Raw genomic sequence first — 130,947 nt, 5'->3', positions numbered from 1 at the left:
CTGTTAAGGTTTTTAACAATACTCATCAAAACTCACTGCAGGCTGAGTGGTGAGAAAACAGTTTATCACAGCTTTTTTTCCCCTTTATTCAAATTTATAAAAGAACCCGACAGAGGAAGTATCCCTGTCTGATACTCTTTGGTGAAGGGAGAAAATTCTTTCAAAAGAAGACACTGGCTTAGGTCTGTGGCTTCCAAATTAATGTATTCATAATGTGAGACCACCGACAAAATCTTTCCATTTGAAAAAATAATTCTCAGTGAAAAACAAAATCTTCCCCCTGTGGTGCATGTAACCCAGCTTCTTCAGAACAAGAAGCAATGGTCTCAAGTTGCAGTGGGGGAGGTTTGGGTTGGATATTAGGAAACACTATTTCACTAGGAGGGTGGTGAAGCACTGGAATGGGTTCCCTAGGGAGGTGGTGGAATCTCCATCCTTAGAGGTTTTTAAGGCCCGGCTTGACAAAGCCCTGGCTGGGATGATTTAGTTGGGGGTGGACTAGATGACCTCCTGAGGTCTCTTCCAACCCTAATCTTCTATGATTCTATTACAGTCATGGGCTGGTGCATATGAACCAGAAAATAAAAATGAGAAACACGTTAGACACAAGAGTGAAGGTGACCCAGTCTGTAATCGCTGGCCAACTTGGGGGGAAATGTAAAAATGGTGCTGAGGTGGCCAACTCTGCACCAGGTAATTTTGCCTGTGGGTCAGCAAACAGCCATCAGCTGTTTCAAGAACATTCAGCTACTTGGACTGGATTTAAAGCAGTGATTTAGACATGAAAGAAAAAGTCAGGGGAATGGTTCTGAAAAACCTCCAGTGACAGGGATCCCACAACCTCTTTTAGACGCCTGTTCCAGAGCTTCACTCCCCTGAGAGCTAGAAAATTTGTCCTAATATCTCACCTAAATCTCCCTTGCTGCCGATTAAACCCATTGTTCCTGTCCTACCTACAGAGGACCTGGAGAACAATTGATCACCATCCTCTTTAGAACAGCCCTTAGCATATTTGAAGATGGTTATCAGGTCCCCCCGCAAGTCTTCTTTTCTCAAGACTTTAAACATGCCCATTTTTTTTTAACCTTTCCCCACAGGTCAGGTCAAACTGTTGCTCGTTTTTGTTGCTCTCCTCTGGATTCTCTCCGCTTTATCCAACTCTTTCCTAAAGTGTGGCACCCAGAATTGGACACCGCACTCCAGCTGAGGCCTCACCAGTGCCATGTAGAGCGGGGGTCCATTACCTCCCATGTCTTACATACAACACTTCTCTTCATACACCGCAGAATATCAACCTTTTTCACAACTGCATCCCATTGATGACTCATTCAATTTGTGATCCACTATAACCCCCAGATCTTTTTCAGCAGTAAGACCCCCTAGCCAGTTATTCCCCATTTGGGATTTGAATTTTCCTTCCTAAGTGACGTACTTTGCATGTGTCTTTATTGAATTTCATCTTGTTGATTTCAGACCAATTCTCCAGTTTGTCAAGGTTGTTTTGAATTCTAATCATGCCCTCCAAGGTGTTTGCAACCTCTCCCAGCTTGGTGTCATCTGTAACTTTGATAAGTATTCTCTCCACTCCATTATCCACATCATTAATGAAAATATTGAATAGTGCCGGCCCCAGGACTGACCCAAGCAGGATCTCACTACATACACTCCCTGAATTTGACAAACCACTGATAACTACTCTCAGTACAGTCTTTCAACCAATTGTGCACCCGTCTTAGAATAATCTCATCTAGACCACATTTGCTTATGAGAATGTCATGGGGGACTGGCAAACACCTTCATCAAATCAAGCATCTACAGGTTCCCCTCCAACCCCATCCACTAGGCCAATAACCTTATTAAAGGAGAAAATAAGGTTGGCTTGGCATGATTTACTCTTAAAGCCATGCTAGCTGTTCCTTATCATAGAATAGCAGGGTTGGAAGGGACCTCAGGAGGTATCTAGTCCAACCCCCTGCTCAAAGGGGGACCAATCCTCAGATAGATTTTTGCCCCAGGTCCCTAAATGGCCCCCTCAAGGATTGAACTCACAACCCTGGGGTTAGCAGGCCAATGTTCAAACCACTGAGCTGTCCCTTCCTCCATTATCCTCTAGGTCAGGGGTCAGCAATCTTTCAGAAATGGTGTGCCAAGTCTTCATTTATTCACTCTAATATAAGGTTTCGCGTGCCAGTCATACATTTTAACATTTTTAAAGGTCTCTTTTCTATAAATCTATAATATATAACTAAACTATTGTATGTAAAGTAAATAAGGTTTATAAAATGTTTAAGAAGCTTCAATTAAAACACAGAGGCCCCGGGACCGGCGGCCAGGACCCAGGCAGTGTGAGTGCCACTGAAAATCAGCTCATGGGCCGCCTTCAGCACGCATGCCATAGGTTGCCTACCCCTGCTCTAGGTGCTTACAAACGGATTAAACAATTGGTTCCAATATCTTCCCAGGTATCTAAGATAGGCTGACTGGCCTACAAATTCCCCGGGTCCTCTTTCTTCCCCTTTTTAAAGATGGGCAGACATGATACCTTTCTCCAGTCCCCTGGAACCTCAACTCCTCCAGGAGTTCTTGAAGATCACTGCTAATGGTTCTGAGATTGACCCTAAGGTGTGTAAGGAACTAACTGAAGCAATTTCATCAGACTCTCCTGACTTGCATATATCAAACTTAACTGGCTAAAGAACATTTAGATCTTTCCTTATTTTGGCTTCTGTTCCTTCCCCTTGTCTCTTCGGATGTTTTACGATTTCCCTTTGTTTATTTCATAGGATAATAGGAGGCAAAGGGGGAAAAAAAGTGACGCTCAGACAAGATCAAGCTGTTCCATTCTCGTCCATTCCATCCGGCAGGCTGCATTTGAGCTGTTCCTATGACCGTGGCCTAGGATCCAGGCAGCCTATTGCATCCCGTGATACAGATCAAGCACATGCAGGGGGCATGGGACAGATGGATTTTATTGAAACGCAGGCACAGCAAGTGGTTTCCTTTTTCAAGAGGAAGGAGATGAAGCGCATTTAGTGCTACGGGACCTAACTCTCTGCCCTCCCCACACGTGCGCGCAGACTGTTTTTCCTACTCCAGTCCCAATTTACTCATGAGACATAACTGCAGCATTACAAATAAAAACAAAACTCCCAAAACAACCACCAGCTGTTCTGGAGGGGAAAGAAAAAAAAAAAGCAGCAACCCCTCCCCCCTCCCCCCCAAACTCTGTACAAGGACACGCTGAACCAGTCTCTGGTCAACTGCTAAAAAGGCCCTGGCCCTAAGGCTCCAGCAGCTTGCCCAGGAACCGCAAGTTGAGGATCTTGAGCTGCTCCTCCAAGTCCATGCGGACGATGCCGTCCTCTCCGTCGATGCTCAAGAGGACGCCCGTCGCCTCCCGGTCTTCCCCCAGGATCACCTTCACCTGGAAAAAGCAAGCACAGGAGCTTGAGGGGCAATGGGATTATGCTTCTGCTAGATTTGATGGAGGAAGTCAGAACTGATTGTCTCTGCTGTGGGGTAAGAGGGGCATGGCTTGAAAACAGGACTGGCTGCACAGGGTCAATAAGTTCCTATCTATGATCCTTATCCGGCTACCCCCTAAGTGTATTTATCTTTCCAACCCCCTGGGACGTAGGGCAGCGCTTTAGGATCCAGAGATGGAAAATGCTAAAAGAAACCGAGCTATTATTAGTATTATCCCCATTGTACAGATGGGGAAAACTGAGGCCCAGACAGTCAAAGTGAAAACTGAACCCAGCTCTCCAGAATCCCAGACTAGCCTCCTAACCACTGGACCATCCTTCCTCTCTAGGCATACGAACAACCCGCCCCACCACATGTATTGCTCAGTACAATCCTGATTAGCTCAAGGCTGGTGGAGATAAGTGAAACGTTCAGATAAGCAAGGGAGCCGGTCGGGTGAGCTCAGGGTTGGAGGAGACCCTAAGAACAGACATCAAGGTGGTCTCAGAGAAAGCAGGCAGTCTATTTAGACTGGAAGCTCTTCAGGACAGGGCTGCTCTCTTACTCCGTGTCTGGGCAGCGCCTGGCACGATGGGCACTCAGTCTCAGTCGGAACATTAATATTCATGATCTCTGCAGCTTGGAAAGGCCAGCTGCAGCAGAACAAAGTTTGACCATCACATCTATTAAACCTGGCCATTCTGAGTGCATGCTAGGACTTTAACTCCCTATTAGTTGTGATGCAGGGCCCAGACAAGCATAACTGGCGAAGGAACTATTCTTTCTTTCTGGTGGCGTTCACAGCATGCCAGGTGTTCCCAAGCATAGAAGACAACTTGGTCCCAGCCCCATGGAGCTCACAGTCTAAAAACTTCTCCATGGAGGATGATTGTATTGCAGGAGCACCTAGGAGCCAGTCATGGACCCATTGTGCCGGGCCTGTACAGACAGAATAAAACCTCCTGGGTGACCGTGGGAAATTCATTCTCCCCCACACCCTCCTGTGCCTCAGTTTCCCCATTGGGAAAACTGGCATGATGACTCTGACCTCCTTTGTAAAGCGCTTTGAGGTCTGCTGATGGAAAGCGCTAGGTAAGAGCAAGGGATGGTTGTTATAACTGCTTGAATAGGGCCTATTTTAGTGGAACATATTGCAACTAACTGGGACAATTCCCTCCCCTTGTACTCCTAACAATCTAAGGCCAGGGCCACTGCCTGGTCGTTTGCACAGCAGCATGGCTGGCCCATAGGCAGTACCGCACCAACCAGGAACAAATTACTCTTAATCAAGACCCAACACAGACCTACAGAACCAGGTTCTGCGTAGGACAGTATAAGCCAACCACCGGCGAGGCTAGAGATGCGATTTGATCCGAGCGGCCAGACAGATGGGTTGGCGTTAACGTACCTTATTGTTTTTGGTCGGTATGACGGGCTCCAGGTGCTCACTCGAAATGCTGACCACCTTCTCGCTGTCCTTCAGGTAAACTGAACACATTCCGCCCTGACGGGAGAAGACAGCCCAGTCAGGCGCCGACACCAAGCCAAAGGGCTTCAGAGAGCACGTGCTCTTTCAAACCCCTTTGTAGAGCACGCCTGAGCGCAAACGCAAAGCCGAGAATTCATCTCTTCCCAGCCCGGGATGCGAACCCTCCGGAATTCCAGGAAGGTTCCAACTGATCCCCAAGAAACTCTGTTCCCCCCTCAATAGCCACTTAGGGTACCTCCCCGCTGCAAGCGCAGGTCTGACTGCAGCATGGGTGGGCTTTGATCTAGCTCACGCAAGTAAACAAACAGCTGCGTACACACATCAGCACAGTATTCAGCAAGGGGGAGCCGCCCAAGCGGCTAGCACTTTGATACTGCTGTTACCCGCACACAGGTGTGCCGCAGAAAGGTGGATACAAGAGCCTTCTCCTCTGCAGCTTGTGGTGTCAACGGCCTTTGCGTGCGCGCTTGCTGCTAACCGAGTGTGTTCTTACAACTCATCTTCCTCCCTTAACTTTTCCCTCCCTCCCTTACTGGCCTTGCAACTGGACGCGTTTGGTTATTCACTGCGCCACGTGTTGGCACCACTGTTCTCTATGTCCCTCGCTCTGCTCTCTGCCTCCTATGCACTATCCTGCACAATTCAAACCTGCTCACACCTGGCATCCCGAGCCTCTATTTGCCAGAAGCTGGGAGGATGGCTCACTTGCCGATTGCCTGTTCTGTTCATTCCCTCTGGGGCGCCTGGCGTTGGCCGCTGTCGGCAGACAGCATACTGGGCTAGATGGACCTTTAGTCTGACCCAGTCTGGCCGTTCTTATCTACCTTATGTATGCATGGGGGAGGGATAAACATTGGAGGACAGACACCGGACCCAATACAGCCATGCATGCAGGCAGTAGTTTAGTCTGACTAACTGGGTTTCTTCACACACCCCCTCTTCCCAACACCTGCATGATCCAGACCTTGAAGCTACAAATACTCTGAATTAGATCAGAGAATTCAGAAGTGACGACGGCCTGAGTTCTTGCTTCTAATCCACCACTCCAGGCAGGGCTGTTCTCTACAGCAATATTCTCCAGGCTTCTCCTAGTCTTAATTAAAGAGGCCCCAGGGGTTGCCCCCCGGACGACAATTCCATAGCACGGTAATTCTCGCTGTCAGGATGCTTTCCTTGGTGCCTAGCCAGCGTTTGATTAATTTCACCCTTAATTATTTCATCCTCTTCGTTAGTAATTACACCCATCAGATCCTCCCTTATGCCCCATCTGGTTGCTCCCTGGCCCAACGACACAAAAGCAGCTCTCTCCCCTCTACGCACCGTCACACTGCGGATGACGCCCGTCTGCCCCACCACCTGGCTGTCCACATAGGTGTCTCGAACTTTGACCTGGATGTCGGTGGTGACCCAGTCGCTGGAGTTCTGCTCGATGCTGGAGCCGGGGGTGTGAGGGTTGTAACCCCCTGGAGAAGGAGCCCCTGGCGTCATGGGGCTGTAGCCCACTGGGCTCGGACTGGGGCTGGCCTGTGAGGAAGAAGCAGCAGAGAGTTAGAGGTCTCTGCTCTCCGACATTAGCCCCTCACGGCCACAGCAGGAATTCCCGTTGGAACAGGGCCACCAAGGATCTGGCAAAGCCAACTGCAATTTGCAGCTCGGCCTGGCGTTTTACACATTAAGGAGCTTGGAGGGTACCTGATACGCCATGGGCGACGGGGTTGGGTGGTAACTGGCTGGCGAGTGGGTGTTCTGGTAGCCCACGGGGCTAGGCGCCACCTGGTGGTAACTCTGAGGGCTGGGGCTTGGCTGATAGGAGCCCTGAGGAGACGGAACAGCGTACGGCGAAAACTGGTCGGTGTTGTACCTGCAATGAAAAGAGACGGGCAGTGAGGAGGGGGGTAGGAACAGAACCAGGAACCCAGCGGGGCTCCTCTCCGTGTCCTTCTGCCCTGGGAGATCAGTCCATGGAGCCACAGACACGGGGATCAGAGATCTGCTCCGTTCCTTTCCTGGACTGGCAGCACCACGAGCACAGAAACACGATCGGATCCCCGGAAACAAGGTAGGGGTGTGTTGCCAAGCTCCGGCAGGCAGATCTCCCTTCCGGATGGGCGTGCCCGGAGAGCGAGCAGGGTCACCGCAAGAGGCTGGGAGGCAGCACGGCCTCTTGTTGGGGTCAGGCAGCAGGGTGCACCGCCGGGGAGGGAGGAATGGCCACGATATGGCTAGAAAGCAACGCAAGGCCCATGGGAGTAACCGCCCAGCTCTGCTCTAATGCTGGGCACCAAGAGACTCTCCCCCGCTCCCTTCCAGGGGCACGCGCACTCACATGGCTGGCGTCCCCGGCGTCTGCGGATTGTACGGCGGATTGACCTGCGGAGACGAAGGGTCAGGGTAGCCGGGAGTCTGGGGGTTGGGGGTCCCCCCATAGCCTTGCGGAGAGGGCGTGGGCTCATCATCGAAGCCGTATTCAAACTCCTCATCCGCCCTGGGGAGGAAAACGCATCATTCGCACGGCACGTGGGAGACACAATGACGTCTGCAGCCCACCCGTCACCTCCCCGTCATCTCCCAGTAGGAGCACACTGAAGTCATCCCCCTCCCCCGGTCAGTTCTCCACCCTCCAGCAGAGGGCGCCACACACACATCCAATCAGAGTTCCCTCTGAGCTCCTGACACATGAAGCCTCCCAACCCAGCCCCCTCTCCCACCCATAGCTCCCATCATGCCACACACCTCTACCCCCTAGTGGCTGACTGTGTCAAAGCTAACCCCCCCCACAACCTCCACCCCTGCCCCCCCAGACTAGCGCGAGAGAGACCAACCTGGAGGGCGTATTGGGGTTGTTGGGGTCCCAAGCCCCGCTCTGCGCAGGTGTCCGGCTCCCGTCGTGCAGCGGCGTCTGGGAGCCGTAGTGCGGGGTCCTGCTGCCTGAAAGAGCCCAGCGCGCGCCTGCTTAGCACCGTGTCCGGGCAGCAGAGATGGGAAGGGGCCCTACATCGCCCTTCTTCCATCCCACCCCCCGCCGGGATCTGGGGGAGCGGCGCAGGTCCATCGGGCTCCCCCATTACCCAGCACCATCAGGTGGGGCAGGGAGCGCGGGCGGCATGCTGTGCACGAACCAGGACAGAGTGGGTCGACTGCGAGGCTGGACAGCTTCCTCCCCCGTTCCCGGGGAGCCCCCTACCATCCTCCTCCTACCCGGGGCCCAATTCCCCCTGCCCCCGCGGCAGCAGGCTCAGCTCACTCACCATCGTGCAGCGGAGTCTGCGATCCGTACATGGGGGTGCGGGAGCCGGAGCCATACATGGGGGTCTGCGAGCCGTACATGGGGGTGCGGCCGTAGGCGGAGGTCATGCCGCCAGGTCTCCTCGAACCCCTGCCAGGGAGAGAGGAGTTGCTGCACACTGGCTCGCTCTGCCCCCCACTAGAGGGCCTCAGCTTTCCCCTGAACGCTGAAGCGGCCAACAAGGACGGGTGCAAACTGTGCCGAGCCACTGGGCACTGAACTAAGCCTAGAGGTTAGCAGCTCCGTAGCCCAGGAGCCATCCCAGGTCCCCTGCTCCCCTTCCAACTGGGGAAGACGCGGTGATCTCTGCCCCCAGCCTGATGGGCTGTCACTTCGACCACGGTGCAGGGCCGCCAGCCTCCATTCTGGGCTTGATCTGCCCTGATCCGGGCCCCACATAAGACAAGCCTATAGCACAGTTCCCAACTGTGGGGCTCAGCTGACCGCCTAGGAGCCTGAGTCACGGACCAGGACCCAGAGCCGGACTCGTTGCCAGGGGACGTTGTGAAGCCAAAAGTATAACTGGGTTCAAAAACGAACGAGATGGAGGATCAGTCCACGAATGGCTATTACCCAAGATGCTCAGGGACACAACTCCATGCTCCGGGTGTCCCTAAGCTGGTCCTGGACAACGGGGTGGATCCCTCGATAATTACCCTGGTCTGGTTTTCCCTCTGAAGCATCTGGCTTTAGCCCAGTATCCTGTCTTCCCAGTGGCCAAAATGACCATTGGTCTGACCCAGTACGGCCATTCTCATGTTCTTTCTAGGTGCTCCAGTGACAGACCAGGCCCCCAGTGTGCCAGGCGCGGTACAAACACAGGAGTGCAGTCATTGGTGCAGCTATCTGGGCCAGAGCCGATCCCAGCAGCCCAGGATTGCCGGTTGCTGGCGGTGGCACCCCAGAACAAGCCCCGTCTCCCCCGCCCGCCGTACTTACACTGTCGTGAGGCGCTGGCGATCCACTGAGATGGTCTGGCAGGTGGAATGGAGTTCCACGCGGGCCGTGGACTCCGTGGCATCCTTTACCACGCCGATGTAGCCTGAAAGAAACAAGGCCTCAGCTCTCCGAGCCTGACGCAGCTCCTAGAGATCCTAAGTGTACACCGCAGGGGGTGCCCGGCCTGAGCATCACCAAGGGCCGCCTGGAAAACGGGCCACGGGCCAGCAGGGGATTCATACCTGCGGGCTTCCCAAAGCCAAGCGCACGTGGCCAGAGCACCAGCTGAAAGCCAGAGCTCCTCCGCTCTGTGGTAAGAACCTGCTGGGAGCTCAGGTCGACTCGGTCCTCACTCGACAGATACAGGGAGGGGGCAGCCACAGGCTGGGTTTGAACTTTGGAGCTCACCTTAGGGACTCCCCTGTATGGCAGGGACAGACGGGCTGTCCACTAACAGCAGAGACTAAACTCAGGCATGGGAGCAAACCCCATAAGTACTGACTCCCTGCTCTAACTACTAGACCCCACCACCCTCCCACAGCCAGGAATAGAACCCAGGAGCTCCCCCCCGCCCCCGGGGCCCAACCACTAGACTGCGCTCCCTGCAAGGTGACATGCTGCCCCCAGGAATCCCTCGCTGCTTCACAGTCCCGTCCCCACCCCCCGCACACATTCTAATGGAACAGACCTGCCAGATACCTTCCAGCCCCTTGCTGCCCTGCTACAAAAGGGAGAGGGCCGGCCCCGTCCGGCAACTGGCCCATTACCTTTGTAGGGTCCCTGGGAGATCCGGACCGTCTGCCCAATCAGGTCGTTGTCCCTGCGCCCGCGGCCTCGGCTCATCCCGCCCCCGCCGAAGCCACCTCGCTGACCTGTGAAGCGGGGCAGAGATCAGAGCGGGACGGTGCCCCCAGGGCTGCAGCCTCACGTCACCCCAGCGTTACCGACCCCCCACCTCGCCATATAGGGCTGTACGCCACTGTAGTGCTGGGCCAGCCGGGGGCGCTACAAACACCGGAGGCTGAGCCAGAGCCTACAGAAATCCCCGAACCGAGGCCCAGCCCCACAGGACACCCACCTGCCGCGCTGGGGTGCATGGGGCTGCTGATCCGAGGACTCATGGGGGCGAAGCCTCCGACGGTGAAGTTGGTGACGTCCCGGGGCTGCAAGAGGGAAAACGCGTGAGAGCAGGAAGGGGACCCCTCCCGCGGAGCTGGGACTCCCAGGGGAAGAAAGGAAGGAATCTCTGGGTTCATCTCCCCCACACACAGCTGGGAGTGGGGGAGGGAAAGTCTCTCTGAGGCCCTGGGATGAAACCTGGTGATGAACCAAGGAGGAGCCAGGGTGACACAAGGGGGTGCTATGTTCCCCTAGAACCAGTGAGGAGGGAGTAGATCTTTCCCCTTCTCTAGCCAAAGATCTCAAAGCACTTCTCTAACTACCTCACCCGGGGAGAGACTCACAGGGTCACACACGAGTCCTGCTTCCCAGGGCCATACTCTAGCCACTAGACGACGCTGGCTCCGTAAGTTGCCGGGGGCTGCTGATTCACATTTCAGGGCATGGAACATTCGCCAGCTGGGGGGCTGGAAGAAATCCACTCCTCCCAACGCAACCACATGGGGTGTCTCTTCCTTTGAACCACCCAGAAGCTGCTGACTGGAGACAAACTAGGCAGCCTGACCCAGCCTCATGGGGATGGGGAGGCAGATCCGGGACAGACAGGCTCATGGTACAAGAGGGAGGCAGGACGTGACACTGCACAGCCCAGTGGTCTGCTTCAGGCAAGTCCCACCAGTCATGCTAGCTATGGTGAGGCCCCAGGCGTCTCCCTAGGCGACGTACCTTCGAGCCCCCAGCCAGCACCAGGTGGCGAGTCTTGCACACAAACATGCCCCCGTTCTCCACCAGCTTCTTGCAGTGCAGGAATCCAAAGCCGCGGAAGAGGTGTCTGATCTCCCCCTCGCGACCCTGGGGAAGGAGAAGCAGGGAGGACAGTTATTCTGGGGACCCCCTCTAGCCCGGGCACGCTGGGGCTGCATCCAGAGCCCAGCCACAAGGCAGGGAGGCCAAATTCACAGCCTCCCGGGGGCAGGGCACGTCACAGAGTCAAGAGACAGCTGAAGCTCCCAGTCCCCAGAGCCTGCACCTTGGCACTGAGAAGACAGCACCTCACCCACTACTGCAATGCAGCCACCTCTGGAATCCAATGCAGCATCTGTTCAAAGCTGCTCAAAGGGATTAGGACAGGAAGTGAAGAATAAAACTGTACCCAGTTGCAACAGGAACCCAGGGACGTGGTGGAAATTAACAGAGTTGAAACATGGCCACATGCGGACTCTTGTGAAAATTGCCATGGGTCTTTAAAGGCCCCCCCATGGTCAGGGTGTCTATTTACTGAGATCATGCTTCCAGCTGCATGCTGGCCCACAGGGGACCCATGGCGAGCCCCACGCAGGGGTCAGCAGTGATTCCAAGGGAAGACAGCACCCTAAGCGAGTTGCCGGTTCTCCCCACATCTCACCCCCAACGATCTCTCCCCTTCAAGTACCAACCCAGCCCAGCTCCAGGTGCAAGTGCGCCATCAGAGGTGGCGCGATCTCCCAGCAGGGCGCTGGCCTCCACTCGCTGGGGTACGGGGAGTGCAGACGAGATCTTACGCTCTTCACCCACCTCCGCACCACAAGCCCATGGCCCACCTATCAGGAGGCCCCTCCCGCCCCCCTCACCGAGTGCGGCCCGTCGATGACTTTAACGATGTCCTTGACGTGGATATTGTTCTGCTCCGAGTCCAGGGCCACGGCAAAGCGATTGTCTTTCTTCCGCGTCACAGCCTGATGCCTGACCGTCACCACTTTGCCGTACATGTTCAGGACCTGCAGGGGGGTTGGGGAGGGAAGAGCGGGGAATCACCATAGCTGGGGGTGGGAAGGAAATTTCCCCTCAGGTCAGACTGGCAGAGACCTAGGGAGCTTTTCCCCTTCCTCTGCAGCACGGGGCCAGGGTCACTTGCTAGTTTGAACTGAGTAAATGGTGGGTTCTCTGGAACCTGAAGTCTTTAAATCATGACTTGAGGCCATCAATAACTCAGCCAGAGGTTATGGGTGCACTATCGATGTAGGTCTCTGGCCTGCGACACGCAGCAGGTCAGACCAGATGATCACAATGGTCCCTTAGATTCAGAGACTGGCTTAGAGGCACTGCCAAGAGATAAGAGTCCGGGGGGGTGCTTCTGCCCAAGACCCCAAAACAACCCACCAGCCCAGAGGGACTAGAGCCCTTGTAAAATTAAGGCCAGATGGGACCACTGATTACGTAGTCTGAGCTCCTGCGTAGCACAGAGAAAAGAACCCAGGCAGTTAGGATTGCAAAGGATGTGGGGAAACAAAACAAAAAACAAAACAAACTCTGCAGCCCCTCCTCATCAGGCCTGGAAGCAGAGCAGCCAGGTCAGACCAAGGAGGGAGAAACGGGAACCCAACTTCAGGCAGAACGGGGAATTCCGGCCTCGAGCCAGGCAGAGGCTGTGGCCAAATCATTTTGATACCATTAATCCTTACGCTGAACATCACTCGCGGGCGAGAAGCCAAACGCTGAAGAGATCAGAAAGGAATTCTCCTTCCCAGCTGCTCAGCTGGCGGGATGCGCACTGCTGGGAGGGATCGGGCATGGGCCCATGGCAGAGGTAAGATACCAGACTGCCCAGACCTTTGGTCTGATCCAGGGTAAACGCTAGGTTTCTTCTGCTGCAGAACCTACCTCCAGAGAAGCCAGCAGCTCCCGGCAAGGGTTCCGAGCTGCCTCCTTAGTGCTCCAGTGAGACAGTTCGGTGCCCGACGCCGGGAGAGCAACACCCACCCACCTGGAAGGTCTCCCGCTCCAGGCGGACGATAACCCCGACGGTCTGGGGATCCAGCTGGACCAGCTCGCCCCACTCGTGCTGCCCACCCACGTCCACGCCGGAGGCCGTCTCAGAGCAGAGCTGCAGGTCCCGAGGCAGCACCTTGAGCTGGAAGAGGGGAAGCGAGTGAGCGAGCAGCCCCGGGGAGGGGATGGGAAGAGGGAAGCGCCCGGAGCTCCGCCGCCGCCCCGCTCACCTCGTGCATGGTGAGGTCCGAGAAGAGGATGACGAAGTTCTCCTCCACCCGCACGATCAGCCCCGTGTCGCCCTCAAAGCGCCCGGCGATCACCTTGACGTGGTCTCCCATCTTGAAGTACTTGCGCAGCTCCTGAGCCGGGAACTCCAGCATGTCCTGGGCGGAGGGGGAACGGGGTCAGGGCGGGAGGCAGGAGACGGACAGGAGGGGGGTGATAGCAGGATGCAGGCACTGCCTGCTGCAGGGCTCACAGCTCTGTTGTTTTACGTTCCTGGGCTAATCCTGGAGATGCCAGGGACCACAGGCATCCAGGAATGCACAGATCCTGCTGCCCCTCTAGATACAGCCAGGTACACACACCCCCTGCCAAGCCTGCACTTGGTCTCCCCCATCCTCCTTGGCAGCCAAAGTGCCCGGATGCAAGCCCAGGCCAGCGCCGCCCACCTCGTACCTTGAGATCCTCGTGCTTGGGCATGATGGTGATCTTGTTGCCGTCCACACTCAAGATCTTGCCCTGCAGGTTGATCAGCTCCCCCTCGCACACCTCCACGTTGTCGCCAGGCTGGAAGTTGTGTTCCCGTTCCTTCCCTGCCCAACGGAGAGCACCGTGACTCGCGGGGAGGGCGCCGCTCCCAGGCAGCAGCGGCCCCACACATGCCTACAGCACGGCCCCCTGCGGATTCAGGGGCAAGACAGAAACCCACCCCCCACTGAGCCGCATGAGCTAGACGGACTCCCCGCTGCACAGGAGTCACTTCCACATACCTGTGCTTTCAGTAACCACCTCCAGATCGATGCCTTCCGGCTGGTCCTCAAACTTCTCCAGTTCAGACAGGGTGGGCTTCACCCCCTCCGTGATCTGGCAGCCGGGGGACAAAGGCGGAGAGATTTCAGGGAGGGGACTCTGCAGAACTTCCCTCCAACCTGAGGTTGCCTGCTGCCAGGGGTCAGGCTCCCTGCCTTGCCGCACAACAGGAGACGAGAGCAGGGCTTTGCTCCGGGGGTGGGTTCATCTCAATCCCCACAGGGGAGTCTGGCATGCAAATGACATGCCCAGGTGGGAATCCTGCTGTTCACTGCCACCCTCTCCAAATACACATACACCCCCGCAACACGCAGATGGGGATTTCAGCAACCTGTCCCCTCACTCTGACGTCTAAATGGGGATTCCACATCCACCCCATCATGTGCAGAGGGGGACCCCACAGAGTTCACAATAGGCATGTTGACAATTTTCCATCAGAACTGGGTTTGGGTTTTGGCGGGGTTATAAACCGAAAATTGGGTTTCTGACTAAACAGAGGTTTCTGTGCAATGCACCTGCGTTCCATGGGAAGCTTCGATTTTTCCATCAAAAACCAAGTGTCCAAAATCAAAGCATTTCAATTCGGATGTGCTGCCGAAGTGCCTCATGGGAGATGTAGTTCAGGTAACTCACCTTCAGATTCTCTTTTATGGATCAGGTCTCCAGCTGGACTACATCTCCCATGATGCACCGAGGCCATGACACTTCCATGGTGTGCCTCCAAGAGGGGAGGTCATGGTGCCTCATGGGAGATGTAGTCTAACCAAGGAGGCCAGCTCATGCTGGAAAATGGGAGCACGATGCACCAGAACTACAACTCCCATGAGGCACCACTGCAACATTTCCAGACCAGAACTTTTTTGATTTTTGCCAAAAAAATTAAGTTTTCTGAGGGAGGGGGGACCCCAAAATCCTCATTTTCTGACCTGCCCTAACCTACGCCTTGACAGATCTGGTTCCTGCTCCGACTCAGAGCCCCACCTTGACAAGAGCCTCCCGGTACAGAGCCACAGGATACTCACCACGGCCGACATGGCAAAGCTCTTGAAGAGGAAGCCCTTGCGACTATAACGATTGCCTTCGAAGATGAGGAAATCGCCATCGGAAGCAACATCTCCCCCCAATGACCTAGAGTTGGGGGGGGGGGGGGGAGAAGAGCATTAGAGGGTCAGGCACCCATAGCAGCAGCCTTCTCAGAAGAGAGACAGGCTGTTTCATAATGGGACAGTGGAGCTGCAGAAAATGGTGGTTCCTCCTCTACTTCCCCGGGAGGTCAGGACTCCAGAGTTAGGTCTCTCACCAGCAGATGTCTGGATTGCCAGTCTGGGGCAAATCCACCCAGCTCCCAGGGCAGGGAGAGGGTCTGACTGCCCTTCCTATGGCTCAGAGCCCCTCGCCACTGAAGGAGCCCAAGTCCCAGTGCGCCTGTGGATGGAGCTGGAGGAAGACGTGATGGAAGGATGACAAATCATCACCATCTCTATCCACCTATGACCCAGGGACCCTGCAGTGCCAATTGGCAGAGGGCACAGGGCATGCTAAGGGTTTTACAGAGCTCCCTTGAGTCAGATATCTGCATAATAGTTCCCCAAAGGGTGGCATGTGAAGTGTCTACCAAGAGCCAGTTGCCCATCGGTTGTCATAATTACTGCAAAATATATGTACAGATAATATTTAAGGAGCTATGTATCGATACTGAATGTTGCGCTCTTCAGGTCTTGCAGTTAAGGCAGGTCACCACAAGGCGACTACCTCGGATATGTTCCTCAGGCAGGAGGTAACAGATGCCTATTTCCCTGTCTGGTCGTGTGTGTATCAGGTGTATGCCTATTTGCAGGTCGGAGCAGGTGTGAATTGAGAGACTGCAGAATCTACAGGAAGAAACAAACCGTGTGGGTTTGAGGTCCTGTTTATGAATAAAGACAAAGGATTGATCTGGGATATCTTGGGAGTCCACTGAATCCGTCACCTAGGAGGCAAATTGACAGCAGGTGTGTCCGGAAAGAAGAGTCACAGCTAGCCAGACTGAAAAGCCCAGCAGGGATTTGGGAGCAACATTCTACAAAACACAAGAGGGTCGTCTTCATTTAGTCTGAGCTCCAGGCGGCATGTGATGATTTTATTTTCTTTGTAATCATTTGTTTCCAGTTCTTCTCCTTGCTACTATTGGAGATCTCCACGCTTCATTAAATACACTCAGATTTCACTAGAAACCTATCCAAGTGCCACGGCGGACACAGACGATGCGTCTCGCGCTGAGGGCACGCTGCCCCCACAGATCATCCCCAGCAAGAAACCAGCCACTTACCGGATCTTTTCAGCATCAAACAGCCGCTGGGGGGGCCTCTTGAACTTCTTCCGCTTGGCAAACCAGTCCTTCTGCAATTCACAGGGGGGAAGGGGAAACAGTCACCACTGGGCCTGTGGGATCAGGAATCCCCACCAGACTGTATGGGTGGGGTACCGAATGCCATCGACAGACCCTCTGGAAAGGCGTCGCCCGCCTCACGGGGGATAGTGGGGTGGGATAACAGAAGGGCCCTGCTGATCATGGGCTGTGAGCAGGAGGAAACTGCCCCTCCTAGGGGAGTACTGCACAGCGAGGTGCACTGGAGTAGTGGAGAAATACGTCCCCCCTGTCATCAGCTGGGTAACTATGGGGATACAGACACGCCAACACACCACCACTGCCACAGCTGGGGCACCAGGGCGTTAACAGCCTTGAAGCGTCAATGGGGACAAACTCTTCCCCTCTCAGCGCACTCAGCAGAAAAGAGCTCAGGGAATCCTGCCAGTCAACATACCAGGCTCATGCGCGCTTTGATCCGGTCAAAATCGATCCGCGGGATCATCTTCAGAGAGATCTGGTTCTGGCTCGGCTCAACGTAATCCACCTGGAAGGGAAGACGACATGAGCTCAGGAGAGGAGGGGGCAGCGTCACGGAGACGCCAGCCACGGCCAATCTCACTCGCAGCAGCAGGACAGGAAGACAGTGGGGGCTCCTCCGGTGTCCAATGTCACGCTAGCTGGGGACAGAGCAGAAATCGAACCCTCCCCTATTGCAATCTCTGGCCCCCACTCCCACCGATAGCAAGGTCAAGGATTCCCAACACCGAGCTCCCACTCCATTGAAGACAACACTCTGGGACTCCGACAACAGCCTGCCCCAGCTCAGAGCCTCCCAGGTGGAGGCATTAAAGGTACACCTGAATGCCAGCTGCCCGAGCCCCAACCCTCTGTACTGAGCCAGCCAGCGCCCCTCGCCCGTACCTGAGCAATGTCGTCCTTGTAAATGCCTCTCTTGAGCCGGACCCAGGACTTGGGCTTCAGGTTGGTCACCTCCTTCACCACCTTCAGCACGTCTGTCATCTCCTTGATGGGCACCATCTGCTGGTTCCAGTAGCCCATCCGCAGGTTCCCCACGCCCTCAATGGCCTGCTTCACATGGGTCTGCTTGTAGGCTTCCACGTAGATGTAGCCCTTCACATGCTCGGGGGCCACCACCGACTTGATCTGCAGGGGCTGCAGGTGGGCAGGGAGGGAAGTTCCGTGAGATACGGGGGCTGGCCTCAGGCACGCTCCAGCCTAGCCAGACCCCCCTTCAACAGTTCAACAGCAGGAAGCCCGGCTCACGTCAGGAACTGCATGACCCTCTCCCATCTCTCAACAAGTGGTCAACAGCGCTAAGCCACCCCACAAAGTTGAATTGAGTTGGGGGCCAAGGGGACTCCTGCCCTCCATCCTTACCGTGTCCGTGAACTGGTAGGCGATGAACTTCCTCATCAGGGCTATGGCTGTGGCACGTTCCTCTCCGATCTGGGGAGAGAGGAGAAGAGAGGCCATGGTGAGAGCAATCTATAGCTAGAGAGATGCCCTCACGCCCCAACTCAGAGAGGAGGTGGCATTCATGGCTAATGAAAACCCAGCCACGGGGCAGCTGGAGCTCGTGATTCAGGGTTTAGAGGTGTTTCAACAGCCTCCTCCCCTGGCTGGAACATACCTTACACTTCACAGTCCAGAGGTTGGGATCCCTGAGTGGAAGGAAAAAAAAGGCTGTTAGCAAAATAACCTTTGTTATATATGATGCGGGCCGACCAGGTGCCAACTCATGCCAGAGCCCCAGGCCAATTCATCCGTGTATTAGTACAGATCAAAGTGATACTGTAGTTTGTGTTTAAACTTCATGAAAACTAATGAGATGATACTTGCATTTTCACTTATCTGTACCCCATCATCATATAGCAGCAAACGTACACTGCGTATACCCCTCTAACTAAGTGGAATGCAAGTGAAGAACTTCAACAGAAAAGTGCTAATTTCAAAGCTAATTTCACTTGCATCCGACGAAGTGGGGATTCACCCATGAAAGCTCATGCTCCAATACATCTGTTAGTCTATAAGGTGCCACAGGATTCTTTGCTGCTTCTACAGATCCAGACTAACACGGCTCCCCCTCTGATATTCAAAGCAAGTGTTCCTTGTGGGTGATGATCGGAGATCGAAGACCCAAAACGCACTCCTCGCTCTCCGTCAGCAAAGGAAAAGCCCACGCAGGTAGTGAGACTGCCAGCTTGTTTTCTGTGAGAAGCAGCTGTGTCTGTGGATTCAAGGAAAGCTCCTGGATCTCTGGACTGCTTAAACCCTTACAGGAAAGTGCACCAGATGCAAAGCGGAGATCCCCAGAGACCATCTAGGTACCCTGAAAAGACTTTTGGGAAACTGGCAGTTTATTACATCACCGCCACCATTTGGAATTACAAACTGACTCACCTGGGCACATATTTTTCCTGCTTTAACTTCTCAGTTACTCATTTCCTTTTCTTAGCCAATAAACTTTTGGTTAGTTTACAACAGACTTGGCTGCCAGCCTTGTCTTTGGTATACCATCTGGAGTACCAGTTGATGGGGGTAAGTGACTGGTCTCTTGGGACTGGAAAGAATCTAAATGTGATGTGGTTTTCGGTGTAACAAACCATTTTATCACAATGCCCAGTTTGTCTGTGTCGCAAGAGAGCCTGGAGAGTCCAAGGGGACTGTCTGGGACTCCATGGTAAGACTGGGAGAGCGTCCAGAAGTTCACATTTGTCACCGGCTTGGTGAAAGCTGATTACAGAACACACCGCCCGTTTGCGGTGTCTGCCCTGTTTTCGGACAGTCTGCCCTGAGGTAGGCACTCACGGACGTGAGCCACTCCAGACAGTTAAATATCAGAGGGGGAGCCGTGTTAGTCTGGATCTGTAAAAGCGGCAAAGAGTCCTGTGGCACCTTATAGACTAACAGATGTGTTGGAACATGAGCTTTCGTGGGTGAATACCCACTTCGTCGGATGCATCAACCCATGCCTCCCACGATGTCACGGTCTCTCCTCCGTGTCCCTTCGTCCACCACTCCAGGCCTGATGCCACAGCCCGTTCCCTGCTCTACCCTTCATGCCCCCTGGTCTTGGCTGACCTTCCATCCCCCCTCCACCAGGTGCACGTTCTCCCGGGCAGAAGGGCCTTACTTGACACCGGGCAGTAACTGCTGCTGCGTGATGTCGTCCGAAAGCTCATCAGAGCCGCCGTACACCCTGCAAGGGAAACAGAAGGGGTGGGGAGAAACGTCAGGCCCAGCAACAGCAGCACGAGCTGGTGGTTGTGACAGCAACGATTCCGAGAGTCCAGGGCCGCCGGCCACTCCGCGCACCCCCCCGGGAGGAGGGGAATTATCTGCATCTGTCTAGAACCAAGCTAGGAGAACGGACGCTCTAGAACCAGCCAGTACTTGGCTACGTTCGGGAGACCAGCCCCTTCCCGCAGGGTCAGCCCAGCCAAAGCACTAGCTGGGTCAGTTACACACCAGGGGAATCAGGCAGAGCCTTTGCAGGGCTCATCTCTAAACACCCCAGGCCCTGAAGGAAACGGAGAGGGTCCTGCCATTTCCTAGGGATCCGTGTGGCACTGACAGCCTCTGTCTGCTCCTGCTGTCCGGTCCCTTTCCAGCCTGCAAGGACTGGGGTGGGGGGAAGAGCCTAGCTCCCAGGCCCGTGAGGACTGGGGTTGGGAAGAGCCCAGCTTCACTGCGGAGATCACGGAATCGAAGATCTACCTTTCCCATGGGGACAGCAAGAAGGAATCAGAGGCCCACGGGGAAAGAGCAGAAGCCAGTGACCCTGAGGACTGGGGTGACTGGAGGAGCGTGGGCACACCTAGCCTGGAGGATCTTGGGGGAGGGCATAAGGGAGGGATGCCCCACACACACACACTCACACTCACTCACTCACACTCTCTGCTCTGGGGGCCATGCACTCACGTTTCTCCCACAGAGGACTTGGCGTATTTCTTCATGTAATATTCGCCCAGCTCCTCTTCGCGCTGGTCCCTGCGGAGAGAGAGCGAAGGAGAAGGCGTGAGGGATCAGACTGGACCGACACAGGCCACAGCCCCCTTGGTGGCGCAGAGACCCCCCTGGCCATGGGGTGACTGATCTCACAGAGACAAGGGAGGGGGGCGACTCGGGATCCTTTCCCCAACCAAGCTCGCAGAGCAAGGAGTCACCAAGGAGCTCTGGGATCATGCCCTTGGTTGAGCTGAGGCTGCTACAGGATATAGCCAGGTCTCCCCAGCAGAGGGGGTAAAGCACCCGGGGTTAACAGAGCATAGGGCACAGACACCGCTGCCCTCTACTGGGCACTCTCAAACCTATTTCGGGTTCTTTAGGGCGCCCCTAGTGGAGATTTTTTTCCAGCTCCACCAGAGAGGCCCTTGTGCCCAGAGTCCTATTCCCCACCATGTGTTTACACTGGACACCAACACATGCACGTCACAGGCAGCAACCTCATCCCGCTCTCTGGTCCCCGGCTGCCACGTCCCGTTCCCCGCCCCCAAGCACAGAATAACGTCACCTCCAAAGGTTCTGCAGCCTCCGGGCCCCAGAGCGATCCTCGTCCAGAACCACATTATCAATGTTGGAGGCTGCAAGAGACGCCGCGGTTAAATAGCCCCCAGACCTAGCACCGCCGGGGGAGGGGAGAGCCCTGGAAATGAGTCCGCAACGTGGCCAACCGCCCAAAGGGCGGTCGATCAGCGAAGCAAAGGTGAGGCCTGGGACGGGACGGGGGGAAGCAACATTCAGCCGACTTCGCCGACTGTTCCCTCGTGGCTGGAGCCCGAGCGAGGCAGCGAACGGGGCGCTCGCATTTGGAAGAGGGATCCCGGATTGCGCGCTCCTCACTGCGCACGCGCTGGGCTTGACTCGGTTTCACCACGCTGCACCGATCTAGGCAGCACCTCTTCCTCTGCTGCAGAGCCAAGCCAGCTAGAGCCAGGCCGCTGCAGGGCGACAGAGCCTACATGAGGCAGCTTCTGTGACCACTATAGGAGACAGCAAACCCACTGCCCCTTTCCAATTAGCCCCTCCTCCCCCACCACACCCCCAGCCTGTTCTATTGCTGCACCGGCCAGAACAGCAACTGAGCCAAGGGTCAGATACTTTCTCCAGCATCACCCCTGGGGCCCACCCGGCTGAAAGGCAGCGGAAATGACAAGGCAGCACCGGGAAGGGGCGGGGAGGGGTGGGAGAGGGCTGTGAAGAGGCAGGGGCTGGAATGAAAAACGGGCTTACCTTCAATTTCTTCTGCTCGGGAGGGCAGAGGTGGTGGAGGGCGGACAGTATGAGCCAAATAATAGCATCAAAACCAACCACAGGGTGAATGGGGAACAGAAAACCGGAAGGAACAAAATTAAGATGTGGCACAAACCAAGCAGGTGCGAATGAAATGCACGTAAATAAAAAAAAAACAAACAAGCACGAGGGGGAGACGGGGAGAGCGCTGGCAAGATGGGCAGGCTGCCGCGGTAACGAATTTCAGTGTCTGATGGCCTGGGTTGTGCGGGAAGTGCTAATACTCGATAATCCCTAGCTCTCATGTAGGGCTTTTCATCAGCTCGCAAAGCTCTTCACAAAGCAGGTCAGTTTGGTTAACCCCATTTTACAAATGGGGAAACTGAGGCACAGAGCAGGGGGGGGCAATCAGCCCAAGGACGCCCAGCAGAGCCAGGACTAGAACCCAGGTCTCCTGAGGCCCGGCCGGGTTCTCTCTCCATTAGGCACGGCCCTGTTCCAACTCTGGCACCTACGGAATGAATCGTTGGCCCTGAACCCCAAACAAGTCAAACCTCACGGCTGTGACGGCTTCAGAGCAGCTGCCTCAGCATTTCGCCAGGATCCCCAGGAGGTACCACTAACCCGTGTACCTGAGTGCCGCCGGCGACATGCAGCACTGCTCGCCGGCCTGATGCTGGCAAATCAATGGGAGCATTCGGCTCACTGGGTAGGCAATGAGCCTGCAATCAATACCACCACCAAACGGGGGACCAGTCAGGGCACGGTACGTCTGCCCTGGGTGGGACCCCACCCTGGGGTGCCTCTTTGAATCCAGCCTGAGGCAGCAGAGATAGGTGAAATGAGACTAAGGACCTCACTCTAATCCCTGGGGGAACGGGCACCCGCCTCAATCGTCCCTCTCGTAGCCGGTCTCCTTGTCGGCAGCCGCAGGAGACTGGACCCTTCCCCCCCCCGCCCCACTAGAGGGACTCCTGCATGGCCAGGTTGAGCCACATTGGCCTGTTCTGTAGCTAGAGACCCCAGGGCTGTTGCATCAGGCGTCTTTCCCTAGCAGTAGCTACCCTTAAACTGGAATCCCCTCTGCCTCCAAGGAAAAGCCTCTTCCTGGAGATGCCACCTGAACCAGTCCAGCCCCAGAGAACCGAGGCAGACAAGCAGAGCCACAGGCAGACTCCCCAGTGTTCCCACGGTGGGAGGAAACAACTGACTGATCCAGATAGCAGAGCCCCTTTACCCCCAAGCAGCTTTTAAGTCGATTCTGTTTGAAAAACAACGGCGGCAGATAAGACAACTGTGGGGAGAAGAAGGAAATACAGCCCTAACTGGTATCACGTAGATAGGCCGTCAAACACCCGGAGACACACAGCTCTCAGCATGCTATGGATTCTAGCAGATATGCTAGTACTGCAGCAAAACACCATTTCATTCAGCATAAAACATATCTAGAAACGTACTAAACTAGTTCAAAATTTTGCAAGCTTGTTTTCAGTAGACATTTGGCCAGTTTTCAAAAATTCGCCTGAATGTCTTTCATCCACACACACCTTCCTGAAGTGTTCTAGGTTTGGAACATTTGGGACAAAAATTTTCAATCAGGGGAAAAAAAAAAAAATCAACCTGCTGGTCAGTCTAAGTGGCTTTTTGCGTGATCCGTTCTGACTGGTCAGCTTAATCCCATATGGGGGGTTATGTCTCCAGAACCAATGGGGCAGGGGCTTTTTTGCTGAAAGTTCATGTGTCGAAAATAAAACTATTTTTCTGAAGTTTCTAGTGAAAAAAAAGAAGTTGGATCGACACAAGAGACACTTTGTAGTTTTCCAAACTTTCCATAAGAACATGAGAGCAGCCCTACTGGGTCAGACCAAGCGTCCATCTAGCCCAGCGTCCTGTCTTCCAACAGTGGCCAATGCCAGGTGCCCCAGAGGGAATCATCAAGTGATCCATCCCGTCACCCATTCCCACCTTCTGGCAAAACTTCCACAACGTTTTCTGGCCTCAACTTGAAGCAACAATCTACTTTGAAGAGGGACTTTAAAAAAAAAAAAAACTAAAGCAAACTCAGCACCTGAGAGATTCCCCGTCACTCCATGGTTACTCACGTTGCCAGGCTCAAACATTCACACTAAGATCGGCCAAACGTCTTAACTTGTGCACTATTATGAATTGTGTGTATTGCTGTAATGCCTCGGACCCTCAGTCACGGACCAGAAATCCTTTGTGTTGGCTGCTGTACATTTTTATTGCTATTAGGCATATCGCGGTGGGCCCAGGAGCCCTAATCATAGCCCAGGACCCCATTGTGCCAGGTGCTGTACAGAGAACACAAAGATGATGCCTGACCTGAAGATAAAAATTCTGTCCCCAGTTCCACTTATGCAACCTCACTGGCTGCTGCGGAATTCGGCTCCGTGATCACAGCTCGGTTATCAATCATTTTGATGATACATGAACCAGACCAGAAACCGGCTCCTTCTCTCGGAGCTGGGCTAGTTTCTCCAGAGCGAGCTGGGGCAAGTAGGAGCCAAAATTTCTTTATGTCCCTACATTTAGCAGAGAGGATTCTCAGCGCACAGGGAGCAGGGAGCAGCCACTTTCCTGAAAATCTATACCTACAACCGAGCCAGAGCCCTACTGTGTCTCAGGCCTATATTTATGGGCCATCACGAGTACAGGGTTAACACCTCTTCTGGGACCTGCTGAGGCTGCTCCTGCAGTGGGCCCTCCTACATAAAGCCCCCAATCTTCTGCCAAAACGTTACTACAACTTTGGCAAGTGATCTTAAAAGGCAAATTAGGCAGCGTATTGCCAGCTCCCCTCTCCCTCAGCCTAATCCCAAGGGAATTGTGAGCTGGGCTTGATCATGGAGCTAATCGAGAGCGCCGAAACCCACACACTGTCACATTCCTACGGACTGAGAACCGTCAACGCGCACTACAGAGGAAGATTAGAGTCCCTGCTGGTTTAGGTGAGGGGAAACTGAGGCACAGGGAGGGGAAGTGACTTCCTAACATAGCAGCTCAGTGACAGGGCTGAGAATAGAGCCCAGCAGTCCTGCTCCCAGCCCCTCTGTGTACACCCCTCCCAGAGCGAGGGCTAGCTGACTCCATAACCACTAGACCACCCTGCCTTTTGGAAAAGCAGCAGAGAGGGGAGATTTTCCCTCTGATGGGGAGGGGACATGTCAGGAACCAGGCAGCAGAGCAGCCTTTAAGTGACGGATAAAAAGCTGGGGCTTCCCAGCCACGATGGGATTTGAAGGCTCCTCTCCCGCCGGCCGCAGGGCTCTGCTTGCCAGCATTCCTGCCTCCCTCCATATGGGCCCCGCAGCTCTTCCTCAGCAAAAGGAAAATCAAAAGGAGTAAAACTATGTTCTCCACCGTTAGCGGATGGGGAGGAGCATGCAGAGGAGTGACACAATAAGGAGCAAAGCAGCGGCACTGGGGTTGGGAGACACGGAGAGGATGTTCTGCGACACCCCGTCCCCAAAACTCCCTGCACCGGGGTCTGGTCAGTCTCATCCCAGAGGGCTTGCAATCCAGTTCGAGGGGGGGGCAGGTCCCTGGCTAAACGGCAGCCACTCCCCATGGGAAACAGGAGCACTACCCTCAACTAGTAGATGGGGAACCAAGGAACATCACACCTGGAATGTCTATACTGGAGAGTCTTGCTGACAACCCATCCTGCCTTGCACTGGGGAGGCTAAAGAGCAGACCTCTATTTCCCCCAGGTCAGAGCGATATTGCTCCGGAGCTAGCGGAAAACGGGGAAAATGCCCCGGGGGTTGCACCGAATCCCCAGCCAATCCTCCCAAGAAGTGGGATACGGGAGGGCACAGCCTTACCTTTCTCCAGAATGTCCTCCGCACCGTCCTCCCACTGGTCCTCATCTTCGTATTCATCGTCCACATCTGCGGGAAAGAGAGTGAAGGGGAGACTCGCTCAGTTAAGTGGGCTCCAGGACACAGCTGGCCAGAGATGCCGCGTGGGAAGGGGTGGCCCAGAAGCTGCCTGAAGGACACTGAAAATCGGACCAAAATTCCTGAAGCCCTCGGCCTCGGGGGAATCCCTGTGGGCCGTGCACAGGCAGCCAAGAGATCCAGTCCACAGCAGCCATGCCCTGGGGAACAGCATTCAGCTGACAGGTCTGGCTCTTCTCTGACTCCCAAGGGGCCACACAGAAGATATGGGGCAGGTATCTATACAGCTGCTCATAATTCGCACTTGCTTAGACCCTCGCTAGCCCCACTCACACCAGGATATCTGAGCCCTTTGCAAACAGTGAGCCTCCTAACCCATCACCACCTGACACGCTTTCCCAGGGGATAGGAAAGGATTTTAGGCCCATTTTACAGCAGGGGAAATCGAAGCACAGAGAAGGAAAGTGATTTGATCCCAGCGTCACCCAGCAATTGAATGGAAGGGCTGGAAATAAGGGATCCTGATCCTCCATTCTCCTGGTCTAATGTCCAGACCCCACTCCCCACCTAGAGCCAGGAAAAGACCCCAGAAGTCCTGACTCCCAGCTCCCTCGATTCCTACCAATCACACTGCACAAGCATCCCTGGGGCCTCAGTGTCACACGCACACACACACAGAGCCCTTGAGGTTCCTTACCGGCTTCATCCAAGATGAACCCTCCATGTCTGGGCTTCTTTGGTGGCCGATCATCATCGTCCTCCTCTTCCTCCTCATCGTAGTCTTCTTCCTCCTCCTCTTCCTCCTCCTCAGCCTCCTCTTTCTCGCTGCCCGCAACGCTGGCATGCTCCTCCTCTGCCTGGGCATCGCAAAGGGAAGCTGATCAGATACAGAGCCCATGCCAGCCCCGGAGCCGCTGGGTGGACCTCCCAGGAACAGATCCATCCCCCCTTTAGAGCCTTCCCCATGAGAACCAGTATGCAGGGCCCATGAGGAAGTGGAGGAGCGGTAAGGGGGAGCCTTGCTTCCCACCCCCGCCTTGCAATCTGCCTCCCCCAGCCATGGAGTCAGCACCCCAGAGCAGAGTTCAGTCTCCAGGGTCTATTCAGTCCGTGACCACTCTGCCGAGAACGGCCCTGACAAGGACAATTGGGCAGGTGATTTGTGACATGGACACCTGTCCGCCTGGACGGCCATGTGTCAAACTCACTTCAGACAGACCACTGGCCAAACCCCAGGTGGCAGTTTACTTCTGTTACCAGAAGGGGTTAGATTGGAACTAGTGAGCTGTGGCTCCTGGAGATCACTTCACCTGCGGATCTCACAGTGCTTTAAAAAAGGGTAGAGAAGTATCATTTTCCTCCTTTCACATATGGGGAAACTGAGGCACAGAGAAGCAGTGACTTGCCTCAAGTCACACAACATAGCTAGGAATAAAACCCACGTGTCCTGACTCCTGTTGCAGTGTCCTAGCCAAATTCCAATCTCCTGAGCCATTCAGTCCCGACCCTGCTTCTTCGGTTTTTGGTGTTTGTTTTTTTTAAATGACAAACTAGAGTAACATTTGGGACATGCTACATTTCAAGTGGGTATAAACTCCAACCCCCTTTCCCCCTCCAAAAAAACACATTCCTTTAAGCAGTGGCCACATCTCTCTATCAGCCTCACCTCGTTCTCTACCTCCTCCGCCTCACTGCTCCGCTCGCTCTCATCCTCGGAGAAGTTGCTGTCTTCGCTATCCGACATCTTCGCGGGGCTCCTGGGTTCTACGGGGATGGAATTTCCTCCTGAGAAATACCTACAAGAACAGAGGATGTTCTCAAAGAAGGGACCTAAACGGACTTCATCCTCCCCACTGCGCCTTCCATCCAGATATCTCAGAGCTCTGCATAGGCATCAATGAGTCCACCCAATTATCCCTGCAAGGCACCTATTAGTCCTGTTTTATACATGGGCAAACTAAGGCACATTCAGGTTAAAGTGATTAAGGCCTGGTCTACACCGGGGGGGGAAATCGATCTAAGTTACACAACTTAGATCTACTCACCGCAGTGTCTTCACTGCGGTAAGTCAATGGCTGATGGTCTCCCGTCGACTCCGCCTCTCGCCTCAGTGGAGTACCGGAGTCGACGGGAAAGCGCTTGGCCCCTGCTGGTTCAATCGCTGACCGTCGATCCAGTGGGTAGTGTAGACAAGGCCTTACTCAAGATCTACTAGCTGTGAGTGTTTATAAAGCCTCCATCACTGGAGTATCCAAGCCCCTTACAAGTATCAATGGATTTGTCCTCTCAACACCCCCGGGAGGTAGGGAAATAGCATCCTCCCCATTTTACAGATGGGAAACCGAGGCACAGAGCGACCTTGAGCAGCTAGAGAGAAACACGGGGTCTGTATGTCCAGACACATCCCTTCTTTATTCATCAGATCTAAGTCCGGTGCCTCATGGTAGATGAAACATGATCAAAAGGAAGCATCTGCCAAAGGCTATAGACTCTTATTCGGTCAACTGAGGCAAGAGACAGAATTAAAATTCACTGAGTAACTATTATAGGCATTACAGTAGCTCCCAGGAGCCCTAGCAGGACCCCATTGTGCCAGATGCTGTACATTTTAATTGCGATTAGGTGTATTATGGTAACATCTAGGCACGCCCTGTCGCAGACCAGGACCCCATTACGCTAGGCGCTATACAAACCCAGAACAAAAAGTCAGTCCCTGCCCCGAAGAGCTGACAATTTAAGTATGAGACAAGAGACGGAGCCAGACAGGGGAGCACAAGCAAACCATAGTTAATAATATAATATACACAAAAGGACCCACCCACGCCGCAATTTGGCAGAAGCTGTAGTTTGCCTTTTCTTTTTTAAAACAAAATGTTGCATTTTTCCCATCTATTTCCATTTTAAGGTAAAGGTTCTGAAGTGCCGCTGAGTACGAAAGACTCAATCACACAGCGTTTAATTCTCTCTCTGTGCTAGATGGTGGAAAGTTGAATAAATCTTGGTGCACATGATGACATGACTACCACTACAGGCTCTGTATAGGACTTTGGAAACCCGGCTTCCTTTCCTGGCTCTGCCACAGCCTACCTGTGTATACTTGTTAATGTCGCTTCAGGTCCCCAGCTGTAAAATGAGATAATGACCCCGCTCCCTGCCTCGGGGAGGAGGAGGGGAGTGCCAAAATATAGGATGATGGAAACCACATAAGTACCTTACATACAAACAAACACCCACATCCTGCCAAAGCCAGTGGGGCTTCATGAGGACACAGAGGATCACCCACTCAGGGCTCACCAGAGGACTGGGGCCTAGGTGGTTATGCAGGCGATTCTGCCAAGACTTCTACACACGTTTCACTTTTAGCATGTGAGTAGTTCTACTCCGAAGTCCCACTGAAACCATGTGCTTAAAAGCTAAGCATGGACAAAGTCTTTGCAGGACCTGATCCAAACTCACCGCAGTCAATGGACATAGCAGACTTCAAGCAGGCTTTGGAACAAGCCTCTAATGAAATTCTCAGTTCATATTGACTCAACATAACACTGCAAGATCAATATGAAGCACTACTGTAATTCAGAACCTTTCCTGATTTCTAAATACAGTACGGCCTAGATTATCCAGCTTCCCTGGGGTGCACCAAATACATTTGGCTAAGCAAGGGAATTTTTCACTGTAATTAAATGACACTGGGGCACATGAGCCTGTTTCAGGTAACAGAAGTTATAACCTTTATTCAGTAGTTACGGCACATATCGGTGTTTATTGATAACTAAGTTGTGTAACGTTTGCACAGTTCTTGCAAATTTTTGACAAGTTAGCCGCTGTGTTTTGTAAACGGAAAACAATCTGATTTCCTTACAGGAAAGTCAGCAAGTTTACTAGCTACTTCATATATTAGTATATTATTTGCAGTATAGCAGCATTCAGTGACCCCAACCAGACCCCATCACGTAGAGCACTCTGCTCTGAAGGGATTACAGTCCATGTCCTGATCCTGCAAGCTGCTCCATGCATGTAGGCCCAAGGCTCTGCTCAAGCCCACAAGGCAAAGCTTTCAGACCAGGGCCTACATTAAGACAGGCTGCAAGAAGGATCGCAACAGGCAATTGCAGGGACTGGTGAAAGGAAATTGAGGGTGATAGCGGTGAAAACATGTAGTCAAACATACCGTGCCACACTTTGAAAAGAGCCCCAAACACTTTACATACCAATACATCAGCTATATACACAAACCACTTCACTCACCAGTGAAATAGACCAATATGAGATGTGCAACACAGTAGCTGGTGCCACACTGCAGCCTCACATAACAGTTTAAGGCAGGAAGCAAAGAATAACACTACAGCCAGTTAAAACCACAAGGTTGGTTGGTTGGTTTTTAAAGAAGGCAGAATATAACTACACAAGAAATGGACAACACTCCAGTTACGAGGAGTGTTGGGACATGGCTGTTGTAGATAAGAAAATGGAAAGGAGAAAAATAATATGAAGATGAATAGAGTCAGATGAACTGGAAGAAAAAGGGATATAGAGGTGGGAGATGGGGCAAGATTGCAGACAACTTTAAACTATGGGAATTTTAATTTATGTTCATTTTACTGTATTTCCCTGACAGATATGCTACAGAATTTGAGAGGAAAGGGGTTAAACGGCTCTGTTAGAATTACTTCACTACATAACCCAGAATACACAGTTAGAGAAAGAGTTGGAACAACCCAAAACATACTTGAACGCGCACACAAGACCCTCCTACAGATTGACCGCAGTAGTGCCAAGAACCCCTCGCTTGACAACATTTTCTAGTGATGGCAGATGGACCCCAGCACAAACGGCAGGTGTTTCACATTTCCTGCCGCAGGAAGGAGGTGGCCCAGAGACAGCCAGGAATCATCTTACTTGCCTGCCCTAAAATTCCAAGGCCGGATGTGCATGTGGAAGGGGAAGCCACCACTTTAGACGCTCCTAGGCAAGGACTAGAACTATGGATCTCAGGGAATCCTGAACAGGCCATATTCCAAGTTACAGCCTCAAATGTCCTGTAACCTGATGGGAGCTAGAGGACAACTGGGTGAGGAAGTGGGTCTTCCCAGCTCCCCCTGGATAGCTGCTTCCCAAGAGCAGGATTACCAGCTCCTGAAGTCCGACTTCTGAAACCTGCCTCCCTCCATGAACTTGGAGAGCAACCATTAGGGATTCCCCAGGCCGGATATATGAATCCTCTCCCACAACAGCAAGCCCAGCTCCCCCAGATCTGGGATCAGATAGTGCTGGTCAGAGGGACCCAATCATCTGAGTCTTTTCAAGTCAAAGCCAAGGGTGGCGCGCGGGGAAGGCTGGGGTCAGAGATCAAAGTCGGGAATTACAATCTGAATTGCCTAGGTCAGAAGGAACAGATCACAAGTCGGCATATGTGCGCAGAGGTCAGAGTTTTCAGGTCAAGGTGGGAGGGCTAGGGTCAGAGGTCACAGGTCAGCGAGTGCATGTAAGTGTGGGGATGCTGCGGTCGGGGTCACAGGTCCGCATGGGAGAGGTCAGGGGTCACAAATCAGTGAGTGCAGAGAAAGGTGGGGTGGGTGGGGTCAGAGGTCACAGGTCAGGGAGCATACACAACATCAGGGTGGGCTGGGGGGGTCACAGGTCAGGGAGGGAGAGCTGGGCCAGTGGGTGCACACAAAGGTGGGGGGCTGAGGTCAGAGGTAAGCACCGCAGGATCGGGGTCAGGGGTCACAGGTCAGTGGGGGGGGGTCAGGGGTCACTGTGCAGACAGGACCGATCGCCCCGACTCTCCCCTTTGCCCGGCCGGGCTCAGGGCCCCTCACGCCCCCCCCCGGGCTCAGACGCTCCAGGCCGGGCTCGGCGGCCTGCTCAGCCCCGGGGCTCTAGGCCGCAACGAGCCCGCCCCGCCCTCACCGGCCTGCGGGCTCCTCGGGCTGCTCCCCCGGCGGCTCCGCTCCCGGCACGGCCCAGGCCCGGCTCCGGCCTCCGCTCGCCCCGGCGCTGCTCCAGGCGCCGCCGCCGCCAAAACCTCGCGAGACCGGCCGCGGAATCACGTAGGAAACGGCAGCGCGTCACGTGGCGACGGAGGACGGGAGGGGGGGGAAGGGAAGCGGAAGAGCGGCCCAGTCACGTGAGGAGAGGCGGGCGAGCGTCACGTGCTGGGTGACAAACCGCGCCCTTCCTCCCTCCCGGCGTGCGGGAGTCACGTGACGGGGGAGTCATGAAAGGCTTGCTGTACGGTGTCTGGGAGGGGTCAAGAAGTGGGGGGGTCTTAAAGGGGCAGGCCCCAGAGAGGGGGGGAGCAGGGGGCAGGCCCCGGGAGGGATTAGGGCTGGCCCCAAAGGGCAGAGCAGGGGGTTGGCGGGGAGCTCAGAGGAGATAACTGGGGGATGGGTGTTAAAGGGGTGGGGTATCCCAGAGATGGTAACTGGGGGGATGGGTGTTAAAGGGGCAGGGCCCAGAGGGGGTGGGGAAGCCCAGAGAGGATTGAGGGGGTATCAAAGGGGCAGGCCCGGGGAGGTGGAAGCAATGGGAGGGACAGAAAGGGCTTGGGGTGTGAAGAGGATCAGGGCTGGGGGAGGGGCTTTGAAAGCCGCTGGGGTCAGCTGTGCTGTTGGGCCACTAACCTATTTACCCCCCTACCCCAGGGCAAGGACGTAACAGTTTGTGACCCTGTCTTTATTTCGGTGACAGAGTCCTGGTTTGTCCTGCTTTAGTCCCTAAGCTGCCCCCACCACACACGCACCCTTCTGCACCCTCCATGTCCATGTCCCTGTCTCCTATTTAATCTTCCTACCTACAGTGCTGTAACTACACTGCAGCCATTCCCCCTCTTCGTTCCCGCTCTGGGGCTGGTTTCCAGAAGGCTGCTTTGTACCATGCTGAATAAATTGAAGGGTTTATCTACACTCACAACAGTAGCGCTTAGTGGAGACGCTATCTACACCGATGGGTGTGCCCCACCTCCCAGAGAGGCAGTAGCTTCGGTGCACAGGAGAAGCCATCCCGTCAATGCAGTACTGTCTGCAGCGGGAGTTAGCTCAGTATAACAGCGCAGCTCAGGGGTGTGGAAAAATCCACCTTGTTATACTGACATAAGTTTGTAGTGGAGCCCAGGGCTAACAATCTCTTCTGGCTTTGGAGTCGATAAAAATGCATTCACCTGATTTGTGGATCCAGGGGCAAATCTCAGCTCTGCAAACTGGACCGTGGGAGCCTTTCTGTCCTTGGAGCTCCAGTATTATCAGTGCTAGCAGATAGTGCAGCCTGCTAATGCAGCAGACCTCAATTAAGAGAATAGGCACGGTTTGCTAACAAAGGCACTCGCCAGGTTTATTGCTTTCAAGGCACAGTCCTAGTATCCTGGCTCCTTGGTTACAGGTACACTAATGCATGAGGGCCCAGTGGCAAGGAGCAATTCAGGCAGCAGCAGGAGTCTCTGCTGTCTCGTAGGCCACGCAAAGGATCAAGGCGAGGAACTCTGACATTTATAGACTGAGCCAAACAATTAGGATAAACAACTTATGTACCACCTGGCATGCTTCATGATATCTGTTTGTTACCTCCCCTTGTTCCTGATATGTCGGATAAAACATCCCTGTTCATTATTCTGTCAAATCATCTTATCCTGTCTAGATTGGGATGTAGCTGTACTAGCCTTCTGAAATGTATTTATCTAAGATGTAATTTATGTAAATACCTAGTGTGTTATTATTTTGCTAAGGCCAGGCATACTCTGGTTCACAGCCTTTGGTTCAGGCCTCAAATCTTGCTCCAGGCTCGCTCTCTGTACTACATCTGGTAGAGGTGTTCATACACTGTATGACATGCATCCGACGAAGTGGGTATTCACCCACGAAAGCTCATGCTCCAAAACGTCTGTTAGTCTATAAGGTACCACAGGATTCTTTGCTGCTTTTACATACACTGTATAGTTCAGCATTGTCTTTTATGTAAATTTGTACGAGATCTCCTTTCAAAAGTCCAATATCATTAAAGTCTTCATTGAGTTCTTCCACCCTCCTCACTAGGCCCATCATGACTGCTACACTACAGCTGAGAAGGTTGTTGGGCTTTGATCACATGCACTCTGAATGCATAGCTTTCATCTTTGTAAGTTGTTTCTGTGGTGAATTAGTCCAAGGAGCTCAGAATTCCTCCAGGGCTAATCAGAGTTGTGTCAGGTAACTTCAGCTGTGGAAGGGGTTCAAGGTGATTCTGAGATGACTGTGACATCAGCTCAATTTTAAAGTCAATCATCTTGCCATGAATATTCAGTTTCACTCTTCAGACAGGCTCTGTGTCATCACAAGTGATAGATCCCAGAAACAATGGCTCTTGATTGTCTGTAGTATGAGTCAACCCCCTGACTGCTTTGGTGTGGCAAACAGTTGCAAAATGTCCATCTTTCTTGCATTTATTACACCTTGCGCCTCTGGCTGGACATGCATCATCTCTTGGGATATGACTTTTTCCACACTTTGTGTAAATCAGCTGGGAATTTGTCCCTCTTAGCCTAGGAGTTCTCTCTGCTTGCTTCGGGGCTTTTATGATAATGACTTTTAACTCTGTTTACAGTTTCTAAGGCCATGTCTTCACTAGCACTTATGTCGGCAAAATTTTTGTTGCTCAGGGGTGTGGGGGGGTGGAAAAAAGCCACGCCTGCATGACATAAGTTTTGCCAGCATAAGCGCTCATGTGCACAGTGCTGTGTCGGCAGGAGACACTCTCCTGCTGACATAGCTACCGCCGCTCGTTGAGCTGGTTTTATTATGTCGATGGGAGAGCTCTAAGCTTGTAAGGGTAGACATGACCTAAGCTAGTTTCAGGTTTGTAAAGTTTCTCTAGGTATTGCTGTTTCACCAGTTCAGATTTTATCCTTTAGTGCTCTGGCAGGGATGGCTGAGATTCATTTAAATAAGGCATTTTACACACACTGCCACCTTTTCACTGAACAGCATAATATAATTTAGCATCCCATTACAAAATGGATCCAAAGTCCTGCCTAAGCATGTTGTGTAGGTGCAGAGGTCCACCTGGGGGACATTGGATCAGCATTCATGTCGTGCCCTCTATCAGTACTTGGCTAACCGCTGGAAAGCTAATGATCCAACCTAGCAGACTGAATTCAGTGAACCCTGGTCACTTGCCAGCCATCATCCCTGACATGGTGCCAACCCCTGGCTTTCTAGTCATCGGCCTGGCTGAGGTTTCCTCTTTGCAGCTCCAATCAGACCCTCTGGGAAAATCGTAAGGATCCACTGTCTTAGCTTCTCTACCTCTCAGTACCCACTAGGGCACAAGGCAGCAGGCAAACTCTGGTGGCACATTCCTTCCTTACTGTTCTTCACTCTGCTTCTCATCTGGAAAAACAACCAAAGGCAACTTAGGTCAGGTGCTGGAATAAAGGCTAATTGTCCTTAAAAATCAAAGATAGTGTCTCTGGAATGAACTGTTAGAGAATTTCTTCCATGAGGAGTAAATGCCAACTCTTTCCTTCCCCCACCCCATATAACTCAGACATAGGTTATAGGTTAGTGGTTTGTTACAGGAGTGGGTGGGTGAGATTCTGTGGCCTGCGTTGTGCAGGAGGTCAGACTAGATGATCATAATGGTCCCTTCGGACCTTAAAGTCTATGAGGATTTTATCTACCTCTGCAACAATGTAAGGCCCAGAGGAATCCACATTGTTGGGGAAGCACATTGTTGGGGATGGGGGAACATCTCTTATTCCACCAGGGATGGAAGGAAGGAAGGAACTGAAGTATGAAATTGCAGAACCAATCAGCTTCTGTACTAGATGACTGGAGGGTAGCTAATGTGATGCCAATTTTTAAAAAAATGCTCCAGAGGCGATCCTGGCAATTACAGGACAGTGAGCCTAACTTCAGTACCAGGCAAATTGGGTGAAACTAGAGTAAAGAACAGAATTATCAGAGACAGATGAACACGCTATATTGGGGAAAAGTCAACATGGCTTTTGTAAAGGGAAATCATGCCTCACCAATCTATTAGAATTCTTGGAGGGGGTCAACAAGCATGTGGTCAAGGTGATCCAGTGGATAGAGTGTACTTGGACTTTCACAAAGCCTTTGACAAGGTTCCTCACCAAAGGCTCTTAAGCAAAGTAAGCTGTCATGGGATAACAGGGAGGGTCCTCTCCTGGATCAGTAACTGGTTAAAAGTTAGGAAACAAAGGGTGGGAATAAATGGTCAGTTTTCACGGCAGAGAAAGGTAAATGCAGGGTCCCCCAAGGATCTGTCCTGGGCCCAGGGCTGTTCAACATATTCATAAATGATCTGGAAAAGGGGGTAAACTGAAGTGGCGAAATGTGCAGACAGTACAAAATTACTCAAGATAGTTAAGTCTAAAGCAGACTGTAAAGACTTACAAAGGGATCTCACAAAACTGAGTGACTAGGCAACAAAATGGCACATGAAATTCAGTGTTGATAAATGCAAAGTAATGTGCACTGGAAAACATAATTCCAACTATACATACAAAATGATGAAGTCTAAATTAGCTGTCACCACTCCAGAAAGAGATCTTGGAATCAGTGTGGAGAGTTCTCTGAAAACATCTGCTCAGTGTGCAGCAGGGCAGTCAAAAAGGCTAACAATGTTAGGAACCATTAGGAAAGGGATAGATAATATCATAACACCACTATATACATCCATGTGTAACCCACATACCTTCTGAATGTGGTGTTCTGGCCCAGCATGCGGCACCAAGACCACTTAGAGAGAGATTAATTTAATGAGTCTGCTTAACAGCCACATGGCTTTTAGCTTATGTAGCAGAGGCTCATGCACTAAGCTCCAGAGGTCCCAGGTTCAATCCCGCCCACCGACAACCAGGGTCTGTTGGTGTTACACGTGGTACGCCCACACCTTGAATATTGCATGCAGTTCTGGTTGCCCCATCTCACAAAAGATCAATTAGAACTGGAAAAGGTGCAGGGAAGGGCAACGAAAAGGATTAGGAGTATGGAACAGCTTCTCTACAAAAGACCAAAAAAAACCTAGACCAATCTCTTCTGAAAAACCTCCAGTGATGGGGATTCCTGTTCCAGAGGCCAGGGGCGGCTCTACCTTTTTGGCCGCCCCAAGCAGTCATGCACGGGAGGCACCCCGGAGCCGCGGGAGCAGCGGACCTCCCGCGGGCATGACTGCAGAGGGTCCGCTGGTCGCGCGGCTCGGCTGGACCTCCCGCGGCTGCGGACGGTTCGCAGGTCCGGCGGCTCCTCTTGAGCTGCCGCAGTCATGCCTGCGGGAGGTCCAGCCGAGCCGTGCGACCAGCACCCCCTCCGCAGTCATGCCTGCGGCAGGTCCGGTCGTCCCGGGCCTCCGGTGGACCTCCCGCAGGCATGACTGCGGCAGGTCCGCCGGCCCAGCCTGCCGCCCCCCCGGGAAAGGGCCGCCCCAAGCGCGTGCTTGCCGTGCTGGGGTCTGGAGCCGGCCCTGCCAGAGGCTTCACTCCGCTGAAAGTTTGTCCTAATAGCTCACGTAAATCTCCCATTACGTCTTGTCCTGCCTTCTGCGGACATGGCAAACGAGGCGGTGCTGCCTGGCTGAGTCTGCCAGTGAGATCGCTTGGAGAGGCAAGAACTGCCCTGATTCAGCTCATCAGGATGCTGACCAGGTTGCCTGATGCTGAGCACTTAAATGCAGAAACCTTCAACTCCTCGGGGATCAGGGGTCGAGCAACAGCCCTGCCCCTCCTTCCCTCCCTGTTCTTACCTTCTTCCCTATCTGCTTAGTACCTGTCGCTACAGGCCCCAAGATAACAATTGTCAGCTGTTCAGCTCCGCCAGTCAAAGCAAACAAACCCCAAGGAACACAGGGGAGGGAATGAACCAGGGATAGATTTCTATTAACCTTTGATCTGTTTCATTCTGCATCTGACATTCCTTCCGGATTAGCTAAACGCTCAGAGCTGAGCTTGCTTCAACAACCCAGATGCCAGGCTGGTGGCACGCCGGCATGGCAGGGAATGCTTGTGTGCCTCAGTTTCCCCATCTGTAAAATGGGGATAATCCCACCTACCTTCTAGCGGTGTCATGAGGCTTCACATTTATGGGGGTGCTCAGATCCTATAGTTTGGTTAATGCACCATCACCTGACATAGGAACAGCAAGACTAGATCAGACCTGAGGTCCAGCTGGCCCAGTACCAGATGGTTCAGAGGCAGGTGTAAGAACCCCCCAGTAGCAGGTGTGGGAGAATCGACACCCCACATTAGAGTAGGATGAGACTAAACAGAAATTGATTAAAACCCCAGAACCTGGAGGTTCAATATCCCTGCCAATATTTTTGTTAGCATGAACTCCTCTAACTCTGGATACTCTTGTTATCCACATAAATATTCAGTCTCTTTTTGAATCTTCCTCAGCCTGAACAAAATCATGTGGCAGGGAGTTCCCCAGACTAATTATGCATTGTGGGTTTTGTCGGGTTTGAATTTCCCACCTTTAACTTCATTCAAAGCCCCCTGCTCTTGTATTACAAGACAGGAGGAAAAGAAGCTCCAAACTACTGTCTTTCTCCCAGTCTCTAAGTTACAGATTTATCATCTCCTCGCCCTTTTATTCATTGTTCTACAGTAACCAGCCCAAACTCTTCCTTCTCGTAATTGGAGAGTTTTTCCAGGCCCTTGATCATTCTCGTCACCCTTCTCTGCACACCCTGTAGTTCTGCGATATCTTTTTCGATGTGAGGCAACCAGCGCTGCACGCGACGGCATGTGCCAAGTTATTTCTCCAGCCTCTCTAAAACTTACTGGCTGCCCCAACACTTAGGGAGCTGGATTCCGCAAAGCCTTTGACACTGATTCAGTTAGTTACTGAACCCGCACTGAAACTCGTGCTAACCATTAAAAAACCCAACAGCCACTGAGACCGATTTTGCCCCCAGGAACCCTTTGCACTAGCAGTGAGGAATAGCTAAATGTGTGAGGAGTGTGAACTCAGATCCTCAAACCATTTTTTAACGTAAGCCAGACAAAAGACTTTCTGTGCAGCCTGGTGTCAGGGATTGTACCTTTGAGAGACCTGGCAGTGAAACACGGCAAGAAGTGAACTGGTTGGAAGCAAGTGAGCTGCAGGCTTCTATAAAGATGTATTTGTTTGCGTTAGCCACCTCCATGCCGGATACCAAACAGGGGATGGCACAGCCAGAGACACAGAGCTGGCTGGTGTAAATCGGCACCGCTCTGACTTTAAACGTCTGGTTGACCCTGGCTCAGATCCTTTTCTTCCCCTTTACTATCCTAGAACTCAAAATAGCTTGACCAATTTCCTTCAGCTTTTCCAGGGAAATGACCCTCTGGCCTGAGATAAATCCTAGGGATTTTTCAGACAATATATTTTTTTTTAAAAATAACACTACAAGAGGATGAAAAAATAGGGCTCAGAGTGCAATAGATGCTGCATCCTTAGTTAACCCAGAATGGTCCCAGAAAACCCATTTGTAAATTTGCCCCTCCCCATGAATCACTTACACTGCTCCCTGCAGCACAGCGCCTCCTACCGCCGCACTGGGGTCAGACTGACTGCCAGGGCAGAGCGCCCCCTACTGACCCACCTGCTCCCTGAAACACAGCACCCCCTAATGCCGCATTGGGGTCAGCCCTGACTGCCACGGGAGAGCGCCCCCAACTGAGTCCCCAACCCTGCTCCTTGCGGCACCAGTACCGCCCTGACGCATGGGCGAATGCTGCAATCCCTCACCTGTGCCAGAGGTGAAACAGGCAGGGCTACCACTCCAGTCCCTCTGGGTGCCAGCAGCCAGTGGGCAGCGTGGCTGCTGTCACCCGGGCCAGGATGGACAGGAATGCATGTTGTTGCTCCCCTGAACCCAGCAGTCCCACTGCAGCTGCTCCAGGAGCTTGCTCAGGAATTGAGGCATGGGCTGCTCCCGGTGACCCTCGCAGGGATGGCATTGGCGGTCGGTCTTGCAGGTCCTGAGCTTCTCCAGCTGGCTCAGGTGCCTGATCAGCAAGGAGAGGCTCTCCGTGTGCTCCCTGTGCTCCCACTGGATCACTCGCAGCTCGGTGTGGAAGCAGTTCAGGTTCTCGGCCATGCACACCTGCTGGGGCAGCAGCAGAATGTGAGAGGGGAGATGGATCCGTCTCGGGGGCCCAGAGGGCCCTTCCCATTGGCCCCCGTTGTGGGAGAGCGGGGCTCGCCATCCCAGGAACCGGTGACAATGCAGCAGCACCTGACCCCGTCCCATCAACTTCCTTAAATGTCCAAACCCTGTTAGGTCCAATGCTCTAGCGGGAGCCAGGAGCTGTGGGCCTGGCCAGCTCAAATCATCCTCCAGCTGGGCCCCCCAAAATCTGATCAGCTGGGTCCTGATCGCCATCTCTTCCTGTGAAGCCACTAACCTTCCTTGGCTAGAATTCTGGACTCGGACACCTGGGTTCTGTTCCCAGCTCTGTCACTGGCCTGCTGCGTGATCTTGGGCAAGTCTGTGCCTCAGTTTTCCCTCCAACCCTTTGTCTCTGTAGACCGCAAGCTCTTTGGGGCAGGGATTATATCCAGCTAGGGTATTTATGCGCCCATAGTAACCGAGCCCCTCAAAAAATGAGTGAGTTTCCCAGGAAATCTCTAGATTTCCTATGCAAGTTGTACCCTCTCCGGTTATGCAAGAATTCAGCCTTTTGAAGCTTCCCTGCGAAGAGGGGACCTTTGTCTGCTGATCACCTGTTACACCAGGACAAGCTCAGAGGCCCAACCTATATATAAAGGAGGAACTCAGGGATCTCCAGGGAGTTTGTTCTGAACCGAGGCGGTTATGAACTTGTAAAACCCCTTGGTGGGGTGTGAAGGGCTGAGCCTGGGGCCAGAGTGCTTGCTGGAGCTGGGGGATCTCTGCTAAGCTCGTTAGCACAAATGTGGGAACTTTGATTGTTTCAATGTTTTCTCTGGGATGCTTCGGCCTGAGGAGTAAATGGGCTTGCTTAGAAAAGCTGGGTGGTGCCCGTGCCTGTGCCTTTAACCTACAGGCAATTACACTGTTCCTAGCCACTGAGGAAAAAGCAGAGTCTGTCTTGCTGAGGACCTCACAGTGTAAGCAGGGAACTGTGCAGGGAAGAACATGTCAGGAGGGAGAGAGACACAGGTCTCTGGCCCTGAGAGGGGATGGCTGAAGAGCCTGAAGCTGGTGCCATTCTCCTGGACAGTGCCATTATTATCCCCATTTTCTGGTGGGGAAACTGAGGCATGTAAATGACTTTCCTCAGAGCTGGAAATTGAACCCAGGTTTCTGGAATCCTGGGCAAGGGACGGAGCCCCTGGGCCATCCCTCCTCTTAGGCTGTGTGTGCACATGGCACAGTGGAGCCTCTGGGTGCCCCCCTAATCCAACCCACCCCACACTTTATAAAGCCATCCAAGACCCTCAGCTGGTGCAAGGTGGTAGCAGGAATGACCAAGCCATCGAGGCCCTGCTGTGATGGGACAGATCAGCCTCAGGGCCCTCGAGCGGAAAGGCCCCATATCCCATTGCGCCACGACCTGGGGCCTGCATCGGAACCCGTGACTGGCACTTACTGCTGGAAATTCACCCCCTTCAACAGCGCTACCCCGGGCTGGGTTGGACCCAGCGCATGGAGGGTTTCAACGGGTCTGCTGAAGGCAGAGGGTACATACTGTGATATCTTCCGGGGTGTAGAGCGTCCCGTCAGTAGCGTTTCCCTGGAAGAGAGCAGCACCATGGGTTAGGGGACAGGCCCAGCGAAAGGCAGCAGGGGGAAGTCGATTTGAAAGCACAGTAGCTATTCTGGAATAGATTCCCCCATGCAGCTGCTCCTATTCCACAACAGCTGTTCCGGTCAATTCCCCCCTGTAGACAAGCCGGCTCCCGCGGCCTCCTGTTTAAATCTCTTCTGAGCGATCGTGGGCCCATTATACAGATATGTCTAACTGAGACTGTGCCCTGGACAGAGGAATCTGTCCAACACTTTGCACTTCTCGGTCCCCTGACATTTCAGAGTCTCAGGGCCTTTTCCAGGCCGCAATTAAATGAGCCTGGTAAGCCACCACCCAGCCAATGGCAGGACGGGATCATGATCCCTGTTTTATAGATGGGGAAACTGAGGCACAGAGCAGGGACATGACGCGGCCAAGGTTGAAAGGAGAGCTCGCGGCAAACCTGGGAAAGCAGATGTACTAAAACTGAGAGCAGGTGGTGGGCTGGGAGTCAGGAATCCTGGGGTGATCCCCAGCCCTGGGAGCCGAGTGGGGTTTAGTGGTTAGAGCAGGGGGCTGGGAGCCAGGATGCCTGGGTTCTATTGTCAGCTCTGGGAGGAGGGATACGGGGGCAGAGGAGTGCCATGGAGAGCGAGGTGCCATGGGTGTGGGTACAGCCCCAGGCAGCAACGTGGTACCTTGCCCCCGGCTGCCAATGTGTCTGCTGCATCCAGGATGCACGTGACGCTCCACTCCCGTCCCACTCCTGGGCCTCCCTGTACTGAGCGAGGAGCCGGGGGGAGGGGATAGCAGCACCTGCTCGTGGCCCTAGTGGCTACCCAGGCCCTTCACCTATGGCATGGGGGGGAGAGCGCCACCCCATCCCGTATCTCCTGCACCACTCACCAGCAACTTGGTGACGTTCTGCAGGACCCTGATGGCCTCCTTGCCACAGACCCGTCTCCCGCGCACCGAGAAGCACGTCAGCAGAGAGACCAAGAGGAGCGCGCGGAGGCCCCTCATGCCGGGAGGCAGCCTGGCCTGCTAAGGGCCATGTTCACGTCCACCGCTCCAGAGCTTCCAGAGTCCGAGATGCAGCCGCAGCCGGAGAGCCCTCGAGAGCCGGGCGAGGTCCTGGGGTCCTCTGCAAAGCTAGTGATGGGGGCATGGCCTGGTTGGCTCAAGGACCGTGTGGACCCCCCCCCTCCTCCCCTTCCCCCAGTGCGCTTCCATCAGCACTAGGGAACTTATGGCTGTCAGAGCCCAGGGTGAAAGGACAAGGAGACAGACCCTGCTAGAGGGGGCGGGGTGGGGGTCAGTGGTGGAATTCCCGTCGATAAGAGTCACTGTGGGACAATGTCACAACTCTGCCAGAGACCCCACCCCTCTAGCCCTCCCCCACCCCCCTGTGGTGGGGGAAGGATAGCTCAGTGGTTTGAGCAGTAGCCTCCTTAAACCCAGGGTTGTGAGTTCAATCCTTGAGGGGGCCCATTTAGGGAACTGGAGTAAAATCTGCCAGGGGGTTGGAGTCAATGACCTTCTGAGGTCCTGATATTTTATGATTCTGTCCCTCACCTCACCATCCATCCCCACCTATCTGTATCCATCCATTGGTCTCTCTTTATCCTTATACACCCCTCTCTCTCCCCATCTATCCATTTCTATCTATCTATCCCCATACACCCCTCTCTATCTACCCCCTACACATCTACAGATCTATCCCCATACACACCATCTGTCACCATGCACACCTTCTGTGTAATCCATCTCGCCATCCATCCCTCCCCATACACACCCACCCACCCATCCATCTTTATATGTAGCATCCATCCCTCCCCATACACAACCACCCACCCATCCATCTTTATATGTAGCATCCATCCATCCACATACATACCTCTTTCTCCATCCCTCCATTCCCACCTCTACTCATCTATCTCTATACCCTCCTCTCTCTCTCCATCCATCCATCCCCATGGATAAAGGTTAGAAAACCTGACCTATGAGGAACAGTTGTAAAGAAACTGGGCACGTTTTGTCCTGAGAAAAGAAGGCTGAGCAGGGACCTGATAAGTGTCTTCATATATGTTAAGGGCTGTTATAACGAGGACAGGGATTAATTGTTCTCCATGTCCACTGGAGGCTGGACAAGGAGCAATGGGCTTAATCCGCAGCAAGGGAGATTTAGATGAGATATTCGGACAAACTCTCGGGGGAGTGAAGTTCTGGAACAGGCGTCCAAGGGAGACTGGGGACCCCGTCTCTAGAGGTGTTAAAGAACAGGTTGGACAGACACGTGTAAGGGTGGTCGAGGTTTCCTCGGTCCTGCCTCAGCACAGGGGGCTGGGCTTGCGGACCTCCCGAGGGGCCATCCAGTCCGACACCTCCCAGATTCTCTGATTTCTGTCAACCAGCAATCACGCCCCACGGCCACGTGGCTGCAGCGGCCTCATGGCAAAGCCAGGCCTGTCGAATGCAAGAGCGACACCTTAACCACTAGACCAGCCTGCCTCAGGGTCGGAGCTGAGCTCACCGACTCCTTCCCCCAGGGCCCTGCACCAGCGTCATCCCCTGCCGGCTGCCAGGCTCCGAGGGACTCGAGAAGGCGCCCGAGGGCATTGCCGGCATCTTCAGCCTCCTCAATGCACCTTCTTAATTCGAGAAGGGGTCAGCCAGAGGGCAAGAGCAGAGCCAGGCTGGGTCTGGCAGGGCAGCCTGGAGTCGGCATAACTCTGCTGTGGCTCATTATGTTTCTGTGGCGCTCCCTAAGGACATGTAAACATGAGCAGGGGAGGAGAGGAGGAGGAGGGGGCGACTGGCCAGCACAGGCATTAGTGGGGACTGCAGAGACTGGAACATCCTAACATGATTACGTCGAGACACTGGCTAATTATAAAGCTGCTGGCATCTCTGGCCACATACACACCCTCCCTCCATCTCCATACACACTCCTGTATCCATCCATCCCCATACACTGCTCCCTCCATCCATCCCCCTACACTCCGGTATCTATCCATCCATCCACCCACACGGGTCCCTCCCTCCATCCCCTACACACTCCTGTATCTATCCCTCCATCCTCATACACTGCTCCCTCCTTCCATCCCCCTACACTCCTGTATCTATCCATCCATCCACCCACACGGGTCCCTCCCTCCATCCCCTACACACTCCTGTATCCCTCCATCCCCATACACTGCTCCCTCCATCCATCCCCCTACACTCCGGTATCTATCCATCCATCCATCCACCCACACGGGTCCCTCCCTCCATCCCCTACACACTCCTGTATCTATCCCTCCATCCTCATACACACTGCTCCCTCCCTCCATCCCCCTACACTCCTGTATCTACCCATCCATCCCTACACACACTGCTCCCTCCTTCCATCCCCATACAGACCCATCCCTCCCTCCATCCCTGTACACACTGCTCCCTCCTTCCATCCCCATACACACCCCTCTATCCCTCCATCCCTATACACTGCTCCCTCCATCCATCCCCATACACTGCTCCCTCCATCCATCCCCCTACACTCCTGTATCTATCCATCCATCCACCCACACGGGTCCCTCCCTCCATTCCCTACACACTCCTGTATCTATCCCTCCATCCCCATACACTGCTCCCTCCATCCATCCCCCTACACTCCTGTATCTACCCATCCATCCATCCACACACTGCTCCCTCCTTCCATCCCCATACACACCCCTCTATCCCTCCATCCCCATACACTGCTCCCTCCATCCATCCCCATACACAGCTCCCTCCATCCATCCCCCTACACTCCAGTATCTAACCATCCATCCACACTGCTCCTCCCTCCATTCCCTACACACTCCTGTATCTATCCCTCCATCCCCTACACACACTGCTCCCTCCATCCATCCCCCTACACTCCTGTATCTATCCATCCATCCACCCACACGGGTCCCTCCCTCCATCCCCTACACACTCCTGTATCTATCCATCCATCCATCCACCCACACGGGTCCCTCCCTCCATCCCCTACACACTCCTGTATCTATCCATCCATCCATCCACCCACACGGGTCCCTCCCTCCATCCCCTACACACTCCTGTATCTATCCATCCATCCACCCACACGGGTCCCTCCCTCCATTCCCTACACACTCCTGTATCTATCCATCCATCCATCCACCCACACGGGTCCCTCCCTCCATCCCCTACACACTCCTGTATCTATCCATCCATCCACCCACACGGGTCCCTCCCTCCATCCCCTACACACTCCTGTATCTATCCCTCCATCCTCATACACCGCTCCCTCCCTCCATCCCCTACACACTGCTCCCTCCTTCCATCCCCATACACTGCTCCCTCCATCCATCCCCCTACACTCCGGTATCTATCCATCCACACACCCACAAGGGTCCCTCACTACAGACCCAACACACACCTGTATCTATCCCTCCATCCTCATACACTGCTCCCTCCTTCCATCCCCCTACACTCCTGTATCTATCCATCCATCCACCCACACGGGTCCCTCCCTCCATCCCCTACACACTCCTGTATCTATCCATCCACCCACCCACACGGGTCCCTCCCTCCATCCCCTACACACTCCTGTATCTATCCCTCCATCCTCATACACCGCTCCCTCCCTCCATCCCCTACACACTGCTCCCTCCTTCCATCCCCATACACTGCTCCCTCCATCCATCCCCCTACACTCCGGTATCTATCCATCCACCCACCCACACGGGTCCCTCCCTCCATCCCCTACACACTCCTGTATCTATCCCTCCATCCTCATACACACTGCTCCCTCCATCCATCCCCCTACACTCCTGTATCTATCCATCCATCCATCCACACGGGTCCCTCCCTCCATCCCCTACACACTCCTGTATCTATCCCTCCATCCCCATACACACTGCTCCCTCCCTCCATCCCCATACACTCCTGTATCTACCCATCCATCCCTACACACACTGCTCCCTCCTTCCATCCCCATACACACTGCTCCCTCCCTCCATCCCCATACACACTCCTGTATCTATCCCTCCATCCCTGTACACACCCTCCCTCCATCTCCTACACACTGCTCCATCCCTCCCCATACACACCCCTCTATCCTTCCCTGTACACACTGCTTCATCCAGCCATCCCCATACACACGGCTGTATCTACCCCTCCATCCCTACACACACCGCTCCCTCCATCCATCCCCATACACCGTTCCCTCTATCCCTCCATCCCTGTACACACCGCTCCATCCAGCCATCCCTGTACACACGGCTGTGTCTAGCCAATCCAACCCTACACATACCCCTCTCTCCATCCCCATATACACCCCTCTATCTATTCATCCACCCACATCCAGCCCCTCTATCCATTCCCACACCCCCATCTAACCATGTACCCATCACACCTATCTCTATGCATTCCCCTACACACCCCTTATCTCTCCATCCACCCCCACACCTGTCTATCCCTGTAGACACCCCTCTAGCTACCCATCTATCCCCAGATCCACCTATCTACTCTTCCATCCCTATACATATCCCTATTTCTATCTCTATCCAGCCATCACTATATACCCCCTCTATGTATTCATGCACCTCACACACCCCTCTATCCATCTACCCCCACAGACCCCCCTATTTCCATCCATCACCCCACCTCTCTATCTACCCATCTACCCTCATGCACACCTATCTATCCTTCCTATACACCCCTGCCCACCCGCTCTGGCCTTTTCTATTTCTGTCTACTCCATCCTCAGACACCCCCTCTATCTATCTAATCTATCTAGCCTCCCCCACCCCAATCCAAAACCCCCTTACAACTCACCAAATAGTGTGATCTAACGGTGGGTGGGACACCGGCAGGCCGGACTTCTGGGTTCTGTTCCACCTGTGTCACGGTGCTGGCAGAGGAGGGGCTCGGTCAAGAACTGTCCACAGATGGAGCCATGGGTGAAAGGAGCTGGAGCATGCAGCAAACAATGAACAAAGCCATGTTGTTCCTCATGTCGCAGTAGGCCCTGCTAAGCTGCCCCCTACGGCCAGGCCTCTCCCTCTAGGCCAGTGGTTCCAAACTGGGGTTTGTGAAATGTTACAGGGGGCTCTTGGGAAAAAATTCCCTAACAGTGGACAGAGCTGTCCCTAGGGCCAGCAGCCCAGAGCCCCTGGACTTCTAAGAGTTAAGCATGTTGATGTGGGGCGGGAAATACCCACCTCAGAACTGGAAGGGACCTTGAAGGTCATTAAGTAGAGTCCACTTCCCCTGCCTTCACAGCAGGACCAAGTCCTGTCCCGGACAGGTTTTTCCCCCAGATCCCGACATCACCCCCTCAAGGATTGTGCTCACAAGCCACGATTCAGCAGGCTAACGCTCAAACCACTGAGCTACCCCTTCTCCCTCCCCGCAGTGCATCTCCACCGCACGAAGGAGATTGAAACGTCAAGACCTGGGAGGGGAGGGGGATATTTTTTGCTGGTTTTAAAATGCAATAGGCAGCTAGGATTGGTTTTTAAAGAATGATGAAGAACGAGCTGAAGCTTTGTTGTAACGGGCGTTGTTTGCCCAGCCCGGCTCAAGACCTGAATGCTTGTGTAGGAGGAACTCTTGAGTTGGCTTCTTAAATCCCTTCCTGCTGTTTCACAGCTGCCGATACTCCTTGATGAAACCTAGGAGCCTTCCCTTAGGACAGGCTTATTCCAAGGGATACAAGCTACGAAAGTGAGAGCTTGGAAGCGTGTTGCCATTTTCTTAATGTAATAAAAATACTGTCACGATAAATGATAATTAATAACAAATAGCGTGTAATAAGCATGTCATCAAAACAAATTTTAGATGTCCAAGATCACGGCTTTTATCATTTATACTCAGGTCAAGGAGAAAATCCCTGGAAATATTCAGTTTTAGGAAGGGGTTCGCGAGACTTGACGTTTTAGTGAAAGGGGGGCCCGGGTGGTTGAAGTTTGGGAACCGCTGCTCGAGGCATATCCCCAAGAAATATCACTGCCTGGCACAACGGGGCTTCACTGGACTCCAGATTCCCCCCACACTAGTCCAGCAGTGCGAGTCAAGTGACACAAGGTGCTTTGCCTCATAATAATGGTCCCTTCTCCCAGCCTGTGCTCTGGCCTACTTCCTCTTCCCCGTACGCTGTCTGCCTGCAGCTCTCTGCAGGGCTAGCTGTGTCTTAGCACTGGGTGTGGGATCCCTGTATTAACAGCTCCTGTGCTCCACCCCAGAGATGGCTGCATCTCAGCACTAGGCAGAGGAGCCCTTTATAAAAAGCTGCCCCACCCTACTGCAGAGGTGGCTGCATTTCAGTGCTGTGAGAGTGATTCCTATATAAACAGCTCCTGTCCCCCACTCTGGAGTTGGTTGCATTTCAGTGATGGGGGCGCAATCCTTGTATAAATACCTGATCTGCTCTTCCCCCGAGGTGGCTGCATATCAGTGTGGGAAGAGTGACCCCTGGACAAACAGTTGAACCTCACCTCAGAGGCAGCTACATTTCATGCATGATCCTTGTACTAGTAGTATCTGCGCTGCGCCCCAGAAGTGGCTGCATCTCAGCACTGGGTGGGGGAATCCTTGCTGCGCCCCACGCCAGAGGTGGCTGCATCTCAGTGCTGGATGCAGTGAATCTTCTGTGCCTAGTTTGCAAAGCACAGTGACAAAGTGCTACAGAAACGCAAAGAGCATTGTTAATCAGCTCTGGCCACGCTGGAGCCTATAGGCACCTACGGAGAGAGGTGACCTGACCACGCCTCCCCTCCATGGAGCGGGGAGAGGAACCGCAATCGGCTCCTTCCCCTACCCCTGCCTGCATGGGAAGGGAAAGGCCTGCAGAGCAGGGCTGTCTAGCAGTCACAGGTGCCCTCACCCGGACGCCCTTAAAATCCCCTTTTCTGTCTGTGTTGCTGCAATTAGGGTGACCAGACGTCCCGATTTTATAGGGACAGTCCCAATTTTTGGGTCTTTTTCTTATATAGGCTTCTATTACCCCCCCACACCCGTCCCGATTTTTCACATTTGCTGTCTGGGCACCCTAGCTGCAATAGGCAACAGGGATTGAAGCTTGAGCTAAATAAAGAGCGGAGTCCCCATCCCCAGGTCCCTGAAATCCCCAGTGGATCAGCCCAATGGGCTACACAGCCAGGGAGCTCCCTTGCCCAAAGGCGTTAGGCAGGACAACTCAGTGGAACGGGCCCTGCTGGGCAGGTGGGAAGCGTTCCAGAGCTGGAGCGCGGGCATAGGCGAGTGAAAAGCACTTACACCGTCCCCCTGGGACATGCACACGGTTCCCTGCTCCGCCTTGGGTCTGCTTCTTCCTCCCGCTCCCCGGTCCGCTGGGCAGAGCAGGATCTTGGAGCTAAGCTGGTGGGGGAGAGAGGCACGCCTTCACCTGCCCCTCCCGCTCAGCACCAGGGGCAAGGAGAGGCCGAGACTCGCCCGGCCGACCCGGCCTGCTGAGCTTGCACAGGAAGGGCTGCCAGAGTGCACAGCCCGTCCTACAAAGTCCAAGGAGGCGCACGGGAGGCCGGATGGAGGAGCGGCTGCATTCCAGGGACCGGGTTCCGCTTCCCCCGGGGGAGGGGAGAGGGCTTGTAGCTTGCCAAACCGGAGAAAGTAGTCCGATTGGCACCATCAGTTCCTAGGCAAGGCGTCACGCTCCCAGCGGGGAAACTGAGGCACGGAAAGACTTGTCCAGAAAGGCAATGGCACAGCTGGGAAAGAAACCCAGGATTCCTGGCTCCCAAATTCCAACCGCCATGAAACACTCTTCCCCCTAGGGCCCAAGGCAGAACGGAGGAGTCCTGACACCAAGCTCCCACTACTCAGCCACGCTGCCCTCCCCAGAAGCAGGAGTAGAACCCAGGAGTCCTGATGCCCGGCCCCACCGCTCCGTGCTCAGGGCTCACCTCCTGCCCAGCCTTTTTCCCCCCTCTCTCAGGGATACCTTGCTGTAAATTGGAGCGTCATACCGCCTCCCACCAGGCCCTAGACATGCACGGCTCCCTGCTCCGTCTTGGTTCCAGGGCTGCTGTTCCGGGGAGGGCAGGAGCCATGGTCAACCCCCCACTGGCTGGTAGCAGACTCCTTCCCTGCTTAGAAACCTTGAGGCTTAGCAAGGAGTTTTGATATGGTATTAGTGCTACCATCTATTAGGTGTATTACAGTAGCAGCTAGCCGTCCCAGCTGAGAGCGGGTCCCCTTTACGCCGGGCGTGGCACAAACCCGAGCCATGTATGTCTACACTGCATTGCACCTCCAGCCTCAGGTTTGAGCCCAAGCTCCCCGCATTCACACACAGATCAGCCTGACTGGGATCCCCAGGGTCCCTAGGACCCACCAGGGGCCTTTGGAGACTTGAGTCCAAACCCCACCCTTTTGCAGTGTGGATGCAGCTCAAGCCTCAGCCCCAAGTCAGCAGCTCATGGATGCATGAGCACGGCTGGGAGACCCAGGTCCAGCAATTGTAAGCAGGTGACAGGGCAGGGCTGCTCAGGAGACCCAGGTGCAGGGTTTACGATGCAGTACAGCCAGACATTAAGGCCCCGTCTACACTAGCACTTACTTCGGTGTAACTTACATCGCTGAATAATCCACACCCCTGAGCAACAATAACGAGGAGTCTGGTGGCACCTTAAAGACAAACAGATTTATTTGGGCATAAGGTTTTGTGGGTTAAAAAACCCACTTCAGATGCATGGAGTGAAAATTTTAGATATTCATAGAATAGAATATCAGAGTTGGAAGAGACCTCAGGAGGTATCTAGTCCAACCCCCTGCTCAAAGCAGGACCAACCCCAACTAAATCATCCCAGCCAGGGCTTTGTCAAGCCTGACCATAAAAACCTCTAAGGAAGGAGATTCCACCACCTCTCTAGGGAACCCATTCCAGTGCTTCACCACCCTCCTAGTGAAACAGTGTTTCCTAATATCCAACCTAGACCTCCCCCACTGCAACTTGAGACCCTTACTCCTGGTTCTCTCACCTGCCACCGCTGAGAACAGCCTAGATCCATCCTCCATTTATATCTATCTATCTATCTGTAAGGTAACTCTTCTCTTCATGTGCCAATATATATTTATGCCTCCATGCATCTGAAGTGGGTTTTTGACCCACAAAAGCTGATGCCCAAATAAATCTGTTCGTCTTTAAGGTGCCACCGGACTCCTCGTTGTTTTTGTGGCTACAGACTAACACGGTTACTCCGCTGATACCCCTGAGCACCATAAGTTACACCGACCCATGTGCAGGCGTGGCCGGTCTGTCGGTGGGTGAGCTTCTCCCACGGCCATCCTGCTGCCGCTTCACGAGACGGGCCACCGCGGCACGAGAGGCCAAGCTGAGCAGCCACGGCAGACTCGGCTCCCTGGCGTGAGCCGCTGCCGCGCGTTGGCAAAAGCTGGTCACGGCTGAATCCCTGGCCCCAGGGCTTTGAGGTGGAGCAGCAGAGCTGCAGGTTTTTGCCTGGAGCCGGAGCAGAGCAGAGCCGGAGCACAGCTCCAAAGCCCTGCCTGGCCCGCCCTGTTTTCCAAACGGAGGCGAAAATTCCTCTGCGTCGTGGGCAAATGCACCACAGCCGGCAGCTGCTTGGGGCAGGGACCAGCTCGGTTCTGTGTCTGTACAGCACCGAGCACAGCAGGGTCTGGGGCCATGACTGGGGCGCCTAGATGCTACCGTAATACACCTAATAGCAATAAAAATGTACAGCACCTGGCACAATGGGGGCCTGGGCCATGCCACAGGCTCCTACGTGTTACTGCAGCCACCTCATAGCAAACAATGGCAACAGTCCAACAAACTGCACTAACTGGGGCTGCAGCTGGAGGGCACGAGAGTCTTTTGCTCGGAGGTTGCGAAGGAGCCTGGATTAATAGTGCTAGCCAAGCATGGCCGCTGTGGCACCGGGAACCAAACCTGGGCCCTCCAGAGCTGTAGTTAAGGGACTGTACCAACTCACATCGTGGGGGGACTGGCACCCCTGGGTGACACAAGCCCATTCCAACAGCTCACCCTCGCAGAGCTAGGCTGGGAACCCAGGAGCAGGTGCCTTTCTCCCCCCACACCCAGCCACCACACGGAGGGCACTTTTTTCACACTATACGCTCTGTACAGGGTGACCAGATGTCCCGATTTTATAGGGAGAGTCCCGATTTTGGGTCTTTTTCTTATATAGGTTCCTATTACCCCCATCCCAATTTTTCACACTTACTAACTGATCACCCTAGCTCTGTAGAACAAGCCAAGGGGGAATCACAGTTTTGCCATGTGATGGTCATTGAGGGTGGTAGCTGGATGTTTGCTTTTCTCCATGCAACACAATGGGGTGAATTTCCGGTCCTGGGGATTGAACCTTTGACTTCCAGGTAGGTACAGCCAGAGGCACCGCCAGCATCTATGGCAGAGTCTGGTCACTAGAGGGGGGCAGAGGGCCACATGGTAGGTAACAGAATAGCTGCAATATGATCCCCCCCCTCCCATGACACCTCCTCCCTCCATCCTGGGGGGACCATGCAGCTTTCACAGCCACGGGGCATCCAGTCCCAGGGCAGTAGTGGTTTGCAGAGACTCCTCTTTGGGCACGAGCCACGCCGCAGGGCGTCGAGCAGCTGCCACGTTCTTGGTCGCTGCCCCACTGGAGCTGAGTTCGCGGTGCCACACCCCCATGTCCCACTCCCCAAGCCAGCCAGTCCGGAGCCAGCACCCACTAGAGGGGAAGGCCCCATGCCCCGTTCCTCAACCCCCTAAGCCAGCCAGTCCCCCCGCCTTTGGGGCCAGGTTGGAGCCAGTGCCCTCTGGAGGGGAAAGGGCCCATTCTCTAACCCCACCCCCCACCTCCCCGAGCCAGCCAGTTACCCCCACTAGGGAGGCCAGGTTGCAGGCAGTGCCCCAGTCCCCAGCTATCAGCCTGGATTTAAGAGTGTATTGGGTTTGTTTTTAAAATAACCTTCGTTTCAAAGCAAAAAATGATCCGTGCACCAAGATCTGCGGTGTGGGTTTATTGAACCGTGTTGTGTTACTACAGGCAGCACCATGCAGCTGAGGGGTGTGTATAGAAGGCCTGGATCATCAGGACAGCAGTCACGGGGCTAACGCAGGGAATTAGGTGCCTAGAATCCACCCGACAGTTTAGTAAAACCAGCCACTCATTTTGGGTGCCCAACCTGGGCTAGATTTTCAGAAGCCTTGAGCCCTCTCAGCTCCCCTTGGCTTTAACCAACCCGGCACGGGACCCAGGCGTCCTGGCTGCCCAGTGTTAGCGGTGAGAGTAATTACCCACTGGAGCCTGGTGGATTCTCTGTCACGGGCACGTTTAAAATCGAGCTGGGATGTTTTGCTAGAAGATCTGCTCTGGGCAGCGTTTGGGGGCCGTTCTCTGGCCTGGGTTATACAGGAGGTCAGACCAGATGATCACAATGGGCCCTTTTGGCCTTAGAAGCTATAAATTCCCTAGTTACTAGACAACTCTCATCTTCCCAGAGCCAGGAAGAGAACCCAGGAGTCCTGACACCCACTTCCCAACCTCCAACTACTAGACACCACTCCTCTCCCAAAGCCATAAATGGCACCCAGGAGCCCCACCCCACAGCTCCCCCGGCTCTAACCACTACATCCCACTCCCCTCCCAGAGCTGGGAATGGAACCCAGGAGCCCTGGGCTCTGCACCCAGTCATTCAAAATCAGCAGCCCGTTTTGGAAGACTTGGGAGCTCAGCACGGACGGTCCCGACTGCTGAATGCGCCAACCCTCAGCTTTGTGACTCACGCAACAGCCTGTTGAGAAAGCAGCTGTTTGGGTCTCACAGAAAGCCCAGGTCGCGAGACAGCAGGAAAAACAAAAACTGGGCCCTGTGCAGATCAGAGGGCGCGTGGAAGGGTGACCTGCCGAGGAAACAGACAGGACTGGATCTGTGCCCTCGTCTGTCTGTCCTAGGCCTGGCCTGTATCAGAAAGGTGTCCTGCTTTAGCTAATCCGAGCCAATTCAAGTGGACCGGCGTGGACCCAGCTACATCAGTATAAATGTGCTTATGCTGTAGCAAAGCGGTCGTGATAGGGTTAACTAGGTTGCCCAGAGTATTATGGGACGGAGCCATGATCTACCCTTCCCGCCCCTTACTTCCGGCACCCCCAGAGGTTAGGTTAAGGCACAACCCTAGGATATGGGAGGCCGGCATCCCTCTTCCAGCTTGGCTGCGGCCTGCCTGTAACGCCTTGGAGAGAGTGCGAGGGAGTTTCCCGCCCCTTGGCCAGCGCACGCACACTGTTGTGATGCAGTCACGTAAAGCAGCCTGTCCCCCGCCTGCAGGGCCCCGAGGGGACGTATTTTCCCTCACAACTTGCAAAACCAGGGATGAGGCAAACACAAGATAGCGCCTGAGGGGGGAATCGAGGCGCTTCCTGCAGAAAACGAGGATTAGCAGCAGCCATTCCCTCAGCTATTGCCTTGCGAATGAGATTCTAGAGCGGGACAGAGAAGCAATTTTCTCAGCAATCCAGGAGTTTGTCTCCAGCTCAGAAAGCAGGAGAACAGTTTAGAAGGCAGGCGCACGAGGCCCCGAAACTGCAGAACATTCCCGGTTTCATCGCAGGACGCGGCGAGACATGGCCGCGTGTCCACGACAGAGCAAAAAGCATCAGCTGAATATTGCTTGCTTGGTAATGACCTAGAGGCCAGGACAGAGCCGGGGGGGGATGTGGTGTTAATCAAGGATGATCGCTGGCAGAAGGGAAGAACCTGGCCCGAAGCAGGAGAATTAGCACCAGCTGTGGAAACAGCCGTGAGAAACTGACAAGAGTTGCTCTCAGACAGCAGGGGCAGAAATCAAAGGTCCACCCGCAAATGCAGAAGTTGCTGCTTTATTTAATGGCATCGCAAGAGAGTTGGAGGGATGACGGTGAAACAGAGAGAGGGTACACCCACGATACTCCCGGTTAATTAATAGGCAGCAGGATTAAAACAAACAAAAGGAAGTATTTCTTCCCATAACACACAGTCAACCTGTGGAACTCCTCGCCAGAGGACGTTGTGAAGGCCAAGACTATAACAGGGTTCAAAAAAGAACTAGATAAGTTCATGGAGGACAGGTCCATTAATGGCTATTAGCCAGGATGGGCAGGGATGGTGTCCCCAGCCTCTGTTTGCCAGAAGCTGGGAATGGGCGACGGGATGGATCACTTGGTGATTCCCTGTTCTGTTCATTCCCTCTGGGGCACCTGGCATTGGCCACTGTCACAGACAGGATACTGGGCTAGATGGACCTTTGGTCTGACCCAGTAGGGCCGTTCTTATGTTCCAGGGAACCAATTAACACAGTCGTGACCACTTTACTCCCAGAGCTAGTTCCGTACATGACAGAGAATAATACTGGTTTAAGGCTCCTTTATACCAGAATAACTGCATCCACACTACGGTTTATATTGGTATAACTATATCGGTTAAAAACCATCACATTCCTAACTCAGAGTGAGACCAGGTGTGACAAAGTTCCTCCTCTATCTTGGTGGGTCCTGCGCTTATTGGCGGATTTGCTCACCTCACAGATTCACCCTGTGGGTTGGGAAACAGCCCAGAGACCTTCCCCTCTGGTAGAAGCCACAGTCCAGGGCAATTCCTCCTGTGTTTGAGCAGGAGTTGGGAGGTTTGGGGAGAACCCGGGCCCACCCTCTACTCCGGGTTCCAGCCCAGGGCGCTGTGGACTGCAGCTGTCTAGAGTGCCTCCTGGTACAGCTGTGCGACAGCTACACCTCCCTGGGCTACTTCCCCATGGCCTCCTCCCAACACCTTCTTTATCCTCACCACCCCACCTTCCTCCTGATGTCTGATAACTTCAGTCCTCCAGCAGGATGCCTACTCACGCTCAGCTCCTTGCGCCTCTTGCTCCCAGCTCCTCGCACGCACTTCCTCTCCTCTGGCTCCTGGGCTCAACTGGAGTGAGTCCTTTTATAGCATCAGAGGGGCCTTAATTAGAGTCAGGTGCTTAACGGCCTCCCCTGACTCTTAGCAGGTTAATTGGAGTCAGGTGTTCTCATTAGCCTGGAGCAGCTCCTGCTCTGGTCACTCAGGGAACAGAAAACTGCTTTTCCAGTGGCCAGTATCTCTCCCTTCTCCTACTCTGCTGTTCCCAGCTGGCCTGGGTCTATCACACAGGACAAAATCGGCCTTACGGTTTTCCATTGCTACCCATCGTTGGACTTTGGGGGCCTGCCGTGTGAACTGAGCAATGGTCACCTTCCTAGTGGGTTTCATGGCATTCTCCATTTCTGGGGTGAAAACTCTGCCAGGGGGAATTTGGAGTTTTGAGCTTTAGTTAATTCCTGCGGTTGTGGGGGGGTCATGGGGGCCGAAGGGCGTGTCTGCGTCGTGAGTGTCAATCTGATGGTGAAAATGCTTCTTTAGGATGGATACAGATTTCAACCTGGTTTATAGCCGCTTAGCTTAAATGTCTCAGGCTCCCTGTGTGCCCTGATGTCTCCGACCCTCAAAGGTATTTAGGCGCCTAACTTTCGCTGATTTCAATTAAAGTTAGGAAGCTAAATATCTGTGGATCTGGGCCTCGGTTTCCCCATCTGTATAATGGGGGATACCCACATTTCCTTCCCTCACACTAGGGCAGTGGTCCCCAACCTTTTTGTCTGGCGGGCGCCAGACGAAGGACCGTGGCGGCGGTCGAGCAGATGACGAAATGCTGCCGAATTTCGGCGGCGACGCCTCTCAATGATGTCGCTTGTCAGCAGCAAGTGGCATCATCAAGAGGCATCGCCGCCGAAATGCCACCAAATTTCGGCGGCATTTCAGCGGATGCTCGACCGACGGCCAGGACGCGGGTGCATTTAGATGCCCCCGCGGGCACCGCGTTGGGGACCCCTGCACTAGGGGCTGTGAGATACAGATGTTCAAGGCACTATGGGAGGGGCAGCGCCTGACACAGAGAAAGTCCCCAGCTGCTGCGGAACCATTCAGAGCCCGTTTCAATTCAAGCCACTGCATCGGTCGCCTTCTAAGCTCCCCTTAAAACTCCCCTTTGCCCCCAAGCCCACAAAAAACTTGACAGCAGTAGCGCCTGCCACAGTGGGGGGCCTGTTCCGTGACTGGGGTGCCAAAGTGTTACCGTAATACATGTAATAGCAATAAAAATGTACAGCACCTGGCACAAAGAGGGCGTGGTCCATGGCTAGGGCTCGTCGGTGCTACCGTAATAAAATTAATAAATAATCATTAAGGTGGGTTTGCGCCCATTTAACTAAGTTGGCTTTGAATTTTGGAGGTGGGGAGTTTAGTTAAATTGGTGCCTAGAACAGCCCCAGGGCTAAGTTCTCCATCGAGTCCTGCCGGGTAGGTTGCCAGGTCAATGTTTCTGCTGTAAAACCTTGCTGTGCTACCACCTCAAACTGAGAGGATGGAGCTCGGCTGTTCTCAGTGGTGGCAGAGGACAGAACAAGGAGCGATGGTCTCAAGTTGCAGTGGGGGAGGCCTAGGTTGGATATTAGGAAACACTATTTCACTAGGAGGGTGGTGAAGCACTGGGATGGGTTCCCTAGGGAGGTGATGGAATCTCCTTCCTTAGAGGTTTTTAAGGTCAGGCTTGACAAAGCCCTGGCTGGGATGATTTAGTTGGGGTTGGCCCTGCTTTGAGCAGGGGATTGGACTAGATACCTCCTGAGGTCCCTTCCAACCCTGATATTCTATGATTCTATTCTATGAATATCTATAATTTTCACTCCATGCATCTGAAGTGGGTTTTTAAACCCACAAAAGCTTATGCCCAAATAAATCTGTTTGTCTTTAAGGTGCCACCGGACTCCTCGTTATTGTTGCTCAGGGGCGTGGATTATTCAGCGACATAAGTTACACCGAAGTAAGTGCTAGTGTAGACGGGGCCTTAGTGTCTGGCTGTTCTGCATCGTAAACCCTGCGCCTGGGTCTCCTGAGTGGCCACCTGCCCTGTCAACCTGGGCTTACAATTGCTGGACCCGGGTCTCCCAGCCGTGCTCACGTGTCTGCGAGCTGCTGAGTTGGGGCTGCGGCTTAAGCTGCGTCCACCCTGCAAAAGGGCGGGGTTTGGACCCAAGTATAACTGAGATCAGGGTCACATGGGAGACCGTCCCTGCGCCAAACAGGCAAAGGCACAGTTATTGTACAGATTGGGGGGGACCCAGGCCTACAGAGATGAAGTAACTTGCCAAAGGTCACACAGGGAAGCTGTAGCAGAGGTGGGGAGTGACCCTTGATCTCCTGCATCCTCCGCCAGTGCTTTAACCACAGCGTAAGGCTATTTCCGTTCTATTGCCCCCTCTCTCCGAGGTCCACGTGATTTCACAGCCCTCCTCCAGCACCAGTTTTATAGCTGCACCCAGCACACGGTCATCAACCGGGTTTGAACCTGCCCAGATCGTCTCCTTGTCCTCCCACTCTGTCTGCCTCTACCTCATCTCGTGCCTAGCATGGGCCTCCACCACTCAAGCTAACAGAGTCGCTCCCGGAGCTTGCAGTGGTAGCAGACTGTTACCAGCGCTCAAGAAATAGTTGTTCTTCCCATTTGGCAGCTAGGGCGAACCGGGTTTAATTTCTCGGGGGGCTGGATCCATTGTAAAGAAGCCAAACAGGGAGAGGGCACCCACCCCAATTTCCCTTCCCTTCGCGAGTCACCTTTAACACTGCCGCTCTGCAAACTCGGGGGATGTTTAACCCCTTCCCGGCCGCTGCTAGATGGGCCCGGCTGATAACCAGTCCATATATTGAAATCAAGGCCCTCATGCCGGTGTCTAAAGCCGACTCCTGTTCTCAGCCTCTTTTCCCTTCCAGGAAGCTCTCCCTGAACTGCCTATGCCCAAAGTAGAAAGGTTCAGAGATAGTTTACTTGCCTCTACCGCCTGCGGCGACCCCCGGGGGGGAACCCCGGCTACACAGATGGGGCCTCTGACCAGCAGCAAAAATCCAGCCTCTGTGCTGGAATCACAGCTGGATTCAGCTGAATCAGCTGGAATCACAGCCTGTGAAAGTAACAAGCGAGGGCAGTTCCTTGTGCACAGGGGGAAGGAGAGGTCCTATGGGAATATCACAGCAAGCCAAGCCAACCGCTACGCCGCCTGCTCTCAGTCTTATATGCTGTTCAGGATGGATCCGGTCCCGGGTTTCCTCAAGGCAAGGGATTTGATGCTGCCCGATTTCTCCTCTTCCTCATAGTACCCCCGTTTCATCGTGGCCGTCAGATACTTGAACAGACTCTGCAAGGGGAGAGAGAACGCACAAGGGATGAAGCAGGCCTGGCCGGGCGGCTGGTTTGTGCATGGTCGCCCTAGGGCCAGGGAGGTGCCTTTTGCCCTCCCTGTGACAATCCACTTATATCTGGCTAAGTTAGAAGCCTGGGGAGGGGGGGAAATCTCAGTTTGCATGTGCTCAGTAGAGACTGGTTAGAGTTTGGCAACTAAATTCTCCAAAGATTCCGTCTGCACTGAGCATGCTCCAGCCCCCGACAGAGTAACTGAGCATGCTCCAGCCCCCTGCAGGGGCCGAGCAGAACAGTCCCTCTGCATGATCTGTTTCATAATACAACTCCCTTTGCACTCCCTGAATACACCTGCAGGGCCTAGCCGAGTCCCCAGTTAGAGCAGCGTGAGGGCTGCTCTAAGTCACATTCCATCCCCTATGGGCCCTGGGGGGCAGCGAATAGCCACAGCGCAGTGCGCTCCGGACACACCCCCGATCCGCCCCTCGTGGGCCCTGGAGAGGCCTGTATGGGGTGGATCATCAGTGGACCATTTCAATCCACATCAAGGCCCCTGGATGATAGAATCATAGAATCTCAGGGTTGGAAGGGACCTCAGGAGGTCATCTAGTCCAACCCCCTGCTCAAAGCAGGGCCAAACCCAAGTAAATCCTCCCAGCCAGGGCTTTGTCAAGCCTGACCTTAAAAACCTCTAAGGAAGGAGATTCCACTACCTCCCTAGGGAACCCATTCCAGTGCTTCACCACCCTACTAGTGAAAAAGTTTTTCCTAATGTCCAACCTAAACCTCCCCCTCTGCAACTTGAGACCATTACTCCTTGTTCTGTCATCTTCTACCACTGAGAACAGTCTAGATCCATCCTCTTTGGAACCCCCTTTCAGGTAGTTGAAAGCAGCTATCAAATCCCCCCTTATTCTTCTCTTCTGCAGACTAAACAATCCCAGTTCCCTCAGCCTCTCCTCATAAGTCATGTGCTCCAGCCACCTAATCATTTTTGTTGCCCTCCGCTGGACTCTCTCCAATTTATCCACATCCTTCTTGTAGTGTGGGGCCCAAAACTGGACACAGTACTCCAAATGAGGCCTCACCAGTGCTGAATAGAGGGGAATGATCACATCCCTCGATCTGCTGGAAATGCCCCTACTTATACAACCCAAAATGCCATTAGCCTTCTTGGCAACAAGGGCACACTGTTGACTCATATTCAGCTTTTCGTCCACAGTAACCCCTAGGTCCTTTTCTGCAGCACTGCTGCCCAGCCATTCGGTCCCTAGTCTGTAGCAGTGCATGGGATTCTTCCGTCCTAAGTGCAGGACTCTGCACTTGTCCTTGTTGAACCTCATCAGGTTTCTTTTGGCCCAATCCTCTAATTTGTCTAGGTCCCTCTGTATCCTATCCCTACCCTCCAGCATATCTACCACTCCTCCCAGTTTAGTGTCATCTGCAAACTTGCTAAGGGTGCAGACCACAATGCCAGAGGAGCCTGGGTGCTGCTGAGAACCAGGATCCAAACCCACTACTAGGCCAACCAGGAGGGCAAAAAAAACCCCGTAAGCCCCCAAGAGGCCTTGTCTAGTTCCCCTCTGGCTGCAGCTGATGGCGGGAGCCCCACACAAAGGGCTCGGGGCAGGATGAAGGGCTCCAGCCCACCCAGGGGTGGACGGGCCCTCTGCCAGCAGCAGCATGGGAGAGGGCCAACCGCGGAGCTGCTCCCTACCTGCCACGCCTCCTCCACCTCCGGCGTCCAGCGCTCCTTGAGGATGGGCTGCACCGTGCTGATGAACTGGATGCCCAAGTACTGGAAACAGAGAGCCGAGGCGGGGTCAGAGGGAGGCGCCAGCCCCAGCCTTTCCCTGCCCGGGCTACAGATGGACCTGCGGCAAATACAGACCGGTCCGGACGTGGCTGGGCACCGCCGTCCACACAGATTGCCGGTCCATACTGGCAAATTGCTGGGGGGATGGGGGAAGCGGTTCATACTGGGATGTGCTGGGAAAAGCGGTTTGCACTGGTGGATTGTGGGGAAATCGGTTCGCACCAGGGTATACTGGGATTGGGAAAATTGATTCGTCCTGGTGAACGGTGGAAAACGCCATTTGTACTGGAGCATGGCGGGGGGGAAAAAAGCAGTTTATACCAGTGCATGCTGGGGAAATCGGTTCGAACTGGTGATCTGTGGGGAAAAAGTGGTTTGTACTGGAGTATGCTGGGAAAAGCCGTTCGTCCTAGTGAATTGTGGGAAAAGCTGTTCATACTGGAGCATGCTGGGGAAAAAAGCCATTTGTACAAGTGCATGCTGGGGGAAAAGCATTTGTACCAGAGCATGCTGGGAAAAAAGATATTTCTACTCATGCATGCTAAGAAAAAAGCTGTTTGTACTAGTCCATGCTGGCAAAAAAAACTGTTTGTACCAGAGCATGCTGGGGAAAAAAGCAGTTTGTACCTGTGCATGCTGGGAAAATTGCTTTGTACTGGAATGTGCTGGGAAAATCGCTCCCATCCTGCCACTATGGTGCAATGCACTCTGGGATACCCTCCTGCACAGAGCCCCATTGGGTAAGCAGATCCCACAGGAGCTCCCCCCACTCCCCACAGAATGGGGAGGTCCGCCCCCTGCCCTGCTGCCGGGTCCCTGGGGCCCTCACCTCATAGTACTTGGGAGGGGCGTTGTATCTGTAGTGACTCCTGCCGAGCTCAAAGGCCAGCTGTTCCAGCTTGTCCTCTTGGTCCAGCCGGGCCACGCTTTTCTCAATGAAGGACATCACCCTGGGGTGGGGGAGAATCAAGTATTGGATTGGGGGCATGGCTGCATCGCTTCCCAGGGGTCAGAGCAGGATGCGGGAGATGTGCCATACGCTGCCAACATCCAGCCCTCTAGCCTGCCAAAGCTGGCTGCTTCAGAGGGGGAGCCCACCTTACGCCAGGCGAAATCCCTTCCTGACCCCCTCCAGCACCTACGCCCTGATGCATGAACATGAAGAACCCTCAGGCCTCTTGTCCGAGCCTTGGTAGCTGCCACTGGCTGCACAGTGAGTTGTGGGTGCTCAGCACCTTTGTAAAGCAAGCCCCTGGCACAGGTCTAGCTTTCCCAGCATCGACCTGGCTCAGTAATGTCCTTTGGCAGGGAGTTCCACAGGCTAACAAGGGCTGGTCTGAAGACGTCAGGGCCTTGTTCTTCAGACAGTAATAATATCCATCTAGCAAATTAACTGACCTCCCAACTCCCCCCAGTTCTGTTCCCAGCCCCTCCAAAGCTCCCCCTGGCTCCTCTCCAACCCCTCCAACTTTCTTCCCATGCCCTCCATCCCATACCACGGCTGGGCACCCCTTATGGGACTGACTCCAGCCCTGACTCTCCCTGTCTCAGACCACTCTCATTTCCATGGCTTGATTACTTTACCTTTCAAAACCGGGTCTGGTGGGAGAGCCCACCCTCGTTTTGGGGAGCAGCTCCCCTTCCCACATTAGCCAGCACAGGGAAGTGAGACACCGCTCTCCACCCAGATCCAGGAACAAACCCAGGAGTCCTGGTTCCCAGCCTCTCTGCGCTAACCATTAGACCCCACTGCCCTGACCTCTGAGATCCAGGAATAGAACCCAGGAGTCCTGGTTCCTGTCGCTCAGCCACTTGCATTAGCCTTGTGACTCAAGGGCCGCGCCCTCATGGACCCAGGAGCTCGGGCCTGGCGCAGTAGCGGGTTCCATAGCACCCCCACAGGGACCCACCTCAGGCCATGGGCTCGCAGCTCCTTGTTCATCTTGAGCTGCTCCAGGTCCTCGATGTCCCGGAAGAGGAAGAAGACGTCTTTGCACTCGGGGTGGGTCTCGAATAACCTGAGCGGGGGAGGGGAGACAGACTTAGGGGGATTGGGCACACGAACTAGCCATTTAACTGGGTCTTTTTGTACCACAGGGCAGCTGGGCGACGTGCATGGGCGCAACCCCTAGTGGTGGTGTCAAAATAACACTCTGCCACGTAGACTGCCCCTTCCCCCTCCACAGCACATTGCAAAGGTGGGAGCCGTGCACCTGCCTGCGCAGACGGGAAGTGACCTGACCTCGGAAGTGACCAGGAGAGAACCCAGGAATCCTGACTAAGTGCCCCTCTGTAACTGGCAGAGAAGCCCTCCCCTCCCAGAGCAGAACCCAGGAGTCCTGACTCCCAACCACCGCTGTAACCACTAGACCCCACTCCCCTCCCAGAGCCAGGAGTGGAACCCAGGAGTCCTGGCTCCTGGGCCCGGAACACTAAGCCCAAGCCCCCATTCCAGGGGCTCAGACCACACACCTTTTCACAGGGTTTGGTGAGATGCTGGAATTCCCTTTTATCATTCATCACCTGTATTACAGTCATGTCGAGAGGTGCCAAGCAAGACTGGGGCCTCACTGTGCCAGGCAGTGCCAAGACCTCAGTCACTGTGTGTCTGGGCAGCGCCCGGCCCGACGGGGCCCTGATCTCGGTCACTGTGTGTCTGGGCAGCGCCCGGCCCGACGGGGCCCTGATCTCGGTCACTGTGTGTCTGGGCAGCGCCCGGCCCGACGGGGCCCTGATCTCGGTCACTGTGTGTCTGGGCAGCGCCCGGCCCGACGGGGCCCTGATCTCGGTCACTGTGTGTCTGGGCAGCGCCCGGCCCGACGGGGCCCTGATCTCGGTCGCTGTGTGTCTGGGCAGCGCCCGGCCCGACGGGGCCCTGATCTCGGTCACTGTGTGTCTGGGCAGCGCCCGGCCCGACGGGGCCCTGATCTCGGTCACTGTGTGTCTGGGCAGCGCCCGGCGCGACGGGGCCCCAATCTCGGTCACTGTGTGTCTGGGCAGCGCCCGGCCCGACGGGGCCCTGATCTCGGTCACTGTGTGTCTGGGCAGCGCCCGGCCCGACGGGGCCCTGATCTCGGTCACTGTGTGTCTGGGCAGCGCCCGGCCCGACGGGACCCCAATCTCAGATGCAGTCTGTGGGTGCTACCGTAATCCACTAGCCCTAATGTAGACAGACTGGATAAGAAGCCTCCTGTCCGCTTGCGGGGACCTATTTTGCCGAGCCCCACAGAAACAAACGTACAGCTGGGCTGACGCTCCGAATGAACAGCTTTGGGGGATGCTCTGCAAGCAGCCGTGCTGAATACCGTGCTCTTGGGAGAGTGATTGTTCTGCCCAGGGGAGCTTTGGGGAGAGCCATCTGTCAGCACCTCGCCCCATGCGGCACGGAGGGGGAGGGAACCCGGTTCAGCGCTCCTTGTGCTCAGTGGAAGGCAGGCAGCGGTGCCACAGGCTGTGAGGCTTGTTGGCTTTTGCCGGCTAAGCAGAGTCTGGGCCGATCAGTATCGGAGAAATGTCAGGCTGGAAGGGACCTCAGGAGGTCGCCGGATCCAGCCCCCCTGCGCTGAGGCCGGACCAAGTAAATGAGGGCCAGCCCCAACCGGGGTTTGTCCATCCAGTTCTGAAAAACCTCCAGGGACGGGGACCCCACAACCTCCCTTGAGAGCCTGTTCCGGAGCTTCCCTCCCCTGGGAGTTAGAAAGTTTCTCCTAATATCTCACCTCAATCTCCCTCGCTGTGGATTAACCCACTATGTCTCGTCCTGCCTTCAGCGGACCTGGAGAACAGCTGATCCTCGTCCTCTTTATAACAGCCCTTAACATATCTTAGGACTGTTTCCAGATCCCCCCTCAGTCTTTTTTCTCCAGACTAAACAGGCCCTGGTTTTTTAACCTCTCCTCCTGGGGCAGGTTTGCTGAACCTTGGATCCTTTTTGTTGCTCTCCTCCGGCCTCGCTCCAATTTGCCCACGTCTCTCCTACAGCGCGGCGCCCAGAACTGGACCCCATCCTCCAGCTGAGGCCTGGCCCCAGCTGAGCCCCAGACTCACTCACTGAGCATCAGGACTCCTGGGTCCCCTCCCCAGCTGTGGCCCGGACTCCCTGTGAGCGTCAGGACTCCTGGGTCCCCTCCCCAGCTGTGGCCCGGACTCCCTGTGAGCGTCAGGACTCCTGGGTCCCCTCCCCAGCTGTGGCCCGGACTCCCTGTGAGCGTCAGGACTCCTGAGTCCCCTTCCCAGCTGTGGCCAGGACTCCCTGTGAGCGTCAGGACTCCTGGGTCCCCTCCCCAGCTGTGGCCCGGACTCCCTGTGAGCATCAGGACTCCTGGGTCCCCTCCCCAGCTGTGCCTCCGACTCGCTGTGTGACTGTGGGCAAGCTCTTTCACCGCTCTGTGCCTCAGTTTCCCCATCAGTAAAAGCAGGCTAGTGGTCACGTCCTGGGGTCTGTGAGATTTCCTCCCGCTGTGAAGTGCTTTGAGATGCCTGGATTTAAGGCCCCCTATGACATGCCCAGTCTAATGGTCTGTGATTATGCTCTGAGCAAATTCAGTGAAAGGGAATGACGGGTAATTCCTCGCCTGGGGCTAACTCCTCGGCCTCTGCGAGACGTGGCAAGGCCCTAAAATGGCAGAGAGGCGCTGGGCTATCGAACTCGGCTCTGCATGCTGCAAAAGCCCAGAGGGGGAAAATCCCCACTGGCTCGGAGCAGTAGAGGGGTTTATGACACATCGTTTGGCCGATTCAGTCCAGCGGTGGGCAGCACTGCCCCGACACACCAGCTGGTGGATCAAGGGCCTGCACTTTTGTTTATTTGCGAGAGCAGCCGAGCCTGACTAGGGCGGGGGCGGAGGGGAGGGGGACAACTTGGTGCTGGTTATTTATGAACCTTTATGCAAAGCAGCCCAACAAAAGAGAGGAGGAAAAGCTGCCCGGATTGAATAAAACTCCCCCCTCTCCCCCCGGCTTCCACCGGGATCCGCGGGGCTGCCCGCTGGGGAGGAAAGCTAATTGGAGCCCTGGCGCCTGGGGGTGCCACAGAAGTGGGTGATCCCCTGGGCCGTGCCCTTTCTGCAGGCCTGACCGTGCCATGGTTTATTGCTGGCAGTGCAAAGGGGCTGGCGGGGGTGGGATGCCGCGTTGGTGCAGAATCCGGTTGCTAAGACGGAGCGGAAGGCGGTTGTCATGTCAGAGGCTCCCGGTTCGTCGCACTGCAGAATCCCACCCCGGGGCGGCTGGTCCTTTAAGGAGGGGGGGGCAGCTGTGTCCTGTGCCAGCCTCAGCTCACCCCTCCAGGTGGAGGGGAGGGGGCGCTTGGGGGAAGAGCTGGGTCTGCCCTAGTTCAGGCAGTAGCTAGGACCAAGGAGGGTTAGACTGGGAATGCAGCCCTATGGGTGGAGAAGACCAGGGAAGGCTGGGGGGGAAACCCCCCAGCAGAAGGATGGAAGGAGACTGGCCTGAGATACCAAGGCCTGGGGCGTGAGACCTGCTGGGAGTAGAACAGAAATCAACGTGCCCCCCCTAGTGGACTGAGCAGCAGCCTGGGGCTAGGGAGACCTTTCCCCTGCCTCACGCCTCAGTTTCCCCATCTGTCAAATGCCACTGAGCTCTGCTGTAAAGTCCTTTGAGATCCTGCTGGATGGGGCGAGCTAGAGCGCGGAACCGGTGACTTAGAAAGAAACACACCTCAGGCCATGATGAAAAGGGGCTGAAATCCTTCCGCGGCTGAGCTCTTTGAGCCACTGGCCGGCGAGAGCAGAGGCCTGGGATGTCAGGGTTCATCAGCCGTGCGGTTATCAGGCAAACAACAAGCCTTTTACCCTATAACACAGGCATGCTGTGGGAAGGGCTCTCCCCTACAGTCCTGCCTGCCAGATGCACCCTGTCCTACTAGGGAATGCGGTCGAGCACAGGGCAACTGGCTTCTATTCCTGGCTTTGCCACTGATCTGTTGGGTGACTGGGGGCCAGTCATTTTCCATCTCCGTGCCTCAGTTTCCCCTCCCAACCTGTGGGTATTTAGATTGTGAGCTCTTTAGGGCAGGTACTATCTTTCACTGGATGTCTGGGCAGCGCCCAGCGCGACGGGGCCCTGATCTCAGTCGGGGTCTGCGCCGTGCAATTTGCATCCTTCTCCTAATGAATCTATAAGAGGCACGAGGCCAAAGTTAAGGGGTGCTGAGATCCAGCCCGCCAGCTCCAGTTCTAACTTCGTTTCCCAGCAGGCCCTAATGACCCTCATTTGGCAGCTGATGTGATCGGACAGGCTTGCCGTGTTCCCAATCAATTTGCTGTTTCCCCTATTGGATTAGCCAGGAGCCCTGCAGCCGGGTAATTGGAGTAATTGATGCCATATGGCACACAGGACGGACTCTGCTGCCATGGGAGAGGGACCGGAGCTCCCAGCGAAAGAGCCAAGGGGTGGGGGTTACAGATCACGCTGCCCGGGGAACGTTAAGCCCAGCTGGTGCCTTTTCTCCCTCCCTGGTGGAGGAACGTAGCCTGAAAGACGCCCGTTTCTCTGCCCCAACTCCTCTGGGCCTGCCTCTCCGTCACGCTCAGGGCTCTTTGCTCCTTTCTGGCAGCCCGAACGGCCCCTGAGAATCTCCCCAGGGTGGGGTACAGCTGCCTGGCTAGGGGCGTGGCCACAGCGCCCTGTGCTGTGGCTATTCTCTGTCCTCCAGGGAAATCAGCCAACATCCACGTCGCCAACTGTTGTGATTTCATCAGGAGCCTCCTGACCCCTGGGGTCTTTTCCCAAAGTCCCAGCTGCGGGAGGCAGGGGATTTCGGGAGTCCCTCGGCTCTCGTTTTAAACAGAAACGACGCTCGCTCCTCCCGGCGGCAGCGAAAAGCTGGGGAACGCCGCGATGGGGAACCCAGAATCTGTCCGCTCCTTTCAAATCTCGGGGGGAGCGGGGTTAAGCCACGCTGGTGATTTGGGGGGGGCTTGGCGCTGGCGAAGCTGCGACAACTCGCTGGCTCCAGGGGAAAGTGCCTGGGGTACCTTAACGGGCTGGCACTGGGGCACGTGGGCCGGGGTGGGCGCACGCCTCCGGGCCGCCCAGGCTGTGCCTGCTCTGTGGACGAGTGGCGGCTGGCAGGCCGCGGGTCAGACTTCCCCCGGGCTAAGTATCCAGCTGTCCTCTCTGACCTCCCCCCTCCAGTGCTTGATCCAGCCAAACAAAGCAGCAGCTCCTGGTCAGTGGCCACCTCACCGGCCCTAGGGACCCCAACGGGGTCTGATCTCTGGCCAGTTTCTCCACCTCAGCAAGAACTCGAACAAAGCCGTTTTCTCCCCCACCTCAGTCACTCGGACAATGCCAGATGCAGAGCAGATCCTGCTACCACCAGGTCAGAGAGACACAAGCGCTAAGCAAGAGCAGGTGTCAGCACCCCCCTCCCCCAGTACGACCAAATCACACTGCACTGTGGCTATTCTCTGCCCCCACAGGGCCAATAGGGGCGGATCGGGGCCATGGCCAGAGTGTGTGTGTGTGGGGGGGGACTAGGAGGCAGAACTCCTGGGTTCTCTCCCTAGCTCTGACAGAGGAGTGGAGTCTAGTGATTAGAGCAGGGGGGCTGGGTGTCAGAACTCCTGGGTTCTCCCCCAGCTCTGGGAGGGGAGTGGTGTCTAATGGTTAGAGCAATGGGGGGGAACTAGGAGGCAGGACTCCTGGTTTCTCTCCCCGCTCCGGGAGGGGAGTAGGGTCTAGTGGTTAGAGCCAAGGGGCCTGGGTGGCAGGACTCCTGGGTTCTTTCTGGGAGAGTAGTGGTTAGAGTAGCAGGGCTCAGCATAAGGATTTTTGGGGTTCTCATTCCATGTCTTATAAGGGTATTTGGTCTTGTGGCTGGAGCATTGGGGGTGGGGCCTGGGAGTCAGGACTCCTGGGTTCTGTTCTGAGCCCTGTCACTAACTTTGGGCAGTTCCCTCTCTGTGCCTCTGTTCCCCGCTTCTATTAGGAAGGCAATAAGGATACTGAGCCTTCCTTCGGGAAGGGCTTTGCGAGCACGGGATGAGAAGCCCCCCAGTAATCGCAAAGATTATTAATTCAGCAAGAGCCCTGCAAGTGGGCTGACTGACAAGTATTTGCTTCAGCGTATTACAATCGTAAACTGCTGCTGGCTACTTCTATCCAAGAGTCCAAAAGTGCTTTACAGACATGTATGAGTTCAGCACCACAAGCCAGTCGCCATACCTCTGGGGAAACTGAGGCAGGGAGTGGGGAGAATTGCCCAGGGTCACACGGTGAGTCAGTGTCGGAACTGAGAACGGACCCCAGGCATCCTGGTCTCTCCTGGGGTAACGCTCGACCCCACTCCCCTCCCAGAATTAAGTATAGAACCCAGGAGTCCTGGCACCCAGTTCCCCCTCTGCTGTAATCATTAGCCACTGTTCCTCCCAACCCCAAAGCTGGGAATAGGACCCAGGAGTCCTGGCTCCCAGCGCCCCCTCCCCTCTCTCCTCCCAGAGCTGGGGTAGAATCCAGGAGTCCTGGCTCCCAGCCCCCCTCCCCCAAACCACTAGACCCCACTCCCCTCCCAGAGCTGGGATAGAACCCAGGAGTCCTGGCTCCCAGCCCCCCTCCCCCAACCCACTAGACCCCACTCCCCTCCCAGAGCTGGGAACAGAACCCAGGAATCAAAACTGACAGCGCTTGTGTTCGAATGTAAACACTGGCGCAAGGCAGGAAACAATTTGGCGCTAAGAGTAAGACCCAAAGACTTGTGCCTGGGTTTCCTCCTTACAGATCAGTGGCTGAGCCCAAAGGCTGGCTTCAAACTGGCCCCACGGCTAGTGGAAACGGGCAGCGTTCCAGTGGAGTCAAGAGCCCAGATACGCAGCTGGTGTAAACAGGTACGGCCCCGCCGGCGTCAGAGCCCCCAGCTGGTGTGACTGGGCCAGCGCTCCACTGGAGTCAAAGGAGCGATGCCGACTGACACCAGTTGGGGGTCTGGGCCCGTGGGTCCTTAGTGCCCCCTTGAGCACCCGAGAGCTAGACCGGCCACCAGCTCCGAGCACACTTGCCTTTTGGGCTCTGCTTTGCTAGAAACATGGAACTTTTTAAAGCCAAGAAACTCCCATCGGCTTCTTACAAACCAAACCAATCGGGGGGTTTTCTTTGGTGGCAAAAACCGTCCGTCCCCAGCAATATCCCCGTGCACCCCAGGGCGAGCCAGCCTCCGGGACAGGCACCAGGGAGGGGATGACACTGATCGGGCGCCTGGCCCCGTGGCATCCACACCAAACCCGCAGCTTCGCTCACCTGATAAAGACAATGATGCCGACCCGAGCGATATTGTCGTGCAGGATCCGCCAGGACTCCTGGATCCGCTCCTTCTGCGCGTCCGCCAGCGGAAAGGGACCTGCCCCCGGCCCGTCGCCGCCGGGCTCCGGTCCCGCTTTCGACACCGCTAGGTTTTCCGATGACGGGCACTGCTTGGACTCCGCGATGGTCTTCCCCGGGGCGATCCCAGAACCCGACAGAGCGCACCCCATCCCGAGAGGGGAACAAAACCCACCCCCGGCAGAGCTGCAGGGGGTCGGGGGGCTGGACTCCTGGGCTCTATTCCTGGATCTTCCAAACCAGCTAGGCAGATAGAGAAACAACAAAGCAGTTAGAAACCTGCAGCTGGGCTGAATTTAAACCTTAGCACCTCCCCTGGGACAGAAGCCCCTGAGAGTTTACCCAAGGGCAGAGCTCGGAGCTCAAGGCACCAGGAACTAGCTAACGATCTAAAGGAAAACAGACCGTCCGCCTGAGGCACAGCTGGCGCAAATCAGCGCCTTCCAAGTTGGCTGAGTACCGGCGATTTACACCCCCCGGGGATCGGGCCCTGAAACTCCAAACGCTCCCAGCCAACGCCCCGATAACGGGGACCCCCAGTGCAGTCTCATCCGCCTACCCTGAGAGTCCCCCCCTCCCCGGGCGACCGGGAGGCTGCTGGCGATGCTGAAAGAGGCCGGCGGCGCACGCCTGTGTGTGTTTGACGCTCACGCGTGCAGGTGGATCGTATTTGTACAGAGCTGAACGGTCCGGCCGCTCCAGGGTCCTAGACAGTGCAGGCTCCGCCCTGATCTACACATAATGAATAGGAGCGTCAGGTCTCCTACTCAGCCCACGTGGTGGTGGTTGGGGGTGGGGGGTGGCTTTCAAAAGAGCTCCCCAGCCAAACGTTCGCCGTCCTGGGCCTGCAGCTGGTAACACGCTCTCAGGACCTGGCTTCTTTGTAGCTGCGTAGAAATAATCGCCGCATTCATAGAATCACAGGCCTGGAAGGGACCCCGAGAGGTCTCTTGTCCAATCCCCTGCACTCCTGGCAGGACTAAGTATTATCTAGACCAGGAGCGAGGCAGTGTCGGTGGCACCGAGCCTGGGACATTGCGCCCAGCTCTGGGGTGGAGGGAGGGGGCCGCATTTAAACATGCCTGTTGCAGAATTGGGGCAGGCGCAGAGAAGAGCCCCCAAAATGATTCAAGAGCGGGAGAAGATGCCCGCGGGGGAGAGAGAGATTTTACAGCGCTCCAGCTGGCTTATCACAAAGACGATCAAGAGGTGACCTGATGTTACAGCGTCTATGGCCCTGGTTCCTTGATCACAGCGTACACTGGGCGGACACCCCGGGCTTTAAAGGGTGCATGCGTTTAGCAGAGATCAACAGAACAAAAATCACCGGCTGGAAGCTGAAGCCGGACACATTCGGAGAGTTTTTTCACAGTCAGGGTGACTAAGCCTGGAAACAAACGGCCAGAGGAAGCGGGTGTCTCCAGATGCCTTGCTGCAAGACAGGCTGGATAGGCCTGTGCAAGTGGTCGGGGGAGCCGGGCCAAATTTAACAGCCTGGAGATCAGACTGATGATCTAATGGCCCCGGCTGGCCTTGGACTGGGCCAACCAGAGCCAGGTGAGGTGGGTAGGGCAGACACTTGTCCAGTAGGAACCAGGCCAAGGGCCATCAAACTTAGGCCATGCAGGCCCCTGGAGCTCCCAGCAAATGGACATGGTCTGGATCTTTGCTGGCGCATGGAATCCCTGTGCCTTGGGGTCAGATCAAGCTGGATGTTTATCCGGGAGGAGATCACCTGAGCTGGGTTTGCTGTACTGGAGGGAGGCGTCTTGAATTATTATTACGCTGCTGAGCATGCACTGTATTAAGGGGGCCCGATTCCCCAGCCTGGCACTTGGGGGCAGGTGGCTTTTGAGTTCTGCTTTGCGCTCCCTGTATTCCAGGTCTGGCGTGTGGTGAATGTTAGAGCAGCCTCAGGGTTGCTCTAATTCGAAAAAACACAGTGCAGGGCGCTCCAGCCAAGCCCCCACCTTTGACTCAAGCAGGGAGCCCTGACACCAGCTCCACCCTGGCCAGAGTAGATCCCCGGCACAGGGGGAATTGGGGGGGGGGGCTGCTTGTGTCCTCAGTGGGCCCTGAGGGTGTTGCCCACTGACTCCAGCAGGAGGGAGTTAATCAGTCCCACGGCTGCATCTGGTAGGTGTCAGAAGTGCCGTGACAACTGCCAACCTCCGGATCAGCAACAGATCCGTGACATCGCTTTTTGGGGGGAAGGGTGGGGGCGGGGGGAGAAAGTGCCAGGAAAAAAAACAGCAAAACAGAATGAGGCCCTGGGCATGTTGGTTAATTTCAACTGATGCTTCTTGAACAGTAAGAGTCAGCGTTAAATACATCAGGATGCATTCTGTGCCCGTTTACACCTGTCTGACTTGGAATCAGGATCCATACCTTGGGTTGGGAGGGGTCCAGTGGATGGCTGGGCCGCTCCCACAGTGCACTGTGGCTGGAGGGGACTGCTGGGGGCACAGGGGCTCGGGTGCATGAGTCTTGGGTACTTTGCATTGGTTCGGGCTCCTTCCCGCTGGCCTCATGTGCTCTGAATCCACTGCATTCTCCTGAGGTAGATCCATGCGGTCTTCCCCCCCGCCATAGCTTCTGACCGCCCCCCCCATACCCTGGGAGAGGGGTGTCCCCTTGCTGGTATGGCTCAGAGGCAGGGAGGGGGGAGGCTAGCCATTAACCTGCCCCTTCCTCCAGTGCAGAACTAGGTGCAAATAAGCAACTCCTTGCAAGTTCCATCTGCTAGAGTCACTCCCCGTGGGCCCTTCTCCACCCCTATCCTGCTGCCCAACTGCTGGGAAAATCTGCAGACACCCCCCTCTCTTTACTGGTGCCAGGGAACAGAGAATTCTGGTTGTTTTTTTTTAAAGGTCATAATAGCTGAGCGCTCCTAGGAAGTATTGTGTCTGTTTTACAGATGGGGAAACTGAGGCACAGCTGGAGGGGGGGGGAAACGGGATGGCGATGGGTGACTTATCCAAAGGTCACCCAGCAGCAGAGCCAGGAATAGAACCCAGGTATCCTGCCTCCTCCTCCTCCAGTGCCCTTGCACTGTACTGCACTGCCCCATTGTACAGCTGGGGAAACTGAGGCACAGAGCCTGGATAGTGACTTGCCCAAGGTCCAACGGGGTGCTGGGATTTGGACTCAGAGCTGCTGAAACCCAGAGTTTAACACCCCCCACCCCGGCAATTGCTAAGCCAATCTTACTACCCCCCACCCCCACCCCGCTCACTGCACTGCATTCTGGGATGCCTGCCCCAGAGTGGGACCCAGAAAAGGGCCTGGCAGGGTTGTCACAACCCTGCTAACAAGCAGGCTGCCGTCCCCTGGGGAGTCTTCCACCCGCCGGCCAGCCTCCCCCACGCCGGCTCAGGAGAATTCCAGCTCGGCCTGGATTTCTTCAAACTTATCTCCTGCCATCTGCGTCCGCTTCCCAAAGGTCAGTCTGCTCTCTGGCGCGCGGCCTGCCCGCCTTGCAGCCTTCTCCCCCCCACCCCGCCTCGCGGCGCACCAGCAGGCCACAGGCGTACGCGCTGGCGCCGGACCTGTAAGCCGCCTGGATCTTGGGGCGAGGGGGGGGTCACCCCAGATCTGGCCAAGGGCGTTTTTTTAAAAAACTCAACAGCCTGTTTTACGGGATCTTCCCCACCTCTCCCCCAATGCCATTAATTACATAAACCTGGTTCTAAAAAGTGGGCCTAACGGATTCGGTGCCAGAGACGAGGTGGGTGAGGGGAGACCTCCTTCTGTTGGGGACCACACCAAATTCTAGACCCTGCAGCCATAAGATCCCCCAGCAGGCTTTGAAGGCTGGGTTCTCAGAGTCCCATCCCCAGCTGCTCCTAGGGAGCTGGGGTGGAGGGGGTTAATACATGCTTTGCCAGCGGGCGATGTAGCTATTTGCCAGGCAGCCACAGAGCAGTGGGGATCAAGCGCCCGGAGCTCTGGAAGGGAAACGTCACACAATGGTTAGAGAGAGACTTATCCAAGCACATATAGGTGACAAAGCCCGTCTGAAAGGCAGAGCGGATTAGATCTGGGTCTGCCGGGCACCTGGGTTCTGTTCCCAGCACTGGGACGTCAGGTGAGTTATTTGTAAAATGGGAAAGTTTACGATCCAGAGCCGGGGATAGAACCCAGGTGTCCTGACTCTCAGGCCGCCCTGCTCCAACCACTAGACCCCGCTCCCTTTCCAGAGCCAGGGATAGAACCCAGGCGCCCCAACACCCAGAGTGCCCTGCTCCAACCACTAGACCCCGCTCCCTTTCCAGAGCCAGCGATAGAACCCAGGCGTCCTGACTCCCAGGCCGTCCTGTTCCAACCACTAGACCCCACTCCCTTTCCAGAGCCAGCGATAGAACCCAGGCGTCCTGACTCCCACACCACCCTGCTCCAACCACTCGACCCCCAACCTGCTGTAACCCCAAAGGCTGGGAGTAGAACCCAGGAGTCCGGGCTCCCTCATGCAGCTGCGCCATGGCTGGCCCCCGTTTGAACCCAGCTCCAAAGGAGAACACCCCCCCCCTCCGGCCCCCGCAGCAGCTGTGGGACACAACAGGGTGGGGGGATCTGGTGCAGGTGTGCAGGGGGGTCAGTTCTGTGCAGGGCTGTGGGTCCATTTCCAGCCCCCTCATGTCTCCGGCCCGTCTGAAGGCAAGAGGGAGAGTGACAGGCCGGGGTCACCCCGGGAGTCCCCCGCAAAGGCCACCGGCTGCAGCTGCGACCGCTCTGAGTTTGATCTGCCTGGTTGTGTCAGGGCTGTGAGCAGCTGGGGCAGGGGGGAGGGCTGTGTAGGGAGGGGGCAGAAAAGAGAGTGGGTTGTGAGGGGAGGGGGAGCAGGAGAGGGGAGGGGTGTGGGAAGGGAGAGAGGAGGATATAGGGGAGGAAGGGTTGTGTAGGAAGGGGCAGAAAAGGGAGTGGGTTGTGAGGGGAGGGGAGGGGAGGGTGTGGGGAAAGGAGAGGGCAGGATATGTATGGGGAGGAGGAAGGGCTGTGTAGGGAGTGGGCAGAAAAGGGAGTGGGTTGTGAGGGGAGGGGAGGAGAGGGAGAGGTGTGGGGAAGGGAGAGGGCAGGATATGTATGGGGGAGGGGAAGGGCTGTGTAGGGAGGGGGCAGAAAAGGGAGTGGGTTGGGAGGGGGAGCAGGAGAGGGGAGGGGTGTGGGGGCAGGGAGGATACATATGGGGCAGGGAGTGTGTGGAGACGGAGTGTTAGGGGGCAGAGAGAGCAGGGGGAGGGGGGAAACGAGAGGGCAGGGGGAGGCTGGGTGTATGGGGAGGTGGGATGATGGGGGGAGGGACTGATGGGGGAGGGGTGGATGTTCACTTAATGGGCCCCACTCCAGGTCCTCGTTGGGATGAGCTTTTTCTGAGTGCTCACAGAAGGTGGCCCCGGCCCCCGGCTCTGGGGTTCCTGGAGTCGCTGCGCAGGTTTGCCTGTGCTCTGTCATAATGAAGAGAGGACACTTGTGGGGGGACTGGGAATCAGGACTCCTGGGTTCTCTCCCTGGCTCTGGGAAGGGAGTGGGGTCTAGTGGTTAGAGCAAGGGTGTATCAGAACCAGGACGCCTGGGGTCTCTTTCTGGCTGCGGCAGGGAGAGTGGTCTAGTGGTTTGAGCCAGGAGCCAGAACTCCTGGGTTCTAATCCCACCGCTGGCACCAGCTCATTGTAGAGCAGCCACTTTCTCCTCAGTTTCCCCATCTGTGAAAGCTCAGCGAGTGCGATGTTACCAAGCTGTGCTGGGGACGGTTATTCCAATGAGGGCCTGCTAGAGAAAGAGAGAGTCCAGCGTCACTGAAAACATCACTGTTTATTAACTGACGGCAATTTTTTTTCTCTTCCAAAATTAACTTTAATACAAAAAAAGCAAAACAAAATAAAACCAGAAGTAAAAAGAACAAACACGTCCCAACTGTACGTACAATACAGGGGCCATAAACCAATCCACCAGACCGGTAACATAGCATCAGATCCTGACCAGCGCCAATGGATTTACAAGGCAAACTTCACGAGAAGCTGGAGGAACTAAACCCTGTGGCATTAATTTACAGGTGATTGTGACAGCATAAATAATGGACGAAGCTCTTTGAGAATAACAAACGCTCTGGCGAGCGTGGGTGTGAGCCGAGGCGGCTGCTGGCCCAGAGGAAAGTGTAAACATTCATTTTCGGTCACAAGTGGCTCGCCAACCATTTGGACGGAGACGATGTTACCGGAGGCCTGAACCTGGCGCCCGGTCCCCCCTGCTCTAACCACTGACTGGAAACCACACACTTCTTTCACAAAGTTAGGGGTAGAGCCTAAAAAACCTGCTCCTAGCCCCTCCCTCCGCTCTAACCACTAGACACCACTGCCCACCCAGAGCTTACAAAGAACCCAGGAGTCCTGGCTCCCAGCCTCCTGCTCTAACCACTAGACATAGCTACCTTGAGCTGGGAAAAGAACCCAGGCGTTCTGGCTCCAGCTGCTTTGCTCTCACCACTAGGCCACGCTCCGCTGGATTGGAGGTCATTGGGGAAATCTGAGGGATGGGCAAGGTTGTCAGGAGCAATCCATTAAAGCTTGAGTGGGGCTCAGAGGCCATGGTGATGGGCAGAGTAGGAGCGTATGAATACCTGGACAGCTTGGTCCCTGGAGCCCTCGTCCCTTCTCAATCTCACAGCCCTCAGCACCTACCACCCGCCCTCGCACACCCACTGGTCACACTGAGATGTCCACTGAGCTCCCATGTCATCCTCCCTCTCCTCGCCACGGCTCGGGGGGTCGCGTGGGTCCAGGAGGGCTCTCAGGGCCCTGCCTCAGGAGGGGGTGGCACAGTTGAGAATGGAACCCAGGAGTCCTGGCCTCCCTCCGCTAACTGTTGATCTTCCCTCTCTCCTAGAACTAGGACAGGAACCCAGGAGTCCTGGCCCCCTTGCTCTCTCTGTTAGATCACACACCGACCCAGACCTGGGAATGGAACCCAGGTGTCCTGGCTCTCACTGCTAGACCGCATGTCAACCAAGACCTGGGAATGGAACCCTGGAGTCCTGGCTCCCTCCTCAACCACCAGCCTGCATTCCTGCCCAGACCCGGGAAGAGAAGCCCAGCAAGCTGGCCGCCAACTCACTGGTCTGAGCGCGGCACCCGGCATAGGGCCGGTTTTGCATCATAATGTTCCAAAGGCTGCATCTTGCTGCTTTTCCATTTGCAGGGGTGGGGGTGTTATTCGGGGCCACATCAAACAAATCAGCCGATTCGCTGGATGGCTCTGAGGACAGGCAGGAAACGACACCAGGAAAGAACTAGACGAGGGGCGGCAGAGATTGAAGCCGTGCCGGGGGGACGAGGTCGGAAAAATATGTACCACGTGGCCCAGCTACAAAACAGGGTAAAGCAGATGTGGGGGAAGTGGGAGGGGGGGTTCCCCAGTGGGTGGGAAAAGGAAGGGCCACCTCCACCACAATTCCTCCCCGGGGCTGAGATTCACCCCTCTGCAGCGGGACAAACCCCCCCACGGGAAGTCACTGGAGTTAGGACAGTTCTGTGTCTGTACAGCACCTGACACAACAGTGTCCTGGGCCATGACGGGGCACCTAGGTGCTGCTGTAATACACCTAATAGCAATAAAAATATACAGCACCTGGCACAATGCGGTCCTGGGCCATGACTGGGCGCCTGAGTGTTACCGTTAATAGCAATAAAAATATACAGCACCTGGCACAATGTGGTCCTGGGCCATGACTGGGCGCCTGAGTGTTACCGTAATACACCTAATAGCAATAAAAATATACAGCACCTGGCACAATGTGGTCCTGGGCCATGACTGGGCGCCTGAGTGTTACCGTAATACACCTAATAGCAATAAAAATATACAGCACCTGATACAATGTGGTCCTGGGCCATGATTGGGCACCTGAGTGTTACCATAATACACCTAATAGCCAAACAAATGTACAGCACCTAGCACAGTGGGGGTCCTGGACTATGACTGGGCTCCTGGGTGCTACCGTAATATAACTAATACTAATACTTCTGGCACAATGGGATCTGGGCCATGACTGGGGTGCCTGAGTGCTACCATAATACACCTAATAGCAATGAAAACATGCAGTGTTTGGCATGAGGGGAGGGGATGTCCTGGTCCTACTCTGATGCAGACAATAATAATAATACCCTGGAGGAGTGGCTCGATTTACAACCAGGCTGAGGGAGACAGAACCCCCGGTTCAGGGCTTAAGAGGATCTCAGACTATTAGAGATGAGGCAGAGACCTAATGTGGCGGGGAGGGGGGAGCTTATCCCCCCTTTGCTCTGCAGCACCTGGCGCTGGCCACCCCCAGAGCCGGGATACCGGGCGAGACTGGCCTCGGCTCAGCTCCAGTCTGGTGCCCCCTCTGATGTAAACCGAGTGGAAGTGAGATCAGAGTCCGGTCCATGAACGAAGAATTGCTACAAGAGCAATGTGAGGGCGGGGGAAGCTCAGTCGATTTCATTAACCGAGGAGACGTACTGCCCTAGGGTGGGTTAAAACCCCTGAAGCTGATGAGCTAACCGCTGCCCTTCACTCAGGTTCCGTGTAAGATACAACAGCGCTCTCCAAGCTCACGGCAAACCACAGCCACTCCAGAATTCAAAAGCCTTCAGTGGAGGGGAGTTTGGCAGAGTATAGGTTTCAGGCGAAGAGTCTTGGGGGCACGGCCCAAGGAGAGAGAGAGAGAGACAGAAGCAGAGAAAGACAGACACACACCCAGGATGTGTGCTGCTGCATGGAAGGAAGTGACCTCCTGTTTTTTGGGTCCACCTGTGTTCAGAGATACAGGACTTTGTACGGCCCCTTGCAAATAAACAGCATTGCCTCAATGGTGCCAGATTCTATCGTCAATTTCTCCGCCCAGCTGGAACAATTGCGGCCCCCCAGCTTTGACTGGCTGCTTGAGCCAAAAAGGGCGGTCGGACCTCCATGGGGAGGAGTTTGTTGATAGCAGAGGGCTTTATAATTGAGCAAAGGCAGAACAAGATCTAGCAGGAGGGAGTTGAAGCGAGACACATTCGGACTGGAAACAGGGAGGGGGCAGCACGTTTGTAATGGGGCAAGGAGCTAACCAGTGGAGCGGTTCCCCAAGTGACCGGGCAGATTCTCTGTCTCTCAGAATCTTTAGATCAAGACCAGGTGCCTCTTGCTAAAGATTGGCTGGATTATACAGAAGGGCAGAATGGTGCCTTCCGGCCTTTTAAAAAAAAAAAACCTACAAGAGAAGGAAACTAACGGCATTTTAAAACTGGCCATGACATCTTGGACGGCTTGCCCAAGGCTAGCATTGCCCCTAGCAGTCAGAGCAGACAAAAGTTGAATCTCAAATGGACGAAAACATACAGGCTCATCCATTACAGGCGGTAAAGGAGGTAATAACCCTAGAGATTTTTTTTTTCTCCCCAAATGGTGGGCTGTGAAATAATTTGTAGAAACATGTAGCTAAATGGTTCCATCTGGAAGGCTCGATATTAAATACCGGAGTCTCTTTAACTACCTGCTGCTCCAATTTAAAATCTCCTTGTGAAACCCAGCTTTAGAAATGAAGCAGAAAAACTCATTGCAAACAGCCAGAAATAGATGTACCGCTTTCAAAGGAGTCAATGTTTATTTCACTGTCCGCATATTATTGCTACCCTGTTCCTGATTTCCTCTTTTAGGGAAAGCGCGGGACACACACACACACACACTCTCTCTCTCCCCTTGTTAATTTCAAGGAAAACGGGCAGGGCTTCAAACATTCCAAGATGTTTCATCCAAATCACAACCCAGGATTGCTATGTCTGGATGGATTTTACTATAGAAGTGCAATATTTAAGCAAACTTATTTTGCATCTTGAACTGGTCAGAGAGATTGACTAGAATCTCACGGCAACTCAGCTCCAGGGAAAGCTGGGAAGAAACTGAGGGGTGGTTTTGAGTTACAGGTTTTATGGGCGTAGGGAAGGGGGAAAAAATCATTCTGGAGTAATTTGGACCAGTTGCCACTCTGTAGAGATTAAGAGCTGGAGATCCACCTAATTTAAACGGGGCGTCTTACACCGGACACAATGGGACCAGATTCCCAGCTGGACATTGAGCTGGTGATTTCAATGTTGATCTGATACAAATACTTCAAAAAAAAAAAGTTCTACCCGACTGTCCCACTGCAATTTTTATGGGCAAATTTTCTGAATTTAAGGTGCGTTTAGGCCTCGGAAAGAGACGGATGCGGCTGCCTTGCCATTTCCAGCACACCCTGAGGCCAACTCTTAAGCGTGTGTTGAGGACACATCTGTGGTTCCCTTGCAGAGAAAACAACGTCCACTTCCTACACATTTGAGGGCAGGCAGACTAAACAGCACCAACTTCAGCTCACCAGAACTGTGGTTTCAGTTTGTTAGATTAACTACAGAAGCACCTGGGAAAACTGAGATGTCTGCTGTGCCCAGAGCAAGCTACGCACCCTGCCCCGAAGAGTCCACAATCCCCATGGGGGAAAATGAGGCACAGGGCAGATTAAGTGTCTAGACCACAATCACACACTAGGAGTTTGTAGCAGAACTGGGAATACAACCCCTGGCCAACAGCTCACGCAGGTTTAAGAGGGACTCGTGTGGAGCTGGGGTTCTGCCGGGGGAGGCCCAAACACCAGAGCGAAGGCACAACAGGGATGGTGTGGCTGACACAGCTCAGCATCTCAATGCGCCACAGTCCAAAGACTGAAACTGACCCCTGGGTCTAGTGATCTGAGCCGGGCTCCATACAACTTAACGGGGACAGATGCGGCGGGGCTGGCGGCTCCGCACCAGGACAATGGCCTTCCCCAGGCCTGCTGCCCTCGCTCTGCTGGGCTGCTTCAAGGGGAGTTTGGCTGAAGCAAGGATTTGGCCCGGAAGACACTTTGGTTTTCACACTTAAAAGCAGGAAAATAGTTGGGTGCATTCCTGCTGCCCCCTGCTGGCTCTCTGTGGGTCCACATTGCTCCCTTCTGGCTCGGGGGCGTGCATGCAGATCCCCCTGGTGGCTAAGGAGGTGTGCATACGTCTGTACTGCCCCGTTCACGCGCCTGCCCCCTACTGGCTAGGCTTTTGTGTGCGTTTGTGTCCCCATAGTGCCCACTCCTCTTTACAAACACCCACACCGCTCCCTTTGGTCCCGATGCAGGCCCAACCCGCCGAGGAACAAGCCAGGCGGTTAAAACCACCCACAGCCAGAACCAAATGCCGTCTGCCTCGTGAGAGGGCTTGCAGGGCAGAAAGCCCTTTGCCTGTTGGCCTGTGGGTGCCGTGGCCACCTGGCCAGGACCAGCACAATCAGTTGGGGGCACACGGCTTTTACAGACCGGGCCCCACCGATTCCTCCTGGCCTGGAAACCGTTGCTTAATTGCATGGATGGACTCTTGAGTTCAGCTGTGTTATCCACCCCACTGTGCCTCTGAAGTCACTCAGGAAACCAGATCCCCAGCTGGTATCAATGGGCCTCATTCCATTGGGGGTCAATGGACGTCGCTCCATTAAGGTCAATGGACCCAGATCCCCAGATGGTATCAATGGGCTTCATTCCATTAGGGGTCAATGGATGTCACTCCATTAGGGTCAATAGACCCAGATCCCCAGCTGGCATCAATGGGCCTCATTCCATTGGGGGTCAATGGATGTCACTCCATTAGGGTCAATGGACCCAGATCCCCAGCTGGCATCAATGGGCTTCATTCCATTAGGGTCAATGGGCCCAGATCCCCATCTGGTGTCAATGGACGTCGCTCCATTAGGGTCAATGGAGCCAGATCCCCAGCTGGTGTCAATGGGCCTCATTCCATTGGGGTCAACGGGCCTGGATCCCCAGATGGTATCAATAGAGTAGGGCCAAATTACCCTAGCTGGGGATCTGGCCCCACCTCTGCCAACCCCAGTGGGTCAGTAACAATTCATCCCCCCCACATACCATCCAGCCCCAGAAATATATCACCATTGGTCCCCGGGCACGTGCAGAGCCGGGAGCGCTCCTGCAGCCGTGGCTGTGAACCCCCCCGCCCGACCTGGGCCGTCACGTTTTCTGCGGGGTCTCTAAGGTGCTGCCGTTGATCCGCCTTGCGCTGTGCTGCCCGGGCGCCGCCAGCGGCGGGTGGGTGAGGCTGACCTGAGCGTTGCTGAAGGAGGCGATCCGGCCGCTGCCCCCGATCTGGATGTTGACGGTGGTGGAGTAGCTGGCCCGATGGGGTCCCATGTCCCGAGCCGAGTCCGCCCTCACTTTGGGATACTCCTCCGGTGAGCCCGGCGCCCCCATGCTGCCCGCCCGGTCAGCGTACCTGGAACGCAAGCCGGGGACGTCCGGCCACTTGATGCCATCCAGTTCGTCGGGGCTGGGGCTGGGACTGGGACTGGCTGAGTTGCTAGCGGGCGCCCCGGAGCAGCACCCCGCCCTGGCTCCGTCCCTAGGGGACGGGGGGCTCTCAGGGTTTCCCCTCGGCCTCCTGCCTGGCTGAGGTAACGTGGCGGAGGGGTGGGAGGTGGGCTGCAGGGGGGAGGAGAGGCGGAGGGTGGAAGGCTGGGTGGGGACATGCACGGGGGCGAAGGAACAAGGCCGCGGGGGGGCGCAGCCACCTCTCCCCACTGCGGGGCGCTGGCTGGAGGGAGGCGGGGAGCACACCCGGGGGCAGGCCGGCGCTGGAGACTGGACCCTGGAGCTGGGCTCTGAAGTGGAGGAGAAGGGGGCGAGCTGCTTAGCCCGGGGGGCCGGGCACGTCCCCGAGAGACGGTCGAAGGCCAGCAGCACGGCCGAGCCAGACGCCAAGGGGATGGGCTCCCCCAGCCAGCTGGAATCGCGGCAACAGCCCGGGGGAGAGGGCGACCCAGGGCTGGCACAGGGGGAAGGGCAGACGCTGCGCTGGGAAGGGTCCCGCTTGCTGGTACAATGGGCCCAGGCATTGGCCTTCTCACTGGGGAATGGAGCAGATGGGGGTGCTGGGGCTCTGGAGCCCAGGGGGCCAGGGGGCAGTCTCGGGACGGCTGAGCAAGGAGGCAAAGGCCTGGTGGGTGCTGGGGTCTCTGTCGACGCAGTCTGGGTGCCAGGTGGTCCCAAGGGGCAGGGGGATGGTCTCGGGATGGCTGAGCAAGGAGGCAGAGGCTTGGTGGGTGCCGGAGTCTCTGCTGCAGGAGGCAGGGTGCCAGGTGGTCCCAAGGGGCAGGAGGACGGTCTCGGGATGGCTGAGCAAGGAGGCAGAGGCCTGGTGGGTGCCAGGGTCTCTGCCGCCGGAGGCTGGGTGCCAGGTGGTCCCAAGGGGCAGGATGGTCTCGGGATGGCTGTGCAAGCAGGCAGAGGCCTGGTGGGTGCCGGAGTCTCTGCTGCAGGAGGCTGGGTGCCAGGTGGCCCCGAGGAGGCACCATTTCTCTTGGCCAGGCTCTGGCTGATGCAGGAGGCAGCGATGTACCTGGAGATGGCCGCGGCGCTGGAGGAGAGGCGCCGGTGTGCCGGGGAGGAGGTCTGGAGGCGCGGCAGAGCCGGGAGGGGGCTGCGATCCAGGCCGGAGCTGGGCGAAGTGGGAGCTGACCGGGCCACGGAGCGGCTGGGCTGGGCAGCTGCAGCCGAGGACGGCTCCGGGGATGGGTGGGCCGCGCCCGTGGCCCGGGAAGGCAGGCGGGTGCCCCGGGACGGCAGAGCTGCCAGGGGCAGGGCATTGCTGTGGAGCGGAGACGAGGATCCTGCAGCACTGGAGGGTGTCGCCGGCGGGACGGGGTCTGGCGCAGAAGGCAGGGACGCCTCTCCAGTCCCACAGCGGACAGGCCCCAGCGATGGTTGGGGGAGCAGCTCCTCAGTGCCAGGCGGGGAATCCCTGCCCAAAGCCAGGGCCCGCTCCTCTGGCAGCAGGACGGCGATGGGCCCACTCTGCTCCCCCACCGGCTCCGGGGGGCCAGCGCCAGGGATGGAGGTGCCTGGCCCCAGCAGGTCGGGCTCGGCGGACGCGCCGACACACGCAGGCTGCCGTTCCGCCGCAGGGCTGGAGGAGGCCGCTGCGACCGGCCCAGCCACCTCCGGCACCTGCTGGCTCGGGGCTGCTTCCCAGAAGGGAGAGGAGGCTGCCGTCTCCGCGGAAACCTCCCCAGCGCTCGGCTCACCCCGGAGCCCACAGGCCGCCAGCCCGGCTTGGCAGTCCGGCACCGACGGGCACCCGGCTCCCTCAAAGTCCCCGGCTTCGGGTGTCGTGCCAGTTCCACTGGTAGCCTCGGGAGCCGGCGGGGGAGAGCTGCCCGTGCCAGGGCCTTCTCCAACCGGGTCGCCTGGGCTCGGGGGGTCCCCGCTGAGCTTCGGGGGCGATTCCACCAGCGGCGGGGGAGGCGGAACAGCCGCCGGGGGGGGAAGCTCCTGCAGGGCGGCTCCCGGCTCCTCTGCCGGGGGCGAACCCAGGCACCGGGAAGCCAGAAGAGGTGCAGGCCCGTCGCTGCGCAGATCCAGGGCGTTCCCTCGGGCGGCGGCCACCAGCAGCACGTTCTCCTGGACGCAGTTTACGTGCAGGGGGGGCTCACGGATGAGCACATGGCCGTAAAGCCGGGGCTCGCCTGGGGGAGGCAAGGGGAGAGGGGTCAGCAGCTCCCTGTCGGCTTACGCCCCTTAACCCCACGTGAAGCCTAGTGGGTAGAGCACAAGCATGAGCTTCAGGAGACCCGGTTCCAGTCCTTGCACTGCTCCGGGGTGACCTTGGGCAAGCCCAGTGCCTCAGTTTCCCCATCTGTAAAAAGGGGACCCAATTTACCCCCCTTTGTGAAGCACTTGGAGACCTGCTGAGGGGACGAATATTATTCTCTCGCCTACTGCAGGGCTGAGCATGCAGCCCCGATTTACCCCTGAAGCTAGGGGTGCAGGGACCCAAGCAGGACAGAGCCCAGGGTCAGACCCTCCCCCCGCCAAAGCTGGTGTGAACAGGCATTAGGAACCACAGAAGTCAAAGGAATGGTGCTGATTCCCACTGCCTGGGGATATTACCCCGGCTGGGGACCCGTCCTAGCCAATCAACTCCTGAATCCCTTTGAGCAGGGAACTCCGCCCATCGTGCGAGCGCACCCCGTGCCAGCAGGGGGGGCTGCGGTCTCTCGCGCATACCCACATACATTGCTCAGATGGCAGCGTCCGATTTCACCAGAGCCAACACCCCACCGCGCTCTGCTTTCCCAGCAGCCCTTCCCATCTGCTCTCAGGCCCCCGCAAGGAACATTTTCTTTCCTGGGCGCCGGTCCCAGGACAGCTGCTTTTGTTCTGACACTGGGGGGGGGAGAGGGGGAGGCCTTGCTTGCAGGAGGAGCAGCCTGCAGGGGTGACCACCAGCTTTCTATTCTGATCCCCCCTGCAATGACTGTGTGTGCGCGTGTGTGAGACCGAACGGGACCCAGCTGCGCCTGTGAACGCTTCCTGCACAGGGCTGATGAGTTGCAGGCTGCAGGGATAGTCCCCACCCACTTAGGGGAGTTGGGACTAGAACCCACGTCCTTGCAATCCACCCCACTAGGCATCTCCGGCTTGAGCAAAAGGAAAGCCCCGCAAGCTGGCCGCTCCCCTTACGCCTCAAGCCTGCCACAGCCGGCACAAAGTCCCCTCTGCAGCTCCAGGCAGCTCCCTCCACCCCTGGGCCCCAGGACAGCTTTGCTCAGGCTCCGCACGCCCATCTTCCTGGGTGGCTCTGTGCCGGCCACATGCTGCAGGTCACTGCGGCAGGGACCCGTTATCTAGTCCTGGGACAGGCCGGGTGGCTCCGGGGCACAGTTCGGCCTGCTCTGGTGTCCAGGCACCCGGGATACCAACGCTCGGACAGCAGAGACTGACGTAAGGAGGGATCCAGATACACAGACCTGGGAGGCAGGGGGCAGGGAAAGCCAGTGGCCGGGGAGCCGGAGGCAACCAGGCCAGGGCTGCTGGAGGCTCAGATCCTGCCCCGATTTGGACTCCATGTTACCCCATTGCCCTGGGATCCATCATGATTCTCCACACAGCCTAGAGATTTGAAGGAGGGACTGGCTGGCTCAGGGGGGCACGGAATGGGGCACGGAGCCTTTCCCCTCTAGGAGGCGCCAGCTCTGATCCATCCGAGGGTGGGGGACTGGCTGGCTCGGGGGGGCACGGAATGGGGCACGGAGCCTTTCCCCTCTAGGAGGCGCCGGCTCTGATCCATCCGAGGGTCGGGGACTGGCTGGCTCAGGGGGCCGTGGAATCGGACACGGAGCGTGGAGCAGTGGGGAGAGGGAGAGCCACGGCGCAGAGAGCCTGGCATACAGAGTGACACCCTGAGGTGCCCTACAGAGGGGTGGAGTTCTCTGACACCTGGGGCTGCCCCGGGCCCCTCCCAAGGCCCCCCTCCAAACCGTGCCGCAGCAGGGGGGTCCTACCCCACCCAGCCACAGTCCCTGGGACTCACAGCGAGGGAGGCAGGGCCCTGGCATCTCCTCCTGCAGGCTTTCCAGGGTGCCCATCCTGCTGGGTGCCGGGCGGCGCGGCCCGTCCTGCGGCCTCCGGGCCGTCTTGGCCCGGCTGATCTTCTCACTGTACATCCGCGCCAGGGCCTGGACCTTGCTGAGGATCCGCTCCGAGTTCTCCAGCAGGCAAGGGGCAGTGTCCTCGTACAGCCCTGGCAGGGGGGCGTAGCCGGCGGGCGGGACACCATCGCCCCGAGGGACCCCGTTGCCACGGGGCAGCCGGGGCGGGGCAGCCAGATCCGATTCCTCCACAATCCACAGGGGCTCCAGGAACGGTGGGGGCTCGCGGGTGGCCGCCGGCCCTTTGCTGCCCAGCTTCATGCGGGGGGTGCACGTTCCCAGGGCGTCCGCCGCCCCCCGCTCTTTCTCCCGCCAGGCCCGCCGGATCTCCGCGCACGACTTGTACTCGGGCTCCTGGCTGGCAGGGGGCGGGGCAACACGGCTGGCAGGCTGGCCCCGCCCCTTCCCAGCATCCTCTTGGTTGGCGTCAGCTTCGGTGCCTCGGTCAATGAGCTGGCCCCGCCCCTTCCCAGCATCCTCTTGGTTGGCGTCAGCTTCGGTGCCTTGATCGATGAGCTGGTCCCGCCCCTTCCCAGCATCCTCTTGGTTGGTGCCATGGATGTCTGGGTTGATTGGCTGGCCCTGTCCCTTCCCAGCATCCTCTTGGGCCTCTTGGTTGGTGCCAAATTGAGTGCCTTGATCAAAGGCCAGGCCCTCCCCCTTCCCAGAATCCTCTTGGTTGGCGTCATGAGGGGTGGTGTTTGGGTCAAGAAACTGGCCCCACCTCCTCCTAGCATTCTCCTGGCGGGCAGGGCGGGCTTTGGCACAAGAAGCCCTGCCCCCATCGCGGTCCGTGGCACCCTCCTGCTGGGGGAGGCGGTTGAGGTGGAGCACAGAGTCCCGCACCACCCCGGTGGGGGCGGAAAGGGCGCCCTCCCGAGTGGTGGGTTCTGGGGCAGCCTCGCCCGCCTCATAGTAGCACTTGATCTTCTCGATCAGCAGCCGGTCGTCTCGGGTCAGCGGCGAGCCCCGCGCTGACCCATCCCCGTACGGGGGACAGGCCCCATCAGTGGAGCCGAGCTCCCCGCCGGACGCGTCCCGCCCTGCTCGCAGGGTGTTATCCCCTGCCAGGACCTCTGGCTTGCCGGCGGTCTCCTCTGCACCCAGGTCTTCTAGGACACAAAGAGGGGAAGGGCCCCGCTCCTCCTTTTGCTCCTCCTCCGATTCGCTGTGGGGGGGATGGCGCGGCGGGAGGGGTTGCGTCAAGCCGAGGCTGCCACGGCGAGGCTCGTCTCCCCCAGCGGCATCTCCCTCCTGAACCTCGCTTCCCTCGGCTCGTTCTTCCAGCACGGCTCGGCTCAGAGGCGGATCCTGGGGGATCAAAGCAGACAACAGCAGGGTCAGAGCCAGGCTGGGGGGATATTTCCCAGAAAAGGATTGTTCCATTGGAAAATCGTGATCTGTCAAAACTGGACCCCCGCTGGCAGGAAACGGGCGCATTTCTCGCCTCGAAAACACCTGGGGGAAAAAGTTTCTACATTTTTTAAATGAAAAATTCCAGTTTTCCAGTTCAAACCATATAATAAAAAAATAGAAATAATAAAAAATTAGGTAACGCGGCAGTGGGGGGGTGAATCCTTCATTACGCTCTTTGTTTCCATGTTACAAAGTGTTACCTGGGGCGGGCAGGGCTTGAAAATCACCCCAAAATGTGTTACGTCATTTATGGAGAGCCCCGAGTTTAAAAAAAAAAAGGATCAAAAGTGAAATGAAATGTTTGAAATGACCGGAAGGGAAACAAATGTCCAACGGGCGAAAATCTTTGAGATTTTGATTTTACGTCCCGATTCGGGAAGGGAAAATGTTTCGATCTCTTGACCGTGTTCCTAGGATGAGCAAAGTTTCCCATCCAGGTCTAGCTAACAGATCCTTGTGGTTTCACTTAATAATCACACAGCTCCTCGAATCATGGGCTTTCGGGGGAATCTCGGCTTTGATTCAAAGCCCAAAAGGAAATTGCCAGCCCTCCTGCTTGCACAGAAAAGGGTGAAAACGTGAGCTCAGAGCAACAGAAAGAACCCTTGACTCTTACGATTTCTCAGGCAAAAATCGCAGGATTTCTCAGCCAAATCTCAGGCTGGGCGGAAGGCTGATGGCGCAGTGCTGGCAGAGCCGGGGGAGAATTTTCACAACGCGGTTTCGGATCCCAAGTCCCATTTAAGGGACCTGGGAAGAATCAGACTCCGAAGGGCCCAGTCGCTTTTGAAAATGGGGCTTTTGCTCTTAAGTCAGGTGCTTTTGAAAATGGTACCCAGGCCCTGCTCTAACCACTAGACTGCACTTCCCTCCCAGAGCTAGAACCCAGGAGTCCTGGTTCCCAGACCGACCGCTCTGACCACTAGAACTCACTCCCCTCCCTCAGCCAGAGACAGACCCCAGGAGTCCTGGCTCCCAGACCCACTGCTCTGACCACTAGATCCCACTCACCTCCCTCAGCCAGAGACAGAACCCAGGTGTCCTGGTTCTCAGCTGAGCCCCATCCACTAGCCAATGCCGCTTCTACCTTCTCTCCCATTATGCCCCTTCTCACGTACCTGCTCCGGCTGTGGAGTGGGGCTCCCAGGGTGCTGCTCCCCCTGCCCCCATGGTGTCTCCTCTGTCCCCAGGTCCCCGCTCAGCCCCCTCTGGCTGAGCAGCTCCAGGATCTCCTCGGTGATGGACAGCGGCTCCTCGGCCAGGCAGAACGGGGGCGACTCGGCATCCTCGCCGGGGTCCGACTCCTCGGCCACGCTGGAGTCCAGGGTGCAGACGCTGCCCGAGAGTGCCAGGGGTGGCGAGGCGGGAAACAGCTCCCCCTCGCTGCCCGCGTGCTGCAAGGGGAACAGGCCCCAGGCTGCTAAGGATGGCAGTCCCGGACTGATCCCACCCCCCGATCCCTCCCTCCACGTAGGCCCCCCAGACCTGGGCACTGGGTGGGGAGAGGAAAGTGAGGTTATTCGCCTGTTTTAACCCCCCTCTCCCGGCCAAGCTGGGGATAGAACCCAGGAGTCCTCACTCCCAGCCTCCCCCCGCACTAACCACTAACCCCCATTCCCCTCCCAGAGCTGGGGATAGAACCCAGAAGTCCTGGCTCCCAGCCGCCTCTCGCTCTAACCACTAGATCCCACTCCCCTCTCAGAACCAAGGAGAGAACCCAGGAGTCCTGCCCCCACCCCCTGAGCTGGGAGCACAGCACACACCTTCCAACTTCCTACCCCGGCACTGAGACCCTATTGGCAGCACTAAAACACTAGCCGGCGAAGGGAAACCCCAGAACACACCAGCCCCTTACCTTCAATTTGGGGGTGGCTGGGAGCCCCCGACAGCGACCTCGGCACAGAAGGGAAAGAGACAAACCCACAGTTAGACACCTGAGCAGCTGGCCCCGAAACCCACCAGCACGGACCCGTCTGGCAAAACAAGGGCTGGCCCCGCCAGCGCCTCCTGGGCTCAGGTCCTGTCCCGGGCTCTTAGGAACACGGGAATTTTCAGATCAGATCAGACTTGGGGCCCATCTACCCCGGTATCCTGCCTGCATCAGAGAAAAGAGCAAGACTCCCCTCTAGTGGGCAGTGATGGGATAAGCCAGTGACTGCCTAACCCTCCAGGACGGCTGAGGTCCATAACTCAGGACTGGTTGCATGTTGACGCAGCCAATTGAGGGGCCTGGTTGGGGGGGAGCCCAGGGCTGGGATAGCAGGGAGGTGAGGGGGAGCCCAGGGCTCAGTGGGGGCTGCGGGTCGGGACTGAGGGGCACCAGGAGAGCGGGGTGTGGGATACTTACCGTTCTGCTCCTGCCCCATCTGGCTCAGCTCAGTGGCCGGCTCTGGGAGCAGAAGAAGAAGCATTAGCTGAAGTCCCCCGGGGGCAGGGAGAGGGCGGGAACACCTCATTAAGGCCACTCAGGTTCCACCCTGCCAGGAAGAGCTGGGGCGGCTCGGGTCACCCGGGGAGCTCCCCTGTGTGGCCCACCCCAGCAGGCTGAATGACAGCTGGGGAAACTGAGGCCCAAAGGGGGGGACGAGACTTATACAAAGTCACACAGGGAGTCTTTGGCAGAGAACCCAGGGGTCCTGACCCTGTTGTTTCCAGCTCTAGCCACTAGACCCCATTTCCCTCCCAGAGCTAGAGAGAGAACCCAGGAGTCCTGGCTCCCAGCCCTCCTTCTCTAACTCTCCAGATCCCGCTCCCCTCCCAGAGCTGGGAGTCAGGACTTCTGGGCTCTCTCCCCAGCTCTGGGAGGGAAGTGGGGTCTAGTGGCCAGAGCGGGGGGGGGCTGGGTTCTCTCCCCAGCTCTGTCATTTACATGCCTCAGTTTCCCCATCGGAGGGCGGGGGGGCTCTATCTTCGTGGCCCAATCAATCCTTCCCCTGTCGGCTGAGCCCACTGACGGGGAGGCCCCATTTGCATGAGTTGGGAGGTGCCACTCCCCCGCCCCCCCCGCAAAGGAGCTGGGCTGAGTGCCAGCAAACTCCTCTCCTGCCGTCCCGTGCTGGCTCAGGGGCACTCACCGGACTGCCTGCGCCCCCGGCGGTACTGAGTGGCGCCGTCCAGCTGGACGACGGGGCAGCTTTTGCGGGCTCTCTCCGGGCTGCACATGAATTTGGGCGGCTCTGAAACGGGACAGGAGAGCCCAGATCAGGGAGGAAACCTGCCCCACCCCTGCCTCTGGCTTCTCTGGGGCGCCAGCCCCCACTCTGAGCTGCAGGGGCTGGGTCAGGATCCCCCCCCCACCCCCGGCCCAGGCCCTGAGTGCAGCAGGGTCCTTGCACATGGGGGGCATGAGCGCCAGGTCCCACCCCCACCCCGCTGGCGTCCTGGCTCAGCTCAACGGGGCGCTGGCCTGGCCTATGGCTGGGACCCCCCCCCTCATTGCAGGAGCTGCTGCACCCCGATTTCCCCCCGGCCCCTTCGTACCTGACTGCCGCCTGCCGCGGGGGAAGCCCCAGGCGTCGTCCATCCTTGGAGAGGGGGCCGGCGTCTTCAGGGGCTCTGGGCTGCAGCGGATCTCCGGGGAGCCTGGTACAGATGAGGGGTTGGAGCGTCTAACGCCGCCGCCCCTGCCCCCCTCCCCAAACGCTGTCCATGCTTCAGACCCCCGGCAGTCCCACGAGCCCTGTGCTCTACTCATACCCTGCCCAGCCCCTCCTCCTGCCATCCCCTCCCTTCCTGTCACTCAGCAACGGCCTCAAGGCTACTGGCCTACAGCAGAGGTGGGGGGCTGGGAGTCAGGATGCCTGGGTTCTCTCCCCAGCACTGGGAGGGGAGTGGGGTCTAGTGGCTAGAGCAGGGGGGGCTGGGAGTCAGGATGCCTGGGTTCTCTCCCCAGCTCTGGGAGGGGAGTGGGGTCTAGTGGCTAGAGCAGGGGGGGCTGGGACTCAGGACGCCTGGGTTCTCTCCCCAGCTCTGGGAGGGGAGTGGGGTCTAGTGGCTAGAGCAGGGGGGGCTGGGAGTCAGGATGCCTGGGTTCTCACTCCAGCTCTAGGAGGGAAGTGGGGTCTAGTGGTTAGAGCCAGGGGGGCTGGGAGCCTGGACTCCTGGATTCTCTCCCCAGCTCTGGGAAGGGAAGGGGGTCTAGGTTTGCTGGGAGTCAGGACTCCTGGGTTCTCACTCCAGCTCTGGAAGGGGAGTGGGGTCTAGCGGTTAGAGCGGGGCGGGGCTAGGAGCCAGGACTCCTGGGTTCTCTCCCCAGCTCTGGGAGAGGGGGGCTGGGTGCAGAGAGCCGCTCACTTACTTTGGAAGCTGTTCTCCAGCAGCACTTGCTTGGCCTGTAACAACAAGGAAAGGGGGTTACACACCTGGGTGCAGTGCACAGCGCCCCCTGTGGGGTTAAGAGGGGAGCGCGGCCTCCGGGGGCTACTGCACACCTGGCTGCAGCATGCAGCGCCCCCTGCAGGGGTAAGAGGGGAGTGCAGCCTCCAAGGCCCAGTCCCTTGTTGGCCCCTGGCTGTGGCCGGCTGCAGGAGGCAGCCGGGGGCAATGGCTCCATTAGGAACAGGAGTGAGGTCTAAGCAGAGACCCCTTAGCTGCATCCTTCCCCTGCTCACCTTCTGAGGGATAGATGCTGGGTGGTTCTCGACGATCAGGCGCTTCAGGTAATGGATCCACAGCCGCTTCTCTTCCTGGTTCCTGGCCTGCAGAGGGGACGGGGGAAGTAACACCCATAGCTGATTTGCAGAGGCGGGGGCTGGTTATAAAGGGACCCCTCATCCGATGCTGAGATGCAGCTACCTCTGGGGTGGGGGGCAGGGGCTGGTTATCCAGGGATCACTCGCCTGGTGCTGAGATGCAGCTGGCTCTGGGGTGAGGCACGGGGGCTGGTTATACAGGGACCCATCCCCTGGTGCAGAGATGCAGCCACCTCTGGGGTGAAGTGTGGGGGTTGGTTATACAGAGACCCCTCACCCAGTTCTGAGATGCAGCTACCTCTGGGGTGGGGCGCGGGGGCTGTTTATACAGGGAAACCGAGGGGCAAGTGCCAGGGGATCTCCAGTGGCCACAACTTGTCAGGATCTCGGCTGCGTCTCTCTGGCACAAGGACAACGCGCCCTACCACCACCCTGGGGCAGTGAGGAGAGCGCCCCCTTCTGAGCCACACCCCACCCCCTGCAGCCCCACAGGGGATACAGGGGGTGGGATCTGCACTCCCCCCCCCCACCCATACACCATAGCGCCCCCTAGCGCCGCATTGGGGAATTGCCCTTGGAACTCATTGCAAGGGCAGAGTCCCGTCCCCCTCCTGCCCCCTCCCCCACACAACCCCACTGCTGAGCCCCTGCCCCCTAGCGCTGCAATATGGGGGGCGGGGGGGCACTGACCTGCACCACGTGCTGCTGCTTGGGGATGGTGAGGTCCGAGATCTTGAAGCTCAGGGGGTCCTTGAGGGTCTCCAACAGGGCCAGGTTACAGCACTGGGGGGGGGGGGAGCGCAGCATGACCCCCACTCTGGCCGCCGGCCCCTCACGGGGGCAGGAGACAGTGCGGGGGCCCGGGTGCAACAGGGGGGAGCTACGGAGGGGGAACAGCCCAGGGGCCGGGCACCCCTCCACGGGGCCCACACGGGGCTAGTACAGACCACAGGGGACGGCTGGGGAAAGCCAGCAGGGGTGAGGGGGGCCCCCCGCCCGCCAGTGTATTTGGGGTGCCCCTCCCCCTGCCTAGCCCCCAAAGGATTGGGAGCCCCCGCCCCCTAAGGGAATGGGGTGCCCTTTCCCCTGCTCACCCCCCAGAGCACAGGGACCCCTCAACCACCCCCCAGAGAATAGGGAGCCCCGTCCCTCGCCCCCTCCGAGAAGAGAGCGAGCCCTGGCCACGCCCCCCCCACGGGGATGGGGTGCCCCTCCCCCTTCCCATCCCCCACAGGATGGGGTGCCCTTTCCCCTGCTCACCCCCCAGAGAATAGGGAGCCCCGTCCCTCGCCCCCTCCGAGAAGAGAGCGAGCCCTGGCCATGCCCCCCCCAGGGATGGGGTGCCCCTCCCCCTTCCCATCCCCCCCAGGGGCGGGGCCCCCCCTTACGAAGATGTGGCTCTTGTAGACGAAGGCCGGCCCGCGGCGCTTGGCAACCAGTAGCATCTTGCTGAAGAGGAAGAAGGCGCGTTCCCGCCGCACCCGCTGCACCCGGAACTGCCCCTCCAGCACCAGCTCCCCGAAGGCCTCCAGCTCCGGCCCCATCCAGCCCACCAGCAGCCCCTGCAGCTCCTGGGGGGGACACGGCCGCAGATCAGCCTCCGCGCGGGCCGGGGGGGGGCTTGGCTGGATGGGGACCCCGCCAAGGAGGTGACCCGGGGGGAAGGGTCCCTGGCATGGGAGGGCTCGGGGAGGGGGGCAGCTGGGGGTCCAGCCAGGAAGGGACCAGGAGATGGGGGAGACTAGTTGGGGTCTGCCGAGGGGGTGACCCGGGGGGGGGAGGAGATCCCATCTGGGAGCCATGGGCGGGGGGGTGTTGTGGAAACAGCTGGGGTCCGGCCAGGAGGGGCCCTTGGGGGGAGGAGGTTGAGTGGGGTGGTAGGACAGTGCCCCCCCCCTCACCTGCAGCCGGGCGGCGTGTTCCTGCTTGCGCTTCATGTCGTTGATGTACCAGGCCACAGCCGTCATGGTGATGGTGGCTTCCTCCACCGCCTCGTAGCCCGCGCTGCTCCGCTCGCAGTGCCGGGCCAGCTCCTGGGGGGCGGCAGGAGAACGGCCCCTCAAGCACCCACCGGCTCCCCCCGTGGGCAGCCTGGGGGGCCTGGCACAGACGCCAGGGAGAGGCCGAGCTGGGGCCTCCGGGCAACAAGGGCCATGCCCCTGGGGGAGCTCCCAGCGACTCCAGGGCCTCTCCCAGCAGGGTGAAGGGGGAGCGGGGCGGGAGCTCTGGCTGCGGGGTGAGCTCCCAGTCTCTCCCAGCAGGGGGCGCTGTGGGGAGCGGGGCAGGAATGCTGGCTGTGGGGTGAGCTTCCAGTCACTCCCAGCAGGGGGTGTTGTGGGGAGCGGGGCGGGAGCTCTGGCTGTTGGGGGAGCTCCCAGTCGCTCCCAGCAGGGTGCTGTGGGAGCGGGGCGGGAATGCTGGCTCCCAGCAGGGGCGGGAATGCGGCCTGTGGGGGGTGCTCCCAGTCACTCCCAGCAGGGGGCGCTGTGGGGAGCGGGGCGGGAACGCTGGCTGCGGGGGGGAGCTCCCAGTCTCTCCCAGCAGGGGACACTGTGGGAAGCGGGGCGGGAACACTGGCTATGGGGGAAGCTCCCAGTCTCTCCCAGCAGGGGGCGCTGTGGGGAGCGGGGTGGGAACTCTGGCTGTGGGGGGAGCTCCCAGTCGCTCCCAGCAGGGGGCGCTGTGGGGAGCGGGGCGGGAGCTGGCTATGGAGGGAGCTCCCAGTCTCTCCCAGCAGGGGGCGCTGTGGGGAGCGGGGCGGGAACTCTGGCTGTGGCAGGAGCTCCCAGTCTCTCCCAGCAGGGTGCAAGGGGGAGCGGGGCGGGAATGCTGCCTGTGGGGGGAGCTCCCAGTCACTCCCAGCAGGGGGCGCTGTGGGGAGCCGTGCAGGAACTCTGGCTGCGGGGGGGAGCTCCCAGTCTCTCCCAGCAGGGGGTGCTGTGGGGAGCGGGGTGGGAACTCTGGCTGCGGGGTGAGCTCCCAGTCGCTCCCAGCAGGGGGCGCTGTGGGGAGCGGGGCGGGAACTCTGGCTGTGGGGGGAGCTCCCAGTCTCTCCCAGCAGGGGGCGCTGTGGGGAGCGGGGCGGGAACGCTGGCTGTGGGGGGAGCTCCCAGTCTCTCCCAGCAGGAGGCGCTGTGGGGAGTGGGGCGGGAACGCTGGCTGTGGGGGGAGCTCCCAGTCTCTCCCAGCAGGGGGCGCTGTGGGGAGCAGGGCGGGAGCTCTGGCTGCGGGGGGAGCTCCCAGTCTCTCCCAGCAGGGGGCGCTGTGGGGAGCAGGGCGGGAGCTGGCTGTGGGGGGAGCTCCCAGTCTCTCCCAGCAGGGGGCGCTGTGGGGAGCGGGGCGGGAGCTGGCTGTGGGGGGAGCTCCCAGTCTCTCCCAGCAGGGGGCGCTGTGGGGAGCAGGGTGGGAGCTGGCTGTGGGGGGAGCTCCCAGTCTCTCCCAGCAGGGGGCGCTGTGGGGAGCGGGGCGGGAACGCTGGCTGTGGGGGGAGCTCCCAGTCTCTCCCAGCAGGGGGCGCTGTGAGGAGCGGGGCGGGAACGCTGGCTGTGGAGGGAGCTCCCACCTGGGCAGTGCTGGGGTCTTTGCTCCGTGGATTCCTCCGTCTCACCTCCCCATCACACTCGCTCCAAGCAGGTGCCCGTTCCCAGAGCCCTTTGCAGGGAACCTGCGTACCCCACCTGTGCCTCTGCCCACCTGAATCTCCCGCAGCCCAGGGAGAGGGGCAGGGGGTGTCAGCCTGGCCCTAGAGCTGGGGCGGGGTGGGGGGGCCTGGCCCCATTGGGGGTGTCACCCACCTGCAGCAGGAGATGGTATTTGAGGATCCTCTGGACGGGTTTCAGCAGGTAGGACTCCAGGGGCAGGGAGTGGCACAGCGTGGCCTGGCGCTCCCGGAAAAACCCCGCCAGCACCTGGTTCTCCATGCACTCCCGTAGCACCGACACCGAGCTGCGGGGGAGACGGGCAGGCTAGCCGGGCACCGGACCGGTAGGTGGTGAGCGATGGGGGACGGTGCTCGTCCCCCCCCAGCACTGGGCGAGGGAAAGTGCCCACTTGCCCTGGCACCAGGGGCTGCCCGTCCTGGCACCGGGCGAGGAGGCATGCCTACCCGCCCCGCCTGGCTCCTAACACCCCTGCCCCCTTCCCCAAGCAGGGTGGGGGGACACGCTCGGATCCCACTGGCCCATGCATCCTCTCCCTCCTCCCCCGGCCTGGGGGGGGGGCATCGATCCCCCAGCCCTCCCCACTCCTGGACTGGGGACACCTACTCACTTGGGGTAGTTCATGCAGTACAGGGTGTAGATGTCAAATTCCTCGCTCTGCAAGAGACAACAGGGGGTGTCAGGGGAGGGGGCTGCGCCGGGGAGGGCAGGGACGGGACAGGGGCACGGAGTGAGCGGGGTCGGGAGGCGGCAGCCGGGGAGGAAGCCGACGTGCAGAGAGGGAGGAGGGTTTCACAGCCCCTCTCCCAAGGGGCACCCAACTCCCCCGGTGCTCAGATGCGGCCACCTCTGGAGTGGGGCGCAAGGGTTGTTCATACACCAATCCCTCGCCTAGCACTAAGATGCATCTGCCTCTGGGGTGGGATGCGGGGAGGCTGTTTATAAGGGATCCCTCACCTGGCACTGAGGTGCAGCCACCTCTGGGGTGGGGCACTGGGGATATTTTTATAGGGATCCCTCACTTGGCTCCGAGATGCAGCCGCCTCAGGGGTGTGGCGCTCCCAGCCTAGACTCCGTCCCCGCCTGTCTGCTCCACTGTGCTTGGCTCCTTCATACTTCGTTCCCACCCTTCCAATCTCCCACTGAAGTTCCCAGACCCCAGATCGGCCCCCCTCTACTCTGGCTGCACCCCTCCGACCTCAGGTCAGCCTCTCCCCAACCCTCATCCCTCCCCCCCATATCCCTTGATAACCTGCCCCCCCCAACCCCAGCCCGGCAGGCATCGCTCCCAAGATCCCCTTAGTGGAAATCAGTTTGCTCCATCCAGCCAGCCTCCCCCACTCCATTCATCCATCCAGCATCCCTCTTTCCCCCTCCAACTCCCATCCATCCATCCATCTATCCTTTATCCACCCAGCCCCCATCCTTCCACCCCTCTGTCCCCCCAACCACCCTTCATTCTTTCCATTCCTCCTTCCCCCCTCCCTCTCATCCTTCTTCTCTCAGCCCTCCCCCGCCAAAGGGTCCCCCTAACCAGACCGGGGGGCTCACACCCCCTACTGCTCTGCTCCAACTCCCCCTGGTTGGGAGGGGCCCCTTTCTCCTTGCAAAAGGCTTGGGGGGGATTAGATGACCCATCCCTGTCCCACCCCTCCATCGGCACCTGTACCCAAAGTTGAACAGAGCTGGAGGGAGCTCGTGCAGTACACACCTGGGTACACTAGGGGGTGCAGGAGAAGTGGGGCGGGGGGCAGGGAGGGGCAGGACAGGCGGGCCCTTACCCGTTGCACGAAGCACTCAGCGATGGCGTGGGCACTGCTGCTGCTCTCCAGCTCTTCCAGGAGCTCGCTGCACAAGAGGGAGAAACAGGGCAGGGGGTGAAGCCGCTGATGCAAGGGGCACACAGTGTAAAGGCTGTTTCTTAGGCGGGGGGATCTGTGTCATCGAGAGACCCCTCTGCACGCACCCAGAAACTGCGTCTCCAGACTCCAAATTTGCATGTAGTTTGCATAATGGCACTCCTATACAGGTTGGCACTGGCTGGATTCGAACCCGTGACCTCAATGTACAAGGCGCTGAGGCCACGTCCCTGAGCTGTGCACCTTCCCGTCCTTTCAACGCAAGCAACAGGTGCAGGATTTCTGCTGCAAAGGTCCAGTTCCCACCCGCCACCAGCATGAAAGGAGAATTCCCACTCGCCGCTAGCAGTATAGGGGCCATGACACACAGCGGGGCAGTGCTGATTAGAGCCAGTAGAGGGCAGCGGCACTCACATGCTTAGCAGCCAGGCCAACCCTCTCCCAATGCTTTTAGGATGGGGGTGAATTTACACAACAGGTGGGTTCTCCGGATTCTGGACACACCAGGGTCTCACTTCTCTAGGGCGCCCCTGCTGGGCCACTGGGGTTAGGGAAAACTGGGAGGGGAGCGTGCCCCGCCCCCCCAGTGAGCTCTCCCGCTCCCAGCCGCACAGCGCCCCCGGGCTAGAATCAGCAGCCATGGCCAAGGGCTGCAACTGCCAAGAGCCCGCAGGACCGGTCCCTGTCCCTACTCAGATCTGCCCTCGCAGGGCCCCTCACCCCAGCCCCAAGTCCCGTGCCTGCCCCAGAGCCAGGCTCCCTCCCCCACCCCCACTGTTAACCCTACGCTTCCCTGGGGATAACGGCGGCTCTGTTCCGAGGGAGCCCCCCAGCCAGACCCCTGCCCTGTCCCTCCCATGGACCCCCGGCCATCAGCGCCCTGAGAACACCCACCCCCACCCCACGCCCTCACACGGCCCCGCAAGGAAATGAGCTCCGGGAACAGGCTGCAGGGGAGAAACCAAGCCGCATAGGGCGGAAGGTGTGGGGGTGGGAGGGGGAGGATCCCTCACTGATCCACCCTGCCCCCTCCAACCCTCCCCAGCCAAACACTGCCATGGGGGGGGGGGCATCCCCCACCCCCTCCTTCCACTTACTCGTTTCTGCATTCATTCCTTCCTTTCAAACCCGGCCCCACACTCACCCTAAACCTGGCTGCAACAGATACCCTGCAGTTCCCATAGACCTGATTCCCAGCCCCCACCCCTGCTCTAACCACTAGACTCCACTCCCCTCCCAAAGCTGGAAATAGAACCCAGGAGTCCTGGCTCCCAGCGCCCCTGCTCTAACCACTAGACCCCACTCTCTGTCCAGAGCTGGGAACAGAACCCAGGAGTCCTGACTTCCAGCCCCCCCTTCTAACCACTAAATCCCCACACCCTGTATTGCAACCCCCGTTTGCACTCTAATGCAGTCGTCCCCCTCCCCACCCTGACTAAGAAAACTGCTCAAGAAAGCAAGGACGCCTCTCCCCATGACGAGGTGTCCTGGGTGGGGCCTGGGGTGGGGGTGTGAAGGAATGCCCCCCCCCATCACACTACTGAGCCCCCCGCTCGGCATCCGACTCCTTCCCCTACAGGGTTAAGCACCCCGGGCTCGGCTGCCGGCCCACGCAGCTGAAATACTTAAACAGCGGCAGATGGGAGTTCTCGCTCTTACAGGAAACAACCTCCGCCCCCCCTTTCCCCTCCCCCACCCTGAGAATAGAGTTTGGGGGGGGGAGGGTGGCCCAGAGCCAGCCCTGGCTGTAAACCGAACACGCCACGCAAACCAAGTGCCCGGCCCCGAGACGCTTCGTTCGCTGCCCCCCACCAGCAAACCGCTGGGGCGTCCTGCCCCCACCCAACAAAGCGCCCAGATCCCTGGGGGAACAGCCCTGGGCTTTTTAAAGTGTGGGGGGGTGGGGCCTGGGAGACCGGACTCCTGGGTTCTATTCCCAGCTCTGAGAGGAGAGCAGTGACTAATGGCTAGAGTGAGAGGGGCTGGGAGCCAGGGCTGCTGGGTTCTGTTCCTGGCTCCGGGAGAGGGAGTGGGGCATAGTGGTTAGATCTCACCACACATAGGCTTGGAGGGGTTCCTCTTAACCCCATTGTTACAGCAAAGGAGAAACTGAGGCATGCCCAGCTGGATGGCGGAGCCCACCGCATCTCCAAGGATGCTGAAACACTGGGGCAGCAGAGCAGAGATACAGGAATACTCCGAAGAGGGAGAAAGGGTGGGGGGCAGCCCACTCCCATGGGGAGAGCATCGGAGTGAAAACTCACTGGACATTTTCCTAAAAGATCTGCTCTGGGAATTATTTGGGGGTAGGTCTCTGGCCTATGCCAGCCAGGAGATCAGGCTACATGATACCAATGGGCCCTTCTGGCCTTGGCATCTATGACTCTATGAACAAGCCACTCCCCTCTCTGGGACTCAGTTTCCTCTCCCCATCCTTTGTCTGGGAACTCTTTGGGGGCTATTTTAACATCATCTAAAAGTCAAAACATAATGAACTGAAACATTAACGTCAAAATTAAACATTTCTTGGCACTGTTGAAACAAAACATTTCGACTTCTCCCCGTTGAGAATGTCACTGAAAGTGACACAGTGCCGCGAAACGTTTCAATCTCAGCACAACATTTTTCCAATGGAAAAACTGTTCCATCGAAAATTCTTCTACCAGGATTCGTTCCGGTGTAGGTTGTGTCCGCCCAGGACAGGAGGGCTCCCTACATGAAGGACGTGGGAGATCTTGTGCGATCGCCTTTTCCGTGAGCGTTTGCATGGCAGCCGGGAGCGTTTGTGAAAACGTCTCTGATCCCGAAAGTTTCACCAATTAAAAAAATGGAGAAATTCCCCCATGCAAAAATTAAAAACGTTGTGAACTTTGAGAGAGTTGTTTGAGTCAAAGAAACCATCAAAACTGTTCAATCTGTCATTTTGCTCAAGGTTCCTCCCCACGCCCGGAAAATTTTGACTTTTGGGGCATAATCTTGAATTTCAGCCAGAGACTAAAATATTTCAAGTCAATAGTCGTAGCTAAGGTACCTTACGATCTCATTCTCTATGGGCCAGGCTCTCTGATTGGACTACATCTCCCATGATGCACCACTTTCTCCTCTCTTAGTGAGGCCATGCTGCATCATGGGAGATCTAGATCTCGAGGTTGCAGGTTCAATCCCCACACGGGGGTCACTGTTACCAAAGTTGTGGGGAACTCAGAAATCAACTCAATACCCCCAGTAAGTCCCTCTCCCAATCGTCTCCCACCATTCTCCCCCTGCCCAGCAGGCACTAGGGGGCAGCAGACTCACCTGTTGAACTCATAGATGTCTTCGATGTTGCAGAACAAAGTGCTCACTTGCTCAGGTTTGAGGGGAAGGTGTCCACTGTCTATGATACAGCCAAGATAATCCTGCAAAACAGGAATGGGTCAGACCCTGGCGTTCCCGGAACGCCTCTCCTCCCGCAAAGCACTTTGCAGCCATCGCCAGGCAACACTGCAGCATCATTTCATCCACGGTGCAGATGGTGGCTGTAGGGCGGGGCATGGCAGCTGTTTATACAGGGATTACTCATCTCAGCACTGAGATGCAGCCACCTCTGGGGTGGAGCCTGGCAGCAGATTATACAAGGATGCCTCACTCAGCACTGAGATAGGGTCACTTCTGGGGTGGGCCAGGGCAGTTGTTTATACAGGGGTCTGAGGTCCAACCACCTCTGGGGCAGCAGCTGGCAGCGGTTGCATAGCACACTGCACAGGGACCACTCATCCACGGTTGAAATGCGACTGACCTGGGGTGGGGCATGGCAGTTGCTTTACAGCCACGCAGCAACATTGCTCCGGGATGACACGCCCAACAGTGAAATGCAGAAACCTCTGAGGTGGAGCACGGCAGCTGTTTATACAGGAATCCCTCGCCCAGCACCAAAATGCAACAAACTCTGGCAACAGGGCTCAGTAGCTCTTTATACAGTTGTCCCTCACCCAGCACTGAGATGCAGCCACCTCTGGGGTGGAGCACGGCAGCTGTTTATACAGAGATCCCTCACCAATGAGACCCTGCACTGGCTCAGCCATGGGGAGAGACCATGGTGCATGGTGGGAGATGCAGTCTGACCAAGGTGGATTAATGTTGCCAGCAGCTGGATTCAAGGGGCGGAAAGAGCTGAGCTGAAATCTACATGCAGCATGGACCGGGGCTCCTTTCCCTCCAGAAGGCAACATGTGTAGGGGCGAGCGACTGGGAGCCCGGACACCTGGGTTCCATCCCCAGCTCTAGGAAGGCGTGTGGTATAATGATCAGATGAGGACTCCTGGGTTCTTTCCCAGCACTAGGACGACGGGGAGGAGCCTGAGTCAGGACTCCTGGGTTCTTTCCCAGCTCTGGGAGGAGGGTGCGGTGTAAAGATTAGAAGGGAGGGAGGGAAAGGGGGCAGGACTCCTGGGATCTATTTTCAGCTCTAGGAGGGGGATGTGTGGTTTGATCAGAGCAGAAGCCAGGACTCTTGGGTCCCTTTGCCACCCATTCTGCGCCTCGGTTTCCCCGAGTGAAATAACATTTCCTCCCACCCCCTGAGCATCACCGTGCTGAACGTCCCAGCCCTCGCCCACCCACCAAACGCTGTTAATAAACCCGGAAAGAGCTCTGCTGAGACAATCTGTTAAATCATTCTCATTTCGGTGCCAGTGACCTTTCGTGAACTCCCCCGCCACAGCCAGAAAAACCCGCCTGTCCACGCGGAGACTCAGCGCTGGCCAGGACCCAGCACAACTCCGGCTGATTCACACCAGCACTCGAATGCAGGGACCTGCCCCGATCACAAGCCGCACAACTGAGATTTCAGGGACTCCTGCTGGGATTCTGCCCTGAGAGGAACCCAGGCAAAACGTGCTGTGCAATCGCTCCAAAAAGATCTACTTAAAGGGGGTCAGAGGGAACCCCAAACTTTTACAGCCACAATAAGAAATCAAAAATAATCATAAATTTGCCAGACGAGCGGTTTCTCCGCCTCAAAACGCACACGACAAATTCGATTTCGGGGAAATCACCAGGAATTCTGGGAATCCCCGTTTGACCCGAACCGAATTCTTTTCCATTTTGCAGAACGGCCCGCGAACCAGCGAGTGGCCCGGCTCTCGCAGCCAGCGCATTTTGGGGACCGGAAGCAGTTGCAGCTCCCGAAAGGTTCGCCAAATAAAAAAACCTGGGAAATTCCCCTGGGGGGGGAATAAAAAACTTCGTTAAACATGGAGAGAGCCGTTCGATTCAAAGACATTGTCAAAACCACGAAATCCCTCCATAAGGCTCAGCCACCCTCCATTTATCAATGCCCCTTATCAATCTCAGCCATTTTGTACCCGCCCCTACTCCCCATTATGCCCAGAATCTGTTAGTTCTAATCCAGCCGAGATCAGGGCCCCATTGTGCTCGGAGCTGTAGAATCCTGCGGCAGAGTTCCCTGCTTAAAAGATGTTACAATCGCAGGCTAGATGGACTAAAGATGGGAGAGAGAGAGGACTATTATCCCCATTCGGCAGATGGGGAAACCGAGGCACGGTGCTTAAGGCCCTCCTTTTCAGAACTGCCAGGCATGGAGGCTTAGCACTGCTAATTATTAGGCCTCAAGTGGTTTGCTCATGGTCACCCAGAGAGGCTGCGGGGGAGCTGGGAACAGAAGCCAGTCTCCTGAGTGCCATATCCTCTGCTCTAACCACTGCACTTCACTCCCCTCCCCAACCTGCCAATAGAACCCAGGAGTCCTGGCTCCCATTTCCCCCGCTCTAACCACTAGATTCCTCTCCCCTCCCTGAACTGCCAATAGAACCCAGGAGTCCTGGCTCCTGCCCCCTCCCCCCACTCTAACCACTAGATTCCGCTCCCATCCCTGGCAAAAGAACCCAGGAGTCCTGGGTTCCCGCCCCCCAACCACTAGATTCCCCTCCCCTAGCTGTCAATAGAATCCAGGAGTCCTGGCTCTTGCCCCCTCCTCCCACTCTAACCACTAGATTCCCCTCCCATCCCTGGCAAAAGAACCCAGGAGTCCTGGCTCCCAATACCCCTTGTTCTAAGCCCCCGCGCTGGGAGGGGAGTGGGGGGTCTAGTGGCTAGAGCAGGGGGGCTGGGAGTCAGCACTCCTGGGTTCTACTCCGGGCTAATGGTTAAAACCAAGCACTGGGAGGCCTTTGGTCCAGCACCGAGTCCCAGGGACCCATGATCCGTTTCTCGCCGGGAGCACGAGTCCAGCTCTGGGATGAGCCGTTTGCTGCCGGGCCTGGAGTTACCAGTGAGCCGGTCCCCTCAGCTCCCTGCTGGGGAGCCGGCCGCAGGCCTGGATCCAGGCTCCCGGCAGAGGCTCCCCGCCCCCACCCGCCAGAGCTCGCATTTCAGCCCTTCCTGCCGGAGGAATAACTGGGATTCTTTGGGCCTCTCTGGGGGCAGCCGGGGCCTGTCTGACCCGCCAGGGCAGGCGCTGATCCACCGACACTCGCGAGGCAGCTGAGCAGCAAATTACCCCCCCCCCCAAATCGCTATGATGCTCACAGAGGTCCCTGGGGTCACCTCTGTGCTGAGACAGCGCTGCTGAGTGGCCAGGGGGTTGGGCTGGGCCTCAGGACTCCCGGGTCCTATGCCTGGCTCTGCCCCAGATTTGCCATGTGACCGTGGGGAAGTCACAGCCCCACTTTATGACTCAGTTTCCCCACCCTTTGTCTGTTTAGACTAGAAGCTCTTTGAGGCAGCGCCTGTCTGGGCAGCACCCGGTGCCGTGAGGCCTCGATCTCGGGTGGGGCCTAGAGCTGCTACTGGAAAATCAGTGGCAATTAATATTGTTTATTAATGATCTGTATTAGCATAAAGAAACCCATAGCAAAATCAGGGCCTCATTAACTTGGGTGTTATACCTCCTCCCCACAACGTCCCCTGCTGGGAGAGGTGGGGGCTGGAGCAGCCGAGAGCTCCCCCCACAGCCAGCACCCCTGCCCCGCTCCCCACAGCGCCCCCCGCTGGGAGAGGCCGGAGCTGGAGCAGCCAGGAGCGCCCCCCCCCAAGCCAGCGCCCTGCCCCGCTCCCCACAGCGCCCCCTGCTGGGAGAGGTGGGGGCTGGAGCAGCCGAGAGCTCCCCCAACAGCCAGCACCCCTGCCCCACTCCCCACAGCGCCCCCCGCTGGGAGAGGCCGGAGCTGGAGCAGCCAGGCGCGCCCCCCCGCCAACCCAGCGCCCTGCCCCGCTCCCCACAGCGCCCCCCGCTGGGAGAGGCCGGAGCTGGAGCAGCCAGGAGCGCCCCCCCCTCAAAGCCAGTGCCCTGCCCCGCTCCCCACAGCACCCCCTGCTGGGAGAGGCCAGAGCTGGAGCAGCCAGGAGCACCCCCCCCAAAGCCAGTGCCCTGCCCCGCTCCCCACAGCACCCCCTGCTGGGAGAGGCCAGAGCTGGAGCAGCCAGGAGCGCCCCCCCGCCAAGCCAGCGCCCTGCCCCGCTCCCTACAGCGCCCCCTGCTGGGAGAGGCCAGAGCTGGAGCAGCCAGGAGCACCCCCCCTCAAAGCCAGTGCCCTGCCCCGCTCCCCACAGCGCCCCCTGCTGGGAGAGGCTGGGGCTGGAGTAGCTGGGAGCTCCCGTCACAGCCAGCGCCCTGCCCCGCTCCCCACAGCGCCCCCCGCTGGGAGAGGCCGGAGCTGGAGCAGCCAGGAAACCCCCCCACCCGGAGCCAGCGCCCTGCCCCGCTCCCCACAGCGCCCCCTGCTGGGAGAGGCTGGGGCTGGAGTAGCCAGCCGCTCCCTTCGCTCACCTCCACGATGCTCCTCAGGTCCCGGACGTAAGCCTGCTCCGTCTCCACAATCTCCAGCACCACCCGGTCCAGCTGGGACAGCTTGACCCGCCGTTCCCTGGCTCTGGCAGGCCCGGGGGACCAGGCACTGCCGCCGCCACCACGCTTGGCGCCCCCCGGGGACCCCTCGGCCTCGGCCGGCCCCTCCAGCAGCGCCACCGGGGTGAGATCGAGGCTGATGTCGCTGCCGTTCTGCTGGGCGTCGGGCGGGTAGCCGGCGGGGCAGCCCCCGCCCAAGGCCCCGCTGCTGCCGAAGGCGCTCTGGCTGTCGGGCAGGGAGGCGGAGGAGGCGGAGGAGCTGAGGCTGACGGGCCGCTCGCCGTCCGAGCACACCGTGTTGACCGAGGTGCAGCTGCCCGAGATGGTGGCGGCGGCCATGCCGCCGGCGATCCCGCTCAGCGAGGACACGGAGGATGGTCTGGCGGCCACTGAGGAGGGAGAGCGAGACGGACGGGTTAGCGGCGCCCACCCTGCTGGGAGAGGCTGGGATTGGAGCAGCCAGGAGCTCCCCTTACAGCCAAGGCTCCTGCCCCGCTCCCCACAGCGCCCCCTGCTGGGAGAAGCCAGATCTGGAGTTCCTGGGTTCGCCACCCAGCTCTCGGAGGGGAGTAGGGTCTACTAGTCAGAGCAGAGAGGTGAGTCTGGACTCCTGAGCTCCCCCGGCACCGAGCTCTGTCGCTGGGTGACGTTGGGCAAGCCCCGTGCCTCAGTTTCTCCCTCTGTGTAAGAGGTACCCTGACACCCTCCTCCCTCACCACTGAGGGGCGCGTGCATGCGGGTGGCTAAACTCATTCGTGCCTGCAGAGCTCCTCCGACGGGACACAACGGGGGAGCCAAGGGGCCACTGCATGGATGCCCAGGGCTCAGGCGGATTTCCCCAGGCCCGCAAGCAGCGGCAACGGCTGGAGCATCAAGGGATCGATTCCTCCCCCCTCCACCTCTGTGGCTCTCCGGCCCAGCGTGGCTGGGAACGGCCGCAGATCTCTCTGTTCAGCCCTTCTCAGGCTGGGCCTCCTGCACTAACAGGAGACAGGTGCACCCCGTGAGCCGGGGGGGGAGAGGGGGGGTCCTTTAGAGTCCCACTGATGAGCCGGCTCCATCAGATGCCCCCGGCACCCGCCCGTGCATCTTGCAAACCACCCCATCCCGGAGCGGCAACCACACTGAGCTCAAGCAGCTTCCTCCCGCCGCCCCGCACCCCCCATCGTCACCTCCGATCCTGGCGCCGTGGGGCTGTGCCGCCATCTGACGTGGCGACGCCAGGGGGACCCGTCCCCAGCTGCACTTCACGCTCCCCGCCCCCGCCCCGGCTCCGGTCTCCAATGCTTCCTCGCCCGCCTTGCACCTTCGAGGCTGTGGTTTGCGTTGCATTGTGGGAGGAGAGGCTTTGCGCACACTGAGCTCTGCCGCTCAGGAAAAGGTTTGCACAAAAATATACATTCGAGCCGGGGCCCTGGATTCAGCGAGTCCCTGGGCAGCTCGGCGCTGGGTTCTGGTCCTGGGGCATGAGCCCATGTCTGTCAGCTGTATTTATGCATTATATACACAGATCCCTCTATGCACACGCATGCACACGCACACATCCCACTAAGCACATACCTCTGTGCACATGCACACACACCACTAAGCACATACCTCTGTGCACACACACACCTCTATGCACATACCCCTCTATGTGCGCACACTCGTCTGTGCACACACACACCTCTGTGCACATACCCGTGCGCGCACACACATCTCTATGCACATACCTGTACGCGTGCACGCACACCTGTGCACACACCCGTGTGTACACACGCACCTCTGTGCACATACCTCTGTGCGCACACACACCTCTATGCACATACCCATTCGCGCATGCACACACCTCAAGGCCCACAACTCTCTATGCACACCCACATACTTCGTGCATACATGCACCCCACGTGTGCGCGCACACACACCCTGTGCACATGCACACCCCCTCTATGCATGCACACCCCACTGTACACACCCAGCCCTCTATGCACCCGACACGGACACCCAGACACACACACCATGCATTCGTGCACAAATGAACTTTTCCCATGCACTCACCTGCCACTCACGCTCGCCCCTTGTGATGCGCACACCACGCACATGTTACACAAGCGCACCGCTGTTTAAACACACAGACGCACAAACCCCTCTATGCACACATTGCCCTATATGCGTGCACTGCCGCCCCAGCCACACGCACACGTGCGCTCCCCCCATGCACACACAATTCAAGGCCGCTCCATGCATGCGCCCCCACCCCTCCATGCACGCACACACTCACCGTGCACACGCACCGGTGCACAAACACCTCTCTGCATGCAGGGACACTCCACAGGTACCCACCCCCCCATGCACAGAGAACAATGGAGAATTTTACACACACACACACACACACACACACACACACACAGTGGATTTGAACAGCCGTGGGGAGTGTCACACAGACAGCAGTATAACAATACCTCCCAGCTCTCATCATTGGCTGATCTCAGAGCACTCTGTTTTACCGAGGGGGAAACTGAGGCACGGAAAGGGGACGGGACTTGCTCCCAGGCCCCCAGTGGCAGAGCCGGGAATGGAGCCTGGGTCTCCTGATCACCAGTCCAGCGCGCTATCCACTAGGCCACACTGCCTCTCATCTATAGTGGCACAAATATACAGACCTTTCGCCCTCCCCCGTTGCCCGTGCTCCAGGAGGGGCCAGTAGGAGCAGGACTCTGGCAGCAGGAGGCCTGGGGTCGGGGTCTGCCGGTCCCATGGACTCCAGTAGAGCGATGCCCATTGACACCAGCAGGGGATCTGGCCCCTTCCAACAGTTCACATCTCTCTGGTCCTTTTCGGTTCCTGGCCAGCGAGCAGATGATTCAAAACGAGCAGCAGCCACAGAGAGGAACCGACTGCACGCAACGCTTCGGTGGGAGGAAGTGGGACATGAACAGCTCGCAAGCAGAGACGGGGGGGGGGGGCAGCACTGCCTGGCTGTCTCCGTGCGCCGTGGCAGCGTGCCTCAGTTTCCCCTTTAAAAGCCCCACCCTGATGCTTTCAGATGGGGGGAGCAGCTTCAATGCAGACAAGGGCTCTTCAATGCAGACACGCTGGGTGGGGTGCAGTGCTTGTCTCTTGCCAGTTTCAACGGCGGGGGAAGGGTTAAATTCAATCCCTTAAAGGGCCCATCCACCCCTCCACGCGCCAGGCTCCTCGTGCCAAGACTGCCGGGAATGCGGAAGCCCTCGGACGACCTGTTTGCTTTTGTCTTCCCATTGGGGGCCTCCTCGATCCAACCAGCTGCGTGAAGCCTGGAGGTTTATTATTCAAATCCCGGCCCCCCGTGCTCGCTGGAAGGGAGGGGGGTGGGACTGGCGTATGCCCAGGCTGAGAGGCCCGGCCCCGGCACGGAGTCCGGGACTCCAGCTCTGACACCCCTGCCCCTCCAGCGCATCCCCGGTCGCCTCCTCCTCCAGCTGCCCCCCTTCGGGCCGGGACCCGCATCTTTGGACCTGAGAGTAAGCTGCCCCCCATCGCTGAGCTCTGGGATGGGGTTGTGAGGAGGTCGCTTTGACTCCCTTTGCTCTGTGTGTTCTAGGTCCTGCCCGGCTTCCCGTGTCATTTAGAGCAGCCTCTGGGCTGCTCTAACTCAGCCCCCCACGCACACAGCCCCCGTCCACCTCCGGAGCCCTCCTCTTCCTCATCTGAGCTAGGATCGGCACCCATCCCTCTGCCGGGGTGGGTTAGTCAGCGCTGAGAAGTGGTTTGCAGCCGGGGTGCGACAGAAAACCCCATTTGCTGCTGCTGCTGCTGTTATTCAGCTCTGTTTACGTAGGGCTGCCGCTGAGCACAGGGATCTGCAGGCGCAGCTGGGAGACGCTCATCGTCCGAGTGGACAAACCACGGGGCAGCAGTTAGGGGGAAGGGTGGGGTGGGTTTCAAGAAGGGCTTTGAAGAAGGCAGGGGGATGGGGAGATCGTTCAGGGGCTGCAGGGAAGAGGGAATGAGAAAGAGCGTGGGAAGAAGAGAGACACGGAGCCCGTGAAGCAAATCACAATCACTGTGCCCCCATCTGACATATGGGGAAACTGAGGCATGGGGGGGGGAGATTTCCCCAAGGTCAGCCAGCGAATCGGTAGCAAAGCTGGGACTAAAACCCAGGAGTCCTGGCTCCCAGACCCTCCCCTCCCCCATCTGGGAAAAGAACCCAGCAGTCCAAACTCCCAATCTGCCCGCTCTAGCTACTAGACATCACTCCCCTCCCACACCGGAGAATCGGACCCCGTCTCTGCTCTGTGCAGTAACCCACCCCACCTGCGGGCGGGGCAGATCATCTCATCAGCCCGGGAGCTCTGCGCCCAGCCCCACAGGGGGTCACACCGCATGGGGGCCCCGGGCACCAACCTTGATTGCCTGCTTTCTTCTTGCTGCCCCGACGGGCTCCCTCAGGCATGGTGCTGTGGTCTCCGACGGACGTCCTGCGCAGAGAGGGAGACAACGCCGAGTCAAAAGTCACAAACCAGGAGTCTCACAACCGCCTCGCTCCAACCCACAGTCCACACTCGAGTCGAAACAGTCAGGTTTCGATTGGATCGGCTGAACTTCCGGGGGGGAGGGGAGGAGAGGCCTGGGTCGTTCACCAAATTTCAGCTGGATACCGGATTATTCTTCCCTCTCGCACCTAAAAGATGCTCTCTGCACGAGGGTTGTTAAACAGCTTCCATGCCTAACCCCAGAAGTGGCTGCATTTCAGCATCACGTGCGCAAGCCCTGTATGAACAGCTGCGGCGCTTCACCCCAGAGCGGGCTGCATCTCGGCACTGCGTGGGGAAAAACAACCCCCGGGACACAACGGAAGCGCGAGCCGCTCAGTGCAAGATGCACCGAGGAGCAGGCCACTTTATGGCCCCAGGGCCTCCCCAGGCTCTGCCAACAGGACCAAGCCTCGTCCCATGCAAGCACGGGAAGAACCCAAGGTGAATCCACGACCTCATGAACGCAGAGGCACCTTTCTGCTGCAGACTGGAACGTGCACGTGCCGGGGGGGCGGTGAGCCTCGTGTCGCCCTTTCCCTGCACCGGTGCAAATGCAGCCTGGCTGATCTGGGCAGCCTTTTGCTCTGCTGCAGATGTTGCTCCAGGTGCAGAGCGCCAGGGAATCGGGCCCCTCTTCCTGAGGCACATCTGGGTCCCTCATGCCTGGTGCTCAGCCACTAACTGCCACTGCCACCAGGGAAGCTAGCTTAGCAGAGGAAGCAGTCTAGGCTGAGAACAAGGAGGAGAACAGCACTTCCCTTTGCCTCCATGTGGAAGCATCATTAACCCCTTGTGAAAACTGTGCGGTCTTGGTGCACCTCACGCCATGCAAACTGCATTGCATGGTCCTCGTACACCTCCCCCTCGTGCAAACTGCATTGCACTGCATTGCTGCGAGTCCCCCTCATGCAAACTGCATTGCACGGCGTTGGTGCAAGTCCCCCTTGTGCAAATTGTGCTGTGCTGGTGCACTGTGCAAGCTGCTGGGGCGACCCATTCTTGTGCAAAATGCACTGCACCCTGTTGGTGCAACCGCCTCTCGTGCAAACAGCATGGTGTTGGCGCAACCCGCACCGTGCAAATTCTGCCGCAACACGCTGGGGCAATCCCTCCTCGTGCAAACTGTGCGGTGTGGGATGGACGCCATCTCCCCCTCGTGAAACTGGTGCGAACAGCGGCTTGCACCACCCCAGCTTCCCCGAGGCAGACTCTGGGAGCTCATTGGCGGGGGCAGAGGCCTGTCAGGAACCGGCCTGCCACGAGGAGTCTCACACCTCCATGCCAATCAGCTGGGCCTGGTTCCCATTCAGCTCCGCCTGGCGGGGTTGGAGCAAGGTCAGGACGGCTCGGCTGCCAGCCACCGCGCGGAGGAGTGTATCACAATCATATCAGGCAGCCCTTCCGCCCTACCACCACCCCCGCGTCCTTCCCTCTTTCCTGAAGTTGCAAGAAACGCAAAAGCTGGCACCGCTCATGCCCGCCGCCCGCCCGGGCGGGCCTATGGCTTTAATTCCTGCACGGCTCACTGCTTCCCCCTATTCATCTCCATGGACCAGGGCACAATCAACACAGGCTGGGAATACAATGCAGCCTATTTTGAGCCCAGTGACTTCAGCCGGACCAAACCACTTCAACCCTCAGGAGTTTCAACAGTGGTGCACCACCGGCCGCTGCCGGGAGCGACAGGTGCCCCCAACGCCCGCGGCCCCTGCGGCGGCTGGGAATTGATTAGGCAAGATACACCCCGATGATCCGAGCCGGTGACCCACGCCCCACGCTGCAACCAAACCCCAGAAACCATCTGACCAATTGTGAGTCAAGGGTGGGGAGCCAAAATCCTTCCTGACCCCCGCTAGGTGGCCGGGTGAAGCCCTGAAGCATGAGATTAGATTAGTCATTAACGCCAAGCAGCAGGTGTCAGGTGCGCAATCGCAGCTCGTCGATATCAAGACGTAGCAACGACCATCCCCCTTAACGTTCTAAATGGAAGGATCCAAAGGAAAAAGATGGGGGGGCGGTTGATGGGACACGACAGCCTCCCCCCGAAATAAACCCAAATACAAGTAAGTTCCCACCCCCGCCAGCAGACGCAGGGTGGCCTTGAGGTTAGGGCATGGGGCTGCCAGTCTCCAGCTCTGCTATAAACGTCTTGTGGAGTATTTTTTATTATTTGGTATATTTTGGTAGGACCTAGCGGCCCCAGATAAGATCCAGGCCCCATCACGCCGGGTGCTGCACAGGGTCAGGTCTGGGGTTACAGGTGGAGCAACTAGTAGGTCTATTACGGTAGCACCTAGAGGTCCCAGCTGAGATTGGGGCCCCACCGCGCTGGGTGTTGCACAGACCCAGAGCCAGCCCCGACCCAAAGAACTTCCAGTCCGGTCCACTTCGGAAGTGGAGTAGGCTGAGTCGGAAAAAGGCACTTCGCTTGGTGCACGGGGAGCTACTGTGTTTTCAGTTCACACCCGACCTTAATCTGGAGTAACTTCTCCATGTCGATAAGCCCTATAGACAAAGGAAGGATCATCCACCCCATGGGGAAACTGAGGCCCAAAGAGACACGAAGGGCCCTCGATTCCATAGTGAGTCTGTGGCAGCGCCAGGAATCCAACCCGGATCTCTTCAAGCCCAGCCCGGGGCGGTAACCAGAAAACCAACCTGACGTGATGTCCCGTCTGCCTCAGTTTCCCCACCTATACAATGAGCATGAGGATCGCTCCCTGTCTCCCGCGGCAGTTGTGAGGAGGGCAATAGCAATCCCTAGCACTTTTCATCATAGAAACGTCGGGCTGGAAGGGACCCCGAGAGGTGATCGCGTCCAGCCCCCTGCGCTGAGGCCGGACCGAGTTAACCTAGCCCAGCCCTGACCGGGGTGTGTCCAGACTGTTCTTAAAAGCCTCCAGGGACAGGGATCCCACAGCCTCCCTGGTACGCCTGTTCCAGAGCTTCCCTCCCCGGAGAGTTCTGAGTTCTCCCTGGTGCCCAGCACAGCAATACGGTTGCCTCCCTGGTCTAACTCCTGTTAGCAGTCACATCTCAAAGAACTATACCAAGGAGGTCAGTATCATTAGCCGCATTTGGGTAAACTGAGGCACGGAGGGGCCAGGGATTTTCCCACGATCACCCAGCGGAGAACACAACCCAGGTTTCCTGTGTCCCAGTCTAGCGCTCGATCCACTAGGCCGCGCTGCGCCTAGCGCAACCCACGACTCCTGCCCAGGGCGGTACCGCACGACAAACAGCAACAGAAGAAGCGAGGGGGTTCGACGACTCCGGGGGCGGGCGTGAGGCCCAGCTGCCCGCCAGCAGGGCGGCGGTGGAGAGGATGCCTGTTCCATGCACAGAAACCAGGGTGGGTTTACACTCACTCCCAGCAGTTCCCTCGGGTCGGGTGCCAGAGTCGCATTCCTGAGCTAATGCCGCTTTCTAGATTCCCCCACCCAAATCCCCGGGCTTAAAACAGAACGAGAGTGGGGGAAAATATCCCCTAATAAGGTCAAACGGGACACCCGCCATGGCAGAAAGAACGTGGCCCAGCGGCAGGCTTTGGAGTGGGAATCCAGTCCAGTCACTCCGGATTTCCGCCGAGGCAGCCGACAGCAAACCTGGGCTCGGTTGGGAATCGGTTCTTGGGTCTTTGGTTTTCACGGACTCCTTGCTCCTGGTTCTCAGTCACGCTCAGGTCCCCCTGGGAGGCTCTGGGGTGGGAACAGCTGCCCTGAGAATCTCCCACCCACAGGGGGATCCCCTGTCTGCCGGGAGCTGGGGTGAGGGCCCTGCTCACAGACCCAGAAGTAGGGGTGGATCGGGGCCGCAGCCAGAGCGCCCTGCGCTGTGGCTATTCTCTGCTCCCCTCCCAGAATAAGGATAAGAACCCAGGAGTCCTGACCCCCAGGCCTGCCCCTGCTCTATCCACTAGATCCCCCTCTCCTCCTGGGTGATGGGCCTAGAACCCAGGTGTCCTGCCTCCCAGTTCCACTCCTGCCACCATCACACCCCCATCCTCTATCTAACCAGCCTGTGACCTCCCTCACCCCAGCCTGCCACAAGCTAACCTGCGTATGAAGGTGCGTCCAGCTGCAGAAAGCAGCTGGGAGCCGTGGTTCACAGGAGCTGCCCGGACTGGAATTAGGCAGGGGATTTCCGGGTTCACAATTATCCCTTTCAGAGCCAGCGAGCTGGAAAGCACCCAAAGACCCAGCCGTGCCTACGGGGTTCTTATTCCAGGTAGGATCTTAGCACCCAGGGCTGCACAGACAGTGGAGAGCTACCCAGCCTCGGCAGACAAAGGAAACACTAGCGATTCGCCCAGCTGGCAGTGGGCTGATTGTATCTGTATCACACTAGCGACTCGAGCGAGATCGGGGCCCCAGCGCGCTAGGAGCTGCACGACACGGCATGAGAAACAGGCCCTCTCCCAAAGAGCTTCCAGGCTAAATAACCGAGACAGACAAAGGACGGGAGGGAAAAGAAAGATGCCAGTGGCTGCATCAAAACACCGCAGGTCTCCTGGTTCCTACCCTCTGGTTGATCCACTCAAGCTAATTAGAACTCAATCCTCCCACTCCCTCAGCTGCGTTGGGTCTTATAGTATTATCCCCATTTTACTGCCAGGGAAACTGAGGCAAGCAGCTGTGATTCATCCAGTGAGGACCTGCCCACCAGGAAGCTTGTTCCAGGAAACACGTAAGACCCCAGGACTGGGAGGGAGGTGGAGAATATTCACGCCAGCTCCTTCTCTGCCCACGGCTGAGCCAGGCTGCGGGAGTGGCGCTGTGATCCCCGGCCTGCTCTGCCTCGGGTCTGTACCACTCCTAGCACCGTGCGTCTGCGCGCTACCATAACGTACGCCACATCCACACACCCCATAGCACCTCGTCACTTTCTGGCAGCCCGTGTCACCGGCAGGTGAGGGAGAAAAGGTCCAGCTGTCATTTAGCGACGCTTCCAGAGCGTGCCCCGCTCCAGCCGCAAAGGGTTCTGGGACGGCGAACGCTGGGGCGTGGGATCAAACCCAAGCTGGGCAGGGCGCCCAAAATTACCAAACACACGCAATGCGCAGACATGCCCGGAACCGAGAGGGCAGGGAGAAGGGGAAAACTTTCACTCCCAGAGGTTTGCATCCCATGAGCCTCTCAAAGGGCTTCCATGAGACCAGGGTTGTTTTACACACACACACACACACACACACACACACACACACCCTGGGAGTGACTCCCCCAGCGCCACACACACACACACACAAGCACAGGGCCTGGGAGTGACTCCCCCAGCGCCACACACACACACACACACACAAGCACAGGGCGTGGGAGTGACTCCCCCAGAGCCACAAAGAAAATCAGGAATAGCACCCAGGAGTCCTGGTTCCCAATCCCAGTCACTAGATCCCACTCTCCTCACAGAGCTGTGCAAAGAACCCAGGTGTCCTGACATCCAGGCTCACCCTTGCTCTCACCACTAGACCGCACGCCCCTGGGAGATACGGGAAGGGAAGTCAGCTCTGTTGACACGCAGCCCTGTGCTCTAACCACCAGGCATCATCCCTTCCCACAGCTTGGGAGTGATCTGAGACCTCCTGACGGCCCATCTCCTGCTCTAGCCACTAGACCCCACTCCCCTTGGAGACAGAACTCGGGGCTCCTGACTCTTAGTTCCATGCTCTTACCATTAGACCACTCCACCAGGGCAGCCCAGGGACCGACGTGAAGCGCAGACCCGGTTGGGTCGGTACCACCCTGCCTCCCAGCCTGGTACATTCACCTTCATTCCTAATCATTGCGCCACACAGCAGCTGGTGCACAACAGTCACCGCGCTCCACCCCAGAGGTGGCTGCTTTCCAGCAGCCACGCACACGAAGGCAAAAATCCCTTGACGTCACGCAGAGGCCGGGGTTTTGGCTGCCGTCAGCAGGAGCCAGGTCAGAACCGGGCTGGTGGGGTTTGGCCGGCAAGCACTTTGGAATCCTCCGACAGAAGGAACCGGATTCTGCTCCGGGAAGACGCTGGCAAACTGCATGTTGGTTGGCTCCTCCGGAGGATAACAACCTACTAGTGCCGCCAGCTGCGAGTTAGTCCTTTGGCTTTAGCAGCGGACATCTGGCGCGCCTAAGGCCCCGGCTTCAAGTCCTCCGGCTGCGAGTCTAGCGGCCTCCCTCCACCCCCGACATGGGTCAACTCCACCGGTGCGACTCCAGATTGTCATCTGAAGTGTCCCAAAGCTGCCCTCACCAAAGGGATCTGGGAGGGCCAGATCTGGCTGTCAGGCTCTGAATCTGTTCCCTGGGAGAGCCTGTCCCAGAACAGACCAATGCGAACGACCTCCGCTCATGAATAGACCCTTCTCCGCGCTGGCTGGCCCCGGGCGGATAGAGACAGACAAAGCGAGGGCAGAGTGGAGCTTCCTTTCCTTCCTTCCTTCCATGTCTGTGGCTCCTGCTGCGGCAGCCAAGCCTGACCTCAGATGAACCCGCTTTGCTCCAGCCCCTCTGGGACGGAGGGGTCGCTGGGGGGCTGGCCAGCAGCACACGTGCACCCTGCTAGAAGCCAAAGCAGCGGCCGCGGTGGGGAACCGGGCTGGCGTCAGTCTCCGGAAAGTGGATTATCGGGGCTGTGTCAGCCACGGGCATGTGACCCGGACCAGTGCCCCATGCCAGGGCCGTCTGACCCAACCCAGCACCCTGTGCCCAGTGCCCTACATCCAGGACAGACCAACCTGTCCCCATGCCCAGAGCCCCCCAGCACGCCACACCAGGGGTCACCCCATCCAGCACCTCGCACCCAAGAGCCTGCCAACAATCTCCCAACATCTCACTGCCCCACGCTTGCCTCCCCCCCAACACGCCCTTGGGTACCACAACTTGGTCGCAAAGATTTTCTGGGTTTACGCTGCCCCGTCTGCTTGCTTTAACGATTTAAATACCAGGGAACAAGGCAGACGGGGAAGCACACGGTGAGACAGATTTTTCCGGCACCGCTCCCGGACCCTGATGAAAAATTGCTTCCTTCCAAGAACGGTAGCTCCTGGCACCGCTAAACCCGACGGTTAACAGCCGGGCTCGGCCGATGCCAGCTCATTTTCTCTCCATCACCCCCTGCTGGGACTGGCATCGCCACCCTGGCCCAGCCCGGAGTTAAAGTCCTAGATTTGAAGGAATACGGAGGGGAGCGGCAGATTTCACATGGAGCGTTGGGGAGACCGAGACGGGGTACTGCATCCCGTTTTGGAGTCTACGTTTGAAAAAGGGACGATGCAAAAAAACCTGGGATGGGTGCAAAGAAGAGTTGCTGAAAGGTGCCTGATCTGGAAAACCCGCCTCCCGGTCAGGGGTTAAAGGAGATTGGGCGAATGTATCCAAGGGACGGTTAAGAGGCGACTCGGTCCTGGTCAGAACGAGATCAAAGAGCTGGGAGCAGAAGCGGGACACGTTCGGGCTGGGATGGAAATAGGGTGCACGTTTGGAACAGGGAGCGGCCTGTCTCCCCAAAAGAGCCGCTCTAGCTCGACTATCAGATAGGGGCTGGATGCAGGACTCACTGGGCGGGGGTCTCTGGCCTGGAAAGGGGCAGATTGGATGGTCCCTTCTGGCCACAAGCTCTCTGAAGCATGTGGCCTGACCTCCAGCATAGCACAGGATGACAAGCGGGCTCCTGTATACACGGCCCCCTCCAGGCAAGGCACCAGCCGGGGTCGAATCCAGCCCCTCTGTGACCACAAACAGGAGCCTCTGCTACGTGGGCGAAGGGACCAGGGATCCTTCCATTCCCCAAAGTGAGGGCGGCCAGGCCAGACATCCCCCTCTGGGGAAACGTGCCTTTTGCCGGCTTGCACGGACTCGGCTGGACACAGGAGTCTATTCCCATTCCCGTCCTAAGACGTTCTGGTGGTGCCACTGCTCGCCAGCTGCTCGGCTGCATCCCAGAGGGGGCTGCATTACAGTGGCCGGTGACGCAAATCCTCTCCAGCGTGTTGCTTCCTGTGTGACAAGGCCAAACCCAAGGGAAGGCCCAGGGCCTCGGTTCCCCTGTCCCTGCAGTGGAGACAGGGATGGGGGTGGCTTTAAGTCCTCTTGGCACCTCACTGCCTGGTCCCCGATGTCAGCTAGAGCAGCCTCAGGGCTGCTCTAACTCACAATTCACCCCTCTATGAGCGCAGGGGGGGCAGAGCATAGCCACAGTGCAGTATGCTCTGGCCACACCCCCGATTCATCCCCTATGAACCCTAGGGGGCAGAGAATAGCCACAGCGCAGGGGGGCTCCAATTGCCCCCTATGCTGTGGGGCGGGAACAGGGTCCTCACACCAACTGCACTCTCGCCGCGGAGGCCCCCGCGCAGTGGGAGATTCATCTCTAGGTTCTGTCCTGTGGAAGGAGCTAGGGGTGTGTGGGGGGTGCTGCCCCCTGATGGACGGAACTGGAACTGCGCTGCTGTGGGTCAGAGCCCCCATGCGGCCAGCAGCCACTGGGGATTCCCCTTGAGCTCAAGTGTCTGGGGCCTGAGTTCTGTTCCGCCCCCCCCAGCTGTGACGTTCTGAGTGGGGTGTCGGTCTGTCACGTGGGGGCAGCTGAGGGTTTGAGGTGGGGGAGAGGGAAGGTGGGCAGGACAGGGCAGGGCTGACCTGAGCCTGAGTAGCTATTTAGGGTCCTTTGGGAACCAAAGCGTCTGGGTCGTCCCAACTTCACCTCCAACCCACAGCTGTGGGGCGGAAATTCGGCCTCTCGGCCGGAGCCGGCGGATCCAGGGCTGGGGGGCCGGGCTAGGGCTGTCACCCTAGAACGGGGGGAGCCTATGCAGCATTGTCCAAATGCCTCTAGCCCTTTTCTGCCCCCCCCCCCGGACTGCTTCCCCCTCCTCTAGGCCGCGCCCCCCCTTCCCATTGTCCCGGGTGCAGGGTCGGTGAAGCCCATGGGCAGATACAATACAATGCAGAACACACATGGGGGGGCCACTTCCCACCCCCCCACACACTGCCCTGCAACAAAAATCTCCCCTCACCCCCGCCCCGAGACCACACACACCCTAGGCGACCCCCCTCCTGGATTTAGCCCCTCTCCCCCGCGAGCCCCAATTATCTCCAACACCCACACCGCTCCTCCGCCCCCCCCCCCCCGCATTCAGAACTACCCTGCCACAGACCCTCCCCCCCACAGATACCCTAGAGCAGATCTCCCACTCCGGTACACAGGATCCGTCCCCCCTCCAAGAGATTCCCTCTAGATCTCTTAGAGGAAACTCTCCTCCCCCAGTACGACCCACCCTCCGGCAAGGATCCCCCTAGATTTCCCAGCGCAGATCCCCCCTCCCCAGTCCGGGACCCCCCCTAGATTTCCCAGCGCAGATCCCAACTCCCCAGTCATGGACCCCCCTAAATTTCCCAGCGCAGATCCCCCCTCCCCAGTCCGGGACCCCCCTAAATTTCCCAGCGCAGATCCCCCCTCCCCAGTCTGGGACCCCCCCCTAGATTTCCCAGCGCAGATCCCCCCTCCCCAGTCTGGGACCCCCCCCTAGATTTCCCAGCGCAGATCCCAACTCCCCAGTCATGGACCCCCCTAAATTTCCCAGCGCAGATCCCCCCCTCCAGCCCGGGATCCCCACTCCCTGGAGCCGGGCTCGGGTACCCCACTCCCGCAGCTCCGGCACACAAAGGCAGCCCTGTTCCTGCAGCCCTGAGCCGAGAAACTTTTCCGAGCCCCGCGTGTGTGTGTGTGTGTGTGTGTGTGTGTGAGTGACACTCTTTCCAGCAGGCCCCTCGCTGCCCCGGCCGGGGGCTCCCCCCCCAAGCCGGACTCACCTCCCAGGCTGTGCGGCGGCGCGGGGCGCGGCGCGGCGCTCCCGGGGCCCGGGCGGGCTCGGATCCGGGCTCAGAGCGCGGCGGGCGCCCGGCGGCCGGCCCAGCCCATCAGCTCCGCTGGGGGCCGGGGGAACGGCCATGCGGACGGGCCGCCAGGGTGTGCGAGCGAGGGGCGGCCCCGGCCGGGGGCGTGCGGGGTGGGGGGGTGAGGGCTGCGCGCGCACAACTACAGCGGGGTGTGTGTGGGTGTGTGTGTGTGCTGCGCGCGCACAACTCCAGATGTGTGTAGTGTGTGTGTGTGTGTGCTGCGCGCGCACAACTCCAGATGTGTGTAGTGTGTGTGTGTGTGCTGCGCGCGCACAACTCCAGATGTGTGTGTGCAGCTAACAAATCTGTGTATATAGTGTGTGTGTGTGTGCTGCGCTTGCACAACTCGAGATGTGTGTAGTGTGTGTGTGCTGCGCACAACCCAGATGTGTGTGCTGCGCTCGCACAACTCCAGATGTGTGTGTGCAGCTAACAAATGTGTGTATATAGTGTGTGTGTGCTGCGCGCGCACAACTCCAGATGTGTGTAGTGTGTGTGTGTGTGTGTGCTGTGCTCGCACAACTCCAGATGTGTGTGTGCAGCTAACAAATGTGTGTGTAGTGTGTGTGTGTGTGTGCTGCGCGCGCACAACTCCAGATGTGTGTAGTGTGTGTGTGTGCTGTGCGCGCACAACTCCAGATGTGTGTGTGCAGCTAACAAATCTGTGTGTGTAGTGTGTGTGTGTGTGTGTGCTGCGCCTGTACAACTACAGCGGTGTGTGTGTGCTGCGCGCGCAGAAATCCAGATGTGTGTGTGCAGCTAACAAATCTGTGTATATTGTGTGTGTGTGTGTGTGCTGCACGCACACAACTCCAGATGTGTGTTGTGTGTGTGTGTGCTGCGCCCGCACAACTACGGCGGGGTGTGTGCGTGTGCTGCGCCCGCACAACTACAGATCTGTGTGTGTGTGCAACTAACAAATCTTTTTGTTTGATGTGTGTGCTGCACCCGCAAAACTACAGACCTCTGTGTGTGTGTTGTGTGCACAACTACAGACCCGTGTGTAGTGGGTGTGTGCTGTGCCTGCACAACTACAAATCTGTGTGTGTGAGCTGCACATGCACAATTACAGATCTATGTGTGCAGTGAACAAATCTCTGGGTGTAAGTGTGCAGCTAATCTCAGTTTTGTGTGTGTGCAAATCTCTCGGGGTGTGTGTGTAACCACAGCTCTGTGCTGTGCGCCACAGACCTGTGTGTGTGTGTGTTCAGGATGTAACAACTTCCCCCTCCAACACACACTGCCTGGGTCACTTTCCCTTCTTCCCAAGCCAATGCAAGTCCCCCAGGTCGTCTTTGGATCCAGTTGGTAAAGAAAAGCAGGGGGGAGGGAGGGGACACCAGATCCCAGCTGGGAGGGATTGTCGGGAGGGCGGGGGGGGGCTGATGGATGCCCAGTTGAAATGTTGAAGGCTGGGTGGGAGGAGGAACGGACAAGCAACAACTCTCTCACACTCACTTTGGACAATTTCCTGTTCACAGGCAGATGCACTGCTGGGTTTTTAACCCCTTTCTTACGGGATTCTAACTACCCATGTCCGTGCAACCGCCGCAAGCAGGATCACACACACACACACACAGAATGGGTACAGCCAGGCAGCAGGACCTCTCTCTCTCACACACACACACACACACACACACACACATTGGGGATAGACTAGGCAGTGGGATCTCTCTCTCTCTCTCTCTCTCACACACACACACACAGACTGAGTAAAGGCCAGGCAGTGGGATCTCTCTCTAGCTCGCTCTCTCTCTCAAACACACACACACACACACACACACACAGTGAGTTGGGTACAGGCCAGGCAGCAGGACCACACACACACACACAGAATGGGTACAGGCCTGGCAGTAGGAACAAACACACACACAGAGTAGGTACAATCAGGCAGTGGGATCACACACACACACACACACACACACTACACTGAGCTACAGCAGGAGCAGATCACATCCGCACAGAGTTTGTTGATAGGCTTGGAAGGGTTAGATTTTGATCAGTCAATGTCAGTAACCATCAATTTCACCTTGCACACTCAAAGGGAGGAAAAAATATTTCCATGGGATGATCACTGAAATTTATGCAGAGGCAAAGTGAGAAAAAATGCTGATTGAGAAGTAATGAGAGTTGGATTTAAGGACGGTGTACTTTGATGTCGACAAGTTGCGTTTTAGCGGTGATAAAGCTTTCACTTTTGGAATATCAGTGTCTAATTAAATAATTGTCCAATCCCCTCTATTGGCTGATCCCCCACATGAGTTCCCACAACTGTGATAGTTTAAATGGATACAAATTGAAAAAAAAGGCTTAAAAATAAGCATCTCTATTAGCCACTGAAATGATTAAAACAATCACATTTTTACCCAGCCTAGTTATTAGACAGGCTGCATAATTTTCTCCCTGGAACCTTGGGTTAATTGCCACTAGAAGCAAAACATTTGTATTGACTCTGCAGTAGCGTCTACAATTCTTTATTTCACACTGGTTCAAACACAACTACAGAGACAACCTCACCCGCTTATTATTGTCCCTGGAGCGGGTTGAAAAATCCAATTTTATTTCAGCCAACAAAAAAATCGAACAATTTTGGTTGAAATTTTTGGCCAAAAATTTCAATTTTTGTTGATGACAAAATCCCAAAGGAGGCTTTTGGGGTCATTCCAAATTGACATTTTCATTGGCCATGTGAGTGAAATGTTCATTCCTTTCCAGTTTTCAAAACATAAATTGAAATGAAAATATTGATCTGAAATGAAAAAGCTGGGGGGGGGGGGAGGGTTCGTGTGTGATGAAAATTCAAAAATTTTGTCTCAGAGTTTTCACAAAACGTGTTGAGCTGGACTGAGCTGCGTTTTTTATTGAAATAAATAAATTCAGTCAATAAATTTCAGCTAGCTCTAAATATCTCTGTAGCAGCAAGAGGCGCTAACTGAAATCAGGGCCCCCATTGTGTCAGGCACTGCACAGACACAAAGTGACAGTCCCCGCCATGCAGAGTTTGCAAATATGCAGAGCGCAGAAAGGGAAACTGAGGCACGAAGCAGGGACGTGACTGACCCAATGTCACCCAGCAGGCCAGGGACAGAGCTGAGAATAGACCCCAGTCTCCCGAGTCCCACTCCAGTACTCTATCCGGGAGGCCACACTGCCTCCGCTGGAATTTACAATCATGCCACTAAAATTGAAACGTTAGCAAAGCCTCACGCGGCGCTGAATGGTGGCAGCTAAGGACCTCGACCCAAATCGGAGACAAGGCAGGCAAAAGGGAGAATTGCTCTGCCTGTTTTCCAGCTGGGGAAACAGAGGCACGGGGGCAGGCAAGAGCCAGATTTCCTAGGGCTTGACCTCCACAACAAAAGTGCCAAGCACCTGACACACTGAGCCCTATTGAAATATAAAAATCAAGGCCCAGGTACCATAGGGAGGCAGGATCAGAGCCAGGAATGGACCCCCCCCAACCCCCAGCCAGCCCTTCCTACCAAGCAGAAAGCCTTTATGATTTTTTAAGGGCTGACCACAGTTATTCGATGTCCCTGAGACAAAGCCCTCTGGCCCCTCCCAACCAGACATCCTAGCTGCCAAGTCAGCAATGGGTGGGAGAAAGGACCCATTCAAGGCTGCTGAATCACTAAAACGACGTCAGCTTCCCATCCCTAGGCCTTCTCTTCCCCGGGAGGGGTGTGGGGGCAAATTGGCTGGCGTAGCTATAATGCTCTAGCGCTCCCTGGTATAACTGCCAAAGCGGAGTGATTAGTCTGGAGCAGAGCGTGGAACCAAGGGGCTCTTCCGGGCTCGCCGTAGGAGCAGGATAATTATTCCAGGCTAGCGATGCCCATCGATTTCCCCAGGTAGACACGTTCTCAGTGGGGATCGCCCAGGGTGACTCGCCCCCAGCAACTCGAGGACGCTTGCTCCCAGCAATTACCAACTGATTGGCCTCCACAGAGATGGGGAAGGGAGGGGGCAGGGTATGTTCCCACCCCGCCAGAGAAGATGAATGAATCATGCTTTAGCTCTTTCACCCAAGGATCTCAAAGCACTTTACCGATTATTATTATTTATTTTTATTATGGTAGCACCTAGGAACCCCAGGCATGGTCCTGGGCCCCATTGTGCCAGGAGCTGTACATTTTTATTGCTATTAGGTGTATTACGGTAGCACTTAGGTGCCCCAGTCACGGCCCCAGCCCCCATTGTTCCGGGCGCTGTACATTTTTATTGCTATTAGGTGTATTACGGTAGCACTTAGGTGCCCCAGTCATGGCCCCAGCCCCCATTGTTCTGGGCGCTATACATTTTTATTGCTATTAGGTGTATTATGGTAGCACTTAGGTGCCCCAGTCATGGCCCCAGGCCCCCATTGTATCAGGTGCTGTACATTTTTATTGCTATTAGGTGTATTACGGTAGCACTTAGGCCCCAGCCCCCATTGTTCTGGGCGCTGTACATTTTTATTGCTATTAGGTGTATTACGGTAGCACTTAGGCGCCCCAGTCATGGTCCCAGACCTCGTTGTGTCAGGTGCTGTACAAACGTGGAGCAAACAGACAGCCCTTGTCCCAGTGATCCAAGCCTGCCCAACCAGCCCAGGTGACTAACTCGAGTTGCTGCCTGTGTGGCAAAGTTCACACTGCTATTCCGTGCACGCTAGCTGGAGCCAAGCTAGCCCACGTCTGTCCCCCCAGGGGGTGCGGCAGGACCCAAGTTGTAGTGTAGCCGTGCCTGGAGAGACAGCTGGAAGGAGAGGCTGAGATGCACGGTGTCTGCTTCCGGCAGGAACTCGGGGCGGTTTTGGGTCAGGGAAGCAGGCTGAAGAGAATGCTACCAGTGCTGTGAGCAAAAGGAGCTGCTGGCCGTTTTTGGATTCCTTCTGCATTCAGTCGTCCGTTCTTTGTAAATAAACAAAACTGCCTCCGAGAAATAGCCGACTGTCGCCAACTTCTGCTGGAACACCCACAGGGGCCCCAGCTTTGACTTGCTGCTTGGGTCAAAAAGGCGCAAGAGTATTGTTCACCTCATTTCACAGATGGGGAAACTGAGGTACAGAGAGAGCTGGAAAGTGAATCCTCCCAGGTTCACACGGCAGAGCTGGGAGTAGAACCCACGAGTCGGGGTTTCCGGTTCCCCCTTTCTAGCTACTTCTCAGTGCAGGGGACAGAACCCAGGAGTCCTGACTCCCAGCCCTAACCACTAGACACTCCCCTCCCAGAGCTGATAACTGAACCCAGGAGTCCTGACTCCCAGCCCCCCTGCTCAAACCACTAGACCCCACTCCCCTCCCAGAGCCAGGAATAGAACCCAGGAGTCCTGATACTCAGGCCTCCTATAATCACCAGACCAGCCTTCCCCATCTAGCTAATGGATCATTGTTCATTGCTGCTTTTGAACCCACCCTTCTAGTAGCTGGCGCAAAAGAAGAACCGTCCCCCGGGCCCTTGTTCCCTGTCAATCTCCAAGCACTTCCCCAAGAAGGGGGGTATCATTATCCCTGTTTTAAAGATGGGGAAACTGAGGCACAGAGCAGGCACTTGCCCCGCAGAGCCAATACGAGAACCCATATCTCCTGAGTCCCAGCCCAATGCTCCAGTCACTAGGCCGCAATGCTGTGCATGGGACACCCGGCTGATAGCCTGCATTGCTTGCACGCCCTGAGCCGGATTTAAATCGTGAAGCCGGGGAAATGTCTCTGAACAAGGGGCAAGGGGCCGTAAATCAGCCGAATGTTGCAAGATCCTGGCCCGCTCTTGTCCCAGAGCCTCAGTCCCGCGGGGCAGCAGAGTGTGTGATGCAACAGCCGCCGCATTGACTCAGTGAGCTCCCCCCAGGCTGGGTTTGGGATCCCCGGCGCTGGGGAGAACATGGGCCAGAGCATCTCACGCGGCTGGGCGGAAATGGGGCGGAAACTTGGCAACGTGGAATCGAACCATCCCTGCTCGGCCTACGCCCTGGTGAGCGTTCAATCCCAGCTAGAACTGAGCCAGGCCCAAGCTGCTTAGCCGTGGGGGTCGGCCGGGCAGTGGCTTGTTGCATGCCCCAGATTTCCTGTTAGCCCCTGAGCGTGTGGCCCGGGGGCTGTGCCCGGGGGTCCTCAGGGAGCTGGAGTAGGGTGGGGTTTTATTCACCGCTTTTGTTAAAAATTGCTTCTGGTTAGAAGGTTAAGGTGCCCAGAGGACTCCCAGGATCGAGGTCCCAGCCCATGGGATCCCCACCCGCTGCAGGGGTGGCTTGAGATGTGTGTGCGTCTGTGTGCATATGTTTACATGCACACACGTGTGCTTGTGCCTGTGTGGCTGTGTGCATATGTTTGCACACACGTGCGCACGCTTGTGCCTGTATATGCAGAAGCCAGACTCTGGCCCCGACTTCAGCAGTAAAGCTGAGTTATTTGCTGCACTTCACCTGTTCCTGGAGCGAGAAGCCACTCAGGGGACGCTGCTCCAGTTGTGGGGGTAATTTACAGAGCACACTTCCCGCTCTGCAGCTTCTGGTGTGGGCTGGAAAGCTCCTGCCGCCAGCGAGGGAAGGGGGAAAGGAAATAATTCACAAGCTGCTCAGAGTCTCATTCATGAGGGGAAACCACCTCTGCTGGCTGGGAAGGGTACTGAGTAGTCCCAGGTCCTCAATGGCACCGTATGGACCTTGGTTATACTGGTCTATAATAGCATGATATTGACCTTGGTTATACTGGTCCATAATGGCATGATATTGACCTTGGTTATACCGGTCCGTAATGGCATGATATTGACCTTGGTTATACAGGTCCGTAATGGTATGATATTGACCTTGGTTATATTGGTCCGTAATGGCACAATATTGACCTTGGCTATACTGGACCATAATGGCATGCTATTGGCCTTGGTTCTACTGGTCTGTAATGGCATGATATTGACCTTGGTTATACAGGTCCGTAATGGTATGATATTGACCTTGGTTATATTGGTCCGTAATGGCACAATATTGACCTTGGCTATACTGGACCATAATGACACGCTATTGGCCTTGGTTCTACTGGTCTGTAATGGCATGATATTGACCTTGGTAATACTGTTCCATAATGGCACAATATTGACCATGGTTCTACTGGTCCATAATGGCATGATATTGACCTTGACTTTGGTTACACTGGTTCATAATGGCATGCTATTGACGTTGGTAATACTGGTCTGTAATGGCATGCTATTGACCTCAGTTACTCCAGAGTGTGCCCTCACCATAGAATGCCAACACTGATCTGTAATAGCACACAATTGACCTCCACTAGTTAGGCCTCAAAGAGTATGTTGTTGATCGTGGCTCTCCATGCCTCAGTTTCCCCATCTGCGAAATGGGGGTGTTGCTACTTCTCTCCTTTGTGAAACTCTTTGAGATCTAGGGATCATTTGTAAATTGCCTTTGGCTGCTGAGTCACATATAGGTAGCAAGGTGGGTGGAGACTGCCCAGAAAGCTGGGTTCTATCCCCAGACTCGAGTAAGTCCCCTCCCCCCACCACTCTGTGCCTCAGTTTCCCCTATTTGCAAAATGAGGGTTGCACCAATGACCCATCCCTGTAAAGTGCTTTGAGATCCGGGGAGGAAGGCTAAGCATCTCCAAAGTGACTGATGATTTGGTGGGGATCCAATCCGACGCACCTTAAAGGGGCCTGATCTTTGGCACTGGGCACCTGCCCCGCTGGAGAACCCGGCCCCTTTAAGGACATTCACACTGCCCTGTTGTTGTCTCCCTGAGGCACACAGGGAGCCCTTGCCAAATGGCACCGCTGCACTGGCCAGTTGATTTCCCAGCCTGGAAATTAGCAGGCCGGGCCTTGGGAACCTTTACGCTCAGGGAGACGTCCTGCCTTTGCCAGCGTCTCATTTCCTGTGTCCCATAAAACCCCAGACTTCCAGGCAGAGCTAAGCCACACGGACCCAGTGCCATAAACCCCCTGTCCCCGGGAGCACTCCCTCTGGGAACGGGCCCTCTGCCCGGCTCAGCCAATGGCCGGCCCCACAGCCGACCCCCGCAGCTCAGGGGAGCACACGGCACAAGCCCGGAGCCTGGGTCTCAGTGTCGGTCGGCTCTGGAGTGACGCCCGTTTACACCAGCTGGGGATCTGGCCCTGCTGACTCCAACGGAGCGAGGCTGATTTCCCCCAGCAGGGGATCTGGCCCGTTTGCACAGCTGGGACTGGCGCCTTTCCCAGCAGCCTTTTTTTTTCAGAGCAGACGATACGTTCGGTGATTTATTTTCTGGCTTCGATCAGAACGGGCCCAAAGGGGCTTTTAAAGGGGCCCTGCCGTCCGTCCAGCCCCAAACCCTAACGCTGAGGTCTTGACTCTTAAACGGCACCAGAGATGGGGTGTCCCGTCCCCCCCAGGTCTGCGCCCCGACTTTAACAGGGCGGCCCCTGACGCCTCATAGGATCGGGCCCCCGGCTCCCACTGATTTCAACAGGCGCAGGCTGCCAGGCCAGGCTCCCCACCCCGTAAGGGGGCGGAGGGCTGGGGGAGAGGGAGCATTAGTGTGGGGTGGGCCCAGGGGAGGGAGTGTGAAGGGGGCCATGGGTCGGGGACAGGAGGAGGGGCCCAAGGGGGCAAGAAGGGAGGGAGGGGTCAGAGTGCTGAGGAGAGGGGTGTATGAATGTTGGGGGCACAAGAGGAGGTGGGTGAGAGTTGGGGTCATGTGCATGGGTTGGGGAGGGGTGCTAATGTTGGGGGCACAGAGGGAGGGGTTTGAGTGCTGGGGGCTAGGTGGTCAGGCTGGGGAGGGGTGTGAATGTTGGGGGGCACAGAGGGAGGGATGTGAGTGCTGGGGAGCTAGGTGCTGGGGTTGGGGGAGGGGTGTGAATGTTGGGGGGCACAGAGGGAGGGGTGTGAGTGCTGGGAAGCTAGGTGCTGGGGTTGGGGGAGGGGTGCTAATGTTGGGGGGCACAGAAGGAGGGGTGTGAGTGCTGGGGGGGCTAGGTGCTCGGGCTGGGGGAGGGGTGTGAATGTTGGGGGCACAGGAGGGAGGGGGTTGAGTGCAGGGAGGACTAGGTGCTGGGGGGGGTCATGCCAGTCTCCCACTCCTGGTGTGGCTGCACTGGTTGGCGCCAGAGCCCCCGGCACAGCCAGAGCGAGCCCTGTGGCCTTTCCCACGGCCCGCAGCCTCCGAGCGCTGACAGCTGAACTAACAACCCCCCGGGCCCCGCGCTCCCTCCCTGGCCCCCGCCCCAGGCTGGGCCCGCAGGGCTGCACTGCCAGTGCTGCAGCTGGACCCCCCCAGCCAGTGCTCCTGCCCCGCTCCCCACAGCGCCCCCTGCTGGGACAGGCTGGGACTGGTGCAGCTGGACCCCCCCAGCCAGTGCTCCTGCCCCACTCCCCACAGCGCCCCCTGCTGGGACAGGCTGGGACTGGTGCAGCTGGACCCCCCCAGCCAGTGCTCCTGCCCCACTCCCCACAGCGCCCCCTGCTGGGACAGGCTGGGACTGGTGCAGCTGGACCCTCCCAGCCAGTGCTCCTGCCCCACTCCCCACAGCGCCCCCTGCTGGGACAGGCTGGGACTGGTGCAGCTGGACCCTCCCAGCCAGTGCTCCTGCCCCGCTCCTCACAGCGCCCCCTGCTGGGACTGGTGTAGCTAGGAACTCCCCCCACAGCCAGTGCCCTGCCCTACTCTCCACAGCGCCCCCTGCTGGGAGAGGCTGGAACTGGAGTAACCGGGGGCTCCCCCCCCACAGCCAGCGCCCAGCCCTGCTCCCCAGAGCGCCCCCTGCTGGGAGAGGCTGAAACAGGAGTAACCGGGGGCTCCCCCCACAGCCAGTGCTCCTGCCCCCTCCCCCCTCCCAGCGCCCCCTGCTGGGAATGGGGTACCTGTGAGCACTCCCTTGCTGACGCTGTCACTGTGCCGAGCCGGGAATGGCCCCCACAACTCCAGCGAGTGCCCCTGAG

The 130,947-nt window shown here is 57.1% G+C and overlaps 3 protein-coding genes across 6 annotated transcripts; all 3 read right to left on the bottom strand.

Annotated features, from left to right (window-relative positions):
- Nucleotides 1-2,951: 2,951 nt before the first annotated feature.
- Nucleotides 2,952-31,677, bottom strand: SUPT5H (SPT5 homolog, DSIF elongation factor subunit). The gene is made up of 30 exons (XM_039510469.1): nucleotides 31,515-31,677; nucleotides 27,271-27,400; nucleotides 26,302-26,461; nucleotides 25,530-25,595; nucleotides 21,685-21,696; nucleotides 20,966-21,035; nucleotides 20,374-20,442; nucleotides 19,586-19,651; nucleotides 18,083-18,113; nucleotides 17,830-17,898; nucleotides 17,353-17,604; nucleotides 16,886-16,975; nucleotides 16,390-16,460; nucleotides 15,104-15,209; nucleotides 14,042-14,135; nucleotides 13,728-13,864; nucleotides 13,277-13,432; nucleotides 13,042-13,188; nucleotides 11,909-12,055; nucleotides 11,025-11,150; nucleotides 10,258-10,342; nucleotides 9,947-10,051; nucleotides 9,180-9,282; nucleotides 8,203-8,330; nucleotides 7,777-7,882; nucleotides 7,281-7,439; nucleotides 6,647-6,815; nucleotides 6,275-6,478; nucleotides 4,874-4,969; nucleotides 2,952-3,424 (listed from the first exon to the last, which is right to left on the bottom strand). Exons 2-30 carry the CDS (start codon nucleotides 27,346-27,348, stop codon nucleotides 3,281-3,283), a joined length of 3,246 nt encoding a protein of 1,081 aa, XP_039366403.1. The 5' UTR covers nucleotides 27,349-27,400; nucleotides 31,515-31,677; the 3' UTR covers nucleotides 2,952-3,280.
- Nucleotides 31,678-57,985: 26,308 nt separating this feature from the next.
- Nucleotides 57,986-70,886, bottom strand: LOC120388688 (cytoglobin-1-like). The gene is made up of 5 exons (XM_039510692.1): nucleotides 70,592-70,886; nucleotides 63,244-63,351; nucleotides 62,163-62,283; nucleotides 61,235-61,315; nucleotides 57,986-59,515 (listed from the first exon to the last, which is right to left on the bottom strand). Exons 1-5 carry the CDS (start codon nucleotides 70,822-70,824, stop codon nucleotides 59,390-59,392), a joined length of 669 nt encoding a protein of 222 aa, XP_039366626.1. The 5' UTR covers nucleotides 70,825-70,886; the 3' UTR covers nucleotides 57,986-59,389.
- Nucleotides 70,887-77,922: 7,036 nt separating this feature from the next.
- PLEKHG2 (pleckstrin homology and RhoGEF domain containing G2) lies at nucleotides 77,923-111,095 on the bottom strand. Of its 4 annotated transcripts, none has more exons than XM_039510622.1 (18): nucleotides 111,030-111,095; nucleotides 106,584-107,050; nucleotides 102,113-102,213; nucleotides 98,738-98,804; nucleotides 97,567-97,613; nucleotides 97,092-97,242; nucleotides 95,199-95,330; nucleotides 94,686-94,868; nucleotides 93,988-94,080; nucleotides 93,217-93,303; nucleotides 92,904-92,937; nucleotides 92,087-92,188; nucleotides 91,681-91,782; nucleotides 90,954-90,995; nucleotides 90,462-90,499; nucleotides 89,725-90,000; nucleotides 87,073-88,501; nucleotides 77,923-85,225 (listed from the first exon to the last, which is right to left on the bottom strand). In XM_039510622.1, the coding sequence occupies exons 1-18, from the start codon at nucleotides 111,076-111,078 to the stop codon at nucleotides 82,716-82,718; spliced, it is 5,910 nt and encodes a 1,969-aa protein (XP_039366556.1). In that variant the 5' UTR covers nucleotides 111,079-111,095; the 3' UTR covers nucleotides 77,923-82,715. The 4 variants fall into 4 exon arrangements, with proteins under 4 accessions (XP_039366556.1, XP_039366557.1, XP_039366559.1 ...); XM_039510623.1 differs by lacking the exon at nucleotides 111,030-111,095 and adding an exon at nucleotides 107,834-107,906; XM_039510625.1 differs by lacking the exon at nucleotides 91,681-91,782.
- Between the last annotated feature and the right edge of the window lie 19,852 nt (nucleotides 111,096-130,947).

This window comes from Mauremys reevesii, linkage group 22 (assembly GCF_016161935.1).
Source record: "Mauremys reevesii isolate NIE-2019 linkage group 22, ASM1616193v1, whole genome shotgun sequence".
NCBI classification, from domain to species: domain Eukaryota; kingdom Metazoa; phylum Chordata; order Testudines; family Geoemydidae; genus Mauremys; species Mauremys reevesii.
The sequence above is the reverse complement of the archived record's forward strand: the minus strand, read 5'-3'. Positions and strand labels throughout refer to the sequence as shown.

Bases quoted from the DNA above. Each gene is read 5' to 3' on its own strand.
- SUPT5H (XM_039510469.1), bottom strand. From the start codon at position 27,348: ATGTCGGATAGCGAAGACAGCAACTTCTCCGAGGATGAGAGCGAGCGG. The intron at 20,443-20,965 runs GTGACGTTATTC...CTCTCTCCGCAG, and splicing joins AGGCTGCAGAACCTTTGGAG to GGACCAGCGCGAAGAGGAGC. The intron at 7,440-7,776 runs GTTGGTCTCTCT...TTTCCTCCCCAG, and splicing joins AACCCCAATACGCCCTCCAG to GGCGGATGAGGAGTTTGAAT.
- LOC120388688 (XM_039510692.1), bottom strand. From the start codon at position 70,824: ATGGGGTGCGCTCTGTCGGGTTCTGGGATCGCCCCGGGGAAGACCATC. The intron at 63,352-70,591 runs GTGAGCGAAGCT...TCCCCCGCTCAG, and splicing joins GGCATCATTGTCTTTATCAG to GTTATTCGAGACCCACCCCG. The intron at 62,284-63,243 runs GTGGGTCCCTGT...CCCCCACCCCAG, and splicing joins CTGCGAGCCCATGGCCTGAG to GGTGATGTCCTTCATTGAGA.
- PLEKHG2 (XM_039510622.1), bottom strand. From the start codon at position 111,078: ATGCCTGAGGGAGCCCGTCGGGGCAGCAAGAAGAAAGCAGGCAATCAA. The intron at 102,214-106,583 runs GTGAGCGAAGGG...CCTGTTTTGCAG, and splicing joins ACCTGAGGAGCATCGTGGAG to GATTATCTTGGCTGTATCAT. The intron at 94,081-94,685 runs GTAAGGGGGGGC...CCCCCCCCCCAG, and splicing joins TCTACAAGAGCCACATCTTC to TGCTGTAACCTGGCCCTGTT.